Source organism: Cololabis saira, chromosome 18, assembly GCF_033807715.1.
Source record: "Cololabis saira isolate AMF1-May2022 chromosome 18, fColSai1.1, whole genome shotgun sequence".
NCBI classification, from domain to species: Eukaryota; Metazoa; Chordata; class Actinopteri; order Beloniformes; family Belonidae; genus Cololabis; species Cololabis saira.
In genome coordinates this window covers 7,373,330-7,517,508 of record NC_084604.1, presented here as the reverse complement: position 1 = coordinate 7,517,508, position 144,179 = coordinate 7,373,330, and the positions used below count along the sequence as shown (strand labels likewise).

General features: G+C 40.1%; 5 protein-coding genes across 5 annotated transcripts; 4 read left to right on the top strand and 1 right to left on the bottom strand.

Moving 5' to 3' along the window:
* The first annotated feature begins 19,845 nt into the window (after positions 1-19,845).
* Positions 19,846-24,808, top strand: pcare2 (photoreceptor cilium actin regulator 2). Its single transcript, XM_061707223.1, has 2 exons — positions 19,846-22,662; positions 24,153-24,808. The coding sequence occupies exon 1, from the start codon at positions 20,069-20,071 to the stop codon at positions 22,640-22,642; it is 2,574 nt and encodes an 857-aa protein (XP_061563207.1). The 5' UTR covers positions 19,846-20,068; the 3' UTR covers positions 22,643-22,662; positions 24,153-24,808.
* An 8,418-nt stretch (positions 24,809-33,226) lies between these two features.
* On the top strand, positions 33,227-67,467 carry znf292b (zinc finger protein 292b). Its single transcript, XM_061707558.1, has 8 exons — positions 33,227-33,398; positions 43,123-43,277; positions 43,454-43,529; positions 45,173-45,308; positions 46,361-46,563; positions 48,389-48,525; positions 59,545-59,686; positions 60,079-67,467. Exons 1-8 carry the CDS (start codon positions 33,234-33,236, stop codon positions 66,757-66,759), a joined length of 7,695 nt encoding a protein of 2,564 aa, XP_061563542.1. The 5' UTR covers positions 33,227-33,233; the 3' UTR covers positions 66,760-67,467.
* Positions 67,468-68,605: 1,138 nt separating this feature from the next.
* Positions 68,606-73,019, top strand: smim8 (small integral membrane protein 8). The gene is made up of 2 exons (XM_061746941.1): positions 68,606-68,952; positions 72,786-73,019. Exons 1-2 carry the CDS (start codon positions 68,812-68,814, stop codon positions 72,942-72,944), a joined length of 300 nt encoding a protein of 99 aa, XP_061602925.1. The 5' UTR covers positions 68,606-68,811; the 3' UTR covers positions 72,945-73,019.
* Positions 73,020-73,896: 877 nt separating this feature from the next.
* On the bottom strand, positions 73,897-96,104 carry ddx51 (DEAD (Asp-Glu-Ala-Asp) box polypeptide 51). The gene is made up of 16 exons (XM_061746515.1): positions 95,951-96,104; positions 94,375-94,709; positions 92,142-92,299; positions 91,898-92,048; positions 87,958-88,103; positions 86,427-86,498; positions 86,241-86,347; positions 84,403-84,511; positions 84,141-84,286; positions 80,623-80,812; positions 79,198-79,313; positions 77,549-77,665; positions 75,697-75,798; positions 75,520-75,583; positions 75,307-75,441; positions 73,897-74,158 (listed from the first exon to the last, which is right to left on the bottom strand). The coding sequence occupies exons 1-16, from the start codon at positions 95,971-95,973 to the stop codon at positions 74,141-74,143; spliced, it is 1,989 nt and encodes a 662-aa protein (XP_061602499.1). The 5' UTR covers positions 95,974-96,104; the 3' UTR covers positions 73,897-74,140.
* A 470-nt stretch (positions 96,105-96,574) lies between these two features.
* cenpe (centromere protein E) lies at positions 96,575-141,028 on the top strand. The gene is made up of 57 exons (XM_061707515.1): positions 96,575-96,737; positions 98,601-98,725; positions 98,852-98,941; positions 99,478-99,596; positions 99,699-99,818; positions 100,010-100,091; positions 100,223-100,290; positions 100,387-100,461; positions 100,575-100,626; positions 100,768-100,855; positions 101,053-101,182; positions 102,318-102,437; positions 102,527-102,679; positions 102,765-102,921; positions 103,036-103,135; positions 104,194-104,785; positions 104,890-104,946; positions 105,426-105,593; positions 105,740-105,814; positions 107,884-107,952; positions 108,539-108,670; positions 108,764-108,941; positions 109,028-109,182; positions 110,264-110,536; positions 112,354-112,470; positions 112,555-112,716; positions 112,827-112,976; positions 114,035-114,244; positions 115,703-115,783; positions 115,921-116,004; positions 116,114-116,254; positions 116,356-116,577; positions 118,020-118,160; positions 118,262-118,483; positions 119,568-119,651; positions 119,934-120,017; positions 120,155-120,295; positions 120,397-120,618; positions 121,543-121,626; positions 121,909-121,992; positions 122,132-122,272; positions 122,374-122,595; positions 123,428-123,511; positions 123,633-123,749; positions 123,839-124,081; positions 124,447-124,527; positions 124,649-124,774; positions 125,805-125,999; positions 126,093-126,302; positions 130,240-130,452; positions 132,767-132,970; positions 133,233-133,409; positions 135,015-135,115; positions 135,233-135,330; positions 136,605-136,740; positions 137,602-137,990; positions 140,652-141,028. Exons 1-57 carry the CDS (start codon positions 96,682-96,684, stop codon positions 140,723-140,725), a joined length of 8,274 nt encoding a protein of 2,757 aa, XP_061563499.1. The 5' UTR covers positions 96,575-96,681; the 3' UTR covers positions 140,726-141,028.
* The last annotated feature ends 3,151 nt before the right edge of the window (positions 141,029-144,179 follow it).

The window sequence follows — 144,179 nt, the reverse complement described above, 5'->3', positions numbered from 1 at the left end:
AAAGCAACAAACTTAATTTTTAATTGTTAATATCACAGATTTAAATATGTTATATTTACATGCGCTTAGATTTTTTTTTTTTTTCAGTGTAACAGAGCTCTCCGTTCTCAGAGTGCAGGTTTACTCATGGTTCCTAGAGTATCCAAATGTAGATTTGGAGGGCGGGCGTTCTGGTACCAGGAACCGTTACTGTGGAACCAACTTCCAATCTGGGTTAAGGAGGCTGACACCACCTCCACCTTTAAAACTAAACTTAAAACCTTTCTGATTAGTAAAGCCTATAGTTAGTGTTTAGTAAATCTCTAGTTAGTGTTGGTAAACCTGTAGTTGGTGTTAGTAAACCTCTAGTTAGTGTTAGTAAACCTCTAGTTAGTGTAAACTCTAGTGTGTTAGAGTCAATGTCATAGCTGCAGCTATAGAACAAGACTAAAATTCCCTCTTTTAAGGTTTGACCATGAACATTTGGTATCTGGGTGACTCCCAGACCATAAAAACGTTTCTGTATCTGGACAGTGATGGTTTGGCTGCATATTGTTGTCCAAGCAGTGGTTCAATAGACTTATGATCAGAGGTGGGTAGAGCCAAAAGCCAAAAATTGTACTCAAGTAAAAGTACTGTTACTTCAGAATAATATGACTCAAGTATAAGTAAAAAGTAGTCATCCAAATAATTACTTGAGTAAAAGTAAAAAAGTACTTGGTGAAAAAACTACTCAAGTACTGAGTAACTGTTCAGTAACGTCTGATTTATTTTTTTAACACGACCATTCAAACAGACAAAAGTACAAAATAATCATCTTCATGCAAATTAAAGCAATAAAATAAATTAAAATTAATAAAAAATAGCTTAAATGAAAATAATCTCAAAGTAAATTCAAGTGCTTTAATAAATAATAAAATAAAATAATAACAGAATAAAAAAATAAATTAAGCACAAGTAGCACAAAATTTCAAGCCTTTGTACTTTTCTTTTTTAACCAGGCAGAACTAGAACAAACATGAACTCATAGAAACTCTGTGTGTGTTTGAGTCTGTGTAAATGTGACAAAACATGCAAAAACAAACATTTTTCCCAAAGAATCACTCAGTGATGTCATGAGATTGACGCGTACGTGGATAAAAGGGATAAAAGAAAAGTAACAGCTCAACGTAGCCTAATGTAGCGGAGTAAGAGGAACAGTTTCTTCTTCACAAATCTACTCAAGTAAAAGTCAAAAGTATAGTGATTCAAAACTACTCCTAAAAGTACAAAACTTCCCAAAACGTATTCAAGTAAATGTAACGGAGTAAATGTAACTCGTTACTACCCACCTCTGCTTATGATGTCCAAAACTAGAAGGTGTTGCACATGCTCAGTTGTTGGCTGTACAGCCCAGCATAAGATGTTGCATTATCTCCACAGACAAGCAAAGAGCTTTGTGGATTCATTTCATTTTGAATCGGCTTCACAAACCTGGAGCAAAACAAACAAAACTGGACTGGCAACTAAGAACGTACACAAAATATCAGATGTTGAAACTCAGCAATTTTGCCATTTCGTGGAAAATATTAGTTAATATTAGTTCGTAGAAAATATTAGACATTCACAGACAGTTTTAACAACTGTCTGTGAATGTCAGACAAGTGAGGGGACCAGTTGCTAATCCGCTGATTTTGGGAGAGAAATGTTGCCCCATTCTTCTATGCTGCAGGATTCTAGCTGCTCAACATACTGGACATCAGTTACCAGATGTCTCGTCCAATGATGCATCATATGTTTTCTATCAGTGAAAGGTCTGGACTGCAGGCAGGTCAGTTTAGCATCCAGACTCTTCTCCTCTGAATCCATGCAGTGTGTGGTTTAGCACCCTAACCCCCCTAACCCTGAAATAAGCAAGGCCTTCCCTAAAAGAGATGCTGTTTGAGTGGGAGCATGTTACTCTTAAAACTTCATGGTGCCTCTAGATCTGCAAACTGCCCACACCATAAGCAGTTCAATTCAATGAACTGGTGGACTTCAAAACTGCACAGATTGTGTTCAAAATCAACAATAACATGCTGCCAATGACAAATGACAAAGCCATTACAACCTCAGAGGGGGAGAGCATATACAGGAAATCAACAATCAGAACCAACACCAAACTGAGATGCTACAGTGGCAGCGGTGATGGATGGAATAAATTAGATAGGGATTTGAAATTATGTAGAACCTTAACCTTATTTAAAAAAACTTTGAAAAGAAGGATGATTTCTTTATATCAAATGAATGAGTGGTGATGCTTGCTATGTTGATTTGGGTATTTATTTATTTAATTAGTGATTTGATTTGATTTTTTAAGGATGAAGGTAACATGTAGACTGCACCTTTTTTTTTTGTGATGTCATGACCGAAATAAACTTAACTAAACTAAAAAAAAAACTAAATGTAGCCCATACCATCAGAGTTGAAGGCTTTGGAACTAGGCATCGATGAGAAGCTGGATATTCCCTCTTTGCTGTCGTCCATGGTTTCCAAAAAATAATTAGTTATCTAATCTCTATTGTCTAATAATTAAATAATGGAGATTTCTCCTAGTTCTCTGAATCTTTTTCCATTTTAACTAGAAATAAGACAAATATTCTTAAGATCTTGAGTTTTTACAGTGTAAAATAACTAGTGAAATCGATCATGTTGTTCTGATTTGCATTTGTAGTTATTTTATATGTATTGAGTAATAGAATAATCAATACAAATAGAGTAATTCCATAAATGTATTTAAAAAACAAACATTTACATTTTCCCTTGAAGCCAAGGTGTGGCGGCTGCCATACCTTCATACCCAATTGACGCCCCTGACGTCTTGCATCCTTTTTTACACACATATCAACAAGATGAACAGAGAGATAACAACCCCGACTTACCACAACCTGCCCTTATTTCCCTGATCTTTTTCTGACAAGGCGTAGAAACTGAAACTGAAAATAATTGTAGTCCCTCACAACTTAAGTCACTTCATCATAACTTGTAAATGTATTTAAAGTAATAACACATTATCTGAGGGTGTTTTTAACTAAATGTAATGAAACAGGGCCATTGTTGTGTTCTTCCTTGTTAGGTGCCAATTCAATGAAAGATTTTGTTCCTCTTTCAGTGTCGCATCAGGACCTCAATCTAATGATGATCCTTTAATGATCAAACAAAAATACAGCACAAAGCAGGAAATTAGAAAAAAAACACTAAAGGAAAAGAATGATCAGTGGGACAGCGCATGTAGAAACATGAGCAAAACTGTGATTAAAAAACATTGACAAAACCACCATACAACAACAACAAACCAGCTACGGAGCTGAGAAAAGGAGCAAATTATAGTTTACTTCACTTCACTTCCCTTTATTAATTTGTCCCTTGAAGGGCGATTAGGTTTGCAGCAGATATAAACATTCAGCACATTCATCATCATACAGCCACGTTCAGACATAAAAACATACATGATGCGAGCAGAGAAAAACTACATCAGATGCAGCAAGCTGATCCAGAACACAAGGACTACCGATCAGCGTAAATAGTTTTAAACTTTAAGCTTTGAGTTTAGACTGACAGGACAATGAGACATGAGTATGGCTGACAGCAGGGGCGGATCTATGGGTGGGCCTGGATGGGCACAGGCCCACCCAGATTGACAGCTTGCCCACCCAGTAAGATTCATGGAAAAAAAAAAAAAATAAATAAATTATTATTTTTTTTTTCATAATAATTCATGATTAGTTACCATTGTGTCTGCCTTAAAAGTGTAACTGTGTAACTATTTTCTTGTTAACATTTAGAATTTAAAATAAAAATATATAAAAACGAACTTCCCGGATTTTTTTACACAATATTATTTGTACGCACATCTGAACTTATAAAAAATCAGGCCCACCCAAATTTTTGCAGGCCCACCCATTAGCTACATTCTGGCTCCGCCACTGGCTGACAGTTACCACAAGAAAGGAGGGAGTCACACACCCAGAGAAGTTATTTCAAAATAAGGAAGTAAATCGGAGCTAAATGCAAAACAAGAGTCAAAACAACAACACAGCCATGAGAAATCCAGTGGGCCACAAGAGACTCTAATCTTACATGTAGTCCCTCATTTTTCTGTGACACTACCTGAGTTATGGTGTTCAGCTACATGTAAACGATGGCGACGCACTGACACGCCAAAATAAAAGCCGACATGCCTACACAATTACCATATTTTTTCAGATGTTACCAGTACTCGAGTTGTAAAAAAAAAAAATCAGGGGGGATGGTGGATTTTATCATATGGGGACAGATCATTTGTGCTGATTACAAATAATATAATATATTACAAATAATAGCACTGACCAAAACACCTGCAGAAATACTGCAGGAATGACATAGCAGCAGTTAAATGCAGCCTTCTGTAAGCTTTAAATATCCACTGGGCTTACATCAAATACATCAAAACACAACAATAAAAAACACTTTTCTGAACTTATCAATATGACTCTGTCCTTCACAGGATAAGTAACATGGATCACTGCAAAAACTCACAATCTTAACAAGAAGATTTGTCTTATTTATAGTTAAAATGTCTCATTTTAGTAAAAAAAAATCTCATTACACTTAAAACAAGAATCATCACTGGAAAAAACAACAATTTTCACCTGTTTCAAGTAGATTTTCACTTGAAATAAGTAGAAAAATCTGCCAGTGGAACAAGATTTTTTTGCTTGTAATAAGAAGATAAATCTTGTCCCACTGGCAGATTTTCCTACTTATTTCAAGTGAAAATTGACTTGAAACAGGTGAAAATTGTCAAATAAGTTATTTTTCTGGTGATGACTCTAAATGTTGAAATAGCAGTAAAACCACATTCATTGATGAAATGACATAAGGGATGGAAAGGAGGGATGGCAGTTTTACAGGGGGGATGATTTGGACCGTTTTTATTTCAGGGGGGATGCCGTCCCCCCTCATCCCCCCTCATCTCGAGTACTGGATATTACAAATATTAATGATATTACTTGTATTGTGTTCATTATGTCTTCAGATTGATAGCTTTGTGTATAAATGATATTGTATGAATAGATCCATATGAACATGAAGCAACATTCACCAAAACTGACGTACGATACGTACTGACTTAAGTCATCCCTATATATATTTGCTGCTCTTAGCCTGCATGGGGCTGTAATCATAATTGAGCCCCACAGCGACCTGCCGTGACCGTGTTGCACATGCTGTGATTTCAGCAGCTCATCAGTTAAACCCGTGTTTCCCAAATCCTCATCCTCGGGGCCCCCTGTCCTGCATGTTTTAGATGTTTCCCTGCTTCAGCACACCGTGATAAAAGTAGCTGTGTCAACAACAGAGCTGCTCAGACCCTGATGACAAGATAATGAGGACCATTAATTTGAATAAGGTGTGTTGAAACCAGGAAACATCTAATGGTGCTTTACCACTAGTACCTACTCAGCTCGACTCGACTCGCCTGGCCCCGTTTTGCCTTTCTCCACCAGGGGGCGAGGCGGGTGGAGGCGTGCCGAGTAGATAGTTTTTCTGTATCTATTCTGCCGAGGTTCTAATGACGCTTTTACACTAGTACCTACTCAGCCCGACTCCACTCGCCTTACCCCTAAAAAAAAAAAAAGCTCTGCTTGAAGCTTCTCTCACTCTCATTTAACTTGATATCGAACACAAGTCACAGACCCAGCAGCACATCTATCATCTCCTCCAGGTTCTACATCTTTAGTGTTGTCTTCTCCGTTTAGATACACAATCAAATACGTCACAGCAGCTTCACTCCAACCTCCTACTGCTGATCTGGGTGTCTAAAAACAAACGAGGGCAAGGCGAGTCGTGACGAGGCGAGTCGAGTCGCGCTGAGTAGGTACTAGTATAAAAGCGCCATATAACATGCAGGACAGGAGCCCCGAGGACCGGGACTGGGGAACACTGACCTAAACGACAGTGGGCCGGCACCATTCAGGTGCTGTGAGAGGAATAAGCTTAATAAACCAGCAAATATTCTGTCAAATACCTTTAACAATATAGCGTATACACAAATATGTAAAACAGACTTGTCTTTGTAAGAGAATCGTTTAAAAAAAAAATGACATCTGCGCTAACAACAGATTCTGTGACACTTACAGAGCAGCATATTGCTCCATAGCGTCATCTGGAGGGGTCTGGCTCCACGGGCCCCAAATGCACTTGGTGTCCAGTTTCTGAGCTTTTTCCATTCTCTCCTGTTTGCTTGAGAAGAAAAAAAGCAGGAGGGAAATCAGCTTAGGATAGCACAGCAAAGTATTTTGAGACTCTTACACAAGTGTCAGCCAGCCACTACTAATCCACCTGTGAGGGAGTGTATTTACACAAACAGGCTTGCCATGAGACCTTTTCTCTTTGTTTTGAATCTTTCTCACCGCTGTCATTTTACAGAACAAAAAAACTGTGTCAGCAAAAATAGAAACAGCTTGGTAATGGCATTTTTATTATTTATTCACCTTTTTTGGACAATTGTTTTGTTCCATATTCTGTTTCCAACTTAATGTAAATGCTTTTTATTTTTTTTTATTTTACCTCAACAGCAAGAACACAATTTACAGTCAAGAATTCTTGCTTCTGTTATCAAATGACTGAAAAAAAACCAAATAAAAAATGAACGATGAAAAGCTTGCACAAAAATGTTTCCTTGATCTAGTCAGAAAACAGCTGACTGGAAAACCCTAATGGTTTTGGTTTTAATTCGCTGAGATATACCTCTCTACATCTCTGCAGCAGACTGGGCTGTGTTTAATTAATGTTAACATTAAAATACACAAAACTTTTCTGCTCTCACTATACAGGACTCTCTCAGAAAATTAGAATATTGTGATAAAGTCCTTTATTTTCTGTAATGCAAAAATGTCATACATTCTGGATTCATTACAAATCAACTGAAATATTGCAAGCCTTTTATTATTTTAATATTGCTGATCATGGCTTACAGCTTAAGAAAACTCAAATATCCTATCTCAAAAAATCTGGATATTCTGGGAATCTTAATCTTAAACTGTAAGCCATAATCAGCAATATTAAAATAATAAAAGTCTTGCAATATTTCAGTTGATTTGTAATGAATCCAGAATGTATGACATTTTTGTTTTTTGAATTGCATTACAGAAAATAAAGAACTTTATCACAATATTCTAATTTTCTGAGACAGTCCTGTCTATGAAGGTGCACAGCTGTGTACACACTTACAACAAAGACTGAAGAAAACCAATTGCAAATTATTATAGGAATTTTTATTCATTATTATAGAAACAGCGTAGAATCTTGTCCCCCAGCCACACAAACTGGTGGATGTAAACGCACCACCTGTGTTGTATTCACACATAAGAGGAACAATCCAACAATTACATAACAGACTATTTTTCAAACTACCCATCCTTCCATTATCTATACTTGCTTATGGGTCCTGTGACCCGACTGAGGGTCAGAGCTGGTAGAGTAGCCAAAAATTGTATTCAAGTAAAAGTACTGTTACTTCAGAATCATATGACTCAAGTAGAAGTAAAAAGTAGTCATCTAAATAATTACTTGAGTAAAAGTAATAAAGTACTTGGTGAAAAAACTACTCAAGTACTGAGTAACTGTTGAGTAACGTCTGAGTTATTATTTTTTAACACAACCATTCAAACAGACAAAAGTACAAAATAATCATCTTCAGGCAAATTAAATCAATAAAGTAATAAAATAAATTAAAATTTATAAAAAATAGCTTAAATTAAAATAATCTTAAAGTAAATTCAAGTACTTTAATAAAATAACAGAATAAAAAAATAAATTAAGCACAAGTAGCACAACATTTCAAGCCTTTGTACTTTTCTTTTTTAACCAGAACTAGAACAAACATGAACTCATAGAAACTCTGTGTGTGTTTGAGTCTGTGTAAATGTGACAAAACATGCAAAAACAAACATTTTTCCCAAAGAATCACTGAGTGATATCATGAGATTGACGCGTACGCGGATAAAAGGGATAAAAGAAAAGTAACAGCTAAACGTAGCCTAATGTAGCGGAGTAAGAGGAACAATTTCTTCTTCACAAATCTACTCAAGTAAAAGTAAAAAGTATAGTGATTCAAAACTACTCCTAAAACTACAACATTTCCCAAAATGTACTCAAGTAAATGTAATGGAGTAAATGTAACTTGTTACTACCACCCTCTGCTGAGGGTCATAGAAAACTCCTGAAGCCGATCCGAGCTCTCCTCGGGTGAAAGGCGGAAGTTCACCCTGGATTTAGACAAACAAGCACACGCCCTCACACTCACTCCTGCAGGGACGTTTGAATCACCCATTAACCTGATATACATGTTTGTGGACTGAAGCTACACGCCACAGAAAGCTGAAAAAAAATCACTTGCAGCATATAAAAAGCATACTGTATTAGTATACATGGGGGAAATACTTTAAAAATGAAAAAGTCTTTCTTATTAGAAACTAAACTTTTTAAAAGACATCACATTAAGTGGATTGCAGATCCCCAGCAGCTTAAGCGCCTTCTGCTGTGTTGACGGTCAGTTTGGCCAATTCCTGTAACTGTAGTAACCTCGGATTAGAGACGTGACAGCTGGGATCAAGCTTTCTCTGAGTCTCCCGTGCTGTCACCGTCTTCTGTCCCAGGCAGGTTTCATTAGAACTGGCAACAATAAATAACAATATTACACTCTACTTATCATTACTTTATATACTGTCTTGAGGTTACATTTGCATAAAATGCTAAAAACCAAATTCTCAAAAAATCTAAACCGAAATAGGCCGAAAATAAAAACGGAATGTGGGAAAAAATAAAACCGATTTCTCTCTCTGTTTTCTGCCCTGGATCTGTTTTATAATTCTGCCCCACGATGTTTCTGAAAGCAGTTCTATCAGCATTCTGGGAGCTGATTGGTCCTTACAGCATCATTAGCTGCAATACTTGCTGTTTAATCTCAATATAATACTAGTATTAATATGTTGCATAACTACAGTCATATAATTCATGAAACAGCTCAAAAAACAGTTTTAATAACACTAACCCAAATCAATATCGGAATGAAATCAAATCGGATCAAAACGTGATAATCGATTCTGAATCTTAAGAATCGGAATCGAATTGTTTCTTGACATTTGAATCGATCCCGAGCCCTGCTTTTTGGTTCAAGTATGTGCTGGAAATTAAAGGGGATTTATTGATAGCAAGAAAGATCTTTCTTGAAGATCTGAACAAGTCCTATAGTATGTACAAACTGCAAACTATTGAAAGTTGCAGCCGTAGTTTTCCTTTCTTTCCTTTGACTTCCCCTCTGACCTAATGACGTGACTCGTGACCCGTGACTCTTCTCCAACACGGCTCAGCAGGTCTTATATTGGATGGAGAGAGTTCACATCTGCCATGCCTGCTGCTCTCCTGGAGTCTTGTGGGATTAAGAGCCTCGTTAAAGGACAATCTGGCACTTATTTTCCCTGTCTTTTATTTTAGTTTGTTTCACAACACATTTCTATGTTCATGATAAAACATTTCAGAGAGATATGTAGCTCTCAGTGCCCATGCCAGTTTAAGTAATGTTTGGATAAATAACTTCAAGTCCTTTTACATTATAGAAATGTGCATTTACTCTAAGGTCATTAACAGAGATAAGCACATATTTTGATGGTCAGCATAAACCCATTATGAGTTGCTATGAATAGAAACATGTATCTTTTCAGCCTTTAAAAACAAGATCCTATCTCTCACCTACAGCATCAACACTCATGGTATCAACTATTTAGCTTTTCTTGGTGGTCTGTGTAATAAAAGGCTCATGTATTAAATGCAATCTTTGTGCAGCTTTAAGCCTGAGATATACAGGACTGTCTCAGAAAATTTGAATATTGTGATTTTCTGTAATGCAATTACAAAAACACAAATGTCATACATTCTGGATTCATTACAAATATTGCAAGCCTTTTATTATTGTAATATTGCTGATCATGGCTTACAGCTTAAGAAAACTCAAATATCCTATCTCAAAAAATTAGAATATTCTGGGAATCTTAATCTTAAACTGTAAACCATAATCAGCAATATTAAAATAATAAAAGGCTTTCAATATTTCATTTGATTTGTAATGAATCCAGAATGTATGACATTTTTGTTTTTTTAATTGCATTACAGAAAATAAAGAACTTTATTACAATATTCTAATTTTCTGAGACAGTCCTGTACTTGCTGTTGGTGCTTGCGTTGGCGTCCGTTCGTGTCCGCTCTCCTGCACCACCAACCACAACGTTGCTCGCGTAGTACGCAAGGAGAGCACGTCGTACCGGTGGTGACTGATAGGGGGCAGTAAGCAGAGCAACAGTTGGAAAAGTGATTCAATATTTAGCAGTAGCGGTAGTAGCAGTAGCAAATTAGAACAACAAACAAGTTAACATGACAACATTGGATGATGTAGGAGATTATAACATTGCTTTGGCTGCGATCTCGGCAAAGGAAACGGCGCCAGCGACCTCCACGTCGTCACTTGTGACCAGCGAGAACTGCAGGTCGCGTGCGCGTGTGTCTTTTTGAGAGCGTGCACGTCGACGCGCCAAATGAACGCAGACTACGTGTGGCGGCCATGATGCGTACGCGGTCTGAACTGCAAGTATATCTCAGGCATTAGAGGTAAGGGTGTCTGAACTGGAAATGTGGATCCACATGGTTGGAAATAACCCTGTGCCCAGACCTCCTCAGCTGGTGCAGGCCCAACTGGAAAAGCTGGTCCTGTCAGCTGTCTCCCAGCAGACCCAGTAGTTGTCTGAGGGAGCCAAGCTCATGCTTCTCTACCATCAGGTCCACATTTCTTCACTCATTGATGGGTAGCACTCTGAAACACACCCTGGTCATTGGTGGAAGCATTGTCAGAAACAGGCCAGCTGACAGTCTTGCCTGGGCCCCAGACAAAATAATCTAAGATGGGCCCCCCTGCGCCCGGATCTCTCCTTCTCTCTCTTCCTCTCCTCTCCCTCTGCTCTTCAGGTTTTTATACAAGCTAATGGACGTTGACATTAGAGCTATCCAGTTAGGTTAAGTTACAAGGTTGGTAAACGTTGGCTGCGCTGTTTCTTACCTTTCTCTACGCTGACTTTATTAACTCCAGCTTCACCGTCACCCCCTTTTTAAAATATTTGTGTAGAGAATCTCTGAGCCCACTATTTTCTTCTTCTCTTCTTCTCTTTTCTCTTCTTTTCTGAGCACCGGACTTGTGCTGACCGGACATTTTGACAATTATAATGGTTGAATTAAATGATAACATCAAATTTTGATCAGCAGCTAAACCATTTTTGTGTTGGGGGTTCTCGACCACAAGGACAATTAGGAAGAAAACAAATAACAAGCTTTTGTGTAACTCAAATACTACATATTATTCCACAAATAGGCATATTTTGAAACATTTTGAAAAATTATTCCATAATTTAATGAGAATATATATATATATATTTTTTTTTTTCAGTTCTCAGCCCCCCCCTACCCTGGGACAACAGACCCGTTTGTCCCCCCCTATCGGCGGGCGTGGTCAGAAATGTGGGGTTGGAGGCACCAGCTAGCACAGTCACGTATTCCTGGTGCAAAATTGGATGTCATGTACTCCCATTAAAAACTATTGGCTAAGAACAAACACAAACATTTATACGTTAAAACTACTCTAATCAATGCAAAGGAATGTCACAAACTTTTTAAGACTGAACCTTTGACTGGTTATGACATGTCCAGCTACATGTTGTCCTGCAAAAGCTGGATGTCTTGGTGACATCTGGCAAATATTCCATCAACTACATAGTAGTTCTGTCTGGCCAGCAGCTTTTGTTGTGATCAATTTTTGTGTGTTCAGATTCCCCGTGCACCCAATTCCTGATTGAATCTGTAACAGTTATACAACATCTGAAGTATAATACTGTTGTATTGTGTAACATCTGGACGTCCAGCCTGTATCCGTCTTTTCTCTTGCGTCAGTCTCTAATCCCATTTCTGTCCCTATCCCTAAACCTGTTGCCACAGTTTTCCATCTTCCAGTCTCTGTTCTGTCTTCATCTCTGGAGCTCCTCTCCGAGTGTTTGCCTCTGGTTCGGCCCCTGTCTCTATGAAAGTCTCCCAACTTATTCCTGCCTCCATTTTAATTTCTAGTCTTATTTGATTTCCTGTCCCAGTCTATGTCCCCGTTCCACTTCCAGCAGCAGTCCTGTATGGAGACAGGTCCTCTCCTGCTGTTTCAGCCAACAGGCCACGCTCTGGAGCAGCTTCCCCCCTGTGTGCTGAGCTTCCAGGCTGCTCCTCCAGACCCGTGTGTCCCGGCCACCTCTCAACCTATGTCCCTTCCCTTTTTCGACCTCGGTTGCTCCTTCAAAATCTGAGGCCCCGTTTACACGTAGCAAAAACGGTGGTGTTTTAATGCGTTTTGGCCGTTCGTTTACACGAAAACAAAGCTCAAAGTCACCAAAAACAATAATTTCTGAAAACTCCAGCCAAAGTGGAGATTTTCAAAAACTCCGTCTTCACGTTTGCTTGTAAACGGAGAGAAACTGACATTTAGGCTTCAGAACGTCACATTATGAGACAGAAACGTCACCAGCGTCACTTGTGCGACCTGTGTTTACAATTAGTTTGGCCACCGTCAATATTTTCTTGTATTTTACTTGTTTTATATTCTAAAGTCACACTTAAAAGTAACTCCACTTCTCTGTCACTCCAAACGAAAGACTCTCGTTCCGTCTTGGAAGTAAAGCCTGAGGTACGGTGGGGCCCTGACCCGGCTCGGAGGGCCGGCCCCCGTCTACTGGATGGCCGGTGGGGGGGCGCGGGTGTCTTATCAGGGCCGGCTTTGCTGGTCCTGCTTCCTGGCTTCGGCCTCCGCTCCCCCTCCTTCCCCCCCTACACGATTCATACGCACATAGGCGAGGGGCGGGGGGTCCGGGTCGTGGGGGGCATTGTCCCGCGTGGCCCGGCACTCCCCGCCTCACGGTTTTAACAGCAAAGTAGACACTGCACATTCAACAGTTGATAAATACATTTGACAATGACACGTATTTCGGGAGGGGGGGGTCGGTGTCAATCGATACTTGGCCCTCCCCCTCCCTGTTTTTATGGCATTAATCACATGCACTCAACACCAGGGGCGGGAGGGGGTCCCACATCACCCGCGTTCCCTCGCCGGCCTGGGATAGGTGGGTCGGGATACCCGGGCCTGGCGGGGCTCGCCGTGCAGCCTGGGGTGCCTTCTGGCGGTGCTGGACCCCCCCGGGGAGGGGGAAACGGTGCGTGATTGTGTGTCTGTGTCGGTGAGAATGCGATGTGGAAGTGTCCTGCCATGGAGGATTTGAGCCTCCATTGGCAGGACAACAAAACTTAATAATTTATCAATATTATATTATACAAAGGTGGTTATTATTATTATTATTATTATTATTATTATTATTATTATTATTATTATTATTATTATTATTACTATTATTATTAGTATTAGTATTATTAGTATTATTATTATTATGTATAGTATATCTTATTATTAGTATAGGTATCGGATAGGTGAATGGATGAATGAATGGGATGCCTGGGTCTGGCAGGCGGTGGGTTGCCTCCCTCCTACTTCTCCCCTCTGTGGGGTTGCTGGTGGCCTGGGTTCCGGGCTCTTCCGTGTCGGCCTCTGGTCTCGCGGGTGGCGGGGTTGCTCCCCCCCCTCCCCCACTATAGATACACTTCAGGTGGAGCTTTGTTTGATTTATTACACACACACACACACACACACACACACACACACACACACACACGCACACACACACACACACACATATAGCCACTCAGTCACACACACATGTACGAACACACATATACACACACACACACACCTACACACACACACACACGCATGATCATATACATACACGCATACACACACAGACATACACACTGGCTTGTTCACCTGCACACTTGCTTTGTAGTTTTTGGGGTTAGGTAGCGGTAGCTTAGCTCAGACTGTGATCAGATCTCAAGATTTGTGTCGATTGCCCTTCATGTTTTGGTCGGTTCCGTGCCGGTTTCGTACTTTGTTTGTGTTTTTTTTGTTGCAGATTTCCAGTGCTTGACATGTGTTTCCGTGTGTTCCTGCTTCCTGGATTGGCAGTGGATGTCGTGGATTCGCTCCCCTGTCTTGACCCCTTCCATCCACCCGGCAGGTGGAGTCAGTGTCTAGGAAATTTGACTGAAATCATTTTAACTTTTCTCATTTCTGCTTCTGTTTCAGTAATGATTTATTAATATGATTTTTCTTTTGTATTCCTGTTTTATATTTAGCTTGATCTCTTCTTTTATTTTGAAAATATGTTCCACTTCCTTTGTTGGCCTACTCTGTTTTTATTGTCTACACTTGTTTCCCATCAACTCTGTTTCCTGTGTCTAGGTTCTTATAGTTATAATAGTTATAGTTAGTGTTACAGTGTTTCACTTTTTAGAGTTCACTTTTTAACTCAAAACTAAGTCTCAGCATGTTGACAGACGTCTGAGCTGGTGCCTTTATCGTCATCATTTGGTTTGTCAGTATGTTTCCATGTCTGATCCGTCAACGCCAATATTCACCCTTACTGTGGGCTGTTTGAAACTGTTTTAAAATGATATCATGCTACTATTTTGATTTTATTATTTCATCCTCGTCATCTTCTTTGTGTTCCATGTAAATGCCACAATAAGTAAATTAGACAAGAAACCCCACCTATATCTCCTCAGTTGATCCTGCTCAGTATGCATTAAACTACTTGTTTTTCTTTCCTACGATGGAATAACCACCAGGTTTATTTTTTTCATTGAAAATCCCTGTTAAGTTATTTTAACTTTTAGCACTTTGAGATTTGTTTTTAATGAAAAGTGCACTAGAAATAGTAAAATATGACATTAATAAACGTGGGATTTTCTGTGATTATAGCAGAAGAACCAAGTCCAGATTAAGCTTTGCACCCCACTAAATTGAAATAAATGTCTCGTACAAAGAGAAAGAGGAGGGTTATGAAGCCTCAACCAATGTGTACATTTCTATTAGAAAAAGGAAAGAGTCAAAGATACTGTATACATCAAAACAATCCGAACACTCTTGTTACACGCAAAACAGAGCTTTGTAACACCCCAGGATGATCTTAATTGGTTAAATTATACTCCCAGTAAGTAAATACAGATTTAGCTTTCTCTCGTAAGCTTCTTAATTTCCACTCTGTTTTTCTCAGAATAGCAGTTAAGGGAGGTTAAACCTGGAAAAGCACTAAAATATCTAGTTCACAACACAGTTTTAACTTACAGCCTAAGCCTGGGTGATTTTACTCGTAATAATGCGGTAATACTGCTTAATTATGGGTTAGGGTTAGTGTCCCTGGCCCTGTTAGCTCAGAGGGTCGCCTGGTTTACAACACTTCAGGTCTCGAAGTCATAACAATTGTACAGTGAGAGATGTTCCTTCAGATGAATTCAGAACAGGTTTTTGCCCCCCCCCCCCCCAAAAAAAAAAACAAATCACTGGGTTTGTATGTGTATGCATATGTATGCGTATATATATATGTATATATATATATTAGTAATAATGCACATATATATACCTTTGGTTTCTACCTTCATGGTATCAATCATTAATATGTGTGCAGACAAGGTAAAAGAAAAAAAAAAAAAGAACATGTTTTTGCTTTTCATTTTATTGACAACATAAAGCACCATCCATTTTACGACTGAACATATCAGTTCACAACAGTGAAACCTGCATAAAAACACTTATAACCAGTACTCGAGTTGTAAAAAAAAAAATCAGGGGGGATGATGGATTTTATCATATGGGGACAGATAATTTGTGTTGATTACAAATAATATAATATATTACTGTGAAGCACCAGAGCGGCCTCCCTACGTACAAGGGGATCAGGCAAACTGGACCTGGGTGATGAGGTGTAAAGGAAAGACCCCGCAGAGCGTGGAATGCCAAAAAAATAAGACTTTTTATTGTATGCAAAAAAGCACAAAGACATACAGGCGAAGGCAAAATCCGTATTCTAAAAAATGGCACATTGAGTATAAACCTCTCAGCAAGCTACCTCCACTCAGCAGCCCCCTTTCTGGTATGCAGCCACTGGTTATGAAGCCAGGCAGGGTGGGGAGGTTGATTGGGCACAGGTGGGCCCAATCAGCAGAACCAGGCACACCTGCGTGCTGCTCCCCCGCAGACCACGCCCAATCCTCCACCCTGCCACACACATTAAAAAAGTCAGGTGACGGTGAGAAGGGGAGGGTTTGCTCACTTTCTCACAATTACAAATAATAGAACTGACCAAAACAACAGAAATACTGCAGGAATGACATAGCAGCAGTTAAATGCAGCCTTCTGTAAGCTTTAAATATCCACTGGGCTTACATCAAATACATCAAAACACAACAATAAAAAACACTTTTCTGAACTTATCAATATGACTCTGTCCTTCACAGGATAAGTAAAATGGATCACTGCAAAAACTCTAAATCTTAACAAGAATATGTGTCTTATTTCTATTTATTACACTTAAAACAAGACTCATCACTGGAAAAAAAACAACAATTTTCACCTGTTTCAAGTAGATTTTCACTTAAAATAAGTAGAAAAATCTGCCAGTGGAACAAGATTTTATTGCTTGTAATGAGAAGATAAATCTTGTCCCACTGGCAGATTTTCTACTTATTTCAAGTGAAAAGTTACTTGAAACAGGTGAAAATTGTCAAATAAGTTTTCTGGTGTTATTTTTCTGGTGATGACTGTAAATGTTGAAATAGCAGTAAAACCACATTCATTGATGAAATAATAATAATAATAATAATAATAATAAGCTTTATTTGTATAGCACCTTTCCAAACACAGTTACAAGGTGCTTTTACAAAGCAGAATTAAAAGGCAGAATCCAATAAAATGACAAAAATATAAAAACATAAGAGCATAGAAATACAATAAAACATTAGAAAATAATAACATTGGATATTATAGAGTGCATTATTAGATGTTAAGTAAAAGCACATTTAAAAAAGTGTGTTTTTAAAAGAGATTTAAAAATCGGCAGGTCATTCCAGAGCGACGGGGCCCTGATAGCAAAGGCCCGGTCGCCCTTAGTTTTTAGTCGGGATCTAGGAATCTCTAATAGGGACCCGCCGGAGGATCTCAGGCGACACCTTGGCTCGTATGGGACTAAGCAGTCTTTGATGTACTCAGGGGCCAGTCCCATCCGGGCCTTAAAAGTGATCATTAAAATCTTAAAATCAATTCTAAAACGCACAGGTAGCCAGTGTAATGAAGCTAAAATCGGGGTTATGTGTACTCTTTTATTTGAATTTGTGAGGAGTCTGGCAGCAGAATTTTGGATAAGCTGAAGTCTGGAGAGATTATGTTTACTTAGGCAGGAGTAGAGTGAGTTACAGTAATCTAAACGGGATGTGATGAATGCATGAATGACAATTTCCAGGTTCTTGGGAGACAGAAAGGACCGGATTTTGGAGATTCTGCGTAGTTGAATGAAACAAGACTGGACAGTTGCTTTAACATGCTGATTAAAATTGAGATTACTGTCAAAGATGATACCAAGATTTCTGCAGCTGGGGGTAATACTGGTGGAGAATAAGCCAAGTTGTGGTGAGATGTGACTGTGTGTGGTGTCTGGGCCTATGATAATGACTTCGGATTTGTCCGGGTTCAATTGAAGGAAGTTATTAGACAGCCAGGTTTGTACTTCATTTAGGCATACTTTGAGAGTGTGTAGTTGATGGTTGATGGTAGGGTCGAAAGAGAAATAAAGCTGTGTGTCATCTGCGTAAAAATGGAAACTAATATTGTGTCTGCGGATTATGTGACCTAGAGGTAACATGTAGAGTGAGAAGAGCAGCGGGCCAAGGACTGACCCCTGAGGTACTCCACAAGACAGAGATGCTGTGGAGGATCTGCAGTCACCAATAGCAACATTAAAAGTCCTATTGTGGAGATATGAGTAAAACCAGTCTAAAACAATGCCAGAGACGCCAACCCAGTTCTTGAGACGTTCCAATAAAATCAGGTGATCTACGGTATCAAAAGCTGCAGTGAGATCTAAAAGGATTAAAATAGATGAATGGCCAGAGTCAGCTGCTAAAAGGAGATCATTGAGCACTTTGAGGAGTGCAGTCTCTGTGCTATGGCCCGTTCTAAAGCCAGACTGGAATTTTTCAAATAGGCCATTTCCGGTCATAAATGAGATCACCTGTTCTGCAACAATTTTTTCTAAAACCTTGGCCAGGAATGGAAGTTTGGAAATGGGACGAAAGTTGTTCAGGATGGTGGGGTCTAATGAGGGTTTTTTGAGCAGTGGTTGTACTAATGCAATCTTGAAGTGGTCTGGGACTATGCCTGATGAGAGGGAGGAGTTGATTATGGTTAAAATAGAAGGACAGACTAAGTGCAGGACTTCTTTAAGGAAGCGGGTGGGGATGATATCGAGAGGACAGGATGTGGGCTTCATGTTGGAGATGATTTTGCCAAGATGTTCTATTGAGACAGGGTGAAACAAATTTAAAGAGCACAACAGATTAATAGGTGGTTCGAGTGTTACAAGAGGCAGTGGGGTGATTTGATTTCTTATTACACTGATTTTGTTAAAAAAGAAAGATAAAAATTCCTCGCATGTCTCCGTAGACGGCTCAATCACAGTGGGCGGGGCATCTGTAGCACGGCTGATAATATTAAAAAGCACTCTGGTATTATGCTGGTTTTTCTCAATAATATCGCCAAAATAGTTTGCTCGAGCATTTTTAATTTTCAAATTAAAATCTTTCATTAAGACTTTTAGTCTGTCAAAGTGGACAGTTAATCGTGTGGCCTTCCATTTCCGTTCAGCTTGACGGCAGATTCTCTTTAATGAGCGAATTTCCTCATTTATCCAGGGTTGAGAGGTATTTTTAGGCTTTTTGGTTTTAAAAGGTGCAACTCTGTCTAGGAAATGACATAAGGGATGGAAAGGGGGGATGATTTTGGCCGTTTTTATTTCAGGGGGGATGCCATCGTTGTTTGGAGTTGACTCTGACATGCTGCCACTTGGTGTTGAATCATGGTATTTCTGCAAACTCACAAAATAGGTGATCCCCCTTCTAACCTGCCCTGTAGGTCCAGGGTTCAATAGTGATCGAGACCCCCGTCACGCCTCTGATGCAACGCTTGTCTCTGAACAATGAGAAGACCTACCAAAGAAGTGATAACAAGGGCATTGTTTTACTGCCTTAAGACACAGTCACTGGTCATGACATGGAAACCATTGTTTCAGACCGTACGTCATCTAAAATGTTAAAAGAAGCTATCATTCAGAGAAAACATAAAGTAAGCTATTACCTTACCTGGAAAGAAATTACATTGAGCAAAGAGAACCAAACTGTCACTATAATTAGCAAAACATGGTTCCAATGTTTTTTTTTTCTCTTTTTGTTGACAGTATTGAAAAATATTGTTGCAGATATTGGTCATAGCCCATGTTTTTGTATGTGTGTGAGTGTGCACGTGTGCTTGCTCGCATTCATAGGAAAACTTAAGATGGTTTTGACAAGACGACAAGAAAACCTTGTTTTTTTCTTTGTACAGTGAGAACATCTCAGCACTTCCTTTCCTTAAAACATATTGTTAGCTGTCAGATAAACAAGCAGCTGCAGTGGACCAGGCTGCAGGCACCACCTGACTAACTCGGCTCTGATTAACCTGATGAGCTTATAGTCTTAGATACAAATGCCCATGTGTGTAGGTGTTGGTGAGCATGCGCGTGTTTGTTTGTTAATGCACTTAAGGTTTCCATCTGTGCACCCCCCCACAATCCGTCTTATCTTCTGTACTCCTTTGCAAACACAGGTAGTCATTTCACTCATCACGCACTGCGGACCACAGACGTTGAGGCAGAGGATACTGGATTAAATATAAAAAGCCCATATTGAAGGTTTTCAAAGGATGTCTTTGTAAGATAAGCTCATGTTGCGTTACACTTTGGCTTTTAATTTTTCTCCTTACTCTTTTTTTCTTCGAAGATAGACTTTGAACCAAATACGCATCGATTGAAGAATGGGGTGCTCTCCGTCAAAAGGAAGACTTTTCTCAAAAGGACCTCAGCATGCTCTGCTGGCCGATCCAACACCGAAGGCCTTGGATTGTAATCCTGTACAGGTGGAAGATAAATCTACAAAGAATGAAGAAAAAGAAGAGGAGGGTCCACTACTCACCAAAGAAAACCTTGCACAAGAGGCGGCTCGGCCTCAGCTAACCTCTACCACAACAATCTCCCCCAAAAAAGAGGATTTTAAAGAAACAGAGGTAAATCTAATGACCAAGGAAGTACTCTGTGATGATATGGAATCAGGTGAAATTAAGAAGATGGAGAAACCAAAGGAAGACAAAAGCAAGATAAGATCTACTGAAAAGCAGAGACAGTCTCCTGTGGTCCAAACAAAGATTGAGTTCCCACCACATATGTTGAGAGCTCACGAGGCTGCGTATAACTTTCTTAATCCAAACATCTCCAAATATGAAAGCCTTATGCATCTGTTTGACCAGGCTGCCCAGTCACAGTTGTCTTTCCAGCCCATGATGTCTGCTTTCCTGTACTGCTTTGAGGAGATCAACCAGGCCCTGGATGAGATGGCTGAAGAGGGGGAGCTGATGTTGAAGGAGCATGGGGACTACATGGCCCTGCCCCCTGGGAAGACCGGCCAAACTGTAGTACCATCTAAATATGGTACCAATACAGTAAATCCCATCGATCCAAGTCCGGATCTTTTACGACAACTACTCTATCAATCAGCGGAAAAAATGAGGCTAGTTGGAGGCTCAGTCAAAACACTGGGCGACAAGACACTTGAAGAGGCAGTGGACTATTTTTCTTCCTTCTCCAAAGTGCTGGTTGGAAGGTTGCAGGCCAAGCACGCAGCAGAGCTTAGGTTGACTCAAGTTCTCGTGCAGGTAGAGAGGGCAGCTATAAGGAAGTCTAATCCAGAGGATTTTGCACTGCACAGTGAAGACAGTGGTATCGGGGGAGAGAATGAGAGTTTGACGGGGTCTGAGAGGCACCGCCGCCACCGGGGAAGTGCCGGATCTGGAAGTTGTGGCTCTGGACTCAACATACGGGGTGTATATGATAATGTCACCTATAATTTAGCTGGCCTGGTGGGGCACAATGAAGATGATGAAGAGGAGGATGAGGATGACGAGCAGGATGAAGAAGAGTATGAAGATGGTGAAAATGACAGGCCTGAAAGGAAGAGGTCAAGCTCCTCTCCTCCTGATCCTAGTCAGGCTCTCCATCATATGCATCCAAACTCCATTCTGTATCAGAAGCTGAGTGCCCAACGCCTCATGACTGCAACCGAAACTAGAATGAGAACTTTGTCTGAAACCCAAGGAACAAAAGAGATGGCAAGGCCTCCCATTTTGCATAGAACATTACCAAGACGGCATTCTTTTAACATCGGTGCACATAAAAGTCCAGTGAGAGCAAGTCGGCCACCTGGCTTGTTACCAATGTTAGGAAGCCAAAAACCAAAGCGACACTGTGTCAGAAGGCTCATCAATACTTTTAGCCAAGGAGTTGATGGGAGGCCAGGACAGAGTCTTGCTAATATTCCACCTCATATAAAGAGGCCCAATAAAAGCCAGATTCTTTTACAATGTGGAGCAGTTAGTGGTAATGAAGGGGTTTCAGTCGTCAATGGCAACAATAATAATAACAGCTGGCCTGATGGCAGGGAGGACCTGGACGACGATAGTCTACCGCCGCCACCCCCTGAGGTTCTAATGGACTATTCCTTCCAGGGCGATGAAGATCAGCCAGAAAATGAGAAGTCGCAGGAAGAGACAGTTCGAATTCTCCCAGTGATAAATCGGAAGACTGGGAACTCCCAGCGACTAAAGATGTCCCTGCAGAATGTGGAAGTTCTGCCAAGCAAAGCCAACGTGAGGCCAAGCTCCATCCCTATCCCAACTGCCCAATGTGTTAGTCAGGAATCTGGCACAGATGATGAAAAGCTGCAACCAGAAACAGATACAGATCAAGAAACCGAGAAGGAGAAGTGCTTCTATCAACAGGCAAAAAAGATAATTAACCTGCGCAATGCAGTACAACCTTCTGATGAACAAAATCCTATTGAACCAAAGTGCACAGCACCTACAGCCCTTCCAGCTATAGTGGGACAGAGACGGGAAAGTAATGACCTGCGCGAGTCTGAGCTTTCCTCTGGCACTCTAGTGACAGCACCACCAGTCTCAAGAGTTCGGCTTCCACCATCATGCCCTTCGGTCCGCCACAGGTTTCCAAGTCCCCCTGTATTAAGACCACAGCCCACCTCTAGGCCCTCCTCTCGCCCCAACTCTCCAAGAAACATCGTACGTTCAACAGATAACAATGTTGAAGAGATAATTCCTTCAGTGTCTTTTCGAGATGCACGCTCAGTCTTTTGTCGGAATGAGATGCAAAACATCCAGCCTGGACCCTTCCCGCCTGGAAGTGCTGTGCTTCCAAGGAAATGGGGAGAGGGCAGTCGGGGGAGGCATCAGACGAGAGAGACGGACAGCCCAACCCGTCGCACCCAGTCAGAACAAAGGCCAAAATGTCAGTATGGCCCCAACTCCAGCCAAGGGCAGTGAGCCTGTCTTCAAAAATAAAGGTAAATATAGCGAAGTACATGTATAGGGAGTTGTTTTCTTCAATCCTTGTGGTCCAAGTCAACCTTTCTGTTCTTTGTAGATTCTTTATTGCTCGTTAAACAAAAGAGCCCTCCTTTCTGTATTATGATTCATTACTAGTGCAGTGACAATGCACTTGTAGTGCATCAAGTAAAGATGCGCTACAATTGCATGACACGTGCACTACACGTGCATATTTATTTGAATGTTGAGATCATTATTAAATCCTGCTGAAAATTCTGTATGAAATGCTCTTATGAAAACTTATGAAAATGCTGTATAATTATACAAAATATGGCTAACGTTGACAGGAAGGCTCATTAATTTGCATATAATCCACAGAGGGTTACATGGGAATCTGCACTTATCTTGGTCATGTTGTTGTCGTGAGGCAACGCTACACATCTTATGTAACCAGCCTAGAGTTGAGCGAGGAAACTAATTATCATGGAAAAAATAAATGGTGGACAAGGTAAACGGCTTGTTCCAGAACATTCTGGTCACCCGAAATCCAAATGCATAAAAAACAAAAGGCTATTTATTGTTTTAATAGACCTAAGGGTATTAATAAATGAATAACCATTTTGGGCCATGTGGGCCCATAGCTACAAAATGGCAACTGCCACTCAACTGATTAGCTATATATTATATAATTTCCATTTCAGGATTAATAAAGTATTGAAATTAAAGCATAATAAAGAATTACATTAAATGGAATTGAATTGAATTGCAGTTTGACATTTTGCAATACTAAAGCAGACTTTAAGTATTTATGAAAGGTCTTACAACATATCTCAAAGCAGTACTTTATTAGTTATGCTCCTGTAGTTGAGCAGAGACTAGATTGTTCCACTAATGTCAGTACAACTGGTCTATGGGATTGGGGATTAGAGAAACTGGCATGAAACCTTTGCTCTGCACCCTGTGTTTCGTGGTAATTTGGACGTAGCATGTCCATGAGAGCTGAAGACTGCGAGAGTCAGTAAAGATGTAAACAGCAATTTAGGAAAAGAGTTCAAATGATAGGTTCCATTGTGTTACAAGAGAAAATAATGCAATAATGTATCTTAGGAAAAGAGTTCAAATGATAGGTTCCATTGTGTTACAAAAGAAAATAATGCAATAATGTATCTTGTGCTTTTAACTTTAACTTTAGCTAAACTTGTATTCTTAGCACCATTGTAAAATGTATGGTGTGTAAACCTTCACTTCTGAGGAGATTAACATTGCCGTGCATTGAGTGTCTGCAGTGAAATATTATTTACAAAGTAGTCTCCAATTTAGACCTGTAGAGCTAACAAACCACCTTCTGCTTGCAGAATACTTAGAGTCCAAAAGTCTTAATCCAAATTGGATTAGCTTTCTACCCCACTTGCCGTGCATGCAGTGATGTGAGCTCCTCAACCTGCTACTCCACATAATCCACTCATGTACTAAAAGCCCTTTCCTTTCTCTTTTTGCTCTCCTGCAGGCCAGGCAGCCGTCTGAGGACAGAGTAAAACGCCCACATGGATTCAAGTCTCACAGAGATGCCAACCTAAAACCCAACCATCATTGGTTATGGTTTTGTTGTTTTTGTTGTTGTTATTTTGTCTGTTTTTTAATTAAAACATCACAAGGGAAAAGAATACAGAAGAGGATTATGGATGAATTGAGATATGACTTTAATCCCTTTCTTTTTCTTTTTATTATTTTGTAATAAAGCTTTTTTTAAATGTTTTTGGTATAGACTTTGGTATCCCTTTTCAAAGTCTTTGATATAACTGTTGTACTAAAGATAAATCACACAGATTTTTAGGGACCTGGGGATTTTTCTTGGGGTTTTCTCTCTGATAATATAGTAAAAATATTTTATTATGGTACATGTAAGTTATACTAACCACTGAATCTATTGTCTATCTTATATTTATTATTGAATGAGACGTGTACTAAACCAGCTACAAGATGATTTTACCTCCATTTACTGTTGAATCTAAAACACCTGGGGAAAAGGGTATTAAAGATGAAAGAATACGCTTGCATAATTGACTTAATAATCATAATCAACTTTGTATCTCTTTTTGTTGACTTGTTTTTTGTATGTATTTGACTTCTTGTTCAAGTCGAAGAGAAGAGCAGATTAAATTGTTCATATGTCAAGGTGTGTTCTGCTTGGATGGCTCAGTCACCACTGTTTATTGATGGGAAAAAACAAACATATTGTTGGTTAGTCCGACTGAGGCTGTAAATTCATTTATCCATTTTTTTACAACTGTCTGCATATATATTCAATTCAATTCAATTCAATTCAATTTTATTTATATAGCGTCTAATACAACAAAAGTTGTCTCTAGACGCTTTCCAGAGACCCATACCCAGAACATAAACCCCCGAGCAGTTATTACATGAAACAATGGCAGGTAAAAACTCCCCTAGTGGGAGAAAAACCTTAAGCCAAACAGTGGCAAGGAAAAACTCCCCTTTAGGAGGAAGAAACCTTGAGCAGGACCAGGCTCATAAAGGGGGGACCCTCCTGCTGAGGGCCAGACTGGTGGGTCAGGGATGGCAGCAGCACAGCAGGCAGGTGGAAGCAGCAACGGGATGACCGGGGGTGGGGACAGCAGGCAGGTGGAAGCATATATATTTATGGTTATTACCATAATTTTGTAAAACATTTATCTATGACAGTGGTTCCCAACCTTTTTTCCTTGGATCCCCCCTACTTGTGTCTAAGACCAGCCAGGCCCCCCGACCCGTACGTACTAGCACCAAAATAATCTTTAATTGAAAAAATTAACATTAATTATGTTTTTTTGATAAATTTCTCTTTGGTTTACTGTCTATACATATGACTTTGTTATTGTCTAATGTCACCAATGTATAAAATACGCACAAAAGGACATAAAAGGACATAAAAATATTTCTGAAAAATGTCTTTTAATATGAGACCAAAATTTTTAACATTTTTCCTTTAACAACCTGTTGGAGTAGATTAAATGTTGAGTAATGATATAATAATAAGGAATAAAATCATTTCCTGTGTTTGTCACAAGTGTATAAAAAACACAAAAAATATTCAAGACATTCATAAATTATTCCTAACAATGTCTTATGAATGACTCATTCGCAAATATAATTTTTACAATTGCATAATTTCAAAGCAGACAAAGTTTCGTGCCCCCCCAGAGATCTCTGGAGGCCCGGACCCCTGGTTGGGAGACACTGATTTATGATATATAAATACCAAAAAGGAGAGTTGAGGTCTCCGGGAAATAACTGGTTTAGAGTGGCGAGGTACGGCTGTGTGTCCCAGTTAAAGAACACGGAAATGGATTTCCAGGTAAGAGAATTTAGCTGTGGTCTGGTACAAACAAGAGAAAAGCTATTAATATAGCGAAATCAAATTACAATTAAATAGCATATAACGTACATGTTCCATTAATCATTAATGTATTAGCTAATCAAATAATATAGAAAATGACCAATTAGTATTAACACACCACCTCCAAAGAGGTTATAAACAATATAAATTAACATAGTAGCATAACTAGCTTGCTACATAACAGCATTTAACTGTAGCTTAAACAAAGTGTGAACAGATAAACATGCTAATATTCACCTTATAACGTCAACAAACTCACCTTTAGGCATGTACACACAGCAATAAACTCAAAACCTGGTGCTAAAAAATGTTTGGGGCGGCGCAATTGACCTTGGCATACCAAGGGGTGTACCGGTACACAGAAGTCACACTTAGGTACAAGCTTGGTACAATGGGGAAGAAAGAAAGGAAGACAATAATATTTTGGTCCTTTAATTTTGAAAATTTTAATCATCCAACAATGGATTATTGGTCATAAGTTTTAGTGAAGCAGTTCAGTCCTGCTGCAGTGGAAAAAGAAAACTGAACATAAAGTAGGGGTTTAACATTTCAACAAGTCCACTGTTGTTTTGTATTGGTTTTTTTTCTTCTTGGTTTGGGTTCAGTTTATGAAATTTACATTATTTGAAAAGATAGCGTTCCTTTCTTTCAGATATTTGATCAACAAATATTTTAAAAGCAAGTTTTATTTAATTTATTTAAAACAAACATAAAAATCTGGTTTGTGTAGTTCAGTTTGATTTTCTAAAAAAGACGGGGAATGAATTGTCCAATCACATTAGATTAAAAAACAACATCATACAAGTACATCACAATACTGATCGTGGATCCGTTGCTGATAACTGAGTTTCTGGGACGCACACGACTGCGTCCCTTTATGAATCTAATTCAAACCAACTAAAAGAGATCCTCAGGTCATGTGCTTATCAAATGTTGGAGAGCTTACGCTGGATTCTGTTTGACCGGCGCCCTGTACTTCTGGAAGTGAATAAAATAAAATAAATGTAGAACCAAATAAATGTTTAAACATTTACTTACGATTGACAGTCCCCTAAAGACTGAAATAACACCTTCTTTTAATAATTATTTGCATCTTACATGTTTTTTATTTTATTTTTATTTTTCATCTCTTGATTTGATGGGGCAGCGCCCTAGCGCCCCCTACTGACCAGCCGCCACTGCTTAAAACACAGGCGGATGGCTAAACAGGCAAAGAAAAGAGCACCATCTATCTGTATCTGCAGCCACATGGAGGGAAACTGAAAGTGCCCTCACTGCACGGCATCAGCACACAACAGGTGTGGAGTTCAGGGACCGTTGGGAAGGTCTGGTTAGGTCTGGTGAGTTCAGCAACGTAGGACAATTCGAACCACAATGGAAATATGAATAATACTATGAACTAGTAACAACAAAAACAGTGTGGGCATTCTAACATATACCGTTCATTTTAATCTTGCAGCAGATGTTAGTTTTTCGTGTGTGTGAATGTTGTGTGAGTGTGTCCTTCACCAGTTCTCTTCAATGGCCTGATCTAACATATTTTATTAAAGGGGACCTATTATGGCATCTAATACCTATTTTAAACCGGCCTTCAATGTCTTAAAAACAAGCTTTTGATTGTTTTTGCTAAATTAATTAGAAATTCAGTCTCTAAACCATGTCTTTATCTTCCCCGTTTCTAACTTCATTATCTATGCGGGAGTGGGCGGGGCTATGATAATGAGGCTCTGTGCTGATTGGCTACCTGACGCGATACACCGCCACGAAAAAATGGCGGAAGCTCCGGCCGGCGGAGTTAGTTGTGGGCGTGGTTTCACGCATCGCTCCTGTCGTTACGTAACGACGGGAGCAGAATCTGAACGGCTCGTAGAAGTCACATGACACTGGGCGGCTCATCCGGGCATCTGTACAGACACTGCAGAATTTGGTTACTTTCCTCCTTCTCTGAGTTGGCAGGCTGAGGGGAGACCACTTTATATATGTTAAAGCAAGAGAAAACCTGTTTTTCATAATAGATCCCCTTTAACATTTGAATTCCTGATTCAGACAGAGAGCACTAATATCACTGATGTGAAACATGAAAGGGGAGATGGATAGAAAGACAAGACAGTGATGAGTGCAGTGTGTGTAGTGTGGTGATTGCTGTAGTGTTTGTGTGGTGTGTATTAGTGGTAAATTGTGTTGCAGTAAAAAGGACTGACATGCTAACATAAGAGATACACATAACACATACACGCACATATTCATATTCACATTCATATATATATATATATATATATATACATATTACCCTCCACAAGGGCCATACCCCCACTGACAGGTCCCCGCCGCAGGCAAGATCGCCACACCGGACAACACCAACAAAAACATGCCCACTCTCTCTCATTCCCACCCCGGTTGGCCAAAGGAGCCCAAGACCCTGGTGCACACCTCCACATCCAGGAACCCCACCCCAGTCAGGCAGGGCCCTAACACACCCCCAGCTGCAAGCCAGACATTCAAGGGGACCAAAAGGAATGCCACCAGGCAGAGGGACGTGCCAGACCGCCACTGATCCAACCACCTTCGCGAAAGTGGCATGATAACAACAATACCTGGAAATGTGGACATTTTTAAACGTAGACTAAAAACTCATCTCTTTGGTCTGGCTTTTATGTAGCATCACATTTTATAGTTTTATTCTGTTTAACATTTTTTAAAGGTATTTGTTTTATTTATTTATCTATTTCATGTAATGTTTTTATTATTATATTTTATTGTTGTGGACTGATTATTTTTAGCCTTAATCCTTGAACTTTTATCATTATTTCATTTTAATTAACTATATTGTAGCTATGTCAGTGTGCATTGGTCTCCCAGTTTTTATTTTTTTTACACTTATTTTTCAGTCAAAATGTCAAAGCACTTTGTATTTCATGTACCTGGATGAAAGGTGCTATATAAATAAAATTTGATTGATTGATTGAATACCAACAACAACATTGATTGATTAGCCAAAGAAATGTGTTCATATAACAAGTTTTACCAGAAAGATAAATGTATGATGTTCCTTTATTTCCAGCTCATGAAGATCGTTTTCTTGGCAATAGTTAGGGTTATGAGGAAAAGTTTATTCTGAGGCTGTCATTTTAAAATGCTTCTGAACATCTTAGCCTGACTGAAATCAGACCAAATCAACCTTGTCAACACCCAGACTATGCAGTAAGAAGTCGAGCTGGGTTATTTTAACATGTGTATGTTCCAATGGACCCCCCCCCCCCCCCCACACACACACAGAGTTCCCACCCTGGCATTTTAAAAGGAAGTAGCAGATGTATATATATATATATATATATAAATATATATTATATTTTGTAGAATGTAAGCAAATGCAGACTGCAAGCAATTGCACAACCTGTAGTAAATGAAAAGGTCTACTTCCAGGAAAGTTTCTATTGTGCAATCGACTTTGCGTGCCATCACTTAATCCAATATGCCCCCACAGCAGAAGCGGGTCACAGTAGTCATGCGATTAGTTTCCGCTCGTGCTGTAGCATAGTGGCAGTTTACAGTAATTCTATTCAATTCAAAATACTGTAGGAGTTTGGGAACAAATGAGCTGAAGAAAGCTTTTTGTGGACGAAGGAAAAACTTGTGTTTTTTATTTCATTCTCTCATTCCAACAGCCGTTAACAAACACTTACAGAACACTTCCTGAAAAGTCATCACCGCTAAGGAACATGGGTAATGTGGTCACACAGCATTGTTAATAACGGCTAGATCCTTGTGAATTCTAACCCACTGAGACTACACATTGTCCTGCAGTCCATTGATTTGTTCATATGAACCTATATGGTGTGTGGTACCGGTGCACAAAGTCCCCCCCTCTCCGGTGAACATCCAGGGAACGGACATAGAGATAGTGGACTCTTACAAGTACCTGGGTGTTCACCTGAACAAAAAACTGGACTGGACTGTAAACACTCAGGCACTTTAGAAGAAAGGCCAAAGCAGACTCCACCATCTGTGCAGACTGAGGTCCTTCGGAGTGAGGGACGGCCTCCTGAAGACCTTCTATGACTCTGTGGTGGCGTCGGCCATCTTTTATGGGGTGGTCTGCTGGAGCAGCAGCATCACTGCAGCGGAGAGGAGGAGACTGGAGGAAAGTCGGCTCTGTCCTGGGCTGCAGTCTCCATCCTGTGGAAGTGGTGGGGGAGAGGAGGATGATGGCTAAGCTGTCCTCCATCATGGACAATGTCTCCCACCCCCTTCATGAGACTGTCAGAACCCTGGAGAGCTCCATCAGTGACCGGCTTCATCACCCACGATGCACCACCGAGAGGCATCGCAGGTCCTTCCTCCCCGCTGCCATCAGACTCCACAACCAGGCTGATCACCGTAGTTAACGGATAATAACATGTGCAATAACGTATAACATGTGCAATATCTGTCTACCTCACACACATCCTACCTGCTTTTCTTGAACTCTTGCACTAAGAGGGTCCAATGATCGTTTTTATAATATTTGGAATCCATTAATAAAATATTTGGAAAAGCTCAAGACACTTCCTGAGGATCCCTGAGGGTAAAGCATGGAGATCTGATGGCCAAGACCTACAGAAGTAAAGCACATAAATCGTGTTAGCCTTCTTTTCTTTTCTTTCTTCTCTGTATGGTAGGAATATGTGTACATATATGCATATACATTTGTTATGGCTGTTTTGTTATTCTTTAAGGGTAGTACTTTTATTTGTCACTATAACTATTATTTTTGTATCCCCTTTGTCGGTGTAAGATGTATATGTGTGTATAAATAACTCACAAATGTTTTATTGCAGATTGACTATATGGGAAGACGCACAAAGGTGTGTGTGGGGGGGGGGTTGGAAATGTAAAAAAGAGGGGGGAAACAATCTGGTTAAGCCAAGTATGTAACTCTGTTTTGTATTTAATTAAAAGAGATTTGAAAAAAAAATAATAATAATTCAGCTAAATAAAATGATATGATGAACATCTCCCTCATCACGGATAGAAATGCTTTGCCCACCGTTTTAGAGATTATGTGATTTTATTTAAAGTAATTTAAATTAAGCTGCAAGCCCCCCACTTGGCTCCATGTACAGTATGTGTGTGCGTGCATCCGTGCGTAGTTTTGTATTTTTCCATTAGTTTTAGTTTGTTATTATAATACGGGGTATTTGTTGTGGGTAAGGTTTAAGAAGTTCAGAGCAGGTATTACATTGTAATGTAACAAAGTAACAAATGTAACAAAGTTATTGTCGGAAAGTCGTGTTCTAAATGCCGTGTTTTAAATGTGTTCACATTTAAAAGTCCCCCGTTTTGTTTTTTTTTGTTTTTTAACATTTGCAAAAAGTACAATGATTACATATCTTCATATATCTTCACATTATGCAATGTCAAGTTGAACTATAACATATAAAGAGTATAAATCAAATAAAATACAAAACAAAAAGCACAGCACATTATAACCAGCCAGGGGGGATGAAATTATAACAAAAAGCCAAAACATTTACATACATTTATGGTTTTGATTGCTTTTGAATTTGTAGAAAACTTAATAGAGTCCAGATGCTGATTAAATTCACAATGAAAAGTAAAAAAAGAGTTTTTTCGTGTAAGAATTTGGATTTGTGGATGTGGAATTTTGCAAAGATAATCAACAAATGAATAATAAATGTTTCTTTTGGCTTTGTTCTAATCGTTACATGGTCAAAAACACCAAACAACACATCATTCCAAAATAATTAAATTAAATTAAACAAAAAGTTTGAACAATGGCGCACAGCCAGAATAAGTGAGTCATTGTTTCTGAATTTGCAGAACAAAAAGTACATTTTGAATCTTTTTACAATGTGATCATTTGTAGGATAGAATTTATGAATTAACTTAAATGAAATTTCTTTAACTTTGTTTGTCACCAGGTATTGGTTGGGTGAGAGCCAGACCTTCTTCCAGTTGATATTTTCTACATATTTATTCCAATATGGGATCACGTATGGAACTGCAGAGATATCCCTTTTAAATAAAGTTCTAATTGTTTTATTATTCTTATTATGGTTGCAGCATAGGCAAATTTTGCCAACTGTCGTATCAATCAAAGGTAGCAAGGCTAATTGTCGGGTTTTCATTCTAATTTGAGACTTAAATAACATGCACACTCCAGATGGGATTGCTCCAAAAAGGTTTGAATAGTCTCCAGGTGATATAGGGATATTATATTCTTCTAAGAAGTAATTGTAAGAATAGAGACAACCAACCCTGTCAAACAATTGAGTGACAAATATTATGTTATTTTTAAACCAATGTTCAATAAAAAGGGATTTGTGTTTAAAGAGTAGATCCTTGTTGTTCCATATAATATATTTATGGGGAGAGAAGTTGTGTTTGAAGATGATCGTGATTGTTGGGATTTTGTCAATATTGTAGTTGCATGCCAAGAAAAAATTCAGTCCACCCAATTTTGACAGAATATTAGAGGGTATGAAATTCCATATGGAGTGGGGATTTTTATATAAATTTTTAAGCCAATTTAACTTGAATGTACGGAAGAGTATTAGGGCCATGCAGGACAAAAAATATTTGAGAGGGGAAGATTTGTTTTTATTGTGCACTTCGATAAAAAAGTCGAAATGTCGAGAAAAAAGTCGAAATGTCAAGATTAATGTTGAAATACAGTTTTGAGAAAAAAGTTGAAATTTCGCCTTTTTTCTCAAGTCAAAATTTCGCCTTTTTTCTCAACATTTCAACTTTATTCACGAAATTTTGACCTGTTTCTCAACATTTCGACTTTTTTCTCGACATTTCGACTTTTTTCTTGAAGTGCATAATGAAAACAAAATCTTCCTCCTCTCCAATATTATTTTTATTTTTCTCCTGCCTGGCCCTAATGCTCTTGCAGAAATCAAGAAAATGTAGTCCTCCAGATATTCATTTAGTAGAACAGATTTCTTTACATGGTGAGTTCTATTTTTCCAAACAAAGTTGAGAAGCAGCCTGTCTATCTCTGTAATGAGTTTCTTGTCTATTATATGTTTGTTATTATATGTTATATGTCTATTATTATGTAGAGATAGAGAAGCATATGTAAGGCGTGATATGCAGGCCTTTTACCGACCGCACCGTCTCTCCCTGATCACGTGACCCGGGACGCCGTCGACGTCACGGTGTTACGCTGCGGAGCGGGGAGGGAAGATGGCGGACGAGGAGGCCGAGCAGGAGCGGAGTCTCGCAAACGATACCCGTGAAACGATCGGGGAGCTCAGGCGACGATTGGAAACGCTGCAAGAAGTCGTGGTTACAGAAAGCGTCAAGATTCCCGCGCTAGCGTCCTCCGAGTACTGCCAGGAGTTCTGCAGGGTGAGTTACTTCCCCCCACATATCTAGCAAACACGGCTAGCATCCATAACACCGCTGCGTCCTGGCTGCTGGAGGATCCACAGAAACCTCTGATTACAGAGACAAGATACGCACCAGTGGGTCCAGTAAATACCATCACCGTTTACTTTTGTAAACCGTAAAATAATAATAATAGTAAACCTTTGTATTGGCGAGTAGTTTGTCAGGTAAAACATGTAAATGAAACCATGACACCACGGAGCTCATTGTGCACACAAGCCCGGAGTCGTGTTTGGAAGGAGAAACACACACTACATTCCGATGGCTTTGGGTATATGGGTATTGGTCTGGATGTTGGATCTGTGTTCGTATTGTGTCACGTTTTCCTTGGGAGTTTTAATAATCCAGCTTTCGCGATCTCACACCATCCAGTCGTGAGTTAAGGCTGATTTATGGTTCCGCGTTACACCGACGCAGAACCTACGGCGTAGGGTACGCGGCGACGCGTCCAATACGCCGTCGTTTTAACGCAGAACCATAAATCAGGCTTTAGCCTCGCGTTAGCTCCTAACCTTGTGTGTTCTGTGTATCGTCGCCCCGGGCTGGGAAATGGAAACGCTTTCACTTTCTGTGCTTATAACCATTCAGTCAAATTTACTTTGGAATAGCCCCTGAATTGTAGCTCGGACCGATCACTCATGCGAGGAATATTGTGCAGATTCTCCCCTGGCCGGGTGTGTGATGTGTACGTGCCGAATGAAACGTACAGCGTTTCCATCATTGCTGCATACTAAACACATGCAGCTTCATCGGCCCATCCTCCCCTGTTATGTGCGCTGCTGCTGTTTGGGGGGGAATCATGTGCTATATTGTATTCAAAGGGCGGATCTGCACCAAACAACCTTACACAAGGCAAACTCGTGGAATAGGATACAAATTATAATAATTTTTAATAATAATAATAATATTTTTTTTTAATAAATAATGTAAACTTTTTTTAATTATTATTACAAACAACAACAAAAGACAACATCGAGTTACAATTATATCTATCTAGGTGTGTGTGTGTGTAGATAATATAATGAAAGTAAATAAATAAATTAAGAATATTAATTTGAAAATAAATAAATAGATAATTATCATATAGAGTGATATAATATAGGACAATGTAATACTAAGATAAGATATTCCTTTATTAGTCCCACAGCGGGGAGATTCGCAGTGTACAGCAGCAAAGGGGATAGTGCAAAATAAGAGGCATCAATAGAAATAGAAATAATTATAATACAATAATAATAACAGAGTATGATACACTATAAACAGTACTGATATATACAATAATAATAAAAAATACTGGTATACAAATAAGATAACAGATGGATATTTACATAATTGCACATTGTAGTGAATTATATACTATACTATAATTGCATATAATAATATCCTAATATAACATAATAATTTTTATAATATTACAACATATAACAAAATGATATCGCCACACTATGATATATAACAATATAATAATACTATAATATAACATCCCATGAGATCTCATAACATAATATAATAATACACTATAAAACAATATATCATGATAATGCCCAGAATAATTATTAGAATTAGAATTGGTAATATATATATTGCAATGAGGGGCGAGGTCAGACCGGGGCATCAGGGAGGCGAGCAGGGGGTCAGATTAAACCTACCCATGATGCACCAGGAGGCGAGCAGGGACCCCCCCCATCAGACTCCAAGCTGCCCGACCGGGAGCCCCAGCAAGAGGCAGGTATAATAATGTAAACTTCTTTAATCTGTGACTCGGCAAAGCCAAAATAAATGAATAGGATCAGGATTTAGTTTTTATTCTCCCCCCGTTTTCTATTAATTGAATGTGAAGTCGGTGTCATATTGCCGCTGGCGTCGAGGCTGGGACAGCACAATAACCTTCACAATCACAATTTTAGGCAAATCAGAATCAGCTTTATTGGCCAAGTTTGAACATGCCCGACAAGGAATTTGACTGGTTATTTTGCTCACTGTACCCAGATTTAAAAAGTAGCAAACAGTAATAAACAAATGTGGCACTTATAACATATATACAATTAAAAAGTGAAAGGTGCAGCAGAATGAGGTAGACATGGTAATGACAGCTCTTAATAACATGTATACAATTTTTTAAAAAGTGAAAGGTGCAGCAGAATGAGGCAGACATGATTATTATTGGAAGTTGCATTGTTACAGCATATGATAGTGTTATTATAATTACTGTTATTATTGTTATTATTGCACAGTGATTGATTTCTCTGTAAATACCGTTACACTAGCCTCTCAATTGATGTCACTCCATTTCAAAAGGCTCCATCAAATAATGTCAACAATTTAAATTGTTTTGCATCGTGTCCTCTCAATACCAAAATCTATCAACAAAATCAGACCCAGCATGTAGATTTAAATGACTGAACGAGAGTGACTTGTCTTTTCCATTAGTGTTATGCTTCACTGCATGCTGTTTAACACTTTGAACTGTAGCAAGCTGTTCTTAATCTACAACCTTTCTGATATTTTCCAGTTCTTCGTCTCCAGTTTTTCTCAAATTTTTCACATTGCTCATCTCCTCTGCTGTCTTCATATTCCCAGTGTATTCCCAGTAATACAATTCATTCAGTCAAATGGTAACCATATTTGTGGAAATTGTGATCACATTTATTATTATTATTGTAAATAAAATAATCATTTACTTTTTTTGTTCGTAGATTTAACCAACCACCTGATCTTACCTACAAGTAGTGTTAAGATTAGTCTCTTGTTTATTATGACTTGCATTTACACAGATTAGATTCACAGTTTGAATATATTTTTTTAAATTACTTCATGCTTGGTGCTCTTTTATTTAGTTATTTAAAAAATATTTTTGTGTATATGGTTGTTGTTTTTTTTGTTAACCTATTAATCTTCTGAATGACAAGAAGTTTTCCAATCTTGGATTAAGCTGTTTTTCTTGTTTCTTTTTTGTTGTTGTTGGTTTTTTATCCCATTTTTGTAAGTACTGTGCCTTGTGACAAAAGTTCTGACATCCATTGAGCTACAATACGGTAAATCATTGGCACAGAGATCTTTTGTTCACTAGTCTCAACTACCAGACCAAATGGCAGAACTCTTGTGTTTTGAAGCAGATGAGTCCTTAAAATAAATGTATATTTTGACAGCTGAGCTGCCACAGTGCCAACAGTTACAAGTCTCTGTAATAGGTGGACTGCACTCACTAGTTCCATCCATATAGTATGTTTTTAAAACAAAACGTGAGCAATGGAGAGGTCGGCATCCATACTATGGTGAGTAAAACCCTCCAAAACAGAAAATCTTTGCTCTGCTGCAGACCCATTACAGCTTGTAACCGTGGCTGTTGTAGTCTGAAGTGAATGGACAAAACCATTCACAATAAGAGGGATGTGCTTGCACAGATTTGATTCATGATTTGCTCTCCTGGATCAATGTGTCCTTACTATACTTGCATTATTCCCATCTCATCTATCCACATGATTTCCTAGTTATCTTTGCTGCTACACTACACCTGAGAAGACGATCAGTGCTAACAATAATCAGTCCAGTGCACTCCTAAGCTTGGTCATGGTGCACGAAATCTGTGTGCCATGCACAGGAAATTTGTGGTGACTTCCTTTGTCTCAACGGCGAATGACTTAATCCACATAGCACTTTAACATTAAGCACAAAGCACTTTTACTGGCAGTAGCTTGGATATTTTTAACTGCACACCCTATGTATCTATGTATGTATGTATGTTGTCTTTTAATGCTGCTCCTTATGCCTTTTAAATTGCCCCTCGGGGACAAATAAAGTGTTTTGAATTGAATTTGGATGGCACACAATCAAGCAAGAAAAATACTTTCTCTATGAAATATACATTTCACATTTTTAGGGAAATTAATGCAAGTATCTCATGCAGAGCATGCCAGTTTTAAAATATGATGTTCAGGCTACAGTCTTGTTTAAATTCTAAAAAAGAAATCCCCAAACAGCAGAGCTGTAATGGATTTAACACCCAAGTTCAGATCATATCAAGGGTTTTGAGCCACAGATCAGATCGTGTTTTTTTTTTTTAGATTTGTAAAGTTTAAAAATATAACATTCATTTAAAAAAAAAAAAACAACAATGTCAATAATTGGATACAAACAATGTAATTAAGTTTCTTTTTTTTTCTCTACTCAGTGACACAGTTTGATGTGTCATTTGTGTTGCTTTACTCCATGTATTGCCATGTTCATATACAGGAGTGTCTCAGAAAATTTGAATATTGTGATTTTCTGTAATGCAATTACAAAAATGTCATACATTCTGGATTCATTACAAATCAACTGAAATATTGCAAGCCTTTTATTATTTTAATATTGCTGATCATGGCTTACAGCTTAAGAAAACTCAAATATCCTATCTAAAAAAATTTGAATATTCTGGGAATCTTAATCTTAAATTGTAAGCCATAATCAGCAATATTAAAATAATAAAAGGCTTGCAATATTTCAGTTGATTGATTTGTAATGAATCCAGAATGTATGACATTTTTATTTTTTTAATTGCATTACAGAAAATAAAGAACTTTATCACAATATTCTAATTTTCTGAGACAGTCCTGTAAATAGTGATCGTTCTGACCACCCTCAAATAAGGCAGGCGTCATATGACATGATTAATGTTCACATATGATTTTGATTTAGAGCTGCAACAATACATCAACGTAATCGGTTACGTCGACTTGCATGGAGTGCGTAAACAACACCCTGACAATGGCGAGTACAAGTAGCATACATTCATCAAATTAAACTTAAACTACCTCTTAAAACCAGGTTCGAGCATCAGGTTTTGGACTTTTTGCACATTGGGAAAACCGGTCCACTAAGGATACCGTCTCCTCACACTCGCTCTCATTGAAGATTAATTTCTTGGGCTTGAGTTCAGTGTGAACCAGCGGACTTGCAGACAGTTTTCTCAATCAGGTCATCGAGCATCAGGTTTGGGACTTTTTCAGGGAGAACCCCAACAAAATGCTGCTCTGTTGTCAGTAAAATCAGAATAACCTATCACAGCAGCATAACGGCCATGCGTGAACATCTCAAAAGAAAACAGCCTGTAGTTCTCAAACCGTCAAGTGACAAAACTACAACAATATAAGCATTCACCTAATTATTAAGTGACAGTAAATGCATTACCTGCGTTAAATTTAGTTTATTTTATAGTTTTCACGTGTAAGTCGTGGCTAGATCATTTTCTGGTGTAAAAAATAAACGATGATGCGAACTGCTTACCTGCTTCAAAGTGTTCCAGCCTATTTGGGTCTTTTTTCAGCACTTTATGGCTTGGCATGCGGATTGTCTTCCTAACAATATTTAAGTTCATGTTAGCATGTTGCTCATGCTACATGTATACCCTTTCACGTTCAATGTGCTGTGAACATTATATGGTGCATGCGCAAAATGGACCAGAATGTAATCTGTAAAAAAGTGAGGGTGACCAGCCGGTCACTGGTCGGGCCAGTCAGGTGGAAAATCAGCAAATTCCTGGCCGGTCAATTGGTGCGTCTCTAAAAATTATTGCTTGGTTAGTATAAACTTCATGAGGAGGAATTGATAATGGCTAGCTGTTGGCTGAGCTGACTGTCCATAAATCTTCATCATCTTCATCTTCTTCCGCTTTATCCGTTCCCGGGTCCATAAATCATATTAGAAATAAATGTTTTGCTTTCTATAAACTGTCCTGATATGGTACAAAAAAAGCATAGGAGACAGATTTACAGAATTTGGTTGGAAGAGTGCCATCTGGTACATCCTTGAAACTGTAATTGCAGGATCTATTTGACATTTACAGCGATACAAATATCAGTGTGCATATACATTTAAGTAACTTGTCATGATAAAATGTGATACCGTAATCAGTGAAGTCAAATTCTCAGCCTACAAGAACAGCCCCACACATTAGATAAGATGCTCCAGATGGCGGTGCGTTGGGATTCAGCTGCCCCTCTCTGTCCCAATAAGTGTTTACACGATTAATATCTTTGTTGGTGTGCCCCAGTGATTTTTAGATTTTTCTCGTGTTTGTCCATCCTAAACCGTGCATACAGCTGTGGAACACTTCTTTATATTGGCAGTACTACAATTGTCAACTTAAATCTGACACACATTAAAGAGCTACACAACCTCGGACTTCTTTGGTAGCCCGCTCAGTCATTGACGGAGCACACCTGCAGAGGAAGAGCTGCTTTTAGAGCAGGAGTCGAGGCTGGTCTGAGAACAGCAAGAGCCAACCTCTCGTGTCATCAGACTAGCAAAGAGATACCTCCTTTAACCCTGCGTTCACACTGAAAGCGTCACGGGCGTCATAGGCAGCCGGTCATTTTCTATGAAATCGCGCAGCGAGAGCAGCGGAGGCATCGGGAGCAGCGCGTCAATTTGAAGGGTTCCCGAAGCGAGAAGCCTCAATGCAGATTGTACTTTCATGTACACACAAACGTACACTCATTCACATGCACACTTGAGCATAGTTGTGCACTAACAAACTTATTTTATCAGGAATTAATATATTTCATCCAGCAAACTGACATTTTTGCTGATTTGACTGCCGTTTTTACCTGAACTGCTGTGCGAAACACATATCTGATGGTTGAGGAGCTGGATGGTCCCAACGATTTTATTTGCTACATTGATCCAACGCAAAATAATTAAAAACCGTGCTTATTAATCACAAAACACAGTTTAAACATCATGACCAAATCTGCTCCGACCCGGTGTGTCAGTGATCACCGCAGACAGACTGCAGCTTGAAGCCTGAATTATGGTTCCGCGTTAAATCGACGGCGTAAGGTTCGCGGCAACGCCGTAGGTTCTGCGTTGGTGTGACGCGGAACCATAAATCAGCCTTCACCAGGAGAAAGGGCTCTGGCGGTTGATGTTGATCCGTGGACCAAACTTGTTAAGGAGCATCAAACTCACTCTTATCTACGTGGAAATAACGCTAAAATATAAAGAAGGCGTCCCAAAGTGTGATCTATGGTGAAATAGGAAACTGAAGATGTGCAATACTGTTCCCTCCACTTCTGCAGCAGCTTTAGCCCCGCCCACTGCAGCCGTTGACAGTGCATGCAGTTTTCAGTGTGAACGCACCAAGCAGTGCGATGCTGGCGTCAGGTGATTTTTGACGCTTTCAGTGTGAACGCAGGGTTAGAGTACCACCATCATCCCTGTTCCAAAGAAGGCGTGTCAGTCCTGCTTCAAAGACCAACACCCTGTGGCGCTGACCCCCATCATCATGAAGTGCTTCGAGCTACTAGTCATGCAGCACATCAAATCTGTCCTCCTTCCTTCCCTGGACGCCTACCAGTTTGCATATTGGGAAAACCGGTCCACTGAGGATACCGTCCCCACCGCCCTCCACTCAGCTCTCATCCAAGATCAATTTCTTGGACTTGAGTTCAGCGTGAACCAGCAGACTGAGAGACAGTTTTATCAATCAGGCCATCAGGATGCTGAACTCCCTCTCCTGGAGCAGCAACACCGCATCACTGGCCAGGAAATCCCAGCAGGGCTTCAGCCGGAGCACCACTTACACTTCATCATCTCCACCTTCTACTGCGGAACCATCCCCACACCAGCTGGGGATGGTGCTTTCCCATTAACAAGCCCTAGATCGCTAGTGACCTAAAATAACTGCTGAAACAAGAAAAAAAACAATCCTTAATGAAGAGTGGGGCTCAGGGAGAGTCAGCCCATGTTTTGCAGGAGGAAATTCTCTTGGTGTTTCTCTCCCTGAAACGTCTCATTCCGTCTCTCATGGGTCATCATGTCCTGGTGAGGACAGACAATACGAGGACGGTGGCGTACGTCAAACGCCAGGGGGGATTACGCTCCCGTCGGCTGCACATGCTGGCACCCAGACTGATCCTGTGGAGCTGCAGTCGTCTTCTCTCCCTGAGAGCGACGCATGTACCCTGAACCCGGGGGCAGACCTGTTGTCCAGGGGAGTGGATATCCGGAGAATGTGGAACAGATATGGGCCCATTTCGAGCGGGACGCGGTGGATCTGTTTGCATCGAGAAACAACATGCAGTGTGCGCTGTTTTCCTCTCTGCGCTGTAGGGATGGGTGGTATGGACTCAAAAATTGATCACGATAATTTCTGGCATTTATCCCGATAACGATAAAAATGACGATTGGAAAAAAAAAAAAACCAATTCAACTCCACCTTTTTAACTATAAATCTATCACCACATTCAGTCTATGGAGCCCCCAAAACAAGTTTTCTTAGCTTATAAAATCACAAAGTAGAAAAAAATACAACTTGATAAATAAAGTTCACTGAAAATAAAACCCTATCAGTGATGACCTCTTCTAATATAAATAAAATGTGCAAATTAACCTGTGGTTGGAACATGCCACAAATTACATACTATTGCAATTTTTTTTCCTAATAGTCAAACGTTATATCAAAATGTAACAACCATTTCCTTCTGTTTTTGCAGACTCTGCACATAATAGATGATGTTTGCTCCTCGTCTCTCTTTTATAAATCCAAACCAGTTCCAGATAACGGAGCTGGAGTCTCGTTTAACAACGAGCTGCTCGCTCTCAGATCCGCCTTCCGCCATGTTTGTTACACAAAAACGCCATCAACGGGAATTTATCGTTTTTACCAGGAGATGACAAATTCTTACCGTGGGGAATTTTTTTGACGGTATATCGTGAACGGTAAAATATCGCCCATTCCCACTGCGCGGCATAGACGCTCCCCTCGGGGTAGACGCACTAGCCCACGCCTTGTTCTCAGAGTAATGAGTGAGACGTCTCACCAGACAACCCTTCTTGCTTGGGCGAGTGAGAAGAGGTGCTTATCTTGAATGACGATGCGTCGTCCACATGGGATATTTAAGGTGGGTGATACTACCTGCGGCGGACGGACATTTCACCAGCCAATCAGGATTGGCGTAATGAGATGAATGCTTCTGAGGGCTGCAGCCGGACGTGCATCCCATAGTGAGACATCTCACTCATATTTCTCGGAGAACCAGGGTTATGTAAATAATCTAAAGTTTAACAACAACTTGGGAGTAGTATTGTGGATGAGTGTGTTCTGTCCTGTTGCTGTGGAATATCAAAATAGTTGTAAAATGATTGGCGGCTGGTGGTTTTAATCTTGTTGGAGTCTTCAGTCAGGTTAACTCACATGTCTTGGGCCGTTCTGAACTACAATCTTTCATGGTTAAAGTAGACATGGGGAACTTTTATGCTCAAGGTATCCTTAAGTGCGGTAAAAGGTGTCTATAAATAAAATGTAATACTATTTCTGAGTCTAATGTCGCCTTGCTTGAGAGTTGTGCAATGCTGCTTTTATTATTTCTCCATTTGTTTCTATTGTTGCGAGTGTTTTGGGTTGTTTTTTTCCCTCTTCTCTTCTGTCAACACTGTTCATAGTGACAGTTGTAAAAACTGTTGTGAAAACTCTTTAACTTTAAACTCAGTCACTGAACATCTATAAGTCACCCACGTTACTGATTTTAATTCAATAGAAAAGAGATTACAATGAAACGCATGCTAACATCTTTAATGGCCATGACTGCTTTTGCTTCTTACAGATCTCTGAAATAAATGTGTACACTGACCACATTTTTCTGATTGTTATTATTTTAAAGGTGCTTTTTCCACGTATTGATTAGTATCTGTCTTCTCCCTTTAGACTCTGCTGGAGTTTGCAGGGCGTTGGAGGATAGAGGAAGAGCCCTTGCCACTGGTGCAAGTGTACGTCGTCGCCTTGCTAAGTTACGCTCAAGCTTCTCCGTACCTTTCCCTGGAGTGTGAAAACGTTCCTGTTGTGGTAGAAAGACTCTCACTGTAAGTAAAATCTGATACACGGTTTGTCACAATGCATCAATAATTGTACTGAATGAAACTCAAACTCTGATTTCAAAGTTTGATCATAGCTTGCTTGTTAAGTCTTTTGAAGTTTTGGTGCTCAATGTGGTAAGAGATCAATATCAATATTGGTGAATGTCTCTGTTCTTCGGCAGGAGCTTTCTGGAGCTTCTACTTGCACTGAAAGATGTTCCAGATGGATTATGGACAGAACTGAAGTCTTCTGTGCAGGTACAGATTATAACTTTTAAGATGAAGTACTGGCTTGGAAGTCAAAAATGAAAAGGTGGGGAGGTCGTTTCGTTCTGAACGAGAGCGTATTACAGCTACACTCTAACTTTATGAAAATGTATAACATTATGCTTGTACTTTTCGGGCCGACGTATTCGAATTTATATAAAACTAGGGTTTAAAACTTGGAGCTGAATTGATTTCAACAAAGAGAAGATTCATGGAATAGATAATCCAGGAATCTTCCCTTTGGTGTTGGGAGAAAAAATATATATGTATTTTGAGTCAAATGGTAATACTTTTCTATGTATTCATAATTTCTTTGAAGGTTTACTATCAATAGTGTAACATAGGGCTGGGGATCGATTCAAATGTCAAGAATCGATTCGATTCCGATTCTTAAGATTCAAAATCGATTATCAAGATTTGATTCGATTCCGATATTGATTTGGGTTAGTGTTAATAAAACAGTTTTTTGAGCTGTTGCATGAATTATATGACTGTAGTTATGCAAAATATTACTACTAGTATTATATTGAGATTAAACAGCAAGTATTGCAGCTAATGATGCTGTAAGGACCAATCACCTCCCAGAATGCTGATAGAACTGCTTTCAGAAACATCGTGTGGGTCAGAATTATCAAACAGATCCAGGGAGGAAACAGAGACGGATGAAATCGGTTTTATTTTTTCCCACATTCCGTTTTTATTTGTTCTATTTTCAGTCTATTTTGGTTTTTAATTTTTGAGCATTTGGTTTTTAGCATTTTTTGCAAATGTAACCCCAAGACGGTATATAAAGTAATGAAATATAGACAATTTATGCAATTATAACCTAACACTTTAATGTTTTCATACCTTTAAACATATTTAAAGGCGAAAAAACATGGCACCAGTTATTCTCGTGTCCAACAAAACATTCCTTTTTTGGGGATAAACAAAAAAATAACCAAAAGTTGTAATGTAATGGTGAAAAAAAAATTACATAAATAAATAAAAGAAAAAGAACCCAAACCCCCCCCCAAAAAAAAAAAATAAAATAAAAAAATCGATCTTTAGACATATGAATTGATTTTTAGGAATTAATATGAGAATCGGTTTAGAATTGGGAAATCGATTTTTTTCAACACGGGCCTAGTGTAACAACTGTTTGACCCCGTTACTGTTCTGTCCAAGTGTCCATTTTGAAAACATCAGATTGGGTACCGTTCACATTTGAACTGATAATCTCACGATAGAAGTATCTAGAATTTTTGTACCGGTGCCCAGTGGTGCCTTTTTTGTTTTGCTTTGTTTGAAGTAACACATTCATTTTAAATATTAAATACCAACATTGCATGCAGTTGGACATCAAATGAACTGTTAGATTTTTCTGTATGAAGTCATGAAATTATTTTTTTTAAACCAAATTGAATGAAACAGAATTACATAAAAAAAAAAAAAAAACTACTTTAAACACTTTAAACTGTGCGTTGGTGCCTCTGTGAAGGAACAGAAAGTAACAGATGCATTTCAATAAAGGAAAAGAAAAAAGAAAATCACAATCAATACACGGCCCTGGTTCATAACCTCAGTTTACTTGCACTCTACTTGCTGTTAACTGAAAGATGGTCACGTTTTAATAGTTTTTTTGTTGTTTATAGTTTGCACACAGCAAGCTTCAGGAGCATGGGATCGGCCAGCTGTCGGTATTATCTGCCCTGGGACAGTACGATGGCGTTTGGGACAACAAAGTGCTCCAAGGCCTTCTCTCCAACGAGACTCTCCAGACAGAACAAGGTAGAATTCCCTTTTCTGTATCAACTCAGGTCTTTGTGGCATTTTTCACATTTGGAAAGTCTGGTTTGCAGCAATTACACGTTGGAATATGGTGGACATGATTATAACATGCCATGCAGGGACAGGGTTGTCATGGACTCTATGATGGCATGCAGTTATTTCTGCAAGTACACAGAACTGTGTTGAAGAGCAAAGACTTGGTGATCTCTAAGGTGCACAACCTCTTTCTTTTTTTTTCTTTATTGTTTTGGTTAAATTAATTGGCTAATGCCTTATTTCACATTTGTATACAGTAGTTGGTCAAGTTCTGGAAATGGCTAATGGATGGATTTCTACTTGGCCGTGGGAGTTGTCAATAGTTGCTCTTAGTTATAAAACTGTGGTAAGGCGGTAGTTATAATAAAGTTTTTATTTTGGTTGTTATATTGTACGACGGAGTAATAGGGGCAAACTAAGACAAAAAAAATTGGAAATTACGAGTATACAAATATTACGACTTTATTCTCGTAATATTACGACTTTATTATCGTAATTTCCAATTTATTTTTGTCTTAGTTTGGCCCTAATACTCCGTAATATTGCCTTGATGGGCTGTGGTGTTTTTGGTAGGTCAGTGAAAGCCCTGTCAATAATGTCAATAATATTTTGAGAGTTGATTGTCATGGCAATTTACTAAACACGTAATAAATGAAATGGAGCGGCAACCCTTTGAACAAAAAAGTGAGGAATAAAGGCTGGATTATGGTTCTGTGTTACACCAACGCAGAGTACGCGCCGTTGCCGTGACGCCGTCGTGAACCCTTCGGACTCCTCCATCACTCCATTTCGCAGCGGGGGGTCTGCGATCTTTTCCTGACTGGTTTATCCCGCAACCTGCGGCGTAAACTCGGCGTTGATTTGTTGCAGAACCATAATCCAGCCTTACACGTGTGCTTGACATAATTTTGTCGACTTTATGCTTCTTTTTTTTTTTTTTTTTTCAACTCCTGCTGCAAATATGTAACAACTTACATATATAAAAAAAATACCATTAACGGTGCATCTTGTTTCAGTTGAGGAGTTTTTGGAGCAGGAGGGGCTGATCCTGTTGCAGATGAGAGTGAAGCAGCTTATGAAAGAAAAGGAACTGGAGAAGGCTGCACTTCTGGCAAAGACGTGCTCCGAGTCTGCAGCCTTCCAGGGGAAGCAGATGTTCAAGCAGATGTACCTGGTCTGCCTCTGCAGTACTGCCGAGCAGGATCCGCTCATGGAGGAGGTACGTTATGTTATAAACGGATTATCTATTTGCTTACATTTGGACATGGTGGAAAGGGGGGGAATTAAGATTCTGAAAATAAAAATAAAAAACCCTGTATTTTACTATGAAATGAATGTTGTTTTATTAATTATGTAATCTACATTGTACACAGCCTTTCCCATGGATAGAAAGTAGGAAACTAGTAAAAAGATTTGGTCTGCGTATCCACGTTTTGATTCTAATGCCACTATTCTGTTATTGTAGCTGGTCATAAATTTGAATTAATTTTACATTTTATAACAAAACAGTGAATCAAGTACATAAAAATGCGTTAATTTATTTTTTCTGTTTTCTTTCTATCCATAATCAATGCCACTTAAAGGGGACCTATTATGGCATCTAATTCCTATTTTAAACAGGCCTTGAATGTCTTAAAAACAAGCTTTTGATTGTTTTTGCTAAATAAATGAGAAATTCAGCCTCTGAGCCATGTCTTTATCTTCCCATTCTCTAACTCATTATCTATGTGGGATTCTGAGTGGGCGGGGCTATGATAATGAGGCTCTGTGCTGATTGGCTGCCTGAATGACGCGATACACGGCTACGGAAAAATGGCGGAAGCTCCAGCCGGCGGAGTTAGTTGTGGGCGTGGTTTCACGCATTGGAGGCCAACCAATGTAAATCGCATTTTGGTTACGTAACGATGGGAGCAGAATCTTATTGGCTCGTAGATCCACATGACACTGGACGGCTCATCCGGGCGGCTGTACAGACACTGCAGAATTTGGTTGCTTTCCTCCTTCTCTGAGGTGGCAGACTGAGGGGAGAACACTTTTTATATATGTTAAAGCAAGAAAAAACATGTTTTTCATAATAGGTCCCCTTTAAGTTTTTACTCGAGTAAGCTCTGCAGTCTAGAGAGCAGCAAGGAATCCTCATTTTCAGACCTTGGTGGAGCTGTGGAAAACACAATCAATCAATAAACATGTAAACAATAATGATAAGATTAGGTGCTTTTGGAAGAACTGACCAGCCAACTTGGCAACCAGGGCTGTGAGGACAATCATCTGGCATTTATGTAATTTTAAAGTTAATTTACATTTTAAATGACTTGCTTCCACGTCTCAAAACTGCATTGTTAGGATTGAAGAGAGCCTTAAGATTTTCTTACCGTCCCCACTTCAAGTCACACAATAACCTTTCACTTTTCTTTATTTGAAGAGCACGTGCATCCAAGATATTTAGGGGTTTTCCCATCAGCTGCATTTACCTCGTTTGTACACATCCATTTCTGCAATTCAGGCCTGTAATATATTCCAAAAATTGGGGCAGAAGCAATCTAGCACTAGTGGGTGATCAGTGATCCTCAAAGAAACACTGGAAGGGATATTCTTCTCATTTTACAGTGTATATCATCAAGCTTGGAATCTGGAGGAATATCTGCATGAAGGACAATGCAAGTCAACTAGATATCTGACATTCACCAAGATCTAATATAATCACATGATTAATTGATTACTTAGGAAACGTTTGTCAAGCTATACTTTATAACATTCACAAATGACGCTTAAAACCTCATTGCAACTCCTGTTCTGAGACTGATACCAGTATCAGAAAGGCTAAAGGGATTTAGTCACAATAACTAAACTACAAAACGGCCACTATGTACAACATAAAGACCTTCATCAGGGAAGGGATTTGTTTTTTCCTCAAATCCTTAGAAATGTTTGATATTGATCACATTCAAAAAGTTTTTTTTCTTGTAGGTGGTTCCATGTTTAAATTTTTTTTTTCTCATTAAATTCTTTTTTTTTCTTTTTTTCTATGAAATCTTCCTGTACAGCTGTCGAAGGTGGATTGCCGTGATGCTTTAGACATGATCTGCAATTTGGAGTCAGACGGAGAGGACGGCGCAGCTTTCACCCTCTGCTCAGCCTTCCTCACACGCCAGCTTCTCCAAGGAGACACGTACTGTGCCTGGTAAGAAAACATGAAGGATTTTGTTTTGATTTGGAAAGATTTCAAGGTTTGCTTCAAGGATATAAAGTAGACAAGACAGCTGGGAGAAGAATCTCAAAAAGTCCAATATTCAATAATGGTGCTATTTTTTCACTAAGCTTGTCACATTCTTGTTGGTTCAGTCATATAAAAAGTACATTTTTTAGATTTTACGTTTAGGATGTACAGTAAATTACAAAAAAAATACCTGGTCCTGACAAATATCTTAATGTCTGTCATCATTAATTTAAAACCTCACCATTTCTTTCCTTACCATGTTGGCTATTTGAGGCATCAACAAGTTTTCTAGTCGGGTTGCCTCCAGATGGGTCCAGAAGTATTAGACAATAGTAGACAATCACAGATTTATGTTTTTGCCTCCATATCACAGTGGACCATCATAAAGTGCTAAAAGTGTAGACTTTATGCTTTAATTTAAAAGGCTTCACCATAATATGGCATGAAAAGAATTACAGCAGTTTTTAACTGCTCTATGTTCAGGTGCTCAAAATGATTTGAACTAAGTGACATAATTGTCAATACAATTACATTTTCAATACTTGCTGTATTAATTGCCTGAAGTGTGGAGCCCATGGACATTTCTGCCTTCAGTTTTGTGTGCGTTAATTTATTATTTTATATATATATATATATATATATATATATATATATATTTATTATATTTAATTTTTTTTGTTTAGCAGCTAAAAATATCAGATCATTACACTATGTGGGGTGGATATAGGCTGTCATTGAAACATGACGAATCAATATGGACCGCAATTGCCAAAAAATCCGCCGGGAAACAGGAAGATAAGGTGACAGGGATTTTTTTTCTTCTTTTAATTCCAGCCCACAAATCATTGAATTACTGACATGTTTATAATTAAGATGGGGTAAATTAATGCATGACCGTGGTATTTGCTACGGGTAGGTAATTTGTGGTGAAATTTTTACATGGCGCATTCAGACGGGATGAAAATCCCAGACACCCTCTGTGATTATTACAACTCGCTGCAGTTCTCCAGATAACTTTAATCCCATGCGACTGGGTCATTTGAGACCCATTGAGACGGATAAATATGGCCTAATCCAGTTGTCAAAATCGCACAAAAAATGAGACCTTTTCGAACCATTTCACCTGTCTTCCTCCTCACAACACAAGTTGAAGCTACTTTATTTTGACATTTTATTCATATGACATGAGGCAAATGTTTGTCATAAAGCAGTGGAGGAAAGGGAAAAACAAATCAGAGGGTAGATTACTGCACATTTATTTTTACCTGTTAAAAATGAAAGACTACGGAGACTTCCGGTTTGCAGCCTCATGGAGTAGACGCACGCGTGAGGGCTCCTGTCTGCGCCTTTAACTTTTCACTTTTTCACTCCACTATTTCATAGTCTGGGCGGTCTACGTCAAATATTATACATTTTTAAACCACTTTGGTTCAAAATGTCTTCACATCGTGGTAAATCTGGGAAGAAAGACGAACAAGCCAGTGCGGCCAGCTTACCAGTAACAATGGCGGTTATGTCGCAGCTACTCGACCAACACAGGGAAGCTCTGGCCGCGGACTTCAAAGCTTCTTTCAGCCAACTCGAAAATAAGTTTGAGCAGGTCCGGTCCGTGGTTGATGAACACGGGCAACGGCTTTCATCACTTGAGCTTGCTTCGGATGATCTAACTCAGCGTGTCAGTGAGCTGGAAAATACCTGCTCGGGTCTTCGGGAGAGCAACACGAAGCTGACGGCGAAAGTTGTGGACCTGGAGAGCCGCTCCAGGAGGCAAAACATCCGCATCCTGGGCCTGGCGGAGTCCATTGAAGGTGAACGACCCACACAATTTTTTTCCGACCTGCTGCGGGAAGTTTTTGGGGAGGCGCTCTCATCACCACCGGAGCTTGATAGAGCCCATCGCTCGCTGGCCGCTAAACCGGCCGCGGGGCAGAGACCGCGGCCGGTCATTATCCGTCTGCACCGATACCAGGTTAAAGAGCTCCTGATTCGCGAGGCCCGGCGGAGGGGGAAGTTGGAGTACCGCAACCAACCGATCAGGATCGTGGAGGATTATTGCCCCGAGGTTCTGAGCCAGCGCGCCGAGTACCGGGAGGTGATGGCGGAGTTATACCGCCGCGGGCTCAGGCCGTCTCTGCTTTTTCCTGCGAGGCTCCGGATCACGCTTTCCAGCGGGGAAAAGAAGTGGCTGCGGTCAGCTGAGGAGGCTCGGAGATACATCGGCAGCCTTCCTTCTCCATCCTCTGCACCGTGAATGACATGCGAACACCTGAGGTTTGCAGCCGGGAACGCTGACTCTTCACTGTAAAAAAAAATTTTTTTTTCCTTTTTTTCTCTCTCTCACTTTCAAAGTTGCAGTGCGGACGTGAGTAGACCCAATTCAGTGAATTGTCACGCTGTACAGTATGTGAAGCTTAATTTTCAAAGCCGAATACTTTTTTTTTCTCTTGTTTTATTATTAATTAACTTTTTTCATTAGTAGTATTGCTTTTTCTTTTATTACTGAGTCATTATTATTACTGCTATTAATATTATAATTTGATCTCACAGTGCTGGTGCTACGGAGGTATTTTAATTTTATCTATTCCTTTTTTTTCCCTTTGCTTCTTTATTAATGTGCCCAGCATTGTTGAAATTTGTTGTTAGGAGTGTAGAGTGCACGTTTACATTGCAATAAGGAGCAAGAAGATGTCATTAACGACAGGAAGGTTTTTTTTTTGGTATGTGGGGGGAGAGCTTGCTGCTATGTTCTTTAGCAGCTGTCTGGGGGGGTGGGAGGGTGGGGGGTTCTGTTTTCAAGGCTAATACTCGTTTGTTGGCCCATACAAGTATTGCACAGCCAATAATCTGTTCATTTCTTTTTTCATGTGTGTGTCCTGGATTCATTACCTGGAGTTTTGATACTATTTGTACTCATCAGCCTATGCCATTAGCTGAAGAATTTGGATAGAGTATTAAATCTTGTTAGCTGGAATGTTAAGGGTTTAAATCATCCTGTGAAAAGGAGGAGAATATTTTCTCACATCAAACAGTTCAAAGCAGCTTTTGTCTTTTTGCAAGAAACACATATTCGGGGGTCTGATAATTCTCGCTTAATGGCCCGGTGGGCGGGGCAGCACTTCCACTCTTCATTTCAAGCGAAGGCAAGAGGAGTTTCGATTCTTATAGACCCAAATATTCCTTTTGTGCATCATAATGTTGTATCAGATACTAACGGCCGTTTCATCATCGTCACAGGGAAACTATATGACATGAATATAGTGCTTGCCAACGTATACGCCCCAAATGTAGATGATGTACATTTTTTTGATCATTTTTTTTCTTCCCTCCCTGATCTGAGTTCATACTCTCTCCTTCTTGGCGGTGATTTTAACTGCTGGTTAGATCCTGTGCTGGACCGTTCCTCCCCCAAACCCGACTCAGGGAGTAAGTCCGCCTCATTCATTCAGTCTTTCCTTCTCAATTATGGCATCTCCGATGTATGGCGCTTCCTCCATCCAAAGGAAAAGGAGTATTCATTCTTCTCACATGTCCACCATACTTTTACGAGGATCGATTATTTTCTTATCGATGATCAGTTGCTACCACACGCTCGGTCCTGCACCTATCAGGGTATAGTGATATCAGATCACGCCCCTGTCATATTATCCCTGGCGCTACCTAATCTTCCTCAAATTAAAAGGCATTGGCGTTTTAATTCGTCCTTACTTTCGGATGCTAAATTTACCAAATTCATAAAGGAACATATAACCTTCTTTTTTCAGACTAATGCCACCCCCGATATATCCCTTTTAGTAGTTTGGGATGCATTTAAAGCATACCTTAGGGGGCAAATAATTTCCTTTACTGCAAATATGAGGAAGAAGGCCATGCAAGAACGCTTAGATCTAGCCAAGCAAATCAAGGACATAGATCAGAAATACTCCCTTGTCAAAGACCCAGATCTTTATAATAAACGTGTGGAGCTCCAAACCAAATTCAACTTGGCTTCGACATACCAAATTGAACGTCAACTGTTGCGAAGTAAGAGCTTGTTTTACATCCATGGTGATAAATCAGGGAAATTGTTGGCTAGTCAACTGAGGGGACTTAAATCAAAGGGGCACATAACAAAAGTTAAAATGGAAGATGGGACTATCACTTCGAATCATGTAAAGATCAATAATGCATTCAGGGACTATTATTCCAAACTTTACACCTCTGGATTTTCTAACACTAATTCGATGAATGATTTTTTAAATGACCCCAGTATCCCTACACTTTCCACTGATAACAAAATTAAATTAGAAGAACCAATAACGAAGGAGGAGGTTGCTGCAGCTATCCTTTGCTTGCAATCCGGTAAATCCCCTGGGCCAGACGGGTTTCCAGCAGAATTTTTCAAGGCGTTTTCCCCTCTTCTTTCATCTCACCTAAGTGCAGCTCTATCTGACTCATTCAAACAAGGCAAACTCCCGACTTCATTCTATGAGGCGTGTATCACACTCATTGCCAAAAAGGACAAGGACCCGACTGAGTGCTCATCATATAGGCCAATATCTTTACTAAATGTTGACACCAAAATCTTGTCCAAAGTCTTGGCCCGTAGATTGGAAAGCATACTACCATCAGTCATATCAGAAGATCAAACTGGTTTTGTCAAAAATCGACAGTCATACTTTAACATACGTCGTCTGTTTGACATTCTGTACTCTCCCTCCGGGGGGGCTCCTGAATGTGTCCTCTCTCTGGATGCAGAAAAGGCGTTCGACCGGGTAGAGTGGGCGTATTTATTTGCGACGTTAAATAGGTTTGGCTTTGGTCCTAGTTTTATCACCTGGATAAAACTTTTATATTCATGCCCTGTCGCCTCAGTCCTGACCAACTCTCAGCTGTCGCAGCCCTTTACCCTCAGTCGCGGAACCCGACAAGGGTGCCCTCTAAGCCCGCTTTTATTCGACCTGGCAATTGAGCCATTAGCGATAGCGATACGGAACTGTGAGAGGATCTCTGGTATATGGCGATATGGTGTTGAACATAGGGTGTCTCTGTACGCGGACGACCTTTTGTGTTACATTTCACGTCCAGATAGCTCAATACCTGTCCTGCTGGATTTACTGAACAATTTTAGCCAGTTCTCAGGCTACAAACTAAACCTGAATAAGTCAGAACTTTTCGTTGTCAGTGAGGGGTCGACGGCGGTGGGGTACACCAACTTTCCTTTTAAGATTGTGAAACACAAATTCACTTACCTGGGCATTGCCATAACGAAAAAACATATGCACCTTTTCAAGGAGAACTTTATTAGTTTGTTAAATCACACAAAACAATGTCTCTCACAATGGTCTCCTCTCTCAACCACCCTGGCTGGTCGAATTAATTCGATAAAAATGACTATTTTACCAAAGTTTTTATACACGTTCCAATCCGTGCCAACATTCATTCCTAAATCATTTTTTGACTCACTAGACTCGGCTATATCATCATACATTTGGAAGGGAAAACGGCCTCGACTAAATAAGACTCATCTCCAAAAATCTAAGAAGGATGGAGGCATGGCGTTGCCTAACTTCCGTTTCTATTACTGGGCGGCCAATATCCGTTGCATTACCTTCTGGTCACACTTTCACAGTAGACCTGACCGGCCCATATGGGTGTCGATGGAGGTAGGATCTGCCCAAAACATCTCCATTCCTGCACTTCTTGGTTCCTCACTCCCTTTCACTTCAACTATATCTACAGATAACCCTGTGGTACGGCACACACTGAGAGTGTGGACTCAGTTCAGAAGACATTTTGGCTTTCTTGCTTTCTGCCTCTCAGGCGCTATTGTAGCCAATCATCTTTTTCAACCTTCCCTACTAGACCCAAAATTTCAAGAATGGCAAAGTCTAGGTATCTGTCGCTTTAAAGATCTCTTTATTGATAAAATATTTCTATCATTTGAACAACTTTCTAAAAAATGTAATCTCCCAAACTCACATTTTTTCAGATATTTACAGGTAAGGGACTTTCTTCGATGCCAAATATCAAATTTTCCTGTGGGACCAGATTTGAATATCGTTGACTCATTTCTCTGTTTACAACCATCACATAAAGGGTTAATATCGATTATTTACAGTAAATTGCTTTCTGTAAGGCAAGCCCCCTTAATAAAGATTAAAACGGCGTGGGAACAGGATCTGAATTTGTCTATACCGGAAGACACGTGGGCGACAGTCTTTAAGTTAATAAATGGCACATCTCTTTGTTCTCGTCACTCTTTGCTACAATTTAAAGTGGTTCACAGAACTCACATATCCAAGACTAAATTATCCAGTTTTTACCCAGATGTAGATCCATGTTGTGACAAATGTAAGAGAGAGGAGGCTTCTCTTATCCACATGTTCTGGACATGTCCCAGTCTGGAGAAGTTCTGGAGGGAAGTCTTCCAGACTTTATCCCTCATTGTCGGTTTGGACATAGAACCCAACCCTTTAGTTGCTCTCTTTGGTACCATGGGAGGCGATGCTGATGCACGTCTGAGCCTGGCTAAACGTCGAACTCTGTCATTTGCTTCCCTGCTTGCCAGACGGGCAATTCTGTTGAGGTGGAAGGATGCTGCTCCGCCCACCCACGCTCAGTGGGTGATGGATATTATGTCCTGCTTAAATCTGGAAAAAATATACTATTCCATCCATAACTTGAAAGACAAATTTCATAAGGTGTGGGGGCCTTTCTTAGAACACTTTACCAATTTTTAGACCAATGGCACCATCCCTACTTAAATCCCCTTAGTATTAACATTATTATTGTTTCCTTATTTAAATACATTATTTAGGGTATTTTTGGAGATAAGTTTGCTTCCCTTCATATGTATTTTCTGCTGCTCACTTCATTATTCGCCTTGAACTGAAACCTGACGTCCAGCTACTGTTTTTGTTTTTTATTGCTCCAGGAATGATGGACCATCTACTGTTACACAGCATTTACCTTTGTGCAACCTGACTTGTCGTTGTTTGTGGGGGGGTGGTGGGAGGGTCGTATGTGGGGGGGTGATGGGAGGGCTAAAATGGGGGCTTGGATGCCTGAGCATTTCACAGTTCTGCCGTGTCTTTGTATGTGCATCTATTTTTGTGGGAAAATTCAATAAAAATATGTTTGAGAAAAAAAAAATGAAAGACCACCTGAATAAAGGCCCATAGAGCCACAAAATCTCTAAAGAAAATTAAAGAAGCAAGATATAAGGCCAACATGCTTGGAATTTGGGTGTGTGGATGTTTCTGACTAGGGACTATACGTTAACCGTGCCCACACGCCAGGCGTGGGAAAAAAAACCCTGTACATTGGGTTTTACTAAGTCAATCGGTGGGGTTATTGAAGAATATTACATTTCTTTGCCTTCAAAGAGTCTTAAGTTCTCAGAATATTTAGGGTCATTATCCTTCTACACTATGAAGCTCCGTCCTACTGATTTTTAAATAAGGTTGAATATGTCACATTATCGCTAAAACCCTTTTTTATGTTGATAGTTATGGCAAACATAGAAAATGACAGTATGTGTCTTTTGTAACGCATGTCACTCTAGTGGGGGATTCCTTCTTGTCTGTGTGTAACAACATTGTTCATGCAAGAAGTGTCTTTAAATAGCACTGATTATTTCAGTTTTTTTTTTATTATTAATTTGCCAAAAGGTTCAAGGGATTATTTGAGCATCTACAGGACTGTCTCAGAAAATTAGAATATTGTGATAAAGTTCTTTATTTTCTGTAATGCAATTTAAAAAAAAAAAAAAAAAAAAAAAAAAAGTCATCCATTCTGGATTCATTACAAATCAACTGAAATATTTCAAGCCTTTTATTATTTTAATATTGCTGATCATGGCTTACAGTTTAAGATTAAGATTCCCAGAATATTCAAATTTTTTGAGATAGGATATTTGAGTTTTCTTAAACTGTAAGCCATGATCAGCAATATTAAAATAATAAAAGGCTTGCAATATTTCAGTTGATTTGTAATGAATCCAGAATGTATGACATTTTTATGTTTCTAATTGCATTACAGAAAAATCACAATATTCTAATTTTCTGAGACAGTCCTGTATATCAGTATTTGGATTAAATCTTTTACCTTTTTTTTTTTATAGTCTAAAATTTAAGTTCACAATGGAAATGTTCAACATTTTTAAATTAAGTTGGATAAATACAGTGGAAAATTATTTTAAATCATTGGTATTTTCTTTGTCCAAAATAATTAGGGCCCGAGCACTTGCAGTGCGAAGGCCCTATTGTATCTGTAGGAATTCTTCTTCTTCTTCTTATTGTTCTGACAAAAGGAAGGCCTTTTTGCCCCCCTAAACGTGCCCAAAAAGTCACCAAATTTTGCATGCAAGTCAGGCCTGGCGAAAAATTTGATATTTAATGGTTTACATTAATGGGCGTGGCAAAATGGCTCAACAGCGCCCCCCGGAAAACTTTGTGCCTCAAGCCCCACAATGCGGTTTGTCGTACATGCACGAAAATCGGTACACACCTGTATCATGGCCCAACTTAAAGAAAAGTCTCTGGGCGTCATGTCGAGAAACCGAACAGGAAGTCGGCCATTTTGAATTAATCGTGTCATTTTGGCGAAATTTATGCCTTCCTTCGGCAGTTAATACGGCCCGAACCGTAACGTGCACCCAGGTGTGTTATACATCAAAATGTGCGTCTCCATCCTCCGACACCACGCATTACTTTTCTCTTTCAAAAGCGTTACCGTGGCGACGCTAGACGCCGAAAAGCGCGCCCACCCTTCATCTGATTGGTTCAGACAGAAAAAACTTTGCGCCTCAAGCCCCTCAATACGGTTTGACGTACATGAACGAAAATCGCTACACACCTGTATCATGTCGCAACTTAAAGAAAAGTCTCTTGGCGCCACGGCCGAAACCGAACAGGAAGTCGGCCATTTTGAACATTCTGAATTAATCGCGTAATTTTGGAGCAATATATGTCATTCCTTCGAGAATTAATACGGCCCGAACCGTATCGTGAACCCAGATGTGTTATACATCAAAATGTGCGTCTCCATCCTGCGACTACACGCATTACTTTTCTCTTTCAAAAGTGTTACCGTGGCGACGCTAGACGCCAACAAGCGCACCCCCCCTTCATCTGATTGGTCCATATTTGATAGTTCCCCAAAAGGCACCAAATTTGGCACGCAAGCCAGGACTGGCAATAAATGTGATATTTCATGGTTTGCATTAATGGGCGTGGCAAAATGGCTCAACAGCGCCCCCCGGAAAACTTTGTGCCTCAAGCCCCACAATACGGTTTGACGTACATGCACCAAAATCACTACACACCTGTATCATGGCACAGCTTAAAGAAAAGTCTCTTGGAGCCATGGCCGAAACCGAAAAGGAAGTCGGCCATTTTGAAATCTGATTGGTCCATATTTGATAGTTCTCCAAAAGTCACCAAATTTTGCATGCAAGACAGACTTGGCGATAAATTTGATATTTCATGGTTTGCATTAATGGGCGTGGCCTAACGGCTCAACAGCGCCCCCTAGAATACTTTTCTCTGCCATAACTTTTGAATGGTTTGACATAGGAAGTTGTGGGTGGTGTCATGGGACTCTGTATGGAGTCCTTGACCTTCATTGGCCTGAATTAGCCCCACCCCTTCTTCTGATTGGTTGTCCCTTTTTTCTGCTATAACTTTTGAATGGTTTGACATAGGAAGTCGTGGGTGGTGTCATGGGACTCTGTAATGAGTTCTTAAGCTTCGTTGGCCTTAATTAGCCCCGCCCCTTCTTCTGATTGGTTGTCCCGATTTTCTGCTATAACTTTGGAATGGTTTGACATAGAGAGTCGTGGGTGGTGTCATCAGATTCTTTATGGAGTCCTTGACCTTCATTGGGCTGAATTAGCCCCGCCCCTTCTTCTGATTGGTTGTCCCTTTTTTCTGCTATAACTTTTGAATGGTTTGACATAGGAAGTCGTGGGTGGTATTATGGGACTCTGTAATGAGTTCTTAAGCTTCGTTGGCCTTAATTAGCCCCGCCCCTTCTTCTGATTGGTTGTCCCTTTTTTCTGCTATAACTTTTGAATGGTTTGACATAGGAAGTTGTGGGTGATGTCATGGGACTCTGTAATGAGTTCTTAAGCTTCGTTGGCCTTAATTAGCCCCGCCCCTTCTTCTGATTGGTTGTCCCGATTTTCTGCTATAACTTTGGAATGGTTTGACATAGAGAGTCGTGGGTGGTGTCATCAGATTCTGTATGGAATCCTTGACCTTCATTGGCCTGAATTAGCCCCGCTCCTTCTTCTGATTGGTTGTCCCTTTTTTCTGCTATAACTTTTGAATGGTTTGACATAGGAAGTCGTGGGTGGTGTCATTTCTGATATGCTAATGGGGGGCGGTGGCCCTGAGTGCGAGGGCCCGTTCATCGCCGGTGAACAGTCACGCAGGGACTATCAGCTTTTATGTCATTGCTTCAACCAGTCACAACATGCAAAAACCACCTTTACCTTGTTAACGGCTCGGCAGCCCTTTCTGATGAAATCCTGAACTTAACCGGACCATATACTCCTATATTATATATATTATATTATACTCTTATATTCACTGGACATTCAGTTCAACAAAAACTAACCTGCAACATCTTCCAGATTGAGTTTGCACTTAAGTCTTAATTCTATTCATTTATTTACTATCCAGCTCAAGTTGGCACAACTGCACAACTTCATTCAACGTGATTCAATGATTAATTTAGTAGTTCTCAAAATCAGTAGTCATTCTTTAATGCCTCCTTTTTTACATTCCTTTTTATTCAATTGCTGCTACTGTCAATTTTATTCATATGCTGTTGTGAAAAGAACTACTGTCAAAGGCTGTTGTATAGAAACGTGAAATGACAACGTATCTTTCTTTACAGGATTAACATGTTTTATGCAAGGGTTCAGCATCAGCCAGAGTAAAGAATTCAAACAATGAATTGACAGTTCTTGAATCATCAATGCCCTTTCTGCATCAACAGGGAGCTTACACTATTTTGGAGCAAGCTGTTGAAGCGATTGGAGCCGTCAGACCAGGCCTTCCTGGAGAGATGCCGCCAGATGTCCCTGTTATCCAAATCTGTGTACCACGTCCTGTTCCTCATCAAGGTCATCCAATCGGAGGTCAGTAGAGAGCCAGCAGTAATCATAAAAAGTAGTTGTGACTGACTTGTCAGTTTAAGATTAAGATTCCCAGAATATTCAAATTTTTTGAGATAGGATATTTGAGTTTTCTCAAGCTGTAAGCCATGATCAGCAATATTAAAATAATAAAAGGCTTGCAATATTTCAGTTTATTTGTAATGAATCCACAATGTATGACATTTTTGCATTACAGAAAATAAAGGACTTTATCACAGTATTCTAATTTTCTGAGACAGTCCTGTATGTTCTTGTTAAATGTGAAAACCCCAGAGTAGTTCCTAAGTTTAAATGTTGTTATCCGATTTAAATCATTTGGCGACCTTTTCTCCTTCTTCTATCTTTATTTTGTCTTTTTGTTTTTTTATTTATAGATTGACCATCCTGGATTGGCAGCCTGCGTGGAAATGTGCATAAGAGCTCTACGGATTATAGTGGATGATGGAAAAACCAAAGCCACTGTTTGCAAAACTATTTCCTGTTTGCTTTCAAGCGACCTGGAAGTGAAGCGAGCCTGTCAGCTAACGGAGTTCCTCCTGGAACCTACGGTGGATGCATACTATGCTGTGGAGACACTTTTTAATGAACCCGATCAAAAACTAGAAGACGAGAGTATGCCTGTTCCCAACTCGCTGCGGTGCGAGCTCTTGCTGGTTATGAAGACTCAGTGGCCCTTTGACCCAGAGTTCTGGGACTGGAAAACACTAAAGCGCCATTGCCTGGCGCTGATGGGCGAGGAGGCTTCAATCGTGTCATCCATCGACTCACTCAACGACACTGAGGACCCGGAGGAAGAGGAAGACTTAATGAGCCTCAGTGAGTTTAATAATGTCCCTGACCACATTGGCAGTGGTACTTACGAACTTCAAGATATCACTGACAAAAAACAAAAAAATCGAGAAATGAAGAAACTAAGAGAAAAGGGCTTTGTGTCTGCCCGCTTCAGAAACTGGCAGGCCTATATGCAATACTGCGTGCTCTGCGACAAGGAGTTTCTCGGTCACAGGATTGTACGTCACGCTCAGACCCATTTAATCGATGGAATATATACTTGTCCAATATGTGCTCAAACCTTCTCCTCAAAAGAGACATTTATTCCCCATGTAACATCACATGTGAAGCAATCAAGCAAAGAGAGGCTGACTGCTATGAAAAGCAGCAAACAGCTGGCTAGTCCTAAAACGGCTGCCCCTGCCATCGTAGCGCTGAAGACAAAAATGCAAAATGAAGTTCACAAAAATGGCAGTTCTTTGAAAAAAAATGAGGCGTTAATTAAAAATCTCGGGGCAAAAGTTTTTCGATGTAACACCGAGATTAGCGAGGAGAACATGTGCCCAGTTGGAAAATGTAGGAGGAACTTCAAATTTTTCAAAAACCTTATTGCACACGTTAAAGCTCATGGGGACAACGAAGAGGCGCAAACTTTCCTTGAAATGCAGAGAAAGAAGGTTGTTTGCCAGTACTGTCGCCGCCACTTTGTTAGTGTCACCCATCTCAACGATCACTTGCAGGTCCACTGTGGCGCAAAACCTTACATATGTATACAGTTAAGCTGCAAAGCAAGTTTCCTGTCAAACACTGAACTCCTAATGCATCGAAAAACACACACCATTTTCAAGGCCAGATGCATGTTTCCAAATTGTGGAAAAATTTTCAATGCCGCTTTCAAGCTATATGATCATGAGGCCCAGCATTACAAAACGTTCACGTGTAAAATTGAGGACTGTGGAAAAGTGTTTCATTCACAACAGCAGCTGCATTTGCATCAGGAGAAACACGTAACACAAGAGGAAAAAAGTCCGTCTTCTCAACCGGTTCCAGACGATACGCAGCCTGGTCCCTGGCCCACTGAACAATTGCCTTCCAATCATTCTCCCCTGAAGCAAGAACATTCCCAAGAGGATTTGAACACTGAGACTGCTGGTAATGCTGATCATGGAAGGCTACCAGTTTCTGTCGAGTGCTTGGTGAAATCTCCAAGGGAGCCCGTTGAAAACTTGGGGCAAATGAGAGCTGACACTCATAACATGGCTCTCTCCACCAGTCAGACGTCCACTTTAAAAAATTCTGTCATTCAGTCTCCGCATTCTCTCCTATTTGAACCAAACGGACATGAAGATGGTCATTCCGTTGACTATGTGACGGCACCCCAAGGAAAGCACCCACTGCCCCAATTTGAAGGTGGGACTCTTCTACAGAGCCAGACGCAATTGTTTCCCAATAATGTAAAAACCGAAGCAATTGATTACAAGCTTGACTGTAAGTTGCCGTTACAGCAGCAGCAAGCGTGTAGCAATAACTCGTTAGCAGCATCACGGTCTCAGATGTCTTTAGAGACAGCAATGTCACAACCCCTCCCATCAACGGTAAACCCTCAACATTTACTTGGAAAAAAGTCAGGGAACTCTGCAGCGGCGTCGAATAGCACATGTCCTCCAGGACTTGCAGAGCGGTTTCACTGTGCGTTTGCAACGTGTACTAGGCACTATAGTTCCCACAGAAGTGTTGCCAAACACATGAAAGCGGTTCACCCAGATTTCTATGAACAATGGAAAGTTGCTCGAACTAAAATCAAGATTACTTATTTGCCAGCGCGGGGCACATCATCTGTTTCGCATTTGAGTTCAGTCTCTTCTTTAAAGAGTAAGGAGGCGCACATACCGGCTCATGTAGTGCAGAGGCAGAATGTGATCCAGTCACCGCCTTACACCAACAAAGGCTCCAGCTCCAGCTATAATTCCCCTAATATGTTTCCCCCGTTTCCCCACGGCCAAAATGGTTCAGTGCTCATGTCGAATGTTCTGAATCCTATTGTTCTCTCTCAGTTGGGAACTAATACCAGTTCAGTGACAACACAGTCCCAGGTTTCAGGCAGTCACAGTTGGCACTCTGCTGTTGAAAGCGAACAAATTCATAACGGCGGCTCTCCCGAAGTCTTTCCATCAAATCTGCAAGGAATGCCGCAGGTTGATTCGGCCAGTGCCGGTCCACCGCTCGGTGTCCCCCCCTTCTCTATGATGGGATCGGTGATGAACCGACACGATTCCCTACAGTCACAGCTCCTACACGGTAGGCCTCAGTCTGATATGCCCTCATTTTTAAATTGTGTAAAGCAAGAGCCACAACAAACCCCTCTGCCGTGCACATCACAGATGCAAAGCAGCTTTGACTCCAAGATGCCAGAACAGATGAAGCTGGGAGAAAATCATGAGCAATCCAACTTCTCTTCTCTGAATAATGCAAACAAAAACAAACATCTGCAAAATAACCAAGTCATGTCTATAAACAATCCTGAAAATCAGGCTCAAAGCAGAAAACACAAGAGGACCAAATGGCCAGCGATCATTAAGGACGGAAAGTTTGTTTGTCGAAGGTGTTTCCGACAATTTAATAGTCCCAAATCCCTCGGCGGCCATTTGTCCAAACGCACTGTTTGCAAACCATACCAAGACTCAGAACTGAACGCAGAGCTGCCAAGTTCCTTTCTTGATCTTCTCAACTCGGAGCAAACAGTCGTGACTCCCCAGTCGTCCTACAATGGTGCCGGCTTGTACCAGAAGGCTCACGAGACAGTTGCACGTGATTCACCAGACACGGATCATTACGCCGCTCCTAATTATCCCCAGCATAACTTGACAGCATATGGGAATGGGGAGTCGAACAATGATATTCTCAAGCAAATCATGACTGAATCCAATATGTCCGATCTCTTTGTGCACGGATCCGTCCCCCAGCCTTTCCACAACCCATGTGCTCCTTATGGGGCCAGTGAGCATTTATTGGGCAGCTCAGTTATACAGCACACTGAAAATGTCCAGGTGAAGCAAGAGCGTAACCCGTACAATACAGCCCAATATCCTCAGCAGAGCATTGATACGTTTCCTGGGAGTGACTTGCCCGACCCATTTTCACAGATCCTCTCAGAAAACGCATCCACCTCTGTTCTTAGCGGCGCTTCTACAAACATGACTCTGGGAGAAATGAATGCTGACAGGTATAACTCTGCGACTAATCATCCACCACCAAATGTAGAATCAAACTTGATCATGCAAGGACTGTTACCTGAAGGTCAGCTCAGTAAAGCGATGAAAAGTGAGAAGCAGACAGAAAAGCTAAGGGGGGGCGATAGAGATGTTAAAAAGCGGTTGCGCGAGCAGATTCTGGCTGGAGATTTTCAGCGTAGAACTAGCATATCCCATTCTGGCAGTACTGACCCTCAAGCTAGTCCTGTCTCTTTGAGCCCAGTGGCCAGTTCTGATCATTCTGGATATCGTAGATTTTCTCAGGACGCAAGTAATCATTCAGTTAGTCACAGTCAAATCATGGAAGAAAGTTCTGTAGTTATGCCAGTAACCATTGGAGAAATTGAACACCTATTGAACACCCAAAGCTTCACTGGTTTCAGAGACATTGTCACAATGCACCGGGAGGTTCCAAGCCCGGTGGAAATTTTAGCAAGTGATCCATACCCTGAACCCTCTGAGTTATCAGACAGCCAACAACGGTGTGTGGCAGAAATTCAGTGTGCGTTTGAAAGGCTGGACTTGGTCAGAGACGCTCCTCATCAGGTGTCGACTCTAATCCCACAGCAGAATATTACACAAACCCACCGCAAGATCCAGCCGGTAAAGGCAAGATCCCATAAATCAGTTCCATCCCCCGTTGTCAAACCTTTTGCTTGTGAAAAGTGCACATTTAATTCCAACTCCAGTGAAGCACTATGGAGACACCTCTCCAAAACACACAGCTACACGCTTGAGATGGTTAATGTTGTCAAAAAGCGCTATGGCCAGTATGCACCTTTCAAGTGCTTGAAATGCAGCAAGACATTCACTCGTAACTCCAACCTTCGCGCTCACTACCGGTCAGCTCACAAATTATCAGTGAAAGAAATTTCAGATCTAGATCTGAAGCGAAGGGAAGCTAAAGCTGCTGAATCTGCTATTCAGAACCAGCGGGCTGAGGCGGTCCGGGCTTCACTAACTCAAACAGCAACAAGTACTCGTGCCCCTGCGGGTAGCGGGTCGCATGTCCATCCACTCCGAGACACAATAAAAGAAGAGCCATTTATCCACTTTACTAATTTAACGAATCATAAATCTCAAGATGGCAGTCACTCCTCAGGCCTCCCCTTGCAGGCTGTTCCCTTGAAGAACGAAGAAATGACTCCTCCTCCTCCACAGGGTCAGGCATCCACGGCAAGCTCCCAGAAAGTACAAACGGGGATGTCCAAAGACTGTTGCTCACAGGAGCAGCAAAGAAACCTGCCTCCGGCGCACAAGCGCCATGCAGTGAGTCAGCATTTTCCCAAAGCGTCTCCACCTCTCACCCAAGACGTGCCTGCCACAGCTCATAATAATGTCCCTCGGACTCCCGAAAAAGGGTCTTTAACGAACCAGGCAGTCGTTACACCAAATAATCACATCACCAAGCGTAGAGGGAGGAAACCAAAATCTGTCAACACAAGCCCGTACAGACCGTACTGCTGTGTTCATCAAGGATGTACCGCGGCCTTCACCATCCAGCACAACCTGATCCTCCACTACAGAGCCGTCCACCAGAGCGCTCTGTCTGCCCTGGAGGTGAACAAAGAGCCGGAGCAGAGAGAAGGAGCGGATGAAATGATGGACCGTGACGAGGACGAGCCAGAGGCGGAGTTCCCTCAAATTCCTGAATTGAGATGCCAAGTCAAAGACTGTTGTTATGTCTTTCAACAAGTCCCCAACTTATTTCAGCATTATCTTCAGCTACATAAATTCAAGCCCGATAAGGTCGGCAGTCTCTTGTCCGGTATCAAACTGGGCAAGTTTTCTTGCGGCCACCAAGGATGCACAGAATCCTTCACTGCTTTCAGGGTCTACTTCGGGCACGTCCAAGAAAAACACGAAGACCTGAACATCACCAAACCCGAACAGTTGGTTTCGTACAGGTGTGAATTTGAAGGCTGTGACCGTTCGTACGCCACCAAGTCGAACATGCTCAGACATGTCATGAAAAAGCATCACGACCTGTACCAGACTACGTACCAGACTAAAGTAAAAAGCCCGCGAGCGAAAGAAGAGAGGCCGAAAAAATGCTCCAAAACTCTGCATTACCAAATTAGTAAGACAAGTAATGGAAAAGAAAACATTGAGAGCAACAAAAAGATCCCAAGGACTTATCGGACGAAAAGGGTGGGCAGGTCAAAGAGCAGTCATTGGATTAACTATGGGAAACCCTCCTTGAAACCCAAACTGGAGGCAGCTGCCATGTGCCATAAACACTTTTCTCCCCTGCAATATCCTTGTATGATCAAGGGTTGTGACGTCGTCATGAAATCTGAGAGGAGCATACTTAGACATTACATGGGACACGGACTGTCAGAAAAATATCTAGAACTTCACAGGAGTCACTTCATATTCTGTAAAAAGTTCCCAAAGCAGCGGTATCGTTCCATCAGGAGCGACGACTCCAAGTCAGACAACACCTCTGACATTTCGGACAATGAGGTGACACCGGACGCCATTGTGGAAGGAGATTATGACCACTCAAAGCCCGTCCTGCGCAGAAGAACCACTTCAGGGATACCCGTCACACTGTTCGAGAGCAAGATAGCAAACGGGGAAAGTTCGAATTGTTCTGTGATCCTTAAACGCAAACGAGGACGTCCAAGAAAACTCATCGACACAATAGTCAAACGCAAGAAAATTCCCCACGTAGCCAAGAACGAAGTGACTTGCAGCAGGAAGGAGGAGCCAGAGCAGTCCAGCCCGGCGCTGAAGCAGGAGCGGGCCGAGCAGAGCGCCCCGCTCGCCTCGTTCAAACCCATGGGCTTCGAAATGTCCTTCTTGAAATTCTTGGAACAGTCAAACGCATCGGAGCGGATGGTTACGGGGAGCGTCCAGTCCAGGCCCAACACCAAAGACACCTGTGTCCGATTCAGCAACCGTCAGAACTTGAAATCTCTGGGAAAGGTTAGGATAAACCTGGACGGAGCCTTTTCCGGCGTCACTCACCCCATGTTGGAGCAGCTGCAGGACATGTGGCCCGCCGTGGTTTTAGAGAAATATGACTAACTTTTTTTTTTTTTTTTTTTGGGAGCAGAATCTCAGGACTTGAATGAGAAGATTCTGCTGCTGACTGTTGTCCTACGTATAAAAATGTTTATTATACCTCTACTTATTTGAAAAAATAAGTTTCGATTGAACAGTACTATCTGTACAGTTTTTTCTCCTTTTTATATATTAAAATGTAAAGCATGATTTGAATCGACTACTAACTGAAGAAAATCTAATGCAAAGTGAAGCTAACATCAGCTTTTGAGGTCTTAATTATCCCTGTGGGACAGACGGATGGACTGAAATGGGCCGTATTGCTGTCTGTAGTTTGTGAAGATGTTGATTATTGTAATTTGTGTGTGTATATAGTTGGAAGTCACCCACTGCCACCAGCAGTCTTAAATATGTTTTCTTTTTGGTTTTGTTTTCTGTTATTATTATTATTATTATTAATAATATTATTTTTAAATTACATTTCCATTCAAGAATGGTCTCAAGTTTGGAGCTGTTGCATGTGAAACTAGAAGTTGATTTTGTTAAAGTTTGAATTGTTGAAAGCAGATGAGTTCATATTAAAGGCTCATCAGTGTTTTGTAATTCTGACTGCGCTCTCCTGCGTGTTGTAATTATTTGATTTAAAATCCCTCCAGCACTTAAATATTATTGCTTTGATAAAGTAGTGGAATATTTTGAAAATGCATATAATAATTAGTTGCATCTTATTAAAGACGAGAGTATAGAGGTCCGAGAGGTGGCGATAAAGGGCCCAAGCCCTCCTTTTACAATGATTTGGGGGGGGGGGGGGGGCTCCAGGTTACAGGGCAACCGTTCCCTTCGGGGATTTATAAAGTATTTTTGAACTGAATTAAGGATCAATGTAAGGTGTTGGGATAACTACCCGTTAAAATGCTACTTGGAGCGGGGATGGAGGGAGAGAGGTGACGTTTCAAGCCCTATATGATTGTTTATTGATCAGTAAGTGTATTCGCTGTGTCGTTCAGGGACAAAACTGTACTGTGAATTAGAGCAGAACTGCCAACTTGGTCTCCGGTAAAGAGGGTGATGCCTAAATGAAGGTTATCCTACAATGGCTCATCATAGCATGTGAACAGCTGCAGAGCTGATGCAGGTGGCAACATAACGGCAACCTGAACACTAAACCACTACAGGACTGTCTCAGAAAATTAGAATATTGTGATTTTCTGCATTTACATAAACAAAAATGTCATACATTCTGGATTCATTACAAATCAACTGAAATATTGCAAGCCTTTTATTATTTTAATATTGCTGATCATGGCTTACAGCTTAAGAAAACTCAAATATCCTATCTCAAAAAATTAGAATATTCTGGGAATCTTAATCTTAAACTGTAAGCCATAATCAGCAATATTATTATTTTATTGGAGCAGAGCGCTGCAGCAGGTGTGGCCGGGAGCCTGAAGGGGGCGCTGTGCGATACCGCCGGGATGGCAGCTGCCGGAAAACACCGAAGAAGAACGCCATTTTGAAAAAACGAAACAAAACCACAACCATAAAAAGGAAGATGTCATTATTTCCAGGTTAAGGATGGGGCATACTGCTCTTAATAGTACTCTTCACTTTATAAGTAAACTTCAAGATGGACTATGTTCTGAGTGTCAGGGGCCTGAGACAGTGCAACATGTACTGATTTGCTGCAGGAGATACCACAGAGAAAGAACTGAACTAGTGGCAGAGCTGCAAGAAATGGGCATGAAAGGAGGAATAACAGTCAGAAGTATTTTGGAAATGGGATCGAGTGGGAGGGGGAGGCGGAGTTTATTTACATTTTTATATGATACTGGGCTGATGAGGAGAATATAGTGTGAGTTCCTGAAAGATCCAGCAGGTGGCAGCAGTGCAACTAATTGGATGCAAGCTGCCGTAGAACTCCAAAGAAGAAGAAGAAGAAGACGACAACCATAAACCCTTATTTTATCTCAGAGGACGAAGATGACAAACCAAAATGTATCGATTGTGATTCTTTGACCATTATTTGTACATACTAGGTTGTTTTTTTTCCGGGGAGCTGCGGCAGTTTGCCGGGACATGGCGGACAAGGCGGCCCAGGAGAGCGCCGGGTCCCGGGGCTCCGAGCCCCGGGACTCCGGGTTCCGGACCCCCGGGCTGAGGGGAGCCCAGACCACCACGATGTTCCGAGCCTTCAACCCTGAGCTCTTCATGAAACCAGTGAGACTCACAGCCTTTCACAGCCTTTAAACACGAGGAGAAACACTCTCCTATAGTCCAGGGGCCAGAGCCCAACATTTCACTTGTCAGCACCACTCAAGGTGACAAAACTTATAATTTTTGAAAATATCCATGTATGTAGATGATATTTTGGTATGAAAACCTTCCTGAGCGGCAGCTGGATCATAGTTATCAGCTCATGAAGTTACCCACCTATCCACCCACTGAGTTTGACGAGTGAAACTTGACAGTTTTACATTTCATGATTCACACGCAGCAACAGGAAATCATTCATTAAATGTGTCATTAATTAATTAAATGCTGAAATAATAAATATATTTGTTTACTTAAAATGAATTGTATTTGAATTAATTAATGACATATTTAATTATAATTTTAATTAATGACAGATTTAATTAATTAATGATATATTTAATTCCCTTTTTTTTTTAATGATGTATTTATTTATTTAATTTTGGCACAAAAAATCCTCCATACCTAGGGATGCCAACTGTCCCTTGAAAAATGGAATCCTCCCGTATTTATAAACTAAAGTCCGTCCCGTATTGAGCTGAAAAGGGACGCACTGTCCTGACTCCTGTATTACTGTGAGAGTCAAAAATAGTCTGAAAATGCCAATGGAGAATGGCATTGAGCTGTTGAATTCACGAGTTATTTTTTTCTGTTTTACTCCAACTGTAGCCTACAGTCATGGCCTTTGATGCACAAATATGTTTACAAGTTTTCTACAGACTTTCTGTTTGCACTTTTGTTATTCCACTAAAAATGTGCAATATAACACAATGGATGTTCTGCTTTCTTTCTATTGTTTTATATGAATTTATACAATTTTAAGTTAAGCAGGACAGGTTTCTGTTGAAGAAAGATACTTATTTTATTCAGTTAATTTTGTTATTTTGTTTTAAACTGAATTGCTGGATAATAATTTGTTTTCCACATGTTCGTGGCATTCAAAAATATGCATCTAATTCAATTCAGGTTTGAGTCAAACAGCTAAAAAATTGTTTCACTCACAAACAAAGGAGCTAAAAAAATCACCACGCCAGGTTGGCTGGCCCTGCAGATGAGGTGGGAGTTGGCAACCCTACCCACCCCCCTTCAGAAAATTACATTTAAGATGCTGCTGCATGTCCTGGTTTAGACTCATGTACAGGAAATCTGTCAATGTTTCACTATATTGTCTTTGGTATCATTTTAAAGGGGACCTTTAAAGCATTCATTCAAGCTAAGATGTGATACATTTCCTGAATCCTTATGGTCCTGTGAGTATTCCAGTTTTTGTATTTTGTGTCTCTGTTGTTCCTAGATTACACAGGGCTAAAAGATAGTATATCATTTAGGTGAAAATTGTGTAAATATGTGTTGTTTAAAGAGCTGCATGCTATGTTGGTCAGAAAGATTCACATCTTAGCTTGAATAAATGCTTAAAAGGTCCCCTTTAAAATGATACTAAAGACAATATTGTGACACATTGACAGATTTCCTGTACGTGAGTCTAAACCAGGATATGCAGCAGCATCTAAAATGTAATTTTCTGAACTTCATGAGCTGATAACTATGATCCAGCTGCCACTCAGGAAGGGTTATCATCATACCAAAATATCATCTATAGACGTGGATCTTTTCAAAAATCCTAAGTACGTTTTGTCACCTTGAGTGGTGCTGATATCTGGTCTGGCCAATGGACTACTACTTTACTTACAATATAATGTGCCATCTGCTGCTTGACTGATGACGTTACCGCTTTGTAGGTCCCGTCCAAGTTAAATACTTTCCCTAGTTTGTGATCCATCATTGTCTGTTACTAAATTGTGAAATTACCATGTCATCTGAGTTAATTAATGAGTTACTTATTAGTTTCCTTTGTTTAACACAACCCAATGTTTTTTTTAAATTTATTTTTCATTTAAATACATTTAAATAAATATGTCATCAAAAGATATAGAAAAGAACATAAGAACATTTGTAAAAAGCCAACATTTCAAATACTTAATCCTTCAGTTGTAGCAGCAGAGGTGTATAGTAACGAAGTAAATGTACTTCGTTACACTACTTAAGTAGTTTTTTTGAGTAAAAAAAAGTAAAAAAATATACTTTTATTTCGTTACTTTGACATTTGCCACCTCGTTACTCGTTACAAATTAAAATAATCAAAGAATTGCAAGAAAGTCAGTTAATTTTTGGTGTTTTATTCTGTACCACATTTCATTCACCTGAAAGTGAAATAAAAAAACAACCAAAAATTACCCTTATTTTTGGTTGTGTTGCTTCTTTTCATGCGTACTATAAAATACTTGTACTTTTACTTTTGATACTTGAGTATATTTTTTCACAAGATACTTTTGATACTTAAGTACATTTAATGTGAGCTACTTTAAGACTTTTACTCAATTAATTTTCTTATGGGTGACTAACTTTTACCAAAGTCTTTTTCAGTTATGGTATTTCTACTTTTACTTAGTTACTTTTTTCAAGTACTTTATACTCCTCTGTGTAGCAGTGGTCACTTGGCAGGAGGCCATGACATCCCAGACCCATATCTAATCTAATTTCCTCCAGTTTAGCTCATTCACATCATACATCTAATTTCACATCACGTCTTACAGCAAAGCTGTAACTGTAACACCACTGTGACATAAAAGTCCTGCCTTGAAAAAGGAGGTGGAGCGGACGCTCCACTCCACCACCTTCAACCAGCTGCTAAGAAGAGCTATGAAGACGTGGTGGAAGTGGGAGCATTGTCCTTCGTCTGTGCAGTCGATTTCTTTAAAACCTCAGGATGTAGTGTCAGCTTTTTACAAATGTACATGACACTGCTCCTTTAAGCTGGAGCACATCTTTCAGATCCCTTCAGACAGAAAAAAAGTTTTCACACTTGGTTCAGTCTTGTGTTAATGTTCCTCAGTCTTGTTAAAACTATTACTCTTTTTGGGAAATTAGTTCAGTTAAAGCGACACGCTATTACAAGTGCGTGGTTTGAGTGTAAATATTGAGCATCGCTTTAATAACTTGTTACAAATTTGTAAAAATTAAATGTTTCCCACTTAATGACGACATCTTCACCATCACTGCTAGGCCAGTGTCGAAAAGATCGATTTTCCAATTCTAAATCAATTCTCATATTAATTCCTAAAAATCGATTCATGTGTCTAAAGATCGATTTTTTTTTTTTCTCATTACATTACAACTTTTATTTTTTTGTTTATCCCCAAAAAAGGAATGTTTTGTTGGACACAAGAATAACTGGTGCCATGTTTTTGGCTTTAAATATGTTTAAAAGTATGAAAACATTAAAGTTTTCAGTTATAATTGCATAAATTGTCTATATTTCATTACTTTATATACTGTCGTGGGGTTAAATTTGCATAAAATGATAAAAACCAAATTCTCATAAATGGGAAAAACTAAAACCGATTTCATCCGTCTCTGTTTCCTCCCTGGATCTGTTTGATAATTCTGACCCACAATGTTTCTGAAAGCAGTTCTATCAGCATTCAGTCATATAATTCATGCAACTCAAAAAACAGTTTTAATAACACTAACCCAAATCAATATCGGAATCGATTCTTCACATTTGAATGGATCCCCAGCCCTAATCACTGCTGTACAAGAAACTTCAGAACACAAAACTAAGTCCCTCTGTAATTATAGTTTTCTCATAATAATAAATAGTTATACCATAAGCATTTTTTATATAATATATATACACACACACATTAGTCAGTTTCAGTTACTTTCACTGACACATTGTGGGTTCTTGACTAGGAACAGTTGGTCCTTCCTGAGTGACGTAAAGCTGTTTTCATTTGCAGAACAAGCCGGTGATGGCGTTTGGACTGGTGACCATCACGTTGTGCGTGGGTTACCTGGGATACATGCACGCTGTCAAAGAAAACGACCAGGAGCTTTACGAGGCCATCGACAGCGAGGGCGAGAGATACATGAAGAGGAAAACCTCCAAATGGGACTGATGCCACTACGTGTTGTTCCACACTGTACACGTGTTTGAGAGAGAATTCGTTTGTCTTTTAAATCACGGACTGAAAGTATATCAAAATGTAAGTGGTTGGAAATAAAGACACGTCAGAGTTCTGAGGTGTTCGGATTCCTGTCCCAGAAAACAATACACAGTCCAAAAATAGGGTTGTAAAATGTATATTGAACGTAGAATCCAGTGATTTACAAACCCCATATTTTAGTCACAGAAGAACATGGAAAACAGTAAATGTTAAAACTGGACCGATGTATCATATTAGGAAAAAAAAACAAGGTCAGTTCACATGATGGCAGAAAGAAAAGGTTGGAACAGGGACAAGACAAGTGTCACTAAAAAGAGCCCGCTTGAGTCTTGTAACGTACCAGCTGTGAGGAACCTGGATGGTGAAGCAGCAACAGAAGAGTTTAAGATTCCCAGAATATTCTAATTTTTTGAGATAGGATATTTATTTATATATTTTTTTTAAGCTGTAAGCCATGATCAGCAATATTAAAATAATAAAAGGCTTGCAATATTTCAGTTGATTTGTAAAGAATCCAGAATGTATGACATTTTTTTTTTTTTTTTTTTTTTAATTGCATTACAGAAAATCACAATATTCAAATTTTCTGAGACAGTCCTGTATAATACTGCCCAGGAGATGTGAAAATCATTGCATTCTGGTTTTAATCAGATGTTAAAGTCTCACAGCCTTCGGGAGTTTGAGATTGTAATAAGAGAATTTGCAATTATAAGAACACAACACACACCAGTTATAAATGTTTTACTAGAAACAACACGTTGCGTAACAAACCAGAATGTCTTGGGTGTCAGAACAATCGTGCAAAAGTCATCACATCCACTAAAACACAGCTAGAACTCGTAAACACATCCGCACTGATGCAACTCACATTCGTCACATTAAACCGGTGGAGAAAAATGTGGAGAAAAAAAAGGGACCATTAGTCCTTTTATATAAACACTGTCTTCTTCATACACACACCTGTGTCTTAACCCTTTTTTTGTTTTTTTTTAATTAAAGAAGGATTTCATGTGTCTTGAAACTTGTTACTCTTAAGTTGCATATTCAAGGGTCAAAGGTTGAATAACAGGAACATGAGGTGAAAGTACAGCAGAAACGATGCTGTTTGATAATCGTACTGGTGGGATTTTGACTTCAGCTCAGTTTCATCATCTGCTTTTCTCGTCCTGTGGAAAAGAAAAGGATAGCAAGTGCAGACGTTAGCAACAGCTAAATGGGGTTTATATTGAATAGGGGTGTAACGATACACTAATCTCACGATACGGTACGATACACGATATTGAGGTCACGATAACGATACGATATTATAGCAGTATTTTTTTAACAACCTTGAATGAGGAACATATGACTGGAAAAATGGTCTTTTATTTGAAAGACACAAAATACAAAATAATACTGTGTTTGCCCTATTGTTACAGTTTGTAATGCTTTATAACTGTTTAAGTTTTAGAGAGAAAGCCAGGCCAACCATTTTCCACAAACTGAACTAAAAGTAAATGTCAGGTTTGCATTATGATCTTCAGTTTCATACAAGTACAAATATTTACCCACAAACTGAATAGTTTCTCTCATGTATGATTTTACTTTTTTCTTTTCCAGAAATTTAACAACTCAAATGAAATAAATAAATAAAAGTAAATAAATACATACAATTTTACATCATAAAAAAGATTGATGCTCACCTTATAAGTGTAAGAGGAGATTTATTTTTGTTAAGGTTATTTTGGTAATTCAGGGTTCATTATTTTATGAATATATTCTGATGTAAATCAGGGACTATAATGACACTAGTCAGTTTATCTGTAGTGATTAGTCTGTTTTAGATTGGGCGGAGTGATACGCCACAGTACGGCACTAGGTGCTGTGTTGATGTTCTAAAATCCTACACTGTTGAGGGACATTAAAGTACACTGGAACTCAGCAGAAGTTGTCCCCGTGTTTGTCCTACTCACGACCTGAAAAAGGTTTAATTTAATAAGGTAAGGCTTAACTCTACACCAGCCTTACATAAGTAAAAGTTCAGAGCTCAAAACCCTGCAAGAGTCCCGTGATCGGGACCAAAACGGTACTAGTTTCTTCTGAGCGGAGGAAGATTTTGGTCCGCGGGTCGAGGCGCGGTCGCCACGCGTGGTCGGATGCGCGTTCCTAGTCAACACAATAGATTAATATTAATAACCCATACAGTTTGTCACCTCCACGACATGTATCGTGACGTTTTTGTATCGCAAACTTTCGTGGCATGATATATTGTTACACCCCTAATATTGAATAAAAGAATTCAAAAGCACTATTCTCCAGGTGTTTGAGGCGTTACCTTGACTACAACGGCCAGCTCTTGCAGTATTTGTTCGTATCGTTCTTCCATGCCCTTCAAGCTCTCCGGCTTGATCAGCTGCTTCTGAATCCCAGGACTTCCGGCTTCCGCCACCATTTGAAGGAAATTCTTCTCCTTAAGAGGTGGGACAAAAACAATTCAGTTGTTTCCCTGTTTCCCTTTGACCCTGCCATGATGCGTTTGGTGTCATACCTGCACCCTGAGCAGAAAGGTGAAGGCCAGTCCTGCTTTCCCTGCCCTGGCCGTTCTCCCCACCCTGAATGAATGAATGCATGCAGACGCAGCCGTCAGGACACGGTGTGAAACGCACCACAGTATGTTTGGAAAACTCAATATTGCCTAGAAACATTTGGGCGGTGAACTGCTCACCTGTGGATGTAGGTCCTGACGTACTGCGGCGCGTCGTAGTTGACGACACACTTGACCCCGCTGACGTCGAGGCCTCGGGCAGCCGCGTCCGTGCTGATCAGCCTTCGGGAAGACATGAATAAATGAATAATGAATGAATTAGGGCTGGGCGATATGGACCAAAAGTCATATCTCGATATTTTCTAGCTGAATGGCGATACTCGATATATATCGATATTTTTTCTGTGCCATAATTGGGGTTTCCCCCAAAGCATTATAGCATAGCATCTCTGTTAGCTTCATTTTTTCTGAGGCAAACCCTTAAAAAAACAGTCAGTTTTAATACAAAGCCTCGTGCCAAATGTCACACATGTACCTTTATTAACAGAGGTCTGCACAATATCAAAATGTATAAAACAAATGAAATAAAAATAAACTGCCTGCATATATAGAATAAAAATGCTCCTTGAATAAAATAAAACAAATATCCCTTTCCTGCATAACAATTAAATTAAAATACACTGTGCAATTAATACAATGTAGACAGTAACAGCTATATCGATATAAACGATATTGTCTCGTACCATATCGCGTTTGAAAATATATCGATATATATTAAAATCTCGATATATCGCCCAGCCCTAGAATGAATAAACGGGAGGGAACACGGTTCGCTGAAACACTGTCCAAGTGGTTCTAAGCAATGTTCTCATGTTTAGTTTATTTCTAAATATTTCTAAAAATATTCTGAAATAGCCCGGGCATATTTGATGGTACCCTTAAAAATTATAATTTGATTATTATTATCATAAGTGGCTTCAGTATTTTTATCAGCTTTTCAGCCCAGATGCAGAAATCTTGACAATGATGTTGCTGCTAAACTTAAAAGGGACCTTATTTTTGTTTATACATTTTCCTTTAATTTAGTATCATTAAATATATTCAGTTGCATTGTTTTGGTTGAACATGAAGATAAATAAATGACAGATAACATGAACCTTTGTCACATTTGTGGGTTCTTTCTTTCTTTCTTTCTAGAACAGGGGTCGGCAACCCAACATGTTTTAGAGCCGTATTGGACCAAAAACACAAAAAACAAATATGTCTGGAGCCGCAAAAAATTAAAAAGTCTTGTATAAGCCTTAGAATGAAGGCAACACATGCTGCATGTTTCTATATTAGTTAGAACTGGGGGAAGATTTTTTTTTTTTAATTATGCACTTCGAGAAAAAAGTCAAATGTCGAGAAAAAAGTCGAAATGTCAAGATTAAAGTTGAAGTACAATCTTCAGAAAAAAGTCGAAATGTCGAGAAAAAAGTCGGAATGTCGAGAAAAAAGTCGAAATGTCGAGATTAATGTTGAAGTACAATCTCGAGAAAAAAGTCAAAATGTTGAGATTAAAAAGGAAAGGAAAAAGGAAGGAAAAAAAGAGAAAAAAGAGGAAAAAAAAAAAGGAAAAAAGAAGAAAAAAAAGGAAAAAAAAGGTCAAACATTTTTGAAAAAGCTCCAGGAGCCACTAGGGCGGCGCTAAAGAGCCGCATGTGACTCTAGCGCTGCGGGTTGCCGACCCCTGTTCTAGAAAGACTTCCAACAAATCGTCTACATCAACAACTACATGTAAATGACCGTCATTATTAAACTGATGTTTTGTGAATTAAAATGCAAAACAGTTTCCAGTGAGCAGGTTTATGGCGGTCTTTTCTGCCGTGTTTATAACTCATTGTCACTTGACGTATTTGATATATTTTATCTAAGTTATTGTTCCATCCACTCTGTGACATGACGAGCTAAACGAGTGGAGGTGAGAGAGGAGGATGACTGCACTTCTCCACATATCTCCTGCCAACATCCCAACACACACACACAGACTCACATGTGGATCTTTCCCTGCTCAAAGCTCTTCAGAGTCCTCTTCCTCTCGCTCGGGGAGAGTCGGGACGAGAACTCGGCGGCCTGAATCCCCCCGAAGAGCTGCACCAACAGCTGGAGTCTGAGGAACAAACAAGTGCAGAGGTTTAAACGTCCAGACACGCACTGATGCTGTGATGAAGAGATGTGTGTCCAAAAATAAGTATTTTCTGGCGTAACATTCACACAGAGCTAGTGATTATATTTGGAGAGGACATTGCATTTAATTGGGACGAACTCTTCCTTGGGCCTGTACGTTCAACCACTGTAAACACTTATTTGGAATACTGAGCTGCAATAAAAGCAATAACAAAGAAATGGCTTTAGCCAGACGTCCCATCTATAGATGAATGGTATGATATAATTTATGATATAGAGGGTATGCATTGACGTCACTTCCCCACTGGACCAGCCCCCTTACTCACACTGAGTGGTAAAACATCAGCAAAAACAGCTGCAACTAGTGGAGAAGACGGAATAACAGCTGATTATCTGCTTAAATTAAAAGGTAGTTGGACTTGACAGTGACCCGTACAGTTACCAAGAACCAGTGGTCCATGGACATTAATATTTGGTACAGTTACCAAGAACCAGTGGTCCATGGACATTAATATTTGGTACAGTTACCAAGAACCAGTGGTCCATGGACATTAATATTTGGTACAGTTACCAAGAACCAGTGGTTCATGGACATTAATATTTGGTACAGTTACCAAGAACCAGTGATCCATGGACATTAATATTTGGTACAGTTACCAAGAACCAGTGATCCATGGACATTAATATTTGGCCACGAATCCAGTTTCCTGATATTTATATGAACTTAATTTCTACGCCGGGGAAATACACGAAGCAAAGCTTGAAGGCTTACAAAAGTCTTGACGCTTAGTCCGACTTCAAGGCAGGATTTGTTGTAGAAATTAAAGTGATGAGGACACCGAACTTTATGATTTGACCGTTTAACGTTAACTACCCAAAAATCCAACATTACCTGATACAAAATGGGAACCACAAATCCACGTTTCGGTGTCTGGAATCCAGTTGTTTCTGTGAATTGCAGTGATCCATTTGTCTCTTTTAAGCTTATTTTTCGGCAGTCTGTAAAACGATAACTCAGATTTCTTGCTAAATCTATGAGTACAGTCGATCACACAAAAGCTCTTTCCCATTTTAGATGTTTTCCAGTTGCTCAAACTGAAAGTTTACGCTGACACTCAGTCTTTCTGACACTCAGTCTGTGAAGTCTCATCTGTGACGTCATGCTTATTCCCTCTATATTTGTGATGGAAAGAATTACTTTCTCAATGACGCTGCAGCAATCTAAATTCAAAGACATCTGGGAGAAAAGGAAAATATACATTTCCCTGAAACTCCCTGCTTTTGTTTAATTTTCTTTTACCTCTTACAAGATTTGTTTAAGTATCTATTTTCTTGTATTACTAAAATAGAAAACACCTCAAGTTCATGTGTTCTGTTATAACCTGTTTTGTGAATTGAAAAAAACAAACTGGAGCACTGTGTGGAAACAAGTAACGATGTGATAAAGATGTATGTATTGTTGACATGTGATTCCAAACAGAAATAAAAAGGTGTGTGAGTGAGCGGCGTGTCCACCTGTGAGCCGTCTCCCTGGAGTTGGTGAAACAGAGGGCGGGGCTCAGCTTCATGCGCAGGAGGAAGTGCAGGATGAGGAGGGGCTTGTTGCTCATCGTACAGGGCACGTAATACTCCTGAAACAGAGGGGGCAGTGAGCTCCGTCAGGGCTGGGCCATGTCACCTCACATCAATATCACCATAAACTGGGCAGTTTTACCTCGATATGGATAAATGCACGAGAAACGCAATGGTATGGTACCTTTTGTTGCTATTTTCATGAGGCGTTTAAACCCTGTGTGGGAATGTCTCCCTCCCATTCCCCATCGACCTTCTTCAGAAGGAACAAATGTGACTACAGGACTGTCTCAGAAAATTAGAATATTGTGATAAAGTTCCTTATTTTCTGTAATGCAATTAAAAAAACAAAAATTTCATACATTCTGGATTCATTACAAATCAACTGAAATATTGCAAGCCTTTTATTATTTTAATATTGCTGATTATGGCTTACAGTTTAAGATTAAGATTCCCAGAATATTCAAATTTTTTGAGATAGGATATTTGAGTTTTCTTAAACTGTAAGCCATGATCAGCAATATTAAAATAATAAAAGGCTTGCAATATTTCAGTTGATTTGTAATGAATCCAGAATGTATGACATTTTTGTTTTTGTAAATGCATTACAGAAAATCACAATATTCTAATTTTCTGAGACAGTCCTGTATATCAAATAGACCGTTTTATTTATTCTATAACAAAGAAAAACACTGTAGTGGTCATTATGGTTTGCATTATGCATCTTCAGTTTCATACAAGTACAAATATTTAGCCACAAACTGAATAGTTTCTCTCATGTATGACTTGACTTTTTTCTTTTCCAGAAATTTAACAACTAAAATTAAATAAATAAACTATGAAAAGTCCCAAACTCCAAATGCAACATGACTGTTATTTATCTTCTGCCAGAGCTCAGAGCTTCACCTGCTCCAGCCTGAGAGATGGACATATTCTTCTTCAGGAATATTAGCATATCCACATTTTCTGGCGGTAGTTGGGATCTTTGGGCAGTAACTTTGTCCTCTGCTGTTGAAAACACGTTCATCTGGAACTGAGGTAGCAGGGATGGAGAGGTTTGCTTTGGCGCCCTCTTGTGTTAAAACTAAATCACTACATTGAAAAAAGAAATCAGCGTCTGCTTGTATTGACTGGATAAATTTGTCCCAATATCGCGTTACAGTTTGTCACCTCCACGACACGTATCGTGACGTTTTTGTATCGTGAAATTTCAGGGCACGATATATTGTTACACCCCTATTAATTACAACACCAAATTTACCGTCATGGGAAAATTGATGTTGTTCAACTCAGTGAATGTCGGTAAAGTTGCGTTTTGGGTTTATCGCCCAGGCCTAACCTCCGTCCTCTTTTCCTCTCATCTCTTACCGTGAGTCCCTGGGGGAAGTCGAAGCGGTCCTGTTTTTGCGTGGCGGCTGCTGATGCGTCACTGGAGTCTCTGTGAACAGAGCTGAAGAGTCTGGGCTGGTGGAGGCCGAGCTCCTGCAGCTTCTCCGGGTTCTGCGTGAGCGTGGCGGAGAACAGCAGCTTCTGGAGAGGAACCTGAGGAGGGGACAGACTGACAGGAGAAACAGGACGACGCACCATTACTCAGAGTTTCTGTTGGAGCGCTCAGATGTCTGCTCCTCTGATCCCAGTGCAGCGTAGCGCTCAGCACAGCCCAGCACAGCACAGCACAGCACAGCACAGCACAGCACAGCACAGCACAGCACAGCACAGCACAGGGATCTGGGACGCAGTTCTGTCCCCAACGCCTACAAAAGCTTCATCTGCACCATCAACTGGTCTTTCAGACACATCCTCACCAGGCTTTCCTTTAATCAACATTCCTATCCCATAGAAATTTGATTGAACTTCATTTTACTTTATTCATTTACACAAGATATGTCCTGAAAGCTTTGTAGGATGCAGTTGTTAAACTTTTCATTCCAGGAGCTGATTATGGACCGCTCGCATGTCAACCGTTTGGCCATGTACTTGTCCCCATTTAGAACTCAGTGACATGTTTGATAAAAGTGATCACAACGAGCCGCTCGGTGGCGCAGTGGGTTAAGCATCAGCCCATATACTGAGGCTACAGTCCTCCTGCAGCGGTCGCAGGTTTGAGAGATTTAGGCTTCAGAACGTCACATTATGCAACAAAAGCGTCACCAGCATCATTCGTGCGACCTGTGTTTACAATTAGTTTGGCCACCGTCAATATTTTCTTGTATTTTACCTGTTTTATATTCTAAAGTCACACTTAAAAGTAACTCCACTTCTCTGTCACTCCAAACGAAAGACTCTCGTTCATCTTGGAAGTAACTGCAGTCAAGGCTGATTTATGGTTCTGCGTTACACCAACGCAGAGCCTACGGTGTAGGGTATGCGGCGACGCACACCGTACGTAGGCTACGCCGTCGATTTAACGCAGAACCATATTATTCAGGATTCACACGTGTCATTTGTTGACGTTTTTTTCCAGGATTCTGATTGGCTAGCATCACTTTATCTTCTCGTTACACTGCCCCCTGCAGGTTTGGATGCTCATAGCACCTTAACAGATATTTATGTGGGTTCGTGTAAACGAGGGTATTTTTCAAAACGTAGAGGGGGAAATATCAGTTTTTGTAAATACCCGGCTATGTGGAAACGTGGCCTTAGAAAGAAGATGCTTTCCCCCCATCAGACGTACGGACGAATCCTCTTCGTGTAGACCTTTTCTAATTTCAGTCATGAAGTCTAACATGTTAAAACACTTGTTAGAGTGTGCATGGGAGCATATGGAACACACTGGTGTGTGAAAGAGGGAGATGGCGTTGTAAACTAGAAAATACAGTAATCCCTGGCTATAACGCGGTTCACCTTTCACGTCTCGCTGCTTCACGGATTTACATTGTGCATCGTGTTCTACATTCTGATTGGCTAAACAGTCTCGCCGCTTCTTCACTTCCTGTGTCAATAACGTTGGTTGCTTAGCAACAAGCTGAGAAACGGCCCATGAGCTTCAGCAGCAGCTCAAGAACGGGAACTTTGATGAATCGTTCATTACAGTCTCAGATATAATCCGTGGTGACATGTCTGTTTAGAAGAATCTTTTTGCCCAAGAAAGAAAAAAGAGCGACAACAACGACCCATAACTATGTTCTTCTCTGGAAAAACCACACCTGCACCACGGCTTTAGAAGGAAAAGACGCTACAGAGTCAGGATGCAGCAGCATCAGAAGAGCAGGGGAATACACACCAGTCACAATTTGTATTTCTTTCATAATCATTTTTCATTTTCTCCCCTTCAAATCCAATTAATCGGGTCGTGGTGGAGCTGATCTCTGCAATTTGAAGCCTTGTACAATAATTAGGAATGGGTGATATTTTACCGTTCCCGATATACCGTCAAAAAAATTCCCCACGGTAAGAATTTGTCATCTCGCGGTAAAATCGATAAATTCCCGTTGATGATGTTTTTGTGTAAAGATGATTTATGGTTCTGAGTTAAATCCACGCACAACATACGTGAAGGAAGGAAGAAAGGAAGGGAAAAAAGAAGAAAAGAAAGAAAGAAAGAAAGAAAGAAAGAAAGAAAGAAAGAAAGAAAGAAAGAAAGAAAGAAAGAAAGAAAGAAAGAAAGAAAGAAAGAAAGAAAGAAAGAAAGAAAGAAAGAAAGAAAGAAAGAAAAAAGGATAAATTTCCATTGAAGACGTTTTTGTGTAACAAACATGGCGGATCTGAGAGCGAGATAGATTTATAGTTACAAAGGTGGAGTTGAATTGGTATTTTTTTATCGTCATTTTTATCGTTATCAGGATAAATGCCAGAAATGATCGTGATACATTTTTTTAGTCCATACCGCCCATCCCTAACAATAATAGCAAAAAAAAAGAAAAAAAAGGTTCCTACTTCGGAGATTTCACCTATCACAGGTTCTTTTCGGAACGTAACCCCTGCGAATAATAATGAATATACGGTAATAATTAGACCCTCCAGGAATCTGCAAAGAAAAAGTTTAAATTCCGCGGAGAGGAATTCTTGATTCCGCGGCTTGAAAGTTAATATTCCGCGGGCATTAAAAAATATATATTTTTAATGTAAAAATTAGGTAAATTTTTACCAAAACACTCTAAAACTGTAAAACAGTGTGTAACATACTATTACTGGTTATAAAATAATGAACATCAACATTTTCTTTGTCCCACTTTGGCATATTTATTTGCAACGAAAAGAGAAGGCCATTTGCAGTAAAAATATAAAATGCTGACACTGTGAAATGCAGTATAGTACTGTTCCCTGAACACTGGGAAAACCAGTGTTCAGGGAACAGTACTATTTGTCCACGGAAGTGGGGATTTCCCAGTTCCCAGTCGGAATTTTCAACTGGAACGCCCCTTGAAGTGGGATTTCCAACTGGGAAAGTGGGAGAAGCTTCACCACCCCCGAGTTACCATTCCAAGATGGCTGCCATTCCCAGTTCCCAGTTCCGACTTCCGAGGTAAATGGAACGCGGCATTTGACTTACTGGGCACCGGACGGAGAAATCGCTTCATAACTGAAGGTTTTCTTTATGCTGTATGTAGTAATGTCTCCCCATATCTACAGTATGTAGTTAATAGTTTAAACTTTACTTTATGTCTCCGTGGAAGCCAAGGACCGATGCTGGTGACTGTTTGTTTCCTTATCCGGCTAGTGTTACTACGTATGTGCGACATCTAGCGGCCGGGATGAAAATTACATGTAAAAAAAGTGATTTTTCTGCACCAGACATTGAAATCCACGGAAGGTCTGTAAATCCACGGACAGCCGTGAAATCCGCGGAAATTTCCGCGATCGCGGAATCGCGGATTCCTGGAGGGTCTAAATAATAATGAATATAGGTGGTGTTGATGTAGACAGTGAGGTTTCAGCAGACACACCTGTCTGCTGTGATAAATGCCGTCTCCGTCCTCCTGAAGAGGCTCAGGTCCTCTGCTTGGTCTCTGCAGCTGAACGCTGCTCTCATCACCTGGCTGAGCCACGAGTGGTGCATGCTGTCAATCATCCTGTCAGCCTCGTCAATGATCTGCCCGGGGAAGAGAAGAGGATGAAAAGTAACTAAATACACAGAGATGTTGAACATGTGATTTCAGTGTTGTTTTTATCTGATCTACTTCAGTGACGCCGGGTTTGAGTGCTTACAAGGAACCGGAGATGTTTCAGACATAAGCCGGACGTTTTATTGATGTGATCCACCAGCCGTCCAGGAGTGGCAACAACGATGTCCGCTGCACTTCGCCTCACGCTCCCTCTGAAAGATACAGCAGTCAAATACATAAGGAGCTCCGTCTGTTTCCAGCGTGGCGTGAGAGTAGTTGAGGTGGACGTATCCATACTTCAATAGAGAATGTCCTGCCAATAGCGAGGCGTGACCTCGCCACAACCAACAAGTCCAGTTTGGGATTTTAAAAACATGGAATACGCTAAAATTAAACGGCTCTTACTGTTGAAAAATAGTTTAAAAAAAAAAAGCTACTGCATGATTTATTTATTGAAATGTGACGTCATTAACAGTCTAGTATGGATTTTACTGCTCAGCCCCAGATACAGACAACAATATTTGGCTTTGCAATGGTTTGGGAAGGGAATTACAGGAAGGGCATCATTAAGCTGAAATAAATACATTCTGAATAAATAAATAAGAAAGAAAGATAGCGAGCGAGAGAGAGAGAGAGCAAGCACCTCAGGTGCGGCCGAATCAACCAATGGTACATACAGGACTGTCTCAGAAAATTACAATATTGTGATAAAGTTCTTTATTTTCTGTTTTGCAATTTAAAAAAAAGTCATACATTCTGGATTCATTACAAATCAACTGAAATATTGCAAGCCTTTTATTATTTTAATATTGCTGATTATGGTTTACAGTTTAAGATTAAGATTCCCAAAATATTCTAATTTTTTGAGATAGGATATCTGAGTTTTCTTAAGCTGTAAACCATAATCAGCAATATTAAAGTAATAAAAGGCTTGCAATATTTCAGTTGATTTGTAATGAATCCAGAATGTATGACATTTTTGTTTTTTTAATTGCATTACAGAAAATCACAATATTCTAATTTTCTGAGACAGTCCTGTACTCAAGAGAGAGAAAGCACTGCTGAGCTCAGTAACAACACAAGTCAGTCCTACTCTCTCACCCATGTGTCTTGAATGCAAGATAGAAATTGGTGCCCTAACTCATTGTTTTTGGTCATGTTGTAAACTGCAAGTGTATTGGTTTAATGTGCGATATGAAATAGAAAAAAACTGGAGATGGACCCCGTATCTCTCGAATTGGGCGTCCCAAGACAACACTTAACATCAAAACATAATCGGAGGCTGTATTGTATTCTGACTTATGCAGCGAGGAAGAATATTTTATCGCAGTGGATCAATAAAAAAGTACTAACTGTTAAAGGCTGGTGAAGAGTGGTGTTTGATCTGGTGCCATTAGAGTATCTTACATGTATATTACATTCTAAAACAGACCAATTCTATAAAGTTTGGGAGCCCTACTTGAACTATGTAGAGCCTGATGTCTCTAATGTTGCAGGGATTTTCTTGACTGGTCATACTGTACATTTTTACTGTAACCCAGAGTATTATTTATATGGATCTGAGCTGGTGTTTTTTTTTTTTGTTCCGTTTGTTTGTTTGCCTATTTTGCTTGTTATTTCTTTGGATCATATTACGTGTCCATTCTTTACTTGTAAAAGTGAAAAATTAATAAAAATATTGTTTAAATAAAAAAATAACAACACAAGTGCTGGAATACGTTTGTATCTTCTAAACTAGATTACTGTAATGTAAATAATCATCTCTCCAGCGCCGGTATAAAGAGCTCTGTCCGGCCCAACATCTCCCCTCTGGTAGGTCCTCGTTCCCACCGTCTTATGGGCTGGAACTGTCCTGAATGTTTTCTACCCGGGAATGTTTCTCACGGTAAAGAAGGAGTGCAGTGAGGGTTTCTGGAGCTGTGCTGGTTCCCGAGCTCTCACCTCTGCTCTGTGAGAGACTCCTGTTCTGCAGAGAAGGACTTCTGCCCGGCCAGCATCACCACCTTCAGAGGGGTGCCCTCGGCGTACGACACAAACACTTTGTAAACCTGTACGTGAGAACGTGTCAGCAGGATTCCAGCTGTTCTGGATTAGTGTTAGGATGCAAGTCGTTGTTAAGCTTCTGACCTGTTGGGCGAGCTCTTTGGTCGGCAGCACGGCCAGAGCCCGGACTTCACACACCACCCGCTCCGTTAGCACCTGAGAAGGAAAAAAAATAAAATAAATCATACTCTACATATTCCACCTTGTACACTATTTTCCACCGCGCTTTTCCACTAGAACCTACTCAGCCCGAGTCGCCTCCACTCGTTTGGTTCTTTCCCACTAGGGGTCTAATGTGCCGAGTAGATACTTTTCCTGTAACTATTCTGGGGTTCTAAGATGTCAGATACAGCTGAGTTGGCTGTATCTGACATCATCACACTACAGGCCACTGATTGGTCGGGGGGGTTGGAGTAGGAATGGGTGATATTTTACCATTCACGATAAACCGTCAAAAAAATTCCCCACAGTAAGAATTTGTCATCTCGCGGTAAAATCGATAAATTCCCGTTGATGACGTTCTTATGTAAAGATGATTTATGGTTCTGAGTTAAATCCACGCACAACGTACGTGAAGGAAGGAAGGAAGGAAGGAAGGAAGGAAGGAAGGAAGGAAGGAAGGAAGGAAGGAAGGAAGGAAGGAAGGAAGGAAGGAAGGAAGGAAGGAAGGAAGGAAGGAAGGAAGGAAGGAAGGAAATGAGCCAGAAAGAAAGAAAGAAAGAAAGAAATGAGCCAGAAAGAAAGAAAGAAAGAAAGAAAGAAAGAAAGAAAGAAAGAAAGAAAGAAAGAAAGAAAGAAAGAAAGAAAGAAAGAAAGAAAGAAAGAAAGAAAGAAAGAAAGAAAGAAAGAAAGAAAGAAAGAAAGAAAGAAAGAAAGAAAGAAAGAAAGAAAGAAAGAAAGAGATAGATTTAGTTAAAAAGGTGGAGTTGAATTGGTATTTTTTTTATCGTCATTTTTATCGTTATCAGGATAAATGCCAGAAATTATCGTGATACATTTTTTGTCCATACCGCCCATCTCTAGGTTGGAGTCAGACGTCTGAGTCAGGAGGAGGAAATCAGAGAAAGAGACTCTGACGGCTTCTTGTTCATTTCATTCCACCAGCAATGGCAGCAAAAGTCTGTTTCATGATCCAACTCTGAGGGTCAGATGTTCATAAACCTGGTGCTGAGGAGAGAATTAAAAAGGGATCTAGACGGAGATAAGGAACGACCAGATCCACCAGGAGCTCTGTCTCTTCATAGCTGCTCACGGCTCCAGCTGACTTTTCAGCAGCGCAGACACAAACTAAATAAATTAAAAAGTGTCGCCGCTTGAAGCTTCTTTCACTCATTTTTTAACTTGATATCAAACACAAGCCACAGGCCCAGCAGCACATCTATCATCTCCTCCAGGTTCTACATCTTTAGTGTCGTCTTCTTCCTTTAGATCACACAATCAAATACGTCACAGCAGCTTCACTCCAACCTCCTACTTCTCATCTGGGTATTGAAAAGAAACGAGGGCGAGTGGAGTCGGGCTGAGTAGGTGCTGGTGTAAAAGCTCCATTAGTGCCTGCACTTGTTGTTTGTATCGTTTTCTTAGACGTATTTAAAAGGAGATGGTGGCGGCTCACCTGTACGACAGGTACGACGAAGGAGAGAGTCTTCCCGCTGCCTGTTGGAGCAGACACGCAGATGTCCCTGGGCCTGTAGCCGCCCCGGCCCAGCAGAACTCCAGGCTGCACACTCTCCAAGATGGCTGGGATCACCTCAGCTTGCACTTCAAACAGATCAACAAAAACCTTTTAACCTTCCCAGTCAAGTCATCCGCCAAATAGGCCTGTGTTGAAAAAAATCCATTTTCCGATTCTAAATCGATTCTCATATTAATTCCTAAAAATCGATTCTTATGTCTAAAGATCGATTTTTTTTTTTCTCATCATTTTCACCAGGTGAACTTTAATCCCAGTAGTCGGACACACAGTTTGTCATGACACTTCTGAAAAATGCCAGGTGCTTCGTGGCAATATGTGTGCGTGTGGTGACAGAATAAATTAGATAAGCTCAAATAATTTGTTTACTGCATGAACTGTTGCAATTTCTTTCTTTTTTGCACTTTAAATGGATATTGAAAGGCCTGTTTGAGTTATTTATTTCTTAGTTACCGGTATTTCACAATAATTATTGTGAAATTATTATTTTACTACTTATTTTACAGTTATATAATTCAGGCAACAGCTCAAAAAACATTTTAAATAACACTAAGTGAAATCAATATCGAATCGGATTGAGGCCCCGTTTACACGGAGCAAAAACTGAGGCGTTTTCATGCGTTTTGGCCGTTCGTTTACACGAAAACGCAGCTCAAAACCCCCAAAAACGATCATTTCTGAAAACTCCGGCCAAAGTGGAGATTTTCAAAAACTCAGTTTTCACGTTTGCGTCTAAACGGAGGAAAACGGAGATTTAAGCTTCAGAACGTCACATTTAGTCTGGGGCCCCGGGGATATTTTGGTTCAGATTCTCGCAAATTCGCCAAATTTGGCACAGATGTTGTCCATACCATACTTAATCATTTTAAGATGGGTGCCAAGATTGGCGCCCCATGGTGCTGCCATATTGCGCAATCCAATATGGCTGCCACCCCCAAAAAACGGAAAGGCCTAGAATCATAAATTATACCACTTTTTATGTGTTTTCTGGATCGTAGAATCTGATTCTGGTGTTATTTCAATGATTTGAGGTCAAGATTACCGCTCAAGGTCAATTTTACTCATCAAAGTTGGTATATAAAGGCAATATAGGGGTAAAATCCAGTATTTCTGGTGTGCCATGCTAGATGCTACGCCCAAAACATTTTATTTTTTATTTTTTTTCTTTCATTATAAGCTATACTTGTATGTATGTATCAATGTTTCACAACTCAAAACAGAAGATTATTATAAACAATAAACGAATAACAAACAATTTTCAATTAAAATTTATATGTGCCAACAGAAAAAGACAAACAAAATGTGTTTAGGGACACAGCCTTTTTTTTTTTTTCTTTCTTTTCCACAAGTCCACAAGTACAACTTCAACTTTAACTAAACAACTGACAGTAGGGGACAATGTAATCAAAATAGTTATTCCGTAAAACTTCAAAATGTCATTCACATTCTTTATTGTGTCTCCATTCCTTGCAAAGCGGGGAGTTAATGGCTGTCATCTTCGTTATTAAGGCACCCACCTTCGCATTTGCAGAGGATTGTGCATCGGACACCGATACGATTGCATTTGCACCTTCCCATGCATCCCTTGAGGCAGCCACAGCGTACAAGAAGGTCACATGCTGCTGATGCATCATTAAGAGTGGTCCACAGTGGTTGCCATGTGCCAGTGCCATCTTTGTGCCAGCCCCACTCACTGAAGTCAGGAATTTCCTGCTGGACCGAGGTTGCCTGATTCCAGTAGAAACTTGCCTGCAGTAGCGCTCACTTGACATGCTGGAACAATGCAGCTTGGGTAGGTGGGAGGTTTTCCAGTGATCTACTTCCAGTGGTGAAGAGGCGATGTCTGGCCTCATTGACACCAGCTGCACCACACCCCTTGCTGTACATGAGGACGACGAAACGCTCAATGTTCTGCATATGCACAGACTCAAGACTGAAAAGGTCAGGGGTGTGTGTGAGAGCAACTAGTGTGTTGGTGAGGTCTGGTATGCTTCTCCAGGCTGCCCAAGCTGTCTTCTTGCCACATCCAAGAAACTGGGAAGTTGTGTCACATCCTGTTAAGCTGTGGAAGAGGGGTAGTGCCAAGGACTTTGATGGACCGAGATCAGAGTAGATGGTATGGACTGGTATGTCACAATATTTTCGACCGGTACCAAAACCCACCCAGAGCTCTGTTAGGCCAAGGGTCTCGAAAAACCGGATTGCCAAAATGACAACATCGCTGTCTACGGTGCGAACATAGGCTGTTGTATGACCCTGCTCTGCTGCATGTGCCAGATGCAGGAGGATCCTGGTGTCTGCCTCAGAATGGTTGCACTTCTGAAGTTTTGTGACATCACAAGGCATGTTGGAGAGCACAGTCTCAAAGCGGGTAGTCAGAAGGAGCTTTCCACGCATGTCATTCTTTGAGATCTGTGTGCTGATGAATGAGAAGAGCTCCTTTTTGTTGTCCTCGTTTTTTAGGAAGCCACTGTTCCATTCATGCTTAGGGATTGGAGTGCTACCATCACCTACTTTTGTCCGTGAACCATTCCCACGTCGTTTCTGTGTCAGATATTTTAGGTTATTTTCCTCTGGGTAGTTGTCCCATACAGCATCAATGCGTTGGGTACTAGTTGTCATTTGGGCCTCCAGGAATGGCATAATGTTGAGCAAGACATACTCGCTGAATGTCTTTGCTGTTGTGGGGCGCACCATGTGGATGACTGCTGCCATATCCAACACCACAGCGGTAGCTTGTTTGGCAGAAGCTGTAGTAAACTTGAGGGGTAAACTTGACTTAATATCATTGAGATGACATAATCTGATTGTTTTGACTTTTGAGTATAGCTTATAATGAGAAGAAAAAAAAACTTTTGGGGGTAGAAGCTGGCATGGCGACCCAAAAATACTGGATTTTACCCCGATATTACCTTTATATACTAACTTTGATGAGTAACCTTGACCTTGAGGGGTAATCTTGACCTCAAATCATTGAAATAACACCAGAATCAGATTCTACGATCCAGAAAACACATAAAAAGTGGTATCATTTATGATTCTAGGCCTTTCCGTTTTTTGGGGGTGGCAGCCATATTGGATTGCGAAATATGGCAGCACCATGGGGCGCCAATCTTGGCACCCATCTTAAAATGATTAAGTATGGTATGGACAACATCTGTGCCAAATTTGGCGAATTTGCGAGAATCTGAACCAAACGGTCCTTATTTTGCCCCGGGGCCCCCGACTAATTATGCAACAGAAACGTCACCAGCGTCATGTGTGTGACCTGTGTTTACAATTAGTTTGGCCACCGTCAATATTTTCTTGTATTTTACCTGTTTTATATTCTAAAGTCACACTTAAAAGTAACTCCACTTCTCTGTCACTCCAAATGAAAGACTCTCGTTCCGTCTTGGAAGTAAAGCCTGAATTATGGTCCTGCGTTAAATCAATGCAGAGCCTACGGCGTAGGGTACGCGGCGATGCGCGCCGACGGTGTGCGTTGCCGCGTACCCTACGCCGTAGGCTCTGCGTTGGTGTAACGCGGAACCATAAATCAGCCTTAACTGGAAGTTACACGTGTCATTTGTTGATGTTTTTCCAGGATTCTGATTGGCTAGCATGACGTTAACAGCGTATTTATGCGGGTCCGTGTAAACGGGGATATTTTTGAAAACGTAGAGGGGAAATATCCGTTTTTGTAAATACCCGGCTACGTGTAAACGTGGCCTTAATCATGATAATCGATTCTGAATATTAAGAATTGGAATGGAATCGATTCTTGACATTTGAATCGATACCCAGCCCTACCGCCAAACACCAAACACTCTCAAACATTTTCATTTGACTTGCATTTTATTTCAAAATTCAAATTGGTCACCTGGAAAGAAGTGCTGAATCCCGTTCTTGTGTAGTTTCTTCAGGAGCTCAGGACAAACCCCAGGGACGTCAGAGACGGGGACCACGTTGCTTTTGATATCCCTGTGAATCAGGTCGGGCTCTGCGAGCCACTGGGGCAGGACTCGGAGAACCTGTGATCAGAAGGAGAGGAGGAGGGAGAGGAGACGATATTTACTGGTATTTACCTCTGGGACTCCTCTCGGCAACTTCAAACGCTATTGTACCTTTTGAACAGGTTTGCTCTCAAATCCTCCAAGAACAGGAAATCCAGATGGGACAGGCGGCTTCTCTGAACCGGGCTTAGAGGAATCCTGTTCTGTTTCTGCAGACGCCTGTTGTGGTTCGGACGCTGCTCCGTCTGGGCTCACTTCGGCTGACTTGCCTAAAATCCAAAAGACAGACGAGATCATTCTAAGATGCACGTTAAACACAACACAACTAGCTGAGTACGAAGCATAACCACTTGTCAGGACTTTAAAAAGCGCAGAAAATTAAAAAAAATCCATCATAATTACACCAAAATGTAATTATATTAAAAGTGAGGACCAAATAAGAAATTAAAATTTCCACCGTTACTATGGAATCAACTTCCAATCTGGGTTAAGGAGGCTGACACCACCTCCACCTTTAGAACTAAACTTAAAACCTTTCTGTTTAGTAAAGCCTATAATTCAGGGGTGTCCAATGTGCGGCCCGCAAGAAGTTTCCAACGCAAAAAACCGAAATGTTAATTTACTAAAAAGGAAGGCACAAATAATTGCCATGAATCGCAGCATATCCGATAAAATATTTCTTCTACAAATCCATCATTATTCCACAAAGAGAGCAGTTTGACATTTTTTTAGTTTTCTAGAATGCATTTGCCGATTTTATTTCTTTGTAGACGGTCGTTTATTTTTATTAACTGACTACTATTATATATTTTCAGGAAAAATATCACTGCTAAAAAAGATGATAGAAGGTATTTATTCGGAGAATTTCAGTTTTGAACACGAGGATAGTGACAAAGTAAAACAGTTAAAAAAGAAGTGCTGACTTTTTCGGCACACTGGCGTAAATATCCACGCCAATTTTTAAAAATAAATACACTTATTGTACTGGAAAAATCTCTAAATCACAAAGAAACACTCTCGGATGTAATAAGAAAGATTTTGCTTTTAATTAAATTTCCTATAAAAAAGCGAAATATAAAAAAAAACATACTTGTTTCTGTTTATCTTTGTAAAATGATATTAAAAGTTTCTTACATAATTTGAAAAAAAAAACGAGAAATTTCAAGAAAAGATCCTGAAGAAATATATTTTACATAATTAGAGTGTGAACAAAGTGCATATTTCCTTTAAAATTAACTAAACTGATATTTGATTAGATAACAATAGTAAAAAAAAAGAATTAGAAAAAAGAAATTTCGCACCGTTTTTGTTATTTTGAGCGTGCGGCCCGCGAGAAAAAAATGTGTCAAATCCGGCCCGCCAAGCAAAATGAGTTTGACACCCCTGCTTTAGTTAGTGTTTAGTAAAACCTCTAGTTAGTGTTAGTAAACCTCTAGTTAGTGTTAGTAAACCTCTAGTTAGTGTTAGTAAACCTCTAGTTAATGTTAGTAAACCTCTAGTTAGTGTTAGTAAACCTCTAGTTAGTGTTAGTAAACCTCTAGTTAGTGTTAGTAAACCTCTAGTTAGTGTTAGTAAACCTCTAGTTAGTGTTAGTAAACCTCTAGTTAATGTTAGTAAACCTCTAGTTAGTGTTAGTAAACCTCTAGTTAGTGTTAGTAAACCTCTAGTTAGTGTTAGTAAACCTCACGTCAAACTCTTTGATTTCTGAAGCATTTTTTCATCCTGGTTTGGATGCTGTTCTGTCTGACAAATCACGATAATGTAAAGGTTGTTTACACCTGAAAGCAACAGTTTGAGCTTTATAAACACAATCTAATATTCATAAAAAGAAGTGCAGATGTGTTTAAGTGGAGGGGTCAAGAACACTGAACACAAAACGACAGAGTTTCACCACTTTCCCCACCCGTCAATCATCATGTTTAGTGGGAAATCCCTGGAAAATTAACAAAATCCGTATGACACATTGTAAGACAGCTGGCAGTGCTTGTTAGCAACAGATGGTGCAGTCTTGCTCTGTATTATTATATCACAGTTTGGTGATTGGAAGAAGAAAAACGTGAACAAAAAGATCTCTCTGAAGTCGTTCTTCCCTTATTGTTGCCAGAAACTTCGAATTAAAAATGTCAGCCTATCTTTTGAAAAGACAAGCACTATTCTTTACTGTGCATAATTACCTGGCTTTATTACATTGCAGTTCTTTAATAAATGCTAGCTATCTGTTAATAATAAGTCAAAATATGCCAATGTGTTAACAAAGCACGATTTGCTGTAACAGTTAAGACAATGCACTGCAAATGTATCAAGCATCGTGGAAAACATGGTAACACATACAAGCGCAACACACCTGATGAATCTTTCTTCTTCCGTTTCTCAGCTGCACCACTCTTTTTCTTCTTTGGTTTTTTGATAGGCTCATCTTGGTTGTCAGAGGTTGAATTATTCAAATCTTCTATTTCGGATTTCCTCCTTTTGTGGTGCTGATGCTCTTGACCGCCATCTCTGTCAGCCTCTCTTTTGTTTTTGACACGCTGCTGCTCCGTTTGTTCGTCACGCTTGCATTCTCTCTCCTCCGTCAAACGCTGTTTCTGCTTCTCTTTAGCTTTCTGTTGCAGTTTAGCCAACAAAACCTCAGACTGTCGGTCCTTTGAGGTACCTCCATTCTCCTCCTCTCCAAGATACCTGTAAGCATTACAACAACATTTAACATTCACCCTTCTGTCCACCTCGTCACCATAATCACAGCAGAGATGCTCCTATTCAAGTCACTGAACTTCAAACTTAAAATGACCAAGTCATATCTAGATTTTTCTGAGTATTTTTACAATGTACAGAAAGAGAAAACACAAGCAGAGATGGCAACTACTTGTTGATTTTAGTGTTGCCTAAATGTAAGGCCTGAAAGATCTACCTATTTTTTTTTTAAATAGATAGCAAAATAGATAACGAAATTGCCATTTGAACTTTTGCAATTAGCATATCCCAAAGGTCACAATCATTAATAGAGCTCAAAGCGTTATTTTGGAAAATGTTGTCACTCCCTTGGGACACACAATGATCATGTGCCAACATCTGTAAAAGCACCTGAGACAACAGTGCCATGAATATGACGCAGAAAATGCATACAGAAGTAATGCTGATCATGCCCAAGAAGGAATATTAATATAACGAGTATTATACAGGACTGTCTCAGAAAATTTGAATATTGTGATAAAGTCATTTATTTTCTGTAATGCAAAAATGTCATACATTCTGGATTCATTAAAAATCAACTGAAATATTGCAAGCCTTTTATTATTTTAATATTGCTGATCATGGCTTACAGCTTAAGAAAACTCAAATATCCTATCTCAAAAAATTAGAATATTCTGGGAATCTTAATCTTAAACTGTAAGCCATAATCAGCAATATTAAAATAATAAAAGGCTTGCAATATTTCAGTTGATTTGTAATGAATCCAGAATGTATGACATTTTTGTTTTTTTAATTGCATTACAGAAAATAAAGAACTTTATCACAATATTCTAATTTTCTGAGGCAGTCCTGTATACTTGATAATGACCTGCAGTTTGGCTTTAAAACATAATGTTGAGAATAAAATTGCAATTACAATATCTCTCATAAACAGCTCAATTGTTCAGCCCTAATGAATATGCAGGGACAAGGTTTGTCATTACCTAACACATACCATGATGCTTATTTGCTTATTTGCTCTGAAATGTTTTGTACGAATCCTTCACAAGTACAACTACTACTATTTATATTACAACTACTATAGGGGTTGTGCCATTAATCATTTTAATCAATGTCGTAAATACCGTAAGCCACCAGGGACATTAAAAGGTAACAGGTTTCTGACACTATGCCCAACTAAAAAACTATTCTTTAATTAGATATTTAAGCAAATGCAGAACATCGCTTACCTGTTTACGAGAAATAGTGACATTTAAAGAGCAAAATGTCCTTAAAAATTGTTAAATGTTCTTCGTCTGTCCCGTGTAAACGTGTATTTTTCTTTGCAAATTTGAACTTTTAGTCTCACAACACAAGAGTCTCATGTGGGCTCATGCGGTATGTTTTTGACGCGGGATTATGACGTCAGTCATAGGGTCGCACATATTGGACGCGATACTATGGTCGCAAAGTTTAAACTGCTTCATAAAAGTTTAACAAACAACAACTCATTTTCTCTCTAAATGTATTTAAATAATATACTGAAAATATGAGATATATATAATGTGTTTTGATACATGTTTCTAAAGACTCAATCGTCTTTTCAGTCGCCGACGTATGGCTCCTTGTTTTGGTTTATTTGTTTTATTTGTTTGTTTGTTTATAGTTTTTTATATTTTCATTATTATTATTATAATTGTTATTATATTAGATAATTTAATGTGACAACTAGATTCTGCCCTACATACTCCGGGTCAGTAGGTGGCGGTATGCACCCGCCAAAATACGCAACAAGAAGAAGACGCACGGCTCCGCTCTCCAATGACGTTGTCCAATCAAAACGAAGTAGCACAAATTTAAACTAGACATCGCCATTGTGTTATGAGGATGTCAGGAGTGGTTGTTTCTTCAATATTTGCGAAAATAAGGTGTTTTCCGTTCTTATTTTGAGCTTTATCTGCTGGTAACTATCGAAGAGAGAATGGCGGAAGAGTCAGCGGTTAAAGTGTGCGTTAGAGTGCGCCCGCTTGTTGCGAGGTAAGTTTAGTTTAAAATTATCGATCTACGTACGTTACCTCAGTTGTCTAACTGTTAACATTCATGAAGCATTTGTTAAATTTTTTAAGTGCTAACAGCGGCATAAGGTGAACTTATGAGCAAACCTTAATACAATAAACGTTTAAACATTACACTTGTAGAGTTTAGAGGCGATTTGCTAACTGCGTTTCAGTGACAAATATTTATTATTATTTATGCAGATCCATTATATGTGTTTGGGATCGCTATTCGTGTTTAAGATCACCATATTTATACTTAATTGGAGACCTTTAGCTGTAAGCTTCCGTTGTTGACTGTCAGTAACTGCCAGTAAAGTAAAATATTTTCATCTTACTTTACTCGGTAACATATTGATACCCAAAGTGAAATTCAAGGTCTCAGTAACATACAGACATCACGATTCAAGGTGCAAGATTTAAGATTCAAGAAGGGTTTATTGTAATTCCAGCCATATACACAGTGTAATGAGAAGTGTCAGTGTAAACCAACTTTAATAACTCAGGACAGAATGTAAGACAAAAAAAAGGGGGAAATTACGAGAATAAAGTCATAATGTTATGAGAATAAAGTCGTAATTTATGAGAATAAAGTCTTGATATTATGAGAATAAAGTCGTAATATTATGAGAATAAAGTCTTGATATTATGAGAATAAAGTCTTGATATTATGAGAATAAAGTCTTGATATTACGAGAATAAAGTCTTGATATTACGAGAATAAAGTCGTAATTTATGAGAATAAAGTCGTAATATTATGAGGATATAATTTATGAGAACTCTAACAGGAAGAGCCGTCTTCTCCCTGTGTTAAAATGAGGAATATTGAGCATCTTGTGAAGTTCTATTTATATATTTATAATATATTTAATATTACGACTTTATTCTCGTAATATTACGACTTTATTCTCGTAATATTACGACTTTATTCTCGTAATATTACGACTTTATTCTCAAAATATTACCACTTTATTCTCGTAATATTATGACTTTATTCTCATATTATTATGACTTTATTTTTTATTTTTTGTCTTAGTTTGGCCCTAATACTCCGTCGTAAGAATGGGACAACAATACAAAATAAACCAAATCCTCCATGTATCACACACAACATGCACTTACTGCAGAAAAAGTGATTCAGTACTGTATAGGAATATAAATATTAAAAAACACAGCTGAACAACAAGGACAGTAAAAGATAAAAAAAACATTGAAATACTTAATAAAACTAAATCAAATATCCACATAGTGCTTAAGGATGATTATACAACACTGAGGTGCTTGCAGTGACAGACTGAGCCTGGGATTCTGGGTGGATTTATAAAAGCAGTGAATATGAAATTGAGCAGACCTGTAGTGAAAAGTAAAATGTTTGAAGTTTACACCTTAATATTTCAATATTTGTACAGTTAAAGTGTTTGAAATTCAGTGTGCTTGTAGTGATTGTAGTTGTCATAGGGGTATATGAGGTATTAGGTGAAATTATGGAAGAATTCATTTTTACAGTGTCTGCAACACTGAACCTGAAGCAATAAAGGCGACGGTCAGTTTGAAGTTTAGATCTTAATATTTCAATATTTGTAAAGTTAAATTGTTTGAAATTCAGTGTGCTTGTAGTGATTGTAGTCCTGAAGAGAGGTATGTGAGGTATTAGGTGAAATTATGGAAGGATTCATTTTTACAGTGTCTGCAACACTGAACCTGAAGAAAGAAAAAAGTGATCTCGGTGATGTAATTGGTTAACAAGTCTTCAAAATCTGTATTTATCACTTTTTGTGAAAATGTGAAGTCCTACATGTTTAACAGTCGTGGATTAAAAAACATAATTGCATCTCTGTTTTAACAGGGAGGAAAGTGCGGCTCCAGACAGCGCAGAACCTGTCCAGCTGTTCTGGAAAGCCGACAAAAAAACTATTCACCAGATCGATGATGGGAATTCCAGCGGGAATTCCAGCAAGAGCTTTAGTTTTGGTAAGCTTTGTAGCATGTGTGCCATTTATTTAAAAAGATAAAAATGAATTTAGCAGTAGTTTTTGTTTATAATCCCAGTAATGCAAATGCCCTGTCCTTTAACGTTCCGTCTTTTGTTGTAAACAGACCGAGTGTTTGCTGCTGAAGAATCAACCAATCAGCTGTACCAGAATATTGCTAAACCTCTGCTTGTTTCCACTGTGGGGGGATACAATGGTATGTACTGGAGAGAGGATATTAATATTGCTGCATTACTTAATCATTATAATGTTTATCCTGCATGTTGTTATTCATTCGTTAATTTAAGATTTTTGTGGTGTGTGGTAGAGATGGGCGGTATGGACTAAAAAATGTATCACGATAATTTCTGGCATTTATCCCGATAACGATAAAAATGACTAAAAAAAAAAAAAAATACCAATTCAACTTTGTAACTATAAATCTATCTCGCTCTCAGATCCGCCATGTTTGTACAACATGTTTGTACACAAAAACGTCATCAGCTGGAATTTTTCTTTCTTTCTTTCTTTCTTTCTTTCTTTCTTTCTTTCTTCCTTCCTTCACGTATGTTGTGCGTGGATTTAACGCAGAACCATAAATCAGTTTTACACAAAAACGTCATCAATGGGAATTTATCGTTTTTACCGCAAGATGACAAATTCTTACCGTGGGGAATTTTTTTGACTGTATATCGTGAACGGTAAAATATCGCCCATTCCTAGTGTGTGGTTGTTTTTTTTTTTTTTTTTAAGGAACTATTTTTGCTTATGGGCAAACATCCTCTGGAAAGACATTCACCATGATGGGGAGTGAGCGTGTCCCTGGCGTGATTCCTCTCGCGGTTGAAGACGTCTTCCAAACTATCAAGAATGTGAGGACTGCTCTGCATGTTTAAGAGATGTGATCCAGTTTTATATGTGGTCAGTGTATAACTTAATGACATAAAAAAAACAACTTGTCTTTTACTTAAAAGCTTCCGAAGAAGGAGTTCCTTCTCAGGGTGTCGTACATGGAGATCTACAACGAGACTGTGACTGATCTTCTTGTGGACAGTTGGAAGAGAAAACCCTTGGAAGTCAGGGAGGGAATCAACGTAAGTGCTTGTGATTCTCTGACATTTTCTTTCACTCTTGTTTCTTTCGTTATCCTGAGTCCCTAACCTTCGCATTGTTTACAAATGAAACACCTTTGGTTCATTGCCTTCTGGCATGTTAGCAGGGACAAATGGATGCCCCCTCTGAACTCTACTTTGGTGTTTTTGTGATGAGGATTTATTGTGTGCAGAAAAACATCTATGTGGCTGATTTGAGCGAGGAGCTGGTTACATCCACAGCGCAAGCTCTGGCCTGGATTCGGAAAGGAGAAAGTAAGAGCTGAAGTTTCTTAGCAGATTTTGTTGGTGACTGCAGGTAGTGGATGTGTGTGCGTTTTTTTTTGCGTTTTTTTTTTTTTTTGATATATAAAATAAACTTTTCTTCCTGCATGATGTCACTCTAGAAAACCGTCACTACGGAAAGACCAAAATGAACCAGCGAAGCAGCCGCTCACACACCATATTTCGTATGGTAAGAAACGCCACTTTATATCATCTCTGACATATGGGATTGTGTGGGAAATGTTATGCATTTGTGTTTTTTTTCCCCATAATTGAATTGCCCCAGATTCTGGAGAGCAGAGAACGGAGTGACCCGGCGTCTGGTGAAAATGCTGACGGAGCCATTATTGTTTCCCATTTGGTAAGTTGGTTTCCTTTTGAATGTGCACCTGTGTAGGTTAACATGCTCTCTTATACCATAATTCAGATAATAATTTGATTCAAAGCAGTTATTTAATCATTTACTTATTTTAGAACTTGGTGGATCTTGCTGGATCTGAGAGGGCGAGTCAGACCGGAGCTGAAGGTAAAAGTGCACTTGAATCTATTTGGCTGTTCAAGCCACACGGGACACGTACTCGGCAAGGCAGATGCTGTAACACTGTAATGTCACTACTCTGTTGATGGTATTTCCTTTTTTCTTTTTATGTACACATTCTTATCGTAGGTACACGTTTCAAAGAAGGGTGCAATATCAACCGCAGTTTGTTCATGCTCGGCCAGGTCATCAAGAAACTAACTGATGAAAACCAGAAGTGAGTAAACGCTTGATGTTCAGCCCATGTTATATGTGCTAAGCATAGGTCGTGTAGGTTTGTCTTCCCACATCCTTTTTAAAAGGTTCATAAATATTTTAAAGCCAGTCTGAATTTGATTCAGCTTTTATGACGGTGTATTTTTGCATGGAGATTTATGAGATCAAAGTTTTTAAATATAATGTTGTCGTCTTTAGGGGTTTTACTAACTATAGAGACAGCAAGCTCACCCGTATCCTGCAGAACTCCTTGGGTGGGAATGCAAAGACGGTCATCATCTGCACCATCACTGCTGCCTCTCTAGACGAGACCCTCAGCACTCTTCAGGTAGGGAAAAAACTAACTTTACCTCAGGGGTGTCAAACTCATTTTGCTTGGCGGGCCGGATTTGACCAATTTTTTTCTCGCACGCTCAAAATAACAAAAACGGTGCAAACATTTTTTTTTCTAATTCTTTTTTTTGCTATTGTTATCTAATCCAATATCAGTTTAGTTAATTTTAAAGGAAATATGCACTTTGTTTACACTCTAATTATGTAAAATATATTTCTTCAGGATCTTTTCTTGAAATTTTTCGTTTTTTTTTTTTTTTTCAAATTATGTAAGATACTTTTAATATCATTTTACAAAGATAAACAAAAAAAAGTATGTTTTTTTTTTTTATATATTTTGCTTTTTTATAGGAAATTTAATTAAAAACAAAATCTTTTTTATTACATCCGAGAGTGTTTCTTTGTGATTTAGAGATTTTTCCAGTACAATAAGTGTATTTATTTTTAAAATTTTGCGTGGATATTTACGCCAGTGTGCTGAAAAAGTCAGCACTTCTCTTTTAACTGTTTTACTTTGTCACTATCCTCGTATTCAAAACTGAAATTCTCAGAATAAATATCTTCTATCATCTTTTTTAGCAGTGATATTTTTCCTGCGAAAATATATAATAGTAGTCAGTTAATAAAAATAAACGACCGTCTACAAAGAAATAAAATCGGCAAATGCATTCTAGAAAACTCAAACTGCTCTCTTTGTGGAATAACGATGGATTTGTAGAAGAAATATATTATCGGATATGCTGCGATTCATGGCAATTATTTATGCCTTCCTTTTTAGTAAATTAACATTTCGGTTTTTTGCGTTGGAAACTTCTCGCGGGCCGCATGAAAATCTCTCTCTCGGGCTGCATGTGGCCCATGGGCTGCACATTTGACACCCCTGCTCTACCTTGTTATTTTTTCTCTTGTTAATGTTGGTATTTACTAAATTTAAAATTTCACAGTACATTTTGTATACGTTAGCTTGATGGTTTCTTAGTCCATTCATGTAAAATGATCAATAATGAAATATTGTCACAGTTTTATGCATGGAATAGAAGTTGGACAAGAATTTGACAAATTAAACTGTTGCAGTAAGAACCTTCAGATAAATCAGAGATGTTGTTTAAAAGACAATGTTCATTTACTAGTTTGCAAGCACTGCAAAGAAGATGAAGAACGACCCTCATGTGACCGAGGTGTCGGACGATGGAGCGTTGCTCAAAAGATATCGCAACGAAATCGTAGACCTAAAGCGGCGACTTCAAGAGGCAAGTGTTTCTTCAGTCATGCTCTGTTCGGTCTATCTGTAAACTTCATTACTGCAACCCTGCCACTGACCTGGACGTCATCCCTGCAGGTTTCTTCAGTCACGCAGACGACAGCCACAGAGAAGGAGGTTCTGTCCCAGCTGATCCAGGAAAAGGATCAGCTCCAGAGAGAACAGCAAGACCGGATCAGAAATCTGACAAAACTTCTGGTCACCAGTTCAAATCTGGTCCCTGTCCACAGGGTAACTATTACAAGGATAAACTGGTAGACGGAGCTAAACTTTCTCTCCACTATCAAAGTTAAATGAGCCTTTTTTCTGCTCTAAGGTGCCCAAACGCAGGGTGACCTGGGGAGGGAAGATGCTCCGACTCGCCCATCCTTCGGCCTGTGACGACGACGACAGCAGCTCTGATCACAGTTTTGCAGAATCCTTTCAGCGAAAGAGGAAAGCAGACCGCTCCTATTTGGTGGAGCTTAATGAAGGTATTTTGTTTTGTAAAGCAGGAATTACCATATTCTGTAATTACCGTACTTCAATCAATCAATCAAATTTTATTTGATTGTATACATGCATGCTGCCTTTTCATGTTTTGATAGATGATGAGGACTTTGATTCTCACTGGGGGATTCCTGAGGAGCCGGCGGACGACATGGAGATGAGTCAGAACTCTGTGACTGTTCGGAGCTTTGGAGACAGGTGCGGTTCTGGGTCTATGATGGATGGAAACTGTTTCAAAGAGAAAAGACAAAATATGTGTACAACTATTAGGGATGTCCCAATCACTTGAGTTTGAGTATCTGCCGATCCCGATTTTTCCCGATCCGATCACTTTTTTTTGGCTCCCGATATTTCCGATACTTTTTTTCCCAATCAGATACATGAATGAATTAAAAAAAAAAAAAAGAGGACTAAAACTAAGTGATCCCAAGTTTGTTTTATTGTCCATTGGAGAACAACATGGACATATATATTTCAACAAAGCTTATCAGCTCTGGTGCCACAAAATGAAAAAAACATGAAATTGTAAACAAACAAAAAGTGCAGAATAGTGCAATAACAAAAATTAATTTAACTTCAAAAGAGGTACGGTAGTTGAATGACATCCAGTCAAACTCACAAACACAAGAAAATTAAAATACTTTTTGGCTTAACCTTAGTGCAACATTCTGAATGGCATGAAATGAATAGCAGCAGCTTAATTAATGCAACATGAACAGATGTAACATTTCACAATTCAAACATGTAAACAGTTTTGCTTACTTCGTCACTTCCGGCCACCGACCGGAAGTGACGTTAACTGCACCGATATACAAAACGATTTAATATATATTAAAAACATTAATAACTAGGTATGTCCCGATACTTTTTTGGCCGATACCGATCTTTTGAAAATGCCATGATCGACACTAACACTAACAATTATCCTTATAAATATAAAGATTTCTACAAATCTTGGATGATTTTATTTTGAGACTTTGAATAAAATTCAGAATAATTCTTAACCTCAAACTAAATCTTATTTATCCTCTTATTTCCTGATTCTGTCTACAAATGTGTCACTTCAAGTGTTAAAAAAAACTTGAGGCAAATTTACACCATAATCTGTTAATTTTGTATTTTTTTTTTTTTTTATATCTGTAGTTGAGTCTCAGCAATGTGTCTGATATTCCATACCGTACGTTTTTCCTGTAAAGAGCCCTTGTTTCTAAGGTTTATCATAAAATTGTAATTTGTGCTCTTAATCTTTTCACCAGTCCCAGAGATTTTGTCTCTCCCGGCCGGGAGCACGAGCTATCGGAGAACTCATCCAACCTTCAGCTGAAGCTGGAAACAGAGACTCTGCAAAGAGAGGCGGCCATGAGAGATGTAGAAACTTTGAATGGTCGAGTGGCAGAGCTGCAGCTGCAGCTTCAAATAGAGGCTCAACAGAAACAAGAAGCCCTGGAAAAAATGCAGACGACAGAGCAAAAGTTAACACAGTTGGAGATTCAGTTGGAATCTGACACGCAGCAGAAGCTGGAGACCTCGGAAAAAATTCAGTTAGAACAGAGAGTTGCAGAGCTGGAGATGCAACTGCAAACTGCAGCTCAGCTAGAAGTGGGGTCTTTGAAGGAAATGCAAACGGACCAAAGGGTGGCAGAGCTGGAGATGAGTCTGGAAACCGATGCTCGGCAGGAGCTGGAACCTTTGCAGGAAATACAGACAGATCAGAGGGTGGCAGAGCTGGAGATGCAACTGCAAACAGAAGCTCAGCAGAAGCTGGAGGTTATTCAATGCCTGGAGTTCAGGGTTGCAGATCTGGAGAGGCAGCTAGAAGAACAGAGCCGCAATGAAGCTGACAAACAGGTAAGCTGCTTTTAAAATGGGTTCCAGATATCCGGCTTTGCATATTAATATTGGGAAGTGGGTTGTTAATGATCATGCCTGTTAAATTAAACTGTCTCTTCCAGATGAATAGAGATTTTGCAGAGACCATTCAGCTGTGTGAAAACTTGGCTTCAGAGAAGGTAATGATTAATGGAGCCCCTTTCATTAAAAGTTTGAATTCTGTTTACCAAATGATGGGCCTCATTCATGAAATTTGAGCAGAGAAACCTTTGTAACGTGGGCATTGCAAAATGTACATGCGCTTTGGCATTCAGGAAGATGCTAATAGATGTTAGTTCGGGTCTTTCCATAGATGCAACCAAAATCCTTGTTCCCACCTCCGACAACGTGCATCACTCGTGTCAATGAGGGGTGCATACCAATATAACTTTTTATTTAACGTTTCATGAATGAGGCCCAATACATTGCATTTCATCTAACTCAGTTAAAAATATTTTCCCAAAGAAATTGCATTATCCTGTTTAATTCTGGGTCTTAATGTTGGACAATGAGCACATGAAAAGAACCATTTAGGAATCGGAGCGGAGAAATTGAGCTCATGCATTTCAAACAGAAGGGCTTGGTGCTGCTGACACTGACAGAAATGTATGTTTACTAGGACGAGGTAGTTGCCGAGCGCGACTACCTGAAACAAGAGCTGGGAATGTTCATAGAGCAGACTGAAAGTTTAGAGAAGGAGCTGGCGGTCCTATCCAAGGAACTGAAGGAGAGGAAGGATTTGGATGAGTTCAAATCTCTGGAGGAAGAGTTCAGGAACGAGCAAGAGGTAACCTTTTTGACGGACTTCCATCCAGGCTCAGCGCATTCAGAGCTCAGCAGGACCAGATGCATTCACATTAATGTCCTTGAACTTCTCTCCATCTACTTAGTTTTTTGCTAATATTCAGATAAGTTGTTTGTTTCTTTTTTCAGAGTGAGTTTAAAAAGGAAATTTCTAGTCTAAAGAAGGTTGTCGACTCTTACGAGGTCCAGAACCTGGAGCTTCAGGTAAGAACAAGAAGAGTTCTTGTTTATTTATTCAGCTGGAAAGGATTTTTTTGTTGTTGTAATTGATATAAGTAGCTCCACATCATGGACAAAAAAAAGCAAGAAAAAATTGCACAGAACTTAATTGTTTCTTGGAGGAACCAGTAATCATAGGTGAGAAACATTCAGATGCGTTTCCTCCAGAGAGACAGATGCCACAAAAGCAGGAAGAGCCACAACGTTTCTTATCTATTAATAATAATGATGATTTAAAAAAAAAAAAGAGCATCCTAGCTAAACCAGTCACACTGGGACAGTTCTGTTGACGTATGCTGGCGTGGCGCTGCATGGCGCTAAACGGTTTAGGTGAAAGAACAGTTGTGGTAAACTACAGCAAATTAACTGAAATGTATTTCTTTTTCATTTATGTTGCATCTGGTACAATAAAAAAAAAATAGTTTCCAGGTGCTTTTTCAGAGACCCAGACCATGAACCAGGTCAGCGTTCAGCTGGGGACGGTACAGGCCGACCAGCACAGCAAACTCCAAGAACAACGGAGCACAATGATGCTGATGAAATTCTTCTAATTAATAACTCTGGATTGATTTGAAGAAAAAGAGGAGAGAGAATGAAATTAAAATTTAGACTAACTATAGGCTTTACTAAACAGAATAGTTTTAAAGGTGGAGGTGGTGTCAGCCTCCTTAACCCAGATTGGAAGTTGGTTCCATAGTAACGGTTCCTGATAGCAGAACGCCCGCCCTCCAAATCTACATTTAGATACTCTAGGAACTACGAGTAAACCTGCACTCTGAGAACGGAGAGCTCTGCCAGGAACATAAGGCACTATCAGGTCTTGCAAATATCGCAGAGCTAAGCCGTTTCGAATGTCATACGCAAAAAACTGAGTTTTGAATTTGATTGTAAATTTTAAAGGGAAGCTAACAGGAGAGACGTGGTCTCTCTTGCTGAGTCCAGTCAAGTCATTTCAATTGGATTTTATATAGCGCCTATACAACAAGTTTTCTCTAGGATCTTTCCAGAGACCCAGAACATGACCCCCGAGCAATTATTACATAAACAATGGCAGGTAAAAACTCCCCTAGTGGGAGAAAAACCTTAAGTCAGCATTCGCGCTGCTGTAGTTTTGATCAGCTTGAGGGTATTAAGAGAATAACGCGGCCATTCTGCTCGTAATACACTACAGCAAGCCTAGAAATTACGCATCAGTTTTTCTGCATCACTCTGAGAAGACGTTCCTAATCTTTGCGATATTATGGAGATGGAAAAATGCTGTTTTACAAACATGATCAATCCTGATCGGATATAACTCCAAGGTTTCACACAGTTGTACTGGAGGCCATCGCAACAACATCTAATCCCTTCCTAAGATGTTTAGGACCAAAAACATTTAATAAAAACCCGTTTCATTGAAATTGAAAAGCAAAAGGTTTGTAGACATGATTGGACTTTGAGAATCCTCTGGTTTGGCTTTCACCCATTATCAGGAAAAACTGTTTAAAAGGACTCTAAAGTCTGATACCACTTATGGATTGCAACAAAAACACAGAACTCTCTGTTGGCTATACCTGATAGATTTGGAGTTGTGTAAATCCTCCACAAAATGTTGCTCAGAACTAAAAATGGCAAAGTTCAGTGACTAGATCTTGTTAAGTGGGAGGCTACGGTATTCAGTCTCCATCATTTCATGAAACATCTGCATCAAAATTAGGTTAAAGCAGTATTGAAAGCCTAACGTACTTAACTTTTGGATAAAGGTAGATTGATAATATCAAATACCTGAAATTAGTTTTGTCTGAGCATCCATTTAAGTGTATACTCTTGTGAATAACATTTATACTGTTGTGAATAATATGTGTGTTATATTGGTCCAGTATTTTATCCCATCTTGTTTGGGAGAAAGGTTTAATACCTAGATCAGTGTTGGTTCATATTTTTTACTCTTAACATTTGAAGTGGGCTTTATCAACCCCTGTTTTCAGTCGTGGCTCTGTTTATTTTTCATTCAAGTAAAAGGTAAAATTGTTAAAATGTAGGAATTAATTGTTTTTTATATTTACTGTCTTCAGACTAAACTACAAACTGTGTCTGGGGAGCTGGAAAAGAAAATTGAATTTGCAGAGGATCTTCAGAAAATGGTATGTTTTGTTTATTTAATTTAAACATCCATCTTTTATCACTTACAGCTAGTTTATAAACTACTTTAATGGTAAGAAGACTGTGTGTGGAACCAAATGCGGGTGGAGATGTTAAATGGTACCAAGATCATTGTTATCTGTCATTTTAATGTTTTATTAACTCGAATTTTGATTTGAAAATTCCATGTTACCCCACTTACTTAAACTAGGATAAAGTTTAACGTTTAAATTGTTTGAAATGAGGGTAAAATAGTTCCTGTGTGCTATTGTCTATCCACTCCTAATCATCCTCCCCCTCATCATAATCACTGCATAGTTATTTGCACTAAAGTGGGATGTGCTTGTTTGTTCAGATTTTCACAGACGCACGTATTGTAAGCATGTTATTTTTCCTTCAGACGTTACGATGGAACGTTTTATTTAATTTGAAAGCACCAAGGTTTTGAGATCTCGCTAAGAATACGTTTTTTAAGTAGACCTGTAAAGACGCTGTTACAATAATCAATAAGTACAAGAAGAAGCTGACGTGGTGAAATGATTAGACTTTTATTCTGCAAACCAAACCCATCGTGCTCTGTCCCTTCAGAGTGGTAAAGACTTGGTGCAAGAGGTGGCGAAGCTTCGCCGCTCTCTGGATGACGCAGAGGGGATCAGCAGGGACACCAAGAAGGAATGGGCCTTCCTCCGTAGTGAAAACATTGCTTTGAAGGAGCAGAATGTAAGTTTTACTTGCAGTTGTTGCAGTTTACCTGAATAAAACACTTGACAGCGACTCAAGTTAACAGTTTTTTATATACTGTCTTCTCCCCAGATGAACCTGACTGAAAACCATGGGAAGATGGAGGCAGAGCTGAACAGCCTGCAGGTTCATCTGGAGAAAGAGCAATCGCGCTACAAGAAGATGCAGACGGATCTCCAAAAAGAGCTGAATATTGCATTTGATGAAAACACCAAGCTCACCACCCTGCTGGATGGCAAAGTTCCCCAAAGTAACTAAGTTCTGTGTGTTTATAATGTCTCATCATTTGACTTCTGAGCACAGACGTCATTGGGTTACGTTTTTGTTTGTCTCCAGATTTGATAGACAGCTTGCAGCTTGAGAGAACCGTGGCCGACCTGAATAGAGAGCTGACGGCGTCCAATCAGGCAAAGGAAGCACTCGGGGCTCAGCTGGAACAACTGGCTTCACTTCAGACTCTTCCAGAAAAAGTGGACAGCTTGACAGGACAGGTGAGTCCTTCAAACACCTTTTTGTGGTGTCTGTTTGAGAAAAGCATAATATTCCACTAGGGGTGTAACAATATATCGTGCCACGCGATATTGGATTATTAATATTAATCTATTGCGTTGACTAGTAACGCGCATCCGACCGCGCCTCGACCCATGGACGAAAATCTTCCTCCGTTCAGAAGAAACTAGTACCGTTCTGGTCCCGATCACGGGACTCTTGCAGGGTTTTGAGCTCTGAACTTTTACTTATGTAAGGCTGGTGTAGAGTTAAGCCTTACCTTATTAAATTAAACCTTTTTCAGGTCGTGAGTAGGATAAACACGGGGACAACTTCTGCTGAGTTCCAGTGTACTTTAATGTCCCTCAACAGTGTAGGATTTTAGAACATCAACACAGCACCTAGTGCCGTACTGTGGCGTATCACTCCGCCCAATCTAAAACAGACTAATCACTACAGATAAACTGACTAGTGTCATTATAGTCCCTGATTTACATCAGAATATATTTATAAAATAATGAACCCTGAATTACCAAAATAAACTTCTTAACAAAAATAAATCTCCTCTTACACTTATAAGGTGAGCATGAATCAAGCTTTTTTATGATGTAAAATTGTATGTATTTATTTACTTTTATTTATTTAATTTTAGTTGTTACATTTCTGGAAAAGAAAAAAGTCAAATCATACATGAGAGAAACTATTCAGTTTGTGGCTAAATATTTGTACTTGTATGAAACTGAAGATGCATAACCTGACATTTGCTTTTAGTTCAGTTTGTGGAAAATGGTTGGCCTGGCTTTCTCTTTAAAACTTAAACAGTTATAAAGAATTACAAACTGTAACAATAGGGCAAACGCACAGCATTGTTTTGTATTTTGTGTCTTTCAAATAAAAGACAATTTTTTCCTCATTCGAGGTTGTTAAAAAAAAATACTGCTATAATATCGTATCGTTATCGTGACCTCAATATCGTGTATCGTACCGTATCGTGAGATTAGTGTATCGTTACACCCCTATATTCCACTGAACTGAATATTCCACGTCTTACTTTTTTTTTTCTTTTTTTTTTTTTTTTCCCAGTTATGTAATTTGACAGAAGAGCTAAATGATGTTAAAACTCAAAGAGACGGCCTGCTCTCAGTTCGAGCTGAAGATCAGCAAGAGTCTCAGAAGCTCAGAGAGTCTTTACATACGTCTCAAGAAGAGGTTTTGAACATTCAAGCAGAGCTTGGAGCGTCTGCTCTCAGAGAGACGGAGCTGGAACAGCAGCTGGATTCACTCCACTCAGACCTGGAGCGATCTGGTGCCGAGAGGAGTCGGCTCGAGGCTTCTCTCCAAGAGATGGATGGAAAGGTAAGCTAAGAACATGGGTTACCTATGATCATGAATCTGTTACCGCTTTCAGATGGAAGACAGAAGCCATTGATTTAGGACTACGGCTGTCTTGTCTGATTGTACCCAAAATGCTGAAGTAAGAACAGCTTTCAAGCATCACGCCCGCCCACTGAACTTAGCAGTAATTCTTTCAAAAGTGGTGAGTTTGAATCTGAGCAAAGCATTTAGTGTTGTGACCAGATTCTGCGGTCAATTAAATTATTAAATGAATAGTAAAAGTCATTGTGAGATTCATGACACACAAATAATCACCACAATCATTAGAGCAATCAGCAGGGTTCATATGTTTTGAAAACACCTGGAAAAGTCATGGAATTTGAAAATGTCATTTTCAAGTCCTGGAAAAGTTTTGGAAACATAAGTTCACCCCAAAAGTTTTGGAAAAGTCATGGAATTTATTTTTCTTACTTAATGATAACATTTAGTAATAACAGCCTATAAGGTAGATTTAAAATTGATCAATAAATATTTTGTATAAAAAAGTCTTGCGCATTCTCACGCATGACGTGCCTAGCTTCTTGCGCATCATGCAGATCGGTTATTATTACAGTTATTAGTTATATTAGATTACTATACAACATATTGCTGGTATATCAGTGTTAGTTTAAACATGTTTATTTTGTATAAAACCGTAATTGTCATTAGATCTGCACTGTAGTGATTTTTTACATAGTTCCATTCTTATATTTCATTTATACATTGTTTTAGAGGTCATGTATAGTCATGGAAACTTGCTGCCAAGTCGTGGAAAAGTCATGGAAATTTGTTGGTTAAAATGTGTATGAACCCTGAATCAGGAACATGACAACTTTGGAAAAAACTGGAATGACAACACAATCAAGGAACTGTAACCACTCATGTTGAGAGGCCTTTCTCTGCAGATCAATGACGCTATTGCAGTCATCTACTATGAATAAAGCAAAATGCTTCTCAAAAGGGTGTCTGTAAATACAAATTGGGAGTGCTAAATAGATTGAAATCAACTGGAAAAACAATTACGACGGTTGGCATTATTGTTTAAATGAGAGTGGCTTTCATATGGGACCAGAGTCATCCCAGTGTTGAGCAGCTACAGTACCAACCCGCAGGTTTTTTTGGGGGCCCTTTATTCAAGTTGCAGTTGCAGACAGGAAGGGGCTAGAGCAGGGGTCAGCAACCCGCGGTTCCAGAGGCGCATGTGGCCTTTTAGCGCCACCCTAGTGGTTTTTCTGGAGCTTTTTCAAAAAAGTTTGACTTTTTTTTTTTTTTTTTTTTTTTTTTTTATTCTTTTTTTTTTTTTTCCTTTTTTAATCTTGACATTTCAACTTTTTTTCTCAACATTTCGACTTTTTTCTCAAGATTGTACTTCAACATTAATCGTGACATTTCGACTTTTTTCTCGAAATTTTGACTTTTCTCGACATTTCGACTTTTTTGTCGAAGTGCATAATGAAAAAAAAAAATCTTCCCCCAGTTATAACTAATATAGAAACATGCAGCATGTGTTGCCTTCATTCTAAGGCTTATACAAGAATTTTCATTTTTTGCGGCTCCAGACATATTTGTTTTTTGTGTTTTTGGTCCAATACGGCTCTTTCAACATTTTGGGTTGCCGACCCCTGGGCTAGAGAGAGAGAATGGGGATGACATTCAGCGAAGGTGCACAGGCCGGGATTCAAACCTGCGACCGCTGCAGGAGGATTGTAGCCTCAGTATATGAGCTGCTGCTTAACCCACTGCACCACCGAGTGGCCCAGTTTTTCTGTTTTAGAATAAAAACTTCTATTGTGTTGTAGGCCACAGAGACACGGGTTCTTGTACAGAATCTACAGGAGGAGCTCCAAGAACAGACGCAGAAGCACTCCGACCTGGAGGAACTCCTGGAGCAGAAGGAGTCTGAACTAAAGGAACATGTGAGTGACATGTTCAAGCGTTGACCCAGTCGACGAGCACACGTGTCGACCCTCGGCTGACTGTTTGAATCTGGGTGTGAACAGGTGCAGCGGCTGTCACAGGAACTTGAGTGTGTGCAGAAGGAGAAGGAGACTCTGCAGGCTGCCGGCGCTCACACCTCTGCAGAGGAGCTGCTTTCTACTGTAGCTTCTCTCACTGAAGAGCGAGACCAGCTCAAACTGGACATGCAGGAGAATGTGGACATGGTGAGTTAATGTGGCATAGGATTTTCTCTGTGCATATTAACATCTTTTGGATGTTTTTAATTTACAAACCTGTGTAATAGCCAGAAAGCAAATAATTGTCCCCTGAACAGATGATTGAGAACCAGGAGGAGCTCAGGACAGCACTGGAGAAGAATCGGGAGCTGATTAAACAGATCAAACTCCTGGAGTCTGCACAAACCTCGACACCGGATGGACTAACAAGTGATATAAAGTCACAGCTGGATGAGCTGCAAGTAAATGTAAGAGCTTCTTTACAAACTGCTCTGTCAGCGGAACATCAGATCTCACGAGACAACCTTGTACTTTTATTACTTTAAAAGTAAAATATGAGTTCTGAGTTCCATGTTTTACACAACACCTTGTATTTTTGGGTGGGGGTTACGTTCCAAAAAGAACCCGTCATAAATGAAATCCGCAAAGTAGCAACTTTTTACAAGGCTTCAAATTGCAGAGATCAGCCCCACCGAGACCCAAGTAATTGGATTTGAAGGGGAGAAAATGAAAAATGATTATGAAAAAAATACAATAAGTACAGCAGGACAAATTATGACTGGTGTGTATTTCTGACTGCCGTTGCATCCTGACTCTATAGCGTCTTTTTCTCCTAAAGCCGCGGCGCAGGAGTGTTTTTTTCCAGAGAAGAAAATAGATATGGGTCGTTGTTGTCGCTCTTTTTTCTTCTGGGAAAAAAGATTCTTATAAACCGACACCATGGATTATATCTGAGACTAATGAACGATTCATCGAAGGCTCCCGTTCTTGAGCTGCTGCTGAAGCTCATTGGTCGTTCTCAGCTTGTTGCTAAGCAACCAGTGTTATTGACACAGGAAGTGAAGAAGCGGAGAGACTGTTTAGCCAATCAGAATGCAGAACACGATGCACAATGAAAATCCGTGAAGCAGCGAGGCGTGAAAGGTGAACCGCGTTGTAGCCAGGGATTACTGTACATGGTATAATGTACTCAAAGCCATCCCATCTTTAAGAAAGGAAAAATCAAGTTGTGAAAGTACACATAGTTGGTGATAAAGCCAATAGGTTTTTTCGTTAACCATAAACCCATTCTCTGTAAAACTACAGACACTGATAAAACATAACATTTTTAAAGTTTTGGATCGCAAGTTGCTCTGAAAAGCAGCAAGTGCTCTGACTCACCAACCCCACACGCCCCACTCCAACATACCAGTTGACCAACTCTGTATGGTTCAGTGACCAGCCCGAATCAAGACTGTTGAGTGCTTCAGTATCTGATGAGGTTGCAATAACGAAGCCCATAAATAAACATTTTCTAACCTTCCAGATGAAGACACTGACTGAGGAGCTTGACGGTGTTCGCGGAGAGAGAGATGGACTGCTCGCCGAGAGGGAAGTGAGCGTTCAGTCGTCCAAGGGGACCGTGGAGAAGATCACGTCTCTTACCGAAGAGAGGGATCAGCTGCTGGAGATACTGGAGGGACTCCGACTGGAGAAGAAGCAGCTGAAAGACGAGATGGAGGAAAGAATGGAGATGGTTTGTTAACAGTTCTTCATTTATTAGGAATGTATTCATTATTTGCATCTATTCTCACCAAAATAACTAAGAGCTTCATACAAACAAGCCAGAAACACACAACTTTAGTACTTCAAGCAGATGACAAACTAAAACTAATTTGGCAAATACAGCCTCCAGTTCACAAACGCAGCCTTATTTAGTCAACAAAACCCAAGTGAAAAAGCACTGACATAAGAAAAATACAAATTCTGCCCTTATTCTTTCTAAGGGAGTTTAGAGGAAAAGTAGCGTCGCTGTTCAACCGTCAGGAAGCACGGCCACGTCTGTAGGTGCAGAGGTTTTGGTGACGTGGTGCAGGGCTGGGCGATATGGACCCAAAAGTCATATCTCGATATTTTTTAGCTGAATGGCAATACTCGATATATATCGATATTTTTTCTGTGACATAATTGGGGTTTCCCCCAAAGCATTATAGCATAGCATCTCTGTTAGCTTCATTTTTTTCAGAGCCAAACCCTTAAAAAAACAGTTTTAATAATAAACTGACTGTTTTATAATAATAATAAACAGTTTTAATACAAAGCCACGTGCCAAATGTCAAACAGGTACCTTTATTAACAGAGGTCTGCACAATGTCAAAATGTATAAAACAAATGAAACTGCATATATAGAATAAAAATGCTTCTTGAATAAAATAAAACAAATATCCCTTTCCTGCATAACAATTAAATTAAAATACTGTGCAATTAATACAATGTAGACAGTAACAGGCAGACTTTTCCACTGAGGTTGACAGTTGTGCAAATAAAACATTTGTGCAAATCTCAAATAAAACATGTAAACAGATATTGCATCTCTTTGAGCAAATCTCAAATAATTACAACAAGACAACTACTGCATATTTTACAGATTTTGTGCCAGGAAAACTAACCTGTCAACATCGTCAGGTTTCAGTGATGCCCTGTGGCTGCAAGTTACAATGTTCCCACTGCGAGAGGGGTCAGCGTTTATGTACAGTCAATTTGTCGCAAAATAAGCTATATCGATATAAACGATATTGTCTCGTGCCGTATCGCGTTTGGAAATATATCCATATATATTAAAATCTCGATATATATCGCCCAGGCCTCGTGGTGCTATTGGGCTTTCATTGTTGCTTCTCAACAATCGGGGATTGTGGCTGTTTCCAAATACCATGGGATGTAAGGTCAGGTGGTTCAATGCTCAGAAAATAGCAAAAAAAACAAACCTCGACTCCGATGGATTCGGGGAAACAGTTGAAGAAGCATGGCTGGTTTGGAAGGGTTGCCAAGAAAAATAGAAGAAAAAAAAGTTGCACTTGGAGTTCATAAAACCATATTTAATTCATAGTAACACCAGAAATCTTGACGGGGAGACTGTTCTTAGAGGGTTATAATTGTATTATTGTCAGGTTAACATGTAGCTGGTCAGACTCACGGCTCATGTTCTCTGCAGATGCAGTGTGAGTTTCAGCAGCAGAAAACTTCTAAGCCACAGCCATGGACAGAAGAGCAGGAGACTCAGCAACATCTGCAGGTTTGAGCTCATCACTTACCATCCTTTTTATTTCATTATTCAGTAAGAGTAAGACTCTTTAATGAACTAAGAAACCACTTTCTTCATGACTTGCAGTTTACTGGGATGTGCTGCTGTTAACTTTATCTTTGCAACAGATCCAACAACTTGAGGAGCATTTGGAGATTGCTAGAAAGGAGGTGAACCAGCTAAAGTCCAACCTTCAAGAAAATACAGAGCTGGTGAGGTTTTGTTTTCCAAAATGTGATCCCCATTCACCTCCATTGCTGTTTCCCTCTAGCTCTGTTTATTATTGTTGGGCTTTTTCCAAGTACTGGTCATGTGTTTCAGATGAGTGAAACTCAGGAGAAGCTGCAGGCGTCACAGGGGGAGACCAAAGTTCTGCAAGAAGAGATCAGCGTTCTGAGGAGTCAGACTTCAGAACTGGAAAGCAAACTAAGCCAAGGGAACGACTCATGCACGACCATCCAGGTAGAAGCCCGTTGATTCAAATACAACGCTCATGTTGCTGCCATTGCATCTGTTCAGAATTGTGTAGATACATTTTCTTTATTGCTATCTGGCACATCCAGAGTCTGACGGAGCAGCTGGAGAGTTTGCGAGCAGAGAGAGACTTCCTGTTGTCTGAGAGGACGGCCAGCTCTTCCCAAGAGGAGGTGGAGAAGCTGCAGCACAGACTGGAGTCTCTCAGCCAGGAGAGGGATGAGCTGCAGGAGCTTCTGGATGGGCTGAGACAAGAGAGACGAGAGTTCAGATCAGAGTCGGAGGACAGGATCCAAATGCTGCAGGCTGAGGTTTGTGTTGGATAGTTTACTGCTGCAAAAGATGGAGAACCTTCATATCAGTGTACATTAAAGCAGCACTATGCAACTTTTCCACCTTAATATCATATTTCCAGAGTCATTGTTATGGAACATCAACTTCCAACAGGTTTAATGAACCTCTGTCATGATCTGAGGGAATCTGTATCGCCTTCACTGGCACTATGTAACTTTGAGGAGCATGGTAGGAACCCTGCCACACTAAAAAACTACAAATCTTTACAGCTTTGACTGCTTTACGGCATACGTCACTTCCCCCTCCTTCCCGATTCGTAGTCGAGACGAAAATGGGCGGGGCGTGGAGCGCAGAGCTCCGCAGAAGCTGGTAACCCGTTGCTGCGTTGTGGCTGCAGCAGCTCCACACAACAGACATGGGGAAAAGATTGCTAATGGTTTAACTTTTCACCCCTTTCCTGCTCGGAGGCAGAAGCACGGACGCCAAGTATCTGATATAACAAAGTAAAAGAGTGAACGAGTTGTCGGCTCGCTTGGATCGCGGCTATAACGACCAAACATAACCTTCCACACATGATCACAAACACTCACACAGACCGGGTCGGATCAAAACACGGGTTTTATTCCCCACTTCACCAGCTAAACGCAGTTGCTGGCCAGCTCTCTGCGGTGCGATTAACCCCAATCTGCAGATAAAACTAGTTTGTTGAGGAAAAAATATTAACTCTTATTTGTAGCTGCAGAGGAAAAAAATAATCTCACGAGGAAAGAAAAATATTGCTCACGCCTCGGAGCCTCTTCAGCATCATATAGCAGTCAAAAAAAAGAAAAGTAAGAGTAATACAAAACATGTACTGTATGTTGTGCTATTATACAAATTTATTGAAACACATGGCAAGTCAAACATTTACCAAAGCAGCTGCCAAACACTCCTAAACAAGGTAGTAAGACGTGGGTTGTGCAGAACTGCAGCAGTAAATCCTCGTCGGAGCTCCACTCTTTGATAGGGATTTCATATGAACCCAAACCATTAATAATCATTATTTTCTCCATACACCGCTTCCTGGGTTCCTTGTTTATGGTATCCCGGTAAATTCCAGTTCCTTTCCAGCAGTTTAACATCTTTTTTTTTGCGTTCCGTCTGTTCACTTGGTGAAACAGAAAAGTAGTTTTGAAAGTCCGTCCCGTCTTTATTCACTATCAAAACAAATGCACGCGACGGGCACAGGATCTTTCCGGCAGTACACGCTGGTGCTCATGGGAAATGTAGTGTTCTTTCTGGTAAAGCACTACCGCTTTTGTCCAAAGGAGCCGCCAAACTCAACAAAAGCTGGAAGTTACATTGTGCTGCTTTAAGTTTTTTTTCTCCAAAATGTGATCCCCATTCACCTCCATTGCTGTTTCCCTCTAGCTCTGTCTATTATTGTTGGGCATTTCCAAGTACTGGTCATGTGTTTCAGATGAGTGAAACTCAGGAGAAGCTGCAGGCGTCACAGGGGGAGACCAAAGTTCTGCAAGAAGAGATCAGCGTTCTGAGGAGTCAGACTTCAGAACTGGAAAGCAAACTAAGCCAAGGGAACGACTCATGCACGACCATCCAGGTAGAAGCCCGTTGATTCAAATACAACGCTCATGTTGCTGCCATTGCATCTGTTCAGAATCGTGTAGATTCATTTTCTTTATTGCTATCTGGCCCATCCAGAGTCTGACGGAGCAGCTGGAGAGTTTGCGAGCAGAGAGAGACTTCCTGTTGTCTGAGAGGACGGCCAGCTCTTCCCAAGAGGAGGTGGAGAAGCTGCAGCACAGACTGGAGTCTCTCAGCCAGGAGAGGGATGAGCTGCAGGAGCTTCTGGATGGGCTGAGACGAGAGAGACGAGAGTTCAGATCAGAGTCGGAGGACAGGATCCAAATGCTGCAGGCTGAGGTTTGCGTTGGATAGTTTACTGCTGCAAAATATGGAGAACGGTCCGTGTACTTCTCGGCCATCCGTCTTTTGTTTTGAAATGACAAAATAAAAATAGAGATATAATCCGTTTCCCATCTTTTGTTTTGATAACAGAAAACGGATTGTTATCCATTATCCGTTATCCGATTTCATTGATGTGTTTGAAAATCAAAATTGGGAATTAAAACAGTGAGTGGAAAACTCTTTTCTCTATTTCCTATTGGTTTCCAACGGGGGGGGGCAGTATGTTAGAGTTCAGTACATGTTATTGATTGGACGCTGCAGCTGAACGGACTGTCACAACATCACTGCAGTTTCATGACGGAGTAAAGATGTTTCACTCCCAGGTTTCATATTTGATTTATTCTCTGTTTCAACATTAAAAAAAATCTAAAACTGTTAATTTTCAATCTGATCAACAAAAGAACCAGAAACAACTTTATTCATTTATTACTGCGCATGTGCAATCCCCCCATTTGTCCAATCCTTGTTTTCAGTATCCTTGGAAACGAATAGGAAATAGAGAAAAGAGTTTTCCACTCGCTGTTTTAATTCCCAATTTCGATTTTCAAACACATCAATGAAATCGGATAACGATCTGTTTTCCGTTTTCCGTTTTTTATTATCAAAACAAAAGATGGGAAACGGATTATTTTGGATTATATCTCTATTTTTATTTTGTCATTTCAAAACAAAAAACGGATGGCCGTGAAGTACACGGACCGAGAACCTTCATATCAGTTTACATTAACATAGGACAAATAATATTCTCTGTTTTTCAACATGTATTGGGTTTACTGTTTCTAGAGAATAACTGAAATATTACCTTATTTGATCAGTCAAATTGTAGTTGTGATGTCCAAACTTTTTGGGGAAAATGTTTAAGTGTATTTACTTTACAGCAGTATTTTAAATTGCTACCAAAAAGGATTGTAAATACTTGGATGAAATTACCCACACAGGGACTTCAATGGATATAGACTAAAAGATTGCTCCAACACATTTACTCTTTACTGATGATGTTTTTGAGGATCCAACATAAACCCTCTCTCTGTATCAACAGATCGGGGAGCTGAACGTGTCTCTACAGACGGTTACGGAGCAACGGAGGTTGTTGGAGGACGACCTGCAGAATAACATTAAAGAGGTGAGGAAGATCGCTTTAGGTCGTCTTGGTCTCGGGAGCCTTTTAGTTTATATTTTTCTTCTTAAAAAAAGTTCACACACACACCCTGATAGAAGGTTTATGCATTTTATTTATTTTATTTCATTTTATTTTTGGAAGTTATCTTCAACACAAGATCTTCTGAAGATTTTTTTTATTTAATTATTCAGTAAGAGTAAGACTCTTGAAGGAACTAAGAAACCACTTTCTTCATGACTTGCAGTTTACTGGGATGTGCTGCTGTTAACTTTATCTTTGCAACAGATCCAACAACTTGAGGAGCATTTGGAGATTGCTAGAAAAGAGGTGAACCAGCTAAAGTCCAACCTTCAAGAAAATACAGCGCTGGTGAGCTTTTGTTTTTTCTTCATATTCTTTTTTTTTTTTTTTTCCAAAATGTGATCCCCATTCACCTCCATTGCTGTTTCCCTCTAGCTCTGTCTATTATTGTTGGGCTTTTTCCAAGTACTGGTCATGTGTTTCAGATGAGTGAAACTCAGGAGAAGCTGCAGGCGTCACAGGGGGAGACCAAAGTTCTGCAAGAAGAGATCAGCGTTCTGAGGAGTCAGACTTCAGAACTGGAAAGCAAACTAAGCCAAGGGAACGACTCATGCACGACCATCCAGGTAGAAGCCCGTTGATTCAAATACAACGCTCATGTTGCTGCCATTGCATCTGTTCAGAATTGTGGAGATAAATGTTTGTTATTGCTATCTGGCACATCCAGAGTCTGACGGAGCAGCTGGAGAGTTTGCGAGCAGAGAGAGACTTCCTGTTGTCTGAGAGGACTGCCAGCTCTTCCCAAGAGGAGGTGGAGAAGCTGCAGCACAGACTGGTGTCTCTCAGCCAGGAGAGGGATGAGCTGCAGGAGCTTCTGGATGGGCTGAGACAAGAGAGACAAGAGTTCAGATCAGAGTCGGAGGACAGGATCCAAATGCTGCAGGCTGAGGTTTGTGTTGGATAGTTTACTGCTGCAAAAGATGGAGAACCTTCATATCAGTGTACATTAACATAGGACAAATAATATTCTGTTTTTCTACATGTATTTGGTCTACTGTTTCTAGAGAATAACTGAAATATTACCTTATATGATCAGTCAAATTGTAGTTGTGATGTCCAAACTTTTGGGGGAAAATGTTTCTTAAGTACCGTATTGGCCTGAATATAAGACAGTGTTTTTTGCATTGAAATCAGACTGAAAAAGTTGGGGTCGTCTTACATTCGGGGTCTAGACGTCATACCCATTCACATCGCTAGATGGCGCCAGATATCTTTAACGCGAATGCTGAACTTAACTCCCCAGGCCAAAGCAAACCCCTGTCACGAAGAAGAAAAATAAAAAAAAAATAGTATAAGAAAGAAAAGAGAAGAAAATAAGAGAAGAGATAACAGAAAGTGGAGAAACGTAGCGACAATCTGGAGAAAAGAGGGTGGAAGTTCGGCAGGTAAACCGGCAGCTGAGGAGAAGTTATGATGCAAACTTCAAGATAATGATTTGAATGAGGCAAAATAACAAGCTTTTTCTCTCGAATATATTGTTATAATCATTTGTTTCAGATGGACTGTAATTATTTTCTGCATAAAAATTGAATTTGGTGTTCAAAAAGTCTTTTTTTCCAACTTGAGTCTTGAAAAAGAGGGGGTCGTCTTATAATCGGGGTAGTCTTATATTCGGGACAATACGGTATATTTACTTTACAGCAGTATTTTAAATTGCTACCAAAAAGGATTGTAAATACTTGGATGAAATTACCCTCACAGGGACTTCAATGGATATAGACTAACTAAAAAATTGCTCCAACCATTTACTCTTTACTGATACGCACCGATGATGTTTTTGAGGATCCAACATAAACCCTCTCTGTATCAACAGATCGGGGAGCTGAACGTGTCTCTACAGACGGTTACGGAGCAACGGAGGTTGTTGGAGGACGACCTGCAGAATAACATTAAAGAGGTGAGGAAGATCGCTTTAGGTCGTCTTGGTCTCAGGAGCCTTTTAGTTTATATTTTTATTCTTAAAAAAAGTTCACACACACACCCTGATAGAAGGTTTATGCATTTTATTTATTTTATTTCATCTTATTTGTGGAAGTTATCTCCAACACAAGATCTTCTGAAGATTTTTTTTATTTCATTATTCAGTAAGAGTAAGACTCTTGAAGGAACTAAGAAACCACTTTCTTCATGACTTGCAGTTTACTGGGATGTGCTGCTGTTAACTTTATCTTTGCAACAGATCCAACAACTTGAGGAGCATTTGGAGATTGCTAGAAAGGAGGTGAACCAGCTAAAGTCCAACCTTCAAGAAAATACAGAGCTGGTGAGCTTTTGTTTTTTTCTACATATCCTAATTTATTTATTTTTTCCAAAATGTGATCCCCATTCACGTCCATTGCTGTTTCCCTCCAGCTCTGTTTATTATTGTTGGGCTTTTTCCAAGTACTGGTCATGTGTTTCAGATGAGTGAAACTCAGGAGAAGCTGCAGGCGTCACAGGGGGAGACCAAAGTTCTGCAAGAAGAGATCAGCGTTCTGAGGAGTCAGACTTCAGAACTGGAAAGCAAACTAAGCCAAGGGAACGACTCATGCACGACCATCCAGGTAGAAGCCCGTTGATTCAAATACAACGCTCATGTTGCTGCCATTGCATCTGTTCAGAATCGTGTAGATACATTTTCTTTATTGCTATCTGGCACATCCAGAGTCTGACGGAGCAGCTGGAGAGTTTGCGAGCAGAGAGAGACTTCCTGTTGTCTGAGAGGACGGCCAGCATTTCCCAAGAGGAGGTGGAGAAGCTGCAGCACAGACTGGTGTCTCTCAGCCAGGAGAGGGATGAGCTGCAGGAGCTTCTGGATGGGCTGAGACAAGAGAGACGAGAGTTCAGATCAGAGTCGGAGGACAGGATCCAAATGCTGCAGGCTGAGGTTTGTGTTGGATAGTTTACTGCTGCAAAAGATGGAGAACCTTCATATCAGTGTACATTAACATAGGACAAATAATATTCTCTGTTTTTTAACATGTATTGGGTTTACTGTTTCTAGAGAATAACTGAAATATTACCTTATTTGATCAGTCAAATTGTAGTTGTGATGTCCAAACTTTTTGGGGAAAATGTTTAAGTATATTTACTTTGCTACCAAAAAGGATTGTAAAAACTTGGATGAAATTATCCACACAGGGACTTCAATGGATATAGACCGGGGGTCGGCAACCCGCGGTTCTAGAGCCGCATGCGGCTCTTTAGCGCTCCCCTAGTGGCTCACTGGAGCTTTTTTAGAAATGTTTGACCTTTTTTTTAAAAAAAATTTTTTCTCTTTCTTCCTTTTTCCTTTCCTTTTTAATCTCGACTTTTTTCTCAACATTTTGACTTTTTCTCAAGATTGTACTTCAACATTAATCTCAGCATTTCAACTTTTTTCACGAAATTTTGACTTTTTTCTCTACATTTCGACTTTTTCCTCGAAATTTCGACTTTTTTCACGAAGTGCATAATAAGAAAAAAAAATCTTCCCCCAGTTATAACTAACATAGAAACATGCAGCATGTGTTGCCTTCATTCTAATACGAGACTTTCCATTTTTTGCGGCTCCAGACATACCGGTATTTGTTTTTTTGGTCCAATATGGCTCTTTGAACATTTTGGGTTGCCGACCCCTGATATAGACTAAAAGATTTCTCCAACCATTTACTCTTTTACTGATACGCACCGATTATGTTTTTGAGGATCCAACATAAACCCTCTCTCTGTATCAACAGATCGGGGAGCTGAACGTGTCTCTACAGACGGTGACGGAGCAACGCAGGTTGTTGGAGGACGACCTGCAGAATAACATGAAAGAGGTGAGGAGATCGTTTTAGGTCGTCTTGGTCTCAGGAGCCTTTTAGTTTATATTTTTATTCTTAAAAAAAAGTTCTCACACACACACCCTGATAGAAGGTTTATGCATTTTATTTTTTGAAGTTATCTTCAACACAAGATCTTCTGAAGATGGTCCAAGAGGAGCTTTGTGAACAGAGAAACACGAATGCTGACTGGCAACATTTAAATCAGGAGAAGGAGAGTTCTTTGGCTGAAAAGGTAAGTGTGTGTCTTATGTCTCACTTTGTAAGTAATATTACATTTATTATTTTTGTCCATAGTCCTCCTAAGTGCTTCCCTTTTATCAGGTGAGGACTTTGGAACAGAAATTGGAGAGTGCCGAGGCAGAGAGACGGGCTCTGCTGTCTGGCAAAGAGACCAACGACCAGACTGTCACCGAGGAGAAGGAATCAAACCAGCGACTGCAGCAAAGCGTGAAGTCTCTCACCGAGGAGAGAGATCAGCTCCAGGACCGGCTGGGAAGACTAGGCCAGGAAAAGCTGCAGCTCCAGGAGGAGCAGGGGGACATGATGGCAACGCTACAAACCGAGGTTTTTGATGCACTTCAGCTGCAGTACCAGTGTTTTTTATCATTTTATTTATTAGTATGATAACATATTTCTGTCTATTCAAATTTTTATATGAAAATTGGATTACGAAATGTGGGAATTGGATTTTTAACTAATTACCTACAATTGAAAGGAGAGCAAGGGGCCAAGCTACAACAAGAATTAAGCCCAAATCTTTTCCAGTTAAGTCCAAGTAGTGAGGCTTCATTGCAGTTTTCAGCGTGCTTGTCTTTGTCTGATCACTGTGATGAAAGAGCTTTCAACCACTAAGGATAAATAATATCTGTCCTTCACTTTGCTGTTTGCTACGGTACCTTTTTAACGAGGACGTGTATTATTCATGGCAGGTGCAGCAGCTCGAGGAGCAAGTGAAAATATGCAAAGAGAAACATGCTCATGCTGAAGCTGAAGCAGAAGCATCTCAACAGGTTTGTCATCAGTCCTACATGAGGCATGTGGTCGCTCTTGGTATTTTAGTTAGGTTTTTTAGACCTTTTGATGAGGTTTTAAAGTGTTTATAAAAGAGCATTTCTTTTGTTTTCTTTTCAGTTGCTAAGTGAAGCCAATGCAACCGTCTCAGCCCTCAAAGGGCAGCTGAACACCTTAGAGCAGAGACGTGAACAATGTAGGGAGATGGCATCAGCTCTGCTGCAGAGCTCCACTCGTCAGCTTCAGGTAATGCACACTTGCAATCAATTAATATTAGGGGTGTAACAATATATCGTGCCACGAAATTTCGCGATATAAAAACGTCACGAAACGTGTCATGGAGATGACAAACTGTATCGCGATATTGGGTTATTAATAATCTATTGTGTTGACTAGAAACGCGCATCCGACCGCGACTCGACCCACGGACCAAAATCTTACTCCGCTCAGAAGAAACTAGTACCGTTTTGAGCTCTGAACCTTTACTAATGTAAGGCTGGTGTAGAGTTAAGCCTTACCTTATTAAATTAAACCTTTTTAGTAGGATAAACACGGGGGCAACTTGTTCCGAGTTCGAGTGTACTTCAATGTCCGCTCAACAGTGTAGGATTTTAGAACATCAACACAGCACCTAGTGCCGTACTGTGGCGTATCACTCCGCCCAATCTAAAACAGACTAATCACTACAAGAATATATTTATAAAATGATGAACCCTGAATTACCAAAATAACCTTAACAAAAATAAATCTCCTCTTACACTTATAAGGTGAGCATGAATCAATCTTTTTTATGATGTAAAAATGTATTTATTTACTTTTATTTATTTATTTAATTTTAGTTGTTAAATTTCTGGAAAAGAAAAAAGTCAAATCATACATGAGAGAAACTATTCAGTTTGTGGCTAAATATTTTGACTTGTATGAAACTGAAGATGCATAATGCAAACCTGACATTTACTTTTAGTTCAGTTTGTGGAAAATGGTTGGCCTGGCTTCCTTTTTTAAAACTTAAACAGTTATAAAGCATTACAAACTGGAACAATAGGGCAAACACACAGTATTGTTTTGTATCTTTCAAATAAAAGACCATTTATTCCAGTCATATGTTCCTCATTCAAGGTTGTTAAAAAAAATACTGCTATAATATCGTATCGTTATCGTAACCTCAATATCGTGTATCGTAACACCCCTAATTAATATCACAGCAATTCTTCAAGAAAATGGATGACTTTCATCACAACTCTGATAACGGTCAACTTATTGTACGTCGTTGTAGGAATCCTTTGGAAAATTCCAGCAGTTCATCGACACGTCCTCCAGGTATAACTCCACCCCCCTGGACAAGTCTCTCAGGGTGCAGAGTTTTCTGAAGAACAGTTATTTGACCACTCTTCCAAAACCCACCATGGATGCTTATGATGCCGTTTGTCAACTGGGATTGCAGACTACTCAGAATTTGATGAAAATGCAGGTAGATATTAGATAAAGATACGAAGAACATAAAATATAAATATACGGTTTTGTTCAAAAATCCACAGAAAAATCCTCCCCTTTGTTTCCACAGGAACAACTGTTGGTGCAATCTGTTGGCTACAAGAAGATGTTTGAGGAGTTGGTGCAGAAAGATTTAGCCACTTTTGAAGAAAAAAGAATGCAGGACCTGCTGCAGTGCAGAGTGCAGGCGCCGAGCTACTCCGTCAAAGACGAAGACTTCGCCGCACTCTGGAAACACGCACTGAATGAACTTGAGGACAAACGTCAGATTTACCTCCAGGTGAGCTCTGCCAGTCAGCTCTTCTAAAACCTGCTCAATTTTAAATTAAGTGTGCATTTGCATCTGCAATAATTCGGTTTTTTTCGAGGGCAGTCAGTTTTTATTTCTAGCAACATAAAGCACATAAACAGACATGTTTGACTTGCTGTTGGTGCGTGGCTTCCATGGAGGAATTGACAGGCTTTGGGTGGCCAGGAGGGGCTTCCAGATGACTGTGCAGCTAATGTGATCAGGGACACAGGCCAGGTACTCGGCAGGTCATCCGGGAGGGAGGTTGACAAGGAGACTTGGTGTACAAAGAAAGATGTTAGCTAAGAAAAATTGGCACACTGAAAGGACGATAGAGAGGAGAGAGAGATGCAGTAATCCCTGGCTATAACGCGGTTCACCTTTCACGTCTCGCTGCTTCATGGATTTGCATTGTGCATCGTGTTCTGCATTCTGATTGGCTAAACAGTCTCCCCGCTTCTTCACTCCCTGTGTCAATAACACTGGTTGCTTAGCAACAAGCTGAGAACGGCCAATGAGCTTCAGCAGCAGCTCAAGAACGGGAACTTTGATGAATCGTTCATTACAGTCTCAGATATAATCCATGGTGGCATGTCGGTTTAGAAGAATCTTTTTACCCAGAAGAAAAAAAGAACTACCCATAACTATGTTCTTCTCTCAAAAAAAAAAAAAACACCCTTGCACCGCAGGCTTTAGAAGAAAGACGCTACAGAGCGAGTCAGGATGCAGCAGCATCAGAAGAGCAGTGAAATACACACCAGTCACAATTTGTGCTACTGTACTTCTCTTTTCATAATCATTTTTAATTTTCTCCCGTTCAAATCCAATTACCCGGGTCTCGGTGGGGCTGATCTCCGCAATTTGAAGCCTTGTATAATTGTAAAAAAAAAAAAAAAAAAAAGTTGCTACTTCGCAGATTTCACTTATCACTGGTTCTTTTTGGAACATAACCCCCGCCAAAAACCATAGATTACTGTACTGGGAAATCCAGCACAAGGTGAAGGTAGAGGTGACAAAGACCAAACAAAGAGTATATGGTGACTGGTATGTTAGGGTGGACAGTACGGAGGGGGAGACTGATCTGTACAGGTTGGCGGAGCAGATGAAGTGTCTGGGACAGGTGGAGTTTTTGACTCTGTTGTTCAACAAGATCTTAGCGAGTGAGAGGAATTGTCGCAGGGATAAACTTGATGTGCCATCCAATGAAACTGTGGAAACGAGTCATAGAAACAAGGCTAAGGACTGTGGTACTCCGAAAAGTCTGGAGTAGAGAGAGAGATGATCCAGTAGGTGTGTCAGAGCAGCTCAAGGTGGAGGTGGGACGGCGTCAGGACAGACTGACAGAAGTTAGACAGGAATCCTCATGGACTATGATGTATGAGGTTAGAACCGGTGGAAAAAAGTGTCCGGAGTGATGTGACAAGACCAGCAATGTATGGTTGAGAGACAGTGGCACTGAGGAAAGGACTGTAGGCAGAAATTGAAATGTTGAGGTTCTCTTTGGGAGTGACAAGAATGGATAGGATCAGGAATGAGAACATCAGAGGGACGGAGCATGTTAGATGTTCTGCTGATAAAGTCAGAGAGGCCAGACTGAGATGGTTTGGATATGTCCAGAGGAGAGATGGTGAGTTTATTGGAAAGAGGCTAAACTGCCAGGCAGGAGGCCCAGAGGAAGACCAAAGAGGAGATGCATTGATGTAGTGGAGGGGGAAATGAGGTATGTGAGAGAAGAGGATAGGTGTAACATATACTGTATGGGAATAGGTAGTTTGACTGCTTTCAGAAGTACAGGACTGTCTCAGAAAATTCTGTAATGCAATTACAAAAAACGTCATACATTCTGGATTCATTACAAATCAATTGAAATATTGCAAGCCTTTTATTATTTTAATATTGCTGATCATGGCTTACAGTTTAAGAAAACTCAAATATCCTATCTCAAAAAATTAGAATATTCTGGGAATCTTAATATGTAAGCCATAATCAGCAATATTAAAATAAAAGGCTTGCAATATTTCAGTTGATTTGTAATGAATCCAGAATGTATGACATTTTTGTAATTGCATTACAGAAAAGAACTTTATCACAATATTCAAATTTTCTGAGACACTTGGACACTGTAAATATGCTTGAAAAATTATTAGATAAACCAAAATTAAAAAAACGGCAACAGTTGAGAAAAATCAAAACCCCAAAGTAACTCAGTCATTGGTCACAGTTCATAGTTCATATGCTCCCTGGGCTTAGCCCACCATTGTGTTGGTTGGGTGGTGATGGAGGGGCTGTGTGGGTTATGGAGCTGAGGGCCGACCGTCCTGGTAGGTAAGAAACTGGCACATGCTCTCTGGGCTAGCTTAGCTCCCTGGGTTTAGCTCGCCATTGTGTTTTAAGTCATCCAAGATCATTCAGGTCTGAAAAGAAACCTGGCCTGAACACAAAAAAGGCCAATAACAAATAAATATATTTCCAAACAATAATTCCAAAACAGTCTGTCTATAAACCAGTGTTTCCCAACCCTGGTCCTCGAGGCCCACTGTCCTGCACGTTTGAGATGTTTCCCTTCATCATCACAGCTGATTCTAATTAAAGGTCCTAATTAGCTTGTCATCAAGGTCTGCACAACTCTGTTGATGACACAGCCACTTGTATCACGGTGTGCTGAAGCAGGAAACATCTAAAACATGCAGGACAGTGGGCCTTGAGGACCAGGGTTGGGAAACACTGCTATAAATCATACAAATCAAACAGTGGTTTTTGCAACTCAAAATAGTCTTTAAAACCACTATCAAAATAACCAAAACCAAACATTTCAAAACAGTCAGATTAACTCACCAATTCTCTATAGCTCATCAGCTCATCAGTAATATCAGCGGGTCATTAGGAGTAAATGGAGTGTAAAATGTGAAGATTTGATAGTTAGGATGTTTAGTTGAAATGATGAAATGTTTGTAGAGAGAAAGCATACAGACCTGCCTCAGCCAGTGATGTCACCTCACTGTCTGTGGCAAAGGGCTGGCTTTAACCTGTGGGTGTGGTGTAGTGGCATCACTGAGTGGAACCTGGTGTGAGTGATTAAGTGAGTGAGCTGCTGAGTGTAGTAGAGTGGGTAACACACACTCTTTTAGTAGTGCAGTGGCACAACCACATTTTAACACTGGGTTACATAGGGGTAGAGTGAGATGGGTCCCTTGCTGTGGACACCCCTGAAGGGAGCAGCTGAAAGGAAAAGAAGACATTTTTGACTTCCTGGCACCATATTTCTGGTTCCCGGGTCTTTCTGGCTCCTTTCTTTCTTTCTGGCTCCTTTCTTTCTTTCTTTCTGGCTCCTTTCTTTCTTTCTTTCTGGCTCCTTTCTTTCTTTCTCCTTCCTTTCTTTCTCTCTTTCTGGCTCCTTTCTTTCTCCTTCCTTTCTTTCTTTCTTTCTTTCTTTCTGGCTCCTTTCTTTCTTTCTTTCTGGCTCCTTTCTTTCTTTCTTTCTGGCTCCTTCCTTTCTTTCTTTCTCCTTCCTTTCTTTCTCTCTTTCTGGCTCCTTTCTTTCTTTCTTTCTCCTTTCTTTCTTTCTTTCTGGCTCGTTTCTTTCTCTCTTTCTCTTTCTTTCTCTCTTTCTTTCTTTCTTCATTCCTTCCTCTTTTCTCCCTTCCTTCCTTCCTTCCTTCCTTCACGTATGTTGTGCGTCGATTTAACGCAGAACCATAAATCAGTTTTACACAAAAACATCATCAACGGGAATTTATCGTTTTTACTGCGAGATGACAAATTCTTACCGTGGGGAATTTTTTTGACGGTTTATCGTGAACGGTAAAATATCACCCATTCCTAGTAATGTCTAAACAGTATGATGTTTCATTTGACTGTTTGTTCGTTTTTTTTTTTTTTTCATTTTTTTATTGAAGATACTGAAACGGTATGACTGTCCTGTTTGCAGAAAATCGATTGTAGTTTGAAGAAGCTCCGGGCCAACATGACTTCCTACCTCACCCAGCTGAGGGCTGAGATCCATGAGAGGGAGAAGTTCAAGCAGCAGCTGCAGGCCGTGGTGGCCGACCAGCCAGCTGGCTTCACCGAGCTGGAGGATGTTCTAGCACAAGAGCTGGCCCGCCGATCTGCCAGGATGCAAAGCAATAACATGCCTTTGCAGGTGGGGGACACTTTTACGCTGGCTGGCTCTTATGAGATGACTGTGTTCAACAGGGTCTATTTAACTTTAGTTGGACAGACATTGATGGGATTATATGCAGATCAGTTACCTTTACTGAACATGTTTTAGATTTATTTTATTTTTTTTCTTCTCTCCTTCTATTAAAGGAGACCTATTATGGCATTTCATGTATATTCTAAACAGGCCTTGAATGTCTTAGAAATAATCTAAAGCTTGTTTTTTCTACATAGAACAGAAATTCAGCCTGTGGGCCCTGTCTCTAGTTTTACCGCTTCTAGCCTCTTTTCTATGCTTCATTCTGAGGGGAGGGGGGGCTATGATAATGAGGCTCTGCGCTGATTGGCTGCTTGAATGACGTGTAGCAGGGGAGGGAACAAAGCCTCGCTCCGGGCAGAGCAGCGGCTGCGTAGCAAAGCGTCTCCCATGCGAGAAGCTTCTGCCTCAAAATCAATTCCATTGCTTTATTTTTTTGCATTGGACTGTCCTGGCCTGAACTGGCCGCGAGTTTAACGGTTTCAGTGTGGACAGAGAGCGTCCAATGTCACGCAGCTCGACGTGATAGTCGGACGCTCACATTCAGTTACACGGTGTAAACGGATCTTAAAGCCTGAATTACGGTTCTGCGTTAAATGGACGCCTACCCTACGCTGTAGGCTCTGAGTTGGTGTAACGCGGAACCATAAATTAGCCTTTCGTCACCTCTTCTTCACACAGGAAGATTTAATTGAATTCTAAACGGGTACACCACAGTTATTTACTCCGATTCCTCATCATTTCATTTTTGTTACAAGACAAATGAATCATGTTAACTGTGAAGAAATCACAACACTGAATTTTCACAAATGGCAACTTTATTGTTAAAAAAAATAAAACATAAGTTGTATATAAATAACATTTATGCACTATTGCTGGCTCAAGGAAGGACCGTGCGTCTTCTGAAGGTGTCGTTGAAGCTTCAGGTGCTTGGAAGATCTGAAACCATAGACAGAAGTAAAATGTATTACTAATAGAGCTCCGCTGTTCCCTAACACTCCGTTAGGGAACACTGGAGCACCGGAGCTGCTCACCGGTCTGGTCCGGTCCGGTGAGGAGTCCCGGTGTGTGGCCTCCGGGGCTCCGGAGCTAAGCTAAATACTTAGCCCATGCAAAGATCAAATAACATAAAAAAATAACGTCACTTACCGCTGACTCGTGTGCAGTTGCCGGGTCAGTACTGCTGGTACTGATCCTTTTATGAGAGTAATTGTTGATGCAAAACCTCATTTTTACTGTCCCCTCGCTGTTCAAACAGCCACCTCTTCTAAACAATGGCTGAAGCTCCAGCCGGTAGTTAGTTGTGGGCGTAGTTTCAGCAGCGGAGGACGACCTATGGAAATCAGCGCCTATCGTTACGTAACGATAGGCGCTGATTCTGAACGGCTCGTAGAAGTCACATGACACTGGGGGATTCAGTCGGGCGGGGTGAACAGACCCTGTAGAATTTCAATGGATTTCGTCTTTCCTGTGTTGGCAGGGTGAGGGGAGACCACTTTATTGCCGCTTTTGCACTAGGACTTACTTGGCCCGACTCGGCTCGGCACGGCTTTACACGGCTCCACGTGTGTTTTCGCACAGCCAGGGGAGAAGCGGGCAGGTTTGGGTGAAGCTGCTGTGACGTACTCGATTGCGCAACACCTTTGTTCATGTCGGCGCAGATGAGAAATCAGCTGGAGCCGGGAGCGGCTGAGAGTAAAACAGCCCGTCTACATTGCTTTTTTAATTTTTTCTCGACAGCCACCAGGTTTATGAACATCTGCACCTCAGAGTTGGATCACCAAACAGACGTTTTGCGCTTCATAATAAAATCGCTGCGAGCCGCGGGTCGCTCTCGCGCTGACTCCTGCTTCCTGATTCAAACGTCTGACGGCCCCGCCCCCCGACCAATCAGAGGCGCGGAGGGTGGTGACGTCAGAAATAGTCCCTGCTCAGCCCGCAAAGAACCTGGCTGAAATGGTTACAGAAAAAAGTACCGACTTGGAGCGGCTCTACACGTCTCAGCCCTAGTGCGAAAGCGCAAAACGGGTAGAACCGAGCTGAGGTGGTACCAGTGCAAAAGCGGCATTTATATGTTAAAACAAGAAAAAACATGTTTTTCATAATAGGTCCCCTTTAAGTTTGTTAATCAAGAAAAAAATTGCAATTGCAGTTATAATTGGGGAGAGGGGGGGTTACCTGTAGTTAGTTAAGAGTTGACCAGTATATAAAGGGGTATGTAATATTGTCCCAATCTTTTCTTTCCACGGACCACCTGCAGATCACTATCGATGAGCACAATGCTCTCTTTGAGGAATTAAAGCAGCTGGATGTTCAAGCTGATTTTCAGCTTAGAGAAGAGAAAAGCAAGAACTCCACTCTGCTGAAGGCCTTGGAGGGGGTTCCCCTAAAAACTGAACTGTCCCTGCTGAAAGACAACCAACACCTGGCACTTGAGCTCCAACATTCACAAGAAAACATCAAAGTAAGTCCACCATATACATTTCAAAACTTTTTATTTTTTTTACATGATGCATATTTTTGTTTTCTTCTCGGGCTTGGACCTGACCATTCATGGACTCGCCAGTAAAGCCTGGCTCTGTACTGGAATATTCACCCCATTTTGTCTTGTATTTACCAGCTCTTAAGATATTCTCCATGCTTTTTATCCAGCGTCTCGTTTTCAAACTCTCGGGGCCATAAAACCTGCCTTTTGCCAGTTTGTGAGTTATGATTTGTTTTTATAGGGTCTCCATGTACAAATTGAACAGTTGGAGGGGGAACGAAGAAAAGCAAGCAACAGGGTATCGAACCACAAGGAGGCCACGCACCTGTTACAGACGGAGCTGCAGGACAGCCGCGCTCTTGTTGAGGAGAAGGACGGCACAATCCAAGCCTTGGAAAGGAAACTACGAGAGTCTGAGGTACGACGAGACCCCAGGATCGTCTACTGTGGCCTGTTGTTGTTGAAGAGCATATAGTTGGGTGTCTGAGGGGATTACTGGCTCAAAAGAGGGAATGTGCATGACGCCACAGATGTGACTTCAGTGGGTTACGCCCACTGAGTGTCGGAAAGACTGAGTGTCGGAAAGACTGAGTGTCGGAAAGACTGAGTGTCAGAAAGACTGAGTGTCAGCGTAAACTTTCAGTTTGAGCAACTGGAAAACATCTAAAATAGGAAAGAGCTGTTGTGCGATCGACTGAACTCATAGATTTAGCAAGAAATCAGAGTTATCGTTTTATAGACTGCTGAAAAATAAGTTTAAGAGAGACAAATGGATCGCTGCAATTCACAGAAACAACTGGATTCCAGGCACCAAACGTGGATTTGTGGTTCCCATTTTGTATCAGGTAACGTTGGATTTTTGGGTAGTTAACGTTAAACGGTCAAATCATAAAGTTCGGTGTCCTCGTCACTTTAATTTCTACAACAAATCCTGCCTTGAAGTAGGACCAAGCGTCAAGACTTTTGTAAGCCTTCAAGCTTTGCTTCGTGTATTTCCCCGGTGTAGAAATTAAGTACATATAAATATCAGGAAACTGGATTCATGGTCAAATATTAATGTCCATGGACCACTGGTTCTTGGTAACTGTACGGGTCACTGTTAAGTCCAACTGCCTTTAGTTTAAGCCCATAATCAGTAAACAGTGGGGAAGTGACATCAATGCATACCCTCTATAGCAGGGGTCGGCAACCCAAAATGTTGAAAGAGCCGTATTTTACCAAAAACACAAAAAAACAAATATGTCCGGAGCCGCAAAAAATGAAGTCTTGTATCAGCCTTAGAATAAAGACAAACACATGCTGCATGTATCTGTATTAATTATAACTGGGGGAAGATTTTGAGAAAAAAGTCGAAATGTCGAGATTAATGTTGAAGTACAATCTCGGGAAAAGTGTCGAAATGTCGAGAATAAAAAGGAAGAAAGAGGAAAAAAGAAGAAAAAAGGAACAAAGAAGAGAAAAAAGAGAAGAGGAAAAAGAGAAAAAAAGGAAAAAAGAATAGGAAGAAAAAAAGGAAAAAAAATGTCAACCATTTTTGAAAAAGCTCCAGGGAGCCACTAGGGTGGCGCTAAAGAGCCGCGTTACCGACCCCTGCTCTATAGTCTGAGAAACCTAAACTTTGACATTTCCAGCACTTGGAAGACCTCAATTGAAGTGACGGTGGGACATTCACATACGTGTGACATGAACCCAGCCCAGGCATCAGTCCCCACTGGGGTCAACCTCTTAGACGGGATTCAGTTACGAGACAAGCGTCCTCCTCACTGTGGCACATGGCTGATTTAGGAGGGTAGTCAATAACAGCAGACTGAAGGAGAGCAAAACATCATGCTCACTGAGCACTCACAAGTAGAAGATTTGGGCTTAAGTATCTAAAAGGGACTCAGGAGTTTTTAAAACAACTATTGTGCTGCTTGATGGATGTGAATCGGGATCAGAATTGCACCTGGGATGAGTGTTGACAGCATCAGCTTTGATTATAAACGTATATCCTTTTGTGTTGTGTGATTGCACATTTTTCCAGAAAAGAGTACCACCCGGTGCAGCAGAGATGGAGCAGCTGCAGAACAAGCTGTTCAAAATGGAGCTGAAGCTCACTTCAGTAGTGGAGGAAAATGAAAAGAAGTAAGAGCCCAATGGATTCTTCCTAACATGGCCTTCCAGTCATCCTCGGCTTTGGAGGAGAGCAAGATTATTTATTTATACATGGATGCTTTCTGACTATGGTTCTCTCCGTTTCAGAATACAAAGGATGAACCACCTTTTGAGTGAAAAGGAACAGTCACTTCGGAAGCTGAAGGAAGTTCTGAGGAAGTCGCAGCAGCAAGGAGAGGATTCTGGTAAGTAAAGCCACAGTCACATGATGAACATGGGCTTCCTGTCTGTTTTCTGAATCACCATGATTTGAATTTGCTTCAGAACTCTGAACAGCTATTTTCCTCAGCCACTATCAAATGTAGACAGATCTACAAGTTCATGCTCCTGATCACAAGGTTTTTTTTTTAAAGATCAGTGTTGAAGTCATGTGTTTTTGTTTGGTCAGTGGTGCTGCAATACAGCTGCCCTAAAGAGTTGGAAGGATATTGCCAACTTCTGTACCGTGTGCCAATAAATGAAAGTAGAAAATGAGCGCAGTCCAAAAACGTCATCTCTTCTGTCTGTAATCTCAGTCTCGTGTGAGTCAGTCGTGATGGAAGTTTAAAGCAATGGAGAATACAGCAAGCTGGGTTCAATGAACATTGCAGTGCACCTCACTTAAGTGCATGTGTAAATTGTATAGTTTATTTGTTTATTTAAAAAGGATCCCCATTAGTCTTCACCGTGGGAAGACTATTCTTCCTGGGGTCCACACATAGACATACAAAAGAACAATAATACCGTACAACTCAAAAAGGGTGAAAAACATTCACTAGAATTCCTGAAATAATAAATTGAAACAAAAATAAAAGATTAAGTATCCAACCATCCACATCTTAAGTAACAATATTTGCTACTATCACCAGATCTGTTCCACTTTTGAGCAAAATAGTTTGCAACAACTTTATAATTTATAATATACCCATACCTCTATTTATAGTAGTATAAATATACTACATATCATAACATACTCATACTTCTATACTATATATACACTAATAGCCTACATTGATTTAGAATATATTTACTATTACATTTATAATATCCATACAATTTGCACAATAATCACAGTATATACTGTACCTAGGACCGATCATGGCTTCCTTCTGAACCACAGCTGCTTCAGTCTCCTTTTAAAACCTGACATCTTGATTATTGCAGCTATACATGGGGGGAGATGGTTCCAGTGTGTGACTGCTCTATACATTACTGTTTTTTACAATGCATTGGTTCTGGGCATAGGCAGAGTGTGTGTGTGGTAGTAGTTTGTAGTAAACAAAAACATTATCACAGGAGGGCAACACTATGGGACTGTGAAGAAGCTTAATATAAACATGATATGTGAGTTAAGGCCTTCATTTTAACAGATGCATGAAACCATTAATGTTACACATCCCTTTGTCTGACTGAATTAGTGTTGCTTTAATGTTTGATGTTCAGTGAGAGTAAAGTATTGAAATGGTCTCGTTGTTATCAGTCCTGCAGGGGGAGGATGTTCATGCCAGGCTGACCAACCCCAGAGGCGTGCTCATTAAGAGCAGCGTTGTGATGGAAAAGACCAAGCTGGAAGAGGAAGTTGGACATCTTAAACTAAAAATCACTGAGCTAGAAAGGTAACGGGGACTGGATTCAACATTGGAAACCTGTTGAAAGTGTCATTTCAAAATCAAATGAAAACATTGTAGAATGAGCTCATGCGCTGGTCAGCCATGTTTTCATAAATGTATGTCAAGAAATATAAAAAGTGTTTTGATTCTAGCTTTGTTTAACACGTAAATGGTAACACATTTGTGGTCGTCCTGGCTCAGCCAAAGAACCTTTGGACAAGAGATCTGGAAAAAGTCTCTCTATATCTATCTATCTATCTATCTATCTATCTATCTATCTATCTATATATATATATATATATATATATATATATATATATATATATATATGGGGGGTAAATCACATTTTCACACAGGTTTGGATTTTTTTTACCCCTTAATAATAAGAACCTTCATTTTAAATACTGCATTTTGTGTTTACTTGTGTTATCTTTGTCTAATATTTCAATTTTTTTGATGATTTTTTGATGATTTAAGTGCAACAAACATGCGAAAAAAAATCAGGATAGGGGCAAACACTTTTTCACACAACTGTTTGTGTGGAAAAAAAAAAGTGTGTGTGTATATATATATATATATATATATATATATATATCTCATACTTCCCCCAACCTACATGGTGAATATTTAATGTATTCCTCTGAAAAGAGCAAAGGGCATTATCCAAGTTAATGTACCATATTAAACCAGATCGTAATTAAATATTCTCCGCTGTAACTTATGGTTTGGTGACAAAACAAAACCAGACACAATCCTCGGAGAAAACGTCACCTTTTTTGAGATAAAACAGCCCCTGAAGAAATGTAATCAGTTACGGTTCACCAGGTCCAGTGTCGCTCCAACTTTTTTCCTGCCGTTCTTTTTCAGCTTGGTGTCTAGCCAGCAGGCAGAAATCAGTAAGTGGAAGAACAGAGCCATCAAGCTGAAAGTGAAGACCAAAGCTGATCTGGACAAGCTTTCATCCACCTGCACTCCCACCAAGAGAGACTTCCAGATGACTGCACACCCTACCGACCTCATGAGCCCAACCAAAAAGTTCCTGCTTGCTTCCAAGAGGGCCCCGGACTCCCCCCTGAAGGTGCTGGGGTCCCCCCTGAAGGTGCTGGGGTCCCCCAGGAACACGCTGGACTCCCCGACGGTCTCGCTGACCAAGTCCCCCAAGAGCAGCTTCTTCAGTTCCGAAGGAAGCTCCGATCTGCTGTCCAGATCCTGTCCCAAGCAGTTCTTTGATAACTCCGGCCTAGGAACACTTCCAGGTAAGCTACACCCAACGCCTGACCTGCAATATTAGGTAGAATATGCTGTATGTTGCACTAATTAAAAAAGAAAAGGAAGCATCCTGTATAGTAGAAAGACCTGAGTTGTTTGTTTTTGTCAGAGGTGTCCAATGCTCCTGACACGGCTGAGCAAGACGACGGTAACGGCTGGGATAAATGTGGTGTGTTTGTGGGAGGGAAGTGGGGCCCCGGGTCTTGAGGTGACGGGAGCACTAACGCACCAACATGGGCTTTTTCTTGAACTTTAAAATCACGCTGCACTACAGTCTTCTACAGAACTTGGTTTCATCAGGATTTATGTATGCTGACTGCACATTGATGATACGTGCTGGATTGTAATGGGCTGAAAGACAAATTTAGAAAGTATAAAATGACTGGGGGGGAAGGATTTCTTTGCCTCTCTCCTGAATGCTCTGCCCTCTAATTGTAGAAATGTAAAAGTTATAAAAAAAATACCTATTATGAATTGGATTTAACCGTTTTGTATTTGGGGAAAAGTTTTTTTTGTTTTTTTCTAAATTGGTTTTGTACATTTTATGGTATTTATATTTTAATCAATTGAAATTTTGAGTTAAAACACTGCACTTGCTTCCTGGTTACAAACTGGAGCTCCATTGTGCCTCTGTATGTTAAAAATTCACGTGAGAAACCCTTTCTCTTTCCTTTGTCCCGGTACTGTAATTGCACAAACGTCAACATCAACGTCACTGTGGTGTCTGGCAACACGCCTTCTGGCAACACGCCGTCTCCACTCCTCTGTCTTCAATTCAATTCAATTTTATTTATATAGCGTCTAATACAACAGAGTTGTCTTGAGAATGGCGGGAAGTATTTGACACACTGCAGATCTTGCAGGTTTTCCCACTTGTAAACCATGTAGAAGTCATTTTTATCGTAAATACTCTAAAATAAACATCACACTGTATGGTTTTTAAATAATTAATTTGCATTTTATTGTATAACATAAGTATTTGATCACCTACCAACCAGTAAGAGTTGTGGCTCTCCCAGACCTGTTACTTCTTCTTTAAGAAGCCCTGCTGGTCTCTACTCACAGCCTGTTTGAACTGGTTTCCTGTATAAAACCACATGTCCACACACTCTGTCAAACCAACTCCACTCTCTCCACGACGGCCAGAGAGCTGTGTAAAGACATCAGGGTTAACATCGTAGACCTGCACAAGGCTGGGATGGGCTACAGGACACTAGCCAACTGCTGCTGCAATTATTAGAAAATGGAAGAAGTTCAAGATGACAGTCAATCTCCCTCGGTGTGGGGCTCCAAGCAATATCTCTCCTGGTGGGGGCGTCAAGGATAAGGGGCAAGGTGAGGGAACAGCCCAGAGCAACACAGCAGGACCCGGTCAATGACCTGCAGAGAGCTGGGACCACAGTCTCAAAGAAGCAATAGTAATAGGAAGTGTCTGATCTCTGCTATCGCTAACAAAGGTTTCTGAACATCAAATACTCATGTCATGCAATAAAAAGCAAATTAATTTATTTAAAGGAGCCGTCTGTAAGAAATGTCCAAAACTGGTACTGCAGTCACTTTCAAAATATTGTTGAGCGGCGTGTACCCTCCCCCTCCTCCCCCCGACCAGAGGTTGCCAGGTAGGCTGCAGAATGCAGCAGGAACGTAGGCTGCCATGGCTGCCATAATTGGAGCCGAGCTGGCAACCCGGATGCCGAAACAATACTGACTTGGTGATTGGGAGATAGGTGGAGGGTGGAGCTTCAGAAACAATACTGACTTGGTGATTGGGAGATAGGTGGAGGGTGGAGCTTCAGAAACAATACTGACTTGGTGATTGGGAGATAGGTGGAGGGTGGAGCTTCAGAAACAATACTGACTTGGTGATTGGGAGATAGGTGGAGGGTGGAGCTTCAGAAACAATACTGACTTGGTGATTGGGAGATAGGTGGAGGGTGGAGCTTCAGAAACAATACTGACTTGGTGATTGGGAGATAGGTGGAGGGTGGAGCTTCAGAAACAATACTGACTTGGTGATTGGGAGATAGGTGGAGGGTGGAGCTTCAGAAACAATACTGACTTGGTGATTGGGAGATAGGTGGAGGGTGGAGCTTCAGAAACAATACTGACTTGGTGATTGGGAGATAGGTGGAGGGTGGAGCTTCAGAAACAATACTGACTTGGTGATTGGGAGATAGGTGGAGGGTGGAGCTTCAGACCAAAACAAAAAATGACAACATAAACATCAGTTGAGGGCTGCAACTCCTCTTTTTAAACTGGAATATCCTGGCTTGAGTGCTGTTGTCAGTGACATAAGTATTTGAAATGAACATGATTTTTAAATGTCTGTTGACATATCAGGGTAATTTTATGATTCGTTTTATTATTGCTCTTACATACAGCTCCTTTAAAAATCATACAATGTGATTTTTCTGGATTTGTTAGATTCCATCACTCACAGTTGAAGAGTACCTCTGATTATAAACTACAGACTTCTACATGCTTTGCAAGTTGAAAAACCTGCAAAATCAGCAGTGTATCAAATACTTGTTCGCCCCGCTCAGTGTGAAATGAACTGTACTCCACAATTGTTGGGTTTTCTTTGTTTTGTTTTTTACCTTAAATCTTAATCACTTTCATCAGGCAAATAAAGTTCTGGTTTGTTGCAGGTGCCGCTGGTGGGGCTGGAGCTGACGGAAAGGAGTGGTTGTCGCCGAATGAGGAGATGTGTAAAACCCAGTGAAGTCTGCATAAGAAGTCTTTGTCCCTTTTAAAATACTAATTAACTAATAAAGTGTTACGTATTACCATCTGTCTTATTACTATCTCCATCTCCTGATATGGAGCGGGTCTAGGCGCTAAGATTGCCAGCAGGGACTCATTCCAACAAAAGCTCGGGCACCCTGTGGGAGAACGCTGTAAAATCTAATTGATCACAGAAAAAGAAAAGATAACAAGATCAGAAACGGAATACAAACATTAACACTTATTCCTTGTCAATCACAACTTTACCCAAAATAACACCAGTTGCTAAGTCACTTAAAGTTTTAAAGGGAACCCTGCGTATTAAGACATGTAGGTCTTAAAAGATAAATGTTGGTATCAATTATAACAATGTGATATAAAAAACCTTTTTGATGTCTTCGTTTTTATAAAATTTGAAAATATAATTTAACTCGTAGGTCGCCATTGTTGTTTACACCGCAATGCATTCTGGGTAGTGACGTCACACGGTTGCACCTGCTGGCCCCCGTACACTGTTTTGACTGTTCAACGAGATAATCCAGAGGATAAACATGTCATCTGTTCAGCCATTTCAATTTGAACCCGAGCACAAGGTCAATGAGGAAGACAACACTGAAAACATATCTCAAAACGAGCCAAATGAAGACCAAAAAAGACGGGATGAGGCGAGAGTGGGACAAAAAAAAAAAAGATCAAGTCGTGCGCATATTACCAGTGCATTAAACTGTATATAATGCAGCGGCGCAGCAGCCGGAATCCTGTACGCACTGTGCATACCCTTTTTTTGAAGGATTTATTTTTGGTACGTGCTGGGTTTGATGACAGACCAGAGGCTGAGGGGACTGGCCCGGGACTTTGACAAAACGGGAGGCACAGACTTCACGTCAAATAGGCAAGAACATCTTTATTTAATTTAATGACGCCAGATCTGGCTGGGGTTTTTATTGTAGCATCGGCTATCTGCTAGTTGAAACGTGTGGTCGGTTAGTCTATCTGAGTTTGATGGTGTTTTTATAGTTCATGCTTTATGGTGCTGTATTTTTTATTTTATTTTTTTACTTTTTTGTAGGTGCGCCGTCACCTTAATGTTTTTAGCTGCATTTTCATCTGGGTTTCTGTTGCGCCGCCACCTGTTTAGACGTGTTTTCATTCGTTTCTGGGTGCGCCATCACCTTTAATGTTTAGTTGTGTTTTCATCTGTGTTTCTGATGCGCTGACACCATGTTTGCATCTGTGTGGAGGTGCGCATAATAATGTCACCATGTGTAGTGCGCCGTGCGCACTTTATCCAATTTGTCACTGCAAAGTTTTGTTTGAGGAAAAAAGATCTTTTTTTTTTTTTTTTTTCCAACTCTGTTTATTGAATTTTAATTTTTCAACACATAAATGACAGTAACAATGAAGCAATTATCAAGGTTTACATTATCACGTAACTCAAATAAGGACAGTGTACAAGATATATAAACAAACAAAAAGAATAATAAAACAACAAAACAAAAAAAAAAAACAAAAAAAAAAAAAGAATAGGACAAAAATACACATACATACAAACACACTCATTCACTCGGGGAAGGGGGAGGGGGGTAGGTGGGGGGGGGGGTTTATTCTGCTCACAGCTTTTCTAGTTAGTCCTCAGGTTCTTCATCAATGCTGAGTGAGTGAATGTGGTCAACAAAAGGTTGCCAAGTTTTGTTAAAGGCTTCCAAGGAACCCCGACGGGAGAACCTAATCTTCTCCAGCTTAATGCAGTATAGGATTTCATGTATCCATCTATTGTGTGTGGGCGGAAGCGTATGTGTCCATTTGAGGAGGATGAGCCTCCTAGCGAGTAAAGTTGTGAAGGCTATAACTCGTTTCGCAGTGTTAGGCATCCCAGTGTGTCGTGGTACTCCAAAGAGGGCAGTGAGGGGGTCGGGGTCAATTGTGCTACCCAAAACCCTCCCCAGCGTATCAAACAACCCCAACCAAAATAAAGACAATTTCGGACATGACCAAAACATATGCATGTAATCTGCCGGTGATAATTTACATCTGTTACATGAGTCAGCCCTATCTGGGTAAATCTTCGCTAATCTTGCATTGGTGTAGTGGCTCCTGTGTAGGATTTTGCATTGAAGTAGACAGTGTCTTGCACATATAGAAGATGCGTGTACCAGATCTAACATATGATCCCACTGATCATCAGTGATATCAGTCCCAAAGTCCTGACTCCACACAGTTCGAAGTGAGTCCAGTCTGGTTGGATTAACCGCAAAAATGTTTCTATAAATGATAGAAATCAACCTCTTAGAGTCTGTCTTCAGAGATAGAAACGGGTCTAAACTAGAGTTTGGGGGCTGACTAGGGAATTGCGGGTATTGTTTCTGAACAAAATGTCTAACCTGAAAATAACGAAACCGATGGGAGTTTGGGAGAGTGAATTTAGCAGCCAGATCAGAAAACTGAGGGAAAATCCCATCAATGTATAGGCTACTGACAGAATGTAGACCTTTCTCATGCCAATCCCGAAATGTTGGATCTGAGTAAGAAGGGACAAAACAATGATTGCGGTAAATAGGAGCCAGACCTGATGGTACATGTAAACCAAAGTGCTTTCTGAATTGGCTCCAGATTTTTAAGGTGTTAGTCACAATCGGGTTAATGGAGACCTTGAGCGGCAGAGGTAATTGTGCACAAACCACTGACCACAGTGAGTGCCTGGATGAGGATATCTCCATTTGAGCCCATTGGGGTAAGCCAGCTTGTGCAATTTTGGAGTTCCAAAAGAGGAGTTTATTAATATTACACGCCCAGTAATAATGACGGAAGCTTGGCAGCGCCAGGCCACCCTCTGCCTTGGGGAGTTGGAGAATCTCCTTCCTAATACGAGCCTTTTTATCACACCATAGAAATGAATTAATTATTTTATCAAGAGAGAGAAAAAATGAGTTGCGTAAGAAAATCGGAATTTGCTGAAAGAGATATAAAAATCGCGGTAGAGTAATCATCTTGATCAGGTTAGCACGTCCCATTAAAGAGAAAGGCAGGGAGGACCACCTGGCTAAGTCTTCTTTGCAGCGCTCAACTGAGGGATCAAAGTTCTTGGCAGCTAGTTCTGTAAAGGATTTACACACAAAGATACCCAAATATTTGAACCCTTCCGAGGCTTTCCTAAAGGGAAAAATATTTTGAGGAAGAGCATTAGCCAGATCGTTAACTGGAAAATATTCACTTTTATCAAGATTGAGTTTATAACCGGAGATTTTCTTAAATACCTCTAATATGTTCAAAATTACAGGAAGGGAATTTGGGGGGTCCGAGATATATAGCAGGAGGTCGTCCGCGTACAACGACAACGTGTGAGTTAACCCTTGGCGCATGATACCGTCAAAACGACCCTCATTACGGAGCCAGATAGCCAACGGCTCCACAGCGAGCACAAACAGAGAAGGGGATAAAGGACAGCCCTGTCT

Excerpts from the sequence above, each read along its gene's own strand:
- ddx51 (XM_061746515.1), bottom strand. The coding sequence starts at position 95,973 with ATGTCACTATTTCTCGTAAACAG. Across the intron at positions 84,512-86,240 it reads GAGTCTCTCACAGAGCAGAG|AGGGAGCGTGAGGCGAAGTG; the intron begins GTGAGAGCTCGG and ends TGTATCTTTCAG. Across the intron at positions 75,584-75,696 it reads GTCAGGACCTACATCCACAG|GGTGGGGAGAACGGCCAGGG; the intron begins GTGAGCAGTTCA and ends TCATTCATTCAG.
- pcare2 (XM_061707223.1), top strand. The coding sequence starts at position 20,069 with ATGGGGTGCTCTCCGTCAAAAGGAAGACTTTTCTCAAAAGGACCTCAG.
- cenpe (XM_061707515.1), top strand. The coding sequence starts at position 96,682 with ATGGCGGAAGAGTCAGCGGTTAAAGTGTGCGTTAGAGTGCGCCCGCTT. Across the intron at positions 124,082-124,446 it reads TGGCAACGCTACAAACCGAG|GTGCAGCAGCTCGAGGAGCA; the intron begins GTTTTTGATGCA and ends TATTCATGGCAG. Across the intron at positions 126,303-130,239 it reads AACGTCAGATTTACCTCCAG|AAAATCGATTGTAGTTTGAA; the intron begins GTGAGCTCTGCC and ends TCCTGTTTGCAG.
- znf292b (XM_061707558.1), top strand. The coding sequence starts at position 33,234 with ATGGCGGACGAGGAGGCCGAGCAGGAGCGGAGTCTCGCAAACGATACC. Across the intron at positions 43,278-43,453 it reads GTGGTAGAAAGACTCTCACT|GAGCTTTCTGGAGCTTCTAC; the intron begins GTAAGTAAAATC and ends GTTCTTCGGCAG. Across the intron at positions 48,526-59,544 it reads GGAGACACGTACTGTGCCTG|GGAGCTTACACTATTTTGGA; the intron begins GTAAGAAAACAT and ends CTGCATCAACAG.
- smim8 (XM_061746941.1), top strand. The coding sequence starts at position 68,812 with ATGGCGGACAAGGCGGCCCAGGAGAGCGCCGGGTCCCGGGGCTCCGAG. Across the intron at positions 68,953-72,785 it reads CTGAGCTCTTCATGAAACCA|AACAAGCCGGTGATGGCGTT; the intron begins GTGAGACTCACA and ends TTTCATTTGCAG.